The sequence below is a fragment of the Miniopterus natalensis genome, chromosome 19, assembly GCF_054644295.1.
Source record: "Miniopterus natalensis isolate mMinNat1 chromosome 19, mMinNat1.hap1, whole genome shotgun sequence".
Classification (NCBI taxonomy): domain Eukaryota; kingdom Metazoa; phylum Chordata; class Mammalia; order Chiroptera; family Miniopteridae; genus Miniopterus; species Miniopterus natalensis.
In genome coordinates, this window is record NC_142099.1 from 21,583,394 (window position 1) to 21,715,669 (window position 132,276).

At 40.4% G+C, this 132,276-nt stretch overlaps 3 protein-coding genes across 10 annotated transcripts; 2 read left to right on the plus strand and 1 right to left on the minus strand.

Annotated features, from left to right (window-relative positions):
* The first annotated feature begins 33,086 nt into the window (after window positions 1-33,086).
* On the plus strand, window positions 33,087-60,253 carry NPL (N-acetylneuraminate pyruvate lyase). Of its 3 annotated transcripts, XM_087827669.1 has the most exons (12): window positions 33,087-33,147; window positions 35,840-35,925; window positions 43,422-43,495; window positions 44,792-44,879; window positions 47,582-47,639; window positions 49,018-49,093; window positions 50,672-50,764; window positions 51,514-51,662; window positions 51,788-51,834; window positions 54,109-54,193; window positions 57,004-57,043; window positions 59,648-60,253. In XM_087827669.1, the coding sequence occupies exons 2-12, from the start codon at window positions 35,858-35,860 to the stop codon at window positions 59,830-59,832; spliced, it is 963 nt and encodes a 320-aa protein (XP_087683795.1). In that variant the 5' UTR covers window positions 33,087-33,147; window positions 35,840-35,857; the 3' UTR covers window positions 59,833-60,253. The 3 variants fall into 3 exon arrangements, with proteins under 3 accessions (XP_087683795.1, XP_087683796.1, XP_087683797.1); XM_087827670.1 differs by lacking the exon at window positions 57,004-57,043 and having other exon boundaries at window positions 59,648-59,768; XM_087827671.1 differs by lacking the exons at window positions 54,109-54,193; window positions 57,004-57,043; window positions 59,648-60,253 and adding an exon at window positions 52,387-53,186.
* DHX9 (DExH-box helicase 9) lies at window positions 54,112-95,895 on the plus strand. Of its 6 annotated transcripts, none has more exons than XM_087827668.1 (28): window positions 54,112-54,193; window positions 67,012-67,144; window positions 67,779-67,919; window positions 69,393-69,507; window positions 70,518-70,630; window positions 71,217-71,365; window positions 73,786-73,832; window positions 75,632-75,768; window positions 76,105-76,194; window positions 76,284-76,445; window positions 76,587-76,664; window positions 77,205-77,396; window positions 79,632-79,773; window positions 80,211-80,293; window positions 80,955-81,111; window positions 83,294-83,394; window positions 84,700-84,913; window positions 85,096-85,190; window positions 85,468-85,541; window positions 86,698-86,850; window positions 88,972-89,132; window positions 89,941-90,052; window positions 90,640-90,801; window positions 90,912-91,039; window positions 92,523-92,752; window positions 92,909-93,024; window positions 93,753-93,953; window positions 95,443-95,895. In XM_087827668.1, the coding sequence occupies exons 2-28, from the start codon at window positions 67,034-67,036 to the stop codon at window positions 95,789-95,791; spliced, it is 3,813 nt and encodes a 1,270-aa protein (XP_087683794.1). In that variant the 5' UTR covers window positions 54,112-54,193; window positions 67,012-67,033; the 3' UTR covers window positions 95,792-95,895. The 6 variants fall into 6 exon arrangements, with proteins under 6 accessions (XP_087683794.1, XP_016080117.1, XP_016080116.1 ...); XM_016224631.2 differs by lacking the exon at window positions 54,112-54,193 and adding an exon at window positions 63,920-64,038; XM_016224630.2 differs by lacking the exon at window positions 54,112-54,193 and adding an exon at window positions 63,920-64,025.
* Window positions 95,896-100,705: 4,810 nt separating this feature from the next.
* SHCBP1L (SHC binding and spindle associated 1 like) lies at window positions 100,706-119,727 on the minus strand. Its single transcript, XM_016224677.2, has 10 exons — window positions 119,305-119,727; window positions 117,271-117,420; window positions 114,605-114,819; window positions 113,532-113,618; window positions 113,242-113,460; window positions 110,833-110,938; window positions 104,567-104,720; window positions 103,161-103,411; window positions 102,196-102,318; window positions 100,706-100,992 (listed from the first exon to the last, which is right to left on the minus strand). The coding sequence occupies exons 1-10, from the start codon at window positions 119,710-119,712 to the stop codon at window positions 100,747-100,749; spliced, it is 1,959 nt and encodes a 652-aa protein (XP_016080163.2). The 5' UTR covers window positions 119,713-119,727; the 3' UTR covers window positions 100,706-100,746.
* Between the last annotated feature and the right edge of the window lie 12,549 nt (window positions 119,728-132,276).

Genomic DNA, 132,276 nt, shown 5'->3' on the forward strand with positions numbered 1-132,276 from the left:
ATTCCCTGAAATTCTGAGATTCAGCCCCAGAAAGCTGTACTTTTAACCAGCCCGATAAGCAGTTCCGACTTAACCCATCCCCTGATCCACATTTGAAAATCACTGCATTGCACTAAAAGACTGAAGGGATGGAGAAAGCTTCATTTCTCTCTGCTGTAGGGAAATCCACCAGGAAGGGTTTTGCTAAGGATGACATCAAGGACCAGCCAGGTTCAAGGTAAGGAGGAGAGTCATGAAGGGAGACTCAGACAGATGTACCTCCAATGCCAGGTGTCCATCTCCACTGTCCAATAAAATGAGGAACATGTGCAGCTTCAACACTGACAGACCAACAGAGGTCCTGAGGCCATAGTCTTCTGTTTAATGGCATGGCCAGAACAAAAGACATGGCCTGGGTGCCAAATTATCCTGGCTGCAGATCTGAGTAAACAAAAAGTAGGTCAGTCCCAATATGATCTGATTCTCTCCATTCATGGATGGGTATTGATTGACTGGAAGCTATAGAACTCGTTACCATGGTGATGGTTATCACTTTGGACGCCTAGTATACAATAGCTGCAGCTTTGTGAAGTGCAAACATCCCACCAGAAAAGAGAGTAATACTTGCCAGTTAAAAAGATTGGAAGACCCTCATCAATAAGCCACAGGAAAAACAATCAAAGGAATCTTGGGCTTGTCACAAACATATTTTCAATACCCCAGTGCTCCCACATCCTTCTTTGACTTTGTAGTTGATCCAAATACTTTCCCGGGCATTTTTATGTTATGTCATTATAAGGTATGGTTTTGTAAGAATTAGGCTTGACCAAGACGATCTTCCTATAATAGAATCTACTAATATTAACCAAGGAGGTAAGGGAATTGACCTAAATACCCAAGTTAGGCACCAAAGAGCTATTACTTTGCATCGTCAGTACTAGGAGGCTGTTGGGATCAGAGTCAATGATTACTTAGTGTTAAGTAAATAAAAGGTCAGGATTTATTGCAAACTGAACATTTTCTAGGGCAACACTGTCCATAAAAATATGTGAACCACTAATATGCTAATGTGAGCCACATATGCAGTTTTAAATTTTAGCCATATTAAAACAGGTTTAAAAAACAAGAGAAATTAATGTGTATAGTATATTTTAGCACAATATAGCCAAAATATTACAATTATTATAGCGCATTCTCAGTGTTTTCAAACTATTAGTATTTTACACTCTCCTTTGTTATACTAAGTTGTTGAAATTCAGTAGATATTTTACACCGACAACACGTCTCAATTTAGACTGGTAGCCCCATTTTAAGTGTTCAATAGCCCCATGTGTCTAGTAGCTGCCAAACAGGGCACCACAGTCCTAAGATCTCAAATGGGTAGGAAATTCAAATAGAAAAAAGCATTTATTGAATATATTGTATGCTGAATAAAATTTTCAAAAACAAATTACTTTAGCATGTATCATATTACATTGATTACAGAATATTAAAATCATCTGTAACTAAAGAAAAGCCAGTGCTGTATTCTTTTTTTTTTTAAAAAAAAAAAAAAAAAAAAAAAAAAGCATTTTTTGTTTCCAAATTAAGAAAAGATATCCATTAATTAATTTTTGTGGTGGAATGCTTCAATCCAACAGAATGTGAAGAGCAATGCTTTGGGATAAATGGATCATTTCTAACTCTGAAAATATAAATAAATAAAAGCCCTGACAGCAAGATTTGATGGGATCAGAGTGAGAGAGAAGGAAGGGGGAGGGAGAAGGAAAGAGGGAGCAGCGAGTCCTATGCCTGTGACAGAGAGGAGCCGGTGGGGAGAGCGGAAGGGGACTTCATTTCCACTGCATTTTTAATTTTTATTTTAGAGAGACAGGAAGTGGGGAGGGGGGAGCGAGACATTGATTTGTTGTTCCACTTATTTATGCACTCATTGGTTGATTCTTGTTTGTGCCCTGACCCAGAATCGAATTCACAACCATGACGTATCAGGACAACGTTCTAACCAACTGAGCTACCTGGCCAGGGTCTCCATTGCCATTTTACCAAGAACCAGTCCTGATCTTGAATAAGTTTATGCCTCCACACAGCCTACTGCAGCAGCTCGCAATTATTTACTGCCCTAGCGCTCTCTTTTCCATGTTCACAGGAGACACATCCGAAGGCTCATCCTGAGCAGCTTCCTCATTGATACTGACCACCAGGGTCTGCCCCACACAGAAGCAGGGGAGTGACCTACAAAGGGCTTTTGTGCCCAAATGCCTCCTTCACTCTTCTGTTTAAAACATTAAAAATAGTTCATATAAAATATGGAATCAAGAAACAAAGGAATCGATAAAGAAATCAACACTAAATTGTTTTAGCTGGAGTCAGTGAAGCATTTATTGATGGAGACAGATGACGCAATTACTTAATAAGAGTAAACTAATAAAGGGCCTTGAAACCCAGTATGAGTCTGGGATGCAGTTCAGAGATGGATGGCAGGTCCATTTAGGCGGCTGGGGCGGAATGACGAGGCTGTAACTGCGCTCAGAGGGCCGGGGAGATCATTTCAGAAGCATTTTGTGGGGCAAGAGGCTGAAGGTTAATGGTAAGGACACTGAAAGATGTGGAAGCTAGAGAATTAAGGGGACAGTCTCTCTCTCCCATGGAAGGTGTGATCTGGAGGTTCATCCCTGAACTTGATACGCACTTAACCTCCGGTGTCTGCTCATCCCTGACACCTGGAATCACACCAGGTCATCTCCCGGGTCCCTTCGAGTTGCCAGAGCTGCGCTCTGGTGAAAATGGATTATGCCCCAGCACGTCTGATGGCAGACGCTCAGCTTTCAGATGAACAGTGCAATACGCTGGTTACAGTCGGCTGCTATTTTGCTTCGCATTCCGGCCTTGCTTTAGTGTCAGCGTGTTACTCCTCATTTAGGAAGAGACTCAGTGCTTAATAAGTGAGAGAAAAAGAACCTGAAAGATGCCTTTCCAAGGGCTTCTGCAGCCAAGTGAGCCCATCCGTTTGTCTTCTCCCTTAATGCTGACAGCCAGAGTCACTGGCGCATCTGCCTTGACATGAAGATGCTTTGGGTGGGGGTAGTAAGGCACCAGCAGTCACATACTCGCACATTTTCTGGAATTTGTAAGGAATTAAGGTTTCTTTTTAAAGGAGGGAGAAAAGAGCAGGTCAAGCTGTCTATTCCTTCTTCAAGGTGTTTTATATTTATAGGCCTTTGATTTGTGTCAGAGGTTATTATGCCTGGGGAAGGAGTGCGGAGGATTTCCTTGCCATCTCCACGTTTTCAGGAGGAGACCTGCCTTCTTCCACCCGCCTGGAGGGGATCTCAGCAGCCCTGGTTTATGTGGACAGGCACTGAGGCGTCCTTTGCTTCTGGCTTTGACCCCTGCTTCCTTGTGCCTCCCTTCCAGTTACCCAGCCAGGGGGCAGCGAAGCACAGGCCACTCCCCCAGGAGCCCTTGCAGGCACCAGCAGTTACCTGGCAACAGTGACAATCATGCTAACAGGAGACAAAATAGACCAGAGAGAGCAGCTCCTTCCAGAATCTACAAGAAGGAAAAGGCAGGGAGGCAAATAGCTCTTTTTATCAATGGCTTTTCATCTCCGTTCATACTGCTCTCCTGAATCCCCAACCCCCAATTTCTATTATCATCTGGTAAAAATAGCCTCCCATCGGAGAGTTTAATAACAGCCACGGAAATTCATATGAAATAGTGTACTTGGGGAGACTCAGTAAGTAACCACCCCCATTGCCTCCAGTGTGGGAGTTAATCAACCCTAGTCTCTATCTCTGCACATGGTGTTTTCTAATCCCAGGATGTATTTTGACCACCTAATTGTCCTTCCATAATAGCATCTTAAATTCTGTGTACTGAGAAGCACTGGCAAGCAATTATCTCACTTTTTACCACCCTAGCCACAATTCCACAGTAAGTGGCAGGGGAGAGGGGGACATAGGCATCCTAGCTAATGACACCTGACATTTACTGAATCCTTACTCTGTTCTAGGTGCTGCTCTAAGCACTGTACAGACATGTTTAACTTTGCAAACAGTCCTATGAGATCAATAATATTATCATCTCCATTTTACAGATGAGAAAACTGAGGCTCAGAGTGACTAATTGTCAAAGGTCATACATCTGTTAAGAGCAAGGCCAGGATCTGAACTCCCTTCAGGATGTGAACTCATGTTCTTAACCACTCTGCTATGTATATAAAAATGAGAGATCTTAGCAAATCCTAAGGGGGAGCCTGGATGATAAGGCAGAAATGAAAATTATCAAACTATAGGAGTCAGTGGATAAAAATTAATTGTCCTAAAGTCATCAGATAGAATATGTTAAGAGTGGGATTGTGTCATAATTAGGGAGGTTGATTGATCCCTTTCAGCAAAGTCCTATAAAACTATGTAAATGCCCACAGACCCTTGAAGACCTCATTTTGATTCGAAGGGAAAAGCAACATGGCCATGTGAGTCAGCGCAAACAGAATGACATTTGGAGTGAGATGACCAGCACTTAACTCCTGCCTTGGCTGTCTACTTTCTTTGTGATCTCAGAGAAGTCAATTCCACAAACATTTATTGTGTTTCTATCTTGCACCAAGTACTGATTTAGGAGCTGAGAAAATAAGAATTGCCAGACATCGACCATGTTCTGAAGTGAGGTCACGGGCTCATAGAACAGGGAGAATCGTGGACAATGTCCCACATTTTCCTTACCTGTAGAGTCTATAGTGTAGACAGAGAAGGAAACAGCAACTTCTGTTGTGTGTGTCAGACAAGATAATGACTGTGAAAAGGACTTCTGGGCTACATAGTATGTCATGCAAAGTTAATGGTGATTATTAGTACCAGAAATGAGCTTCTAAAATAATTCACAGATATTGCTGTGGTTATTACCTACATGACCTGATCCTTGCCAGTCTCTCTAACTTTATCTCCCACTAGCTCCCTGTCCCTCTTCTTAGCTGTACAGGCCAAAAATGTTCCTGCCTTCAGTTTTCTGCACTGCCTGGAATGTACTTGCCCCAGTTGTCTGGATGGCTCATTCTTGCATTTCATTCAGAACTCTTCTCAAAAGATCCAGAGAGGTCCTCCCTATTCACCTTATCTAAAGTAGAGAGCACGCGTGCACACACAGATACACACATGTGCACAATGCACACACATACACATGCATGCACACAATACACACACACATAAGGACAGATAAGCTATGCATTCAGACACATACATAAAACACACACACAAACACACATGCACATGTTTGCTTGGATATATTATCTGACTCCCCCATTAGAATGCAAATTCTGTGAGGGCAGGAACTAAGTCCTATTCAACATTCTATTTTCAGTGCCCAGAACAACTCTTGACTCCATAATTATTGAAACATAATTCACATACCATACAATTTGCTTATTTAAAGTGTAAAATTCAATGGTTTTAATATATTCATAGAGTTGTGCAACCATCACCACCATCAATTATAAAACATTCTCATTGCCTCAAAAAGAAACCCCTTGCCCATTAGCAACCACTTATTTCCCTCCAAAGTCCCTGCCCACCCCTAAGCTCTACTTTTTACTTTCCATTTCTATAGATTTGCCTATTCTGGACATTTCATAGAAATAGAATCATACAATATGTGTCCTTTTGAATATTAAATTTTGATAAATGAATGAAAAATGTTAAATCAATTATTTGCCATACCTTCTAGATATTAGTAGCCCCTCAGAAAGTTCCCTTGCATGAGTTTTGAGCAATCTAATGTCCATCTAGGAAATAGAGAATTAGTCTGGCAAAAAAATCTCATTCATTTATGGTATACTTTTGTTTGGTTGGTTTTTAATAGTGACATTTTGACAGGAATTGAATGAAAGGGTCCCCTTGCACCATCAACAGAAAGAGAGAGTCGACAGCAAACAAATACTTGAAATTCTGAGGGGCCTGTTTATTTACTTAAGGGACAAACTGTTTCCAAATACTCTGAATTACAAATGATTTAATTCTAATCTAAGCAGAGGCCAGCAAGCCTGGGCTCTAATATGTTGATTACAAATCATTCTCTATTCATTAAAGCAGGACCCTGACCAGGCGACTTCTATAGACATAATTCCACCCATTTCATAATTGACTTCGCCAACCCAAATGGCTTCCTCCTGGAATTATTTTAAATTAGTGATGCTTGAGTGCATCAATCTGCTCTTCTCCAACATACATATTTGATTCACAAAGAGCAAAGGATATCAGTACCTAAGTCAAACCAGGAACTAAGTTCTTAGAATTGGAATGAAACTATCAGGTATAGCCTCTTGCCCAATGCTGGAATCCCTGTCGTGGCTTCCCTGGCATGACTGCACCCCAGTGATTGGAGCTCATTGTTACTCATAGCAGCCTCCACTATTCCAAACAGCTTTAATGCTAGAGTACTGTTCTTTATAGTAAATTTCCCGAGTATCCTAATTTAAAGATTTTCCCCCCACGTGATTGTCTCCTTGCATCTATTCCTTATAATCCAAGGTCTGGCCCCTAGATTTAAAAAGGGAAGCCTACTTTTTCCTGCCCAGGGCAAGTAAGGCCCTCAGCTATCTGAAGAAAGTTCCTCTCTAGGAATTCTTCTCTGAGCTAAAACACCACAGGCCATCTTACTAATTGGTCTGCAAACCCTCTCTCTGCTGCACGCCCACAATCCCCAATACCACTTTCTGATCACTGCTCTCAGTATAAATCTGAAATATAAGCATGTAATTGTGAACCTTCCCAATGAAAAGGGGGCTATCCATGCCTCCTGTTAACTGCTAAAATAACCTCTTAAATGAAAACATAATATGTATGAATTGTTGAGAGTATATAGATGAATTCATCCATATTTAGTGACTTCTGTGGGCTTTTCACTTTCATTTGTGGGTCAAGGACTGCTTTGAGCTAAAATGAGCATATCCCATTTAAACGAAGGGCAATACCCATTCAGGAGCTCTGACCTGCATGTCCTATCTTTAGACACATGTAATTTCAACTGAAGTTATCATGAACTGAATCAAGAGGGCCAGAGCTATTTCAGCAGCTGTGAGAACAAAAGCAATAATACCAAGCTTCTTGTATCCATTTAATTTGGAGCTTTCCCAAGGAGAAAAAGTGAATTGCAGTGTGATTCCCATTTAAAGATGCCACAGAGGATGTCTGTTTTCACAAGTCCTTCCCATGGTTAATCGGCGCTCTAAGATAAGGGGAAGAACTGACAGCCTAGTTTTGTCAGAGACACTATCTTAATGAGAATATTGTAGTTCAAGGTCTAATCTGTTACCATCCTATACATTCAAGCACAACAACAAGTTCACCCAGAAGTGAGCCCATTTGGAGGCTTGAGTCCTACCAACTGTGGCTACTCCTTAATTTCCAAATGGCGAGACATATCTGGCCCAAGCGTGAAACAAGCAAGAAGCATAAAGCAGCTCCCTCCCAATAGACAGCACCACACAGAACAGAAAGAAGGCATTGAAAACTAGTCCAAGCAGTATTTAAATCATAGCTCCTCCATTTCTGATGAATGACTTTGAGGGAATTACTTAACCACCCTTAGTCTATTTCTTCATCTAAAGATGGGGGCACTTTGGATACCTAACTCAAAAGGTTGTTGTGAGGAGTCATGTATTATAATATACATAAAGTGTAGTAAGTAGGAGCAGGCACATAGTAGGTGCTAATAGACAAATTACAGATCAGACATTTGCTTGGTGAATGCAGAATCTTAACATAAGGTGTGGGATGTGTTTAAGGGTGCTCTCTCAGGCTATGAGAGGCTAATGAATTGCCCCTTTTCTGCTCTATCTAAAGATGGGGATCAGTGAGCTAGAATGGCCTGTCCTCTTTCCTGGACAACAGTGAGGACATAGCAATACTTGCCAAATTTTCTATTTTCAGACTCTGTGCAGACAACTCCCTTCCCTGGCACTTGTCATTGTAACACAGCCCTTTTGACATCAACAGTAGTTCCAGATCCCTACTTATACAGATGATTTTTCTTTCTTTATAATCAATAGGAAGACACTTAAGCCCAGTGGCAAACTATTCCTTATATTTAAGGTGGATTGCTTCAGAAGGTTTTCTATACATATTTTTTAATTCGGTCACAAAAGGTAACACTTTTTCCTTAGAGTGTCCTGTTCTTTCACGAAGCTCATCTGTTTGAGAATTCCTCTAACTGTGGACTGATAGCTGCTCCCATCCAAATCCACCATCATTAAATAAATATAGAGTTCTCAGTTTTATCATTCAATACAAAAGCATTGAATGCCTTTATGCTTACAAAAGACAAGAAGAAGGCCGGGCCAGCATGGCTCAATGGTTGAGCATTGACCTATGAACCAGGAGGTCACGGTTCAATTCCCAGTCAGGGTACATGCCTAGGTTGTGGGCTTGATCCCCAGTAGGGGGTGTGCAGGAAGCAGCTGATTTTCTCTCATGATTGATGTTTCTATCTCTCTCTCTCTTCCTCTCCCCTCCTCTCTCTGAAATCGATAAACATATTTTTTAAAATAGACAAAGAAGGACACTATATAATCCAAGCTTTTAAGTCTGAGTTTATCTTCTCTAATTCTTGCCCAACCATTCTAGATTATTAACCCCACAGATGAGAAAACTAAGACCCAGAGACATCCAACCTGCCTAATGTCACAGAGACAAGACTTCCAAGCCACTCCACTCCATTTCACCTCCTGCCATGACAGCAGGGTCTGGGCTGAGCCACCTGATTGGACATTCTTGAGGGATTACCTTGCCTCCTTGGCAACCATAGGAGTCTGCACATCAATCAGGTGTTTTCTGGGATGGCCAGTGATTCAAGGGCCTGACATGGAATACCATCAGCAGGTTCCTCTCAGGAAAGGCCTTTCCTGGCATGAGTAGGCTGCTCTTCCTAGGGATGTATGGTTACACAGGACAGTGACAGCTTTGTCTCCTTCCTCCTTTTACCTTCTATTGTGCATCTGCAGAAGGGGAACTGACTGTGCAGCAAGTGACTAAAGATGCTAAAGCTGGAACTGGGGACAATCCAAGTTGGTGGCCGTGAATCATGAGGAGATTCTATGCTGTCACTTGTTCTTCTATCAAGTTCAAATGACTGGGTTGTTTAAATCTTGTGGTAAGACACCTGGAAGCTATTTAACTTTTTTACTAAGGACTCATTCACTGGGTAGAAATGTAACAATGTTCATTTACCATCACTCCATTACCCTGAGAACCAGATTGCTGCAAGTTCAATGCGGTGCTGACTCAGTCATCCCATCACTGGGGCAACGCTCTTCTGCAATAGCTATTTATGTCCCAGCATCATTGAAACACCCCTCAGATCCTCTTTGAAATGTCCAAGTCGCAGAGAGGCAGCCTGATCTGAAGTGAATTTCACTGAATGTGGGTCTGAGGAGAATGTGTCTGAGGTCAGCTGACCACCTTGGGGTCTTGCCTTCCAGCTCAAATGATACCTCCCTTTTATCCTCAAAATTATTTCAGGACAAACTTCCTCAGATTAAGAGAGTCTCAGGCCACCTCAGCTCTGGAATAGTCCACTGCCCACCGTACCAGAAAGAAGGTAGAGAGACACATCAGCACTTGAGCATTTGTTGACACTTGCCTCAGACTTGGCAATGGCCAGACATGAAAACTCATTCTCCTGCATGGCTTCTCTGTGCCTCAGTTTCCCCAACCAAAAATAAGGATACTTACCCCACATTGAAATGAGGTAAATAAATGATAAAATGTTGGACACCCAGCATGAAGCCAGTAGAGGGGAAAAACCGTGAGCCTATCTGTACAGTGAGAAAGTCCTCTGGTTTGCTCTCCCCGCCACCTCCTTCAGAGGGCCTAAGGTCTTAGCAAAAAGAGTGATCAGCAGGAAGAAAACAAGCTGTCCTTGCTTCCTCCCTCCTTCCAGGGACACCGGCTGACAGTGGCTGATAAAATGCTTGTGGAGGACTCTGAGCTCCTGGGAGATCAATGTTATATGAATAGAAAGTGTTCTTATATTGCAAAACACTGGAGAATGGCTTCCCCAGAAGTCATCACGGTCAGGCAGAGAATAGATGAAATCATTTCATTTCCTTTCTTTTGATCTCTGGCTAGAAGTTTCTCAGTCATTTAAGAAGGATTTAATCCACTAGTGGACTGTCCTCATTTGAGGACTGCAGGGCTAAAGTTAGTACTGACCTGAACACAACCACCACAAGGGGGAACAGACCACAGTTTCTCTCTGCTGTAAACTAGTCATCTGCCAGTTGGCACATCTTTCCTTCCCCAGAGTTTGGGGGACACAGTTTTCCATCTGGGTTTCTCCTTGGAAATGTCTGCAAGCCAGAGCAGGCTTAGGGAACATTCCACACTGGCCCTTCTCCCACCCCTGATCTTCACTGCCTTTCAAGGGACCTACTCCCCGTCACTGGCACAATGCCTTGTGCTCAGAGGTTGGTCGTTATTACCCCAGTTATATTGTAACCCCTGGAAGGACTCATTTTTGAAACAAGCAATTTTAAGGCTCTGAAGAAGAGTCTTGCCAGCGCCTAAAGAAGAAATGTTGAGGCTGGTGCTCCCACTCTTTATACCTTTCAAATGGCTCCATAAAAGTAACTTCCAATTACAGCCTTCAGATTAGTCCACTTCTGAAGGCCACACCTGTATAATCCAGAGAGGAAGGAGTGAGAGAGGGAACAGACACACAGCATGAGGATTAATTGATAGATTTGGGAATTTTCACTCAGAGAAGGGATGTCTCAAGCACAGGTGCTTTCAAATATGTGAAAGTGTGTTATTGTAGTTTGGTTGTTATGGTAACAAACAAAAGAAATGCCTTCAAGCTAGCTCAAGTAAACTGGGATTGTTCCAGGGCTTCTAAGGGGCTCTGGGGAAATCCAGGAAATGGAGTCATAGTAGGCCTGGGCCTCCTGCAGAAATGGGTAGGACTGTGGATTTGAATTTAAGGTGGTCTAGAAACTATAGGAGCAGAAGCTCAAGTGCCTCTTTATAGAAAAGTCGCTGTTAACATGACTCATCTGCAGGCCACCCATCTGCTTCCTCCTCTGACAATCAGCAAATTCCTTCCAAGTTGCTTCATTTAAATACCATTGAGAATCCCAGTGGCTTGGCTTACTTTTTTTAAATGACTTTATTTTTTAGAGCAGTTTAAGGTTCACAGCAAAACTGAGAGGAAGGTATAGAGATTCCCCATATACTCCCAGCCCCCACACTTACATAGACTCCCCCATTATCAACAGCAGGCACCAGAGTAGTACATTTGTTACAATCAAGGAACCTACATTGACACTTCATTATCACCCAAATTCCCTAGTTTACATTAGGGTTCGCTTGTGATAGTGTATATTCTGTGGGTTTAGACAAATGTATCCATCCTATAGTATCATACAGGGTATTTTCACTCCCCTAAAATGTCTCTGTGCTCTGCCTGTTTTCCTCCCCTCCTTCACCTCCAACCCCTGGCGACCACTGATCTTTTTACTAGCTCCATAGTTTTTGCCTTTTCTAGAATGTCATACAGTAGGAATCACACAGAATGTAACCTTTTCAGATTGACTGCTTTCACTTAGCAATACACAACTTCGTTTCCTCTTTCCGTGGCTTTATATAGTTCATTTATTTTGAGTGCTGGATAATGTTCCATTGTCTGGATGCACCATAGTTTATTCATCCATCATCTGTTGAAGGACATCTTAGTCACTTCCAAGTTTTGAAAATTATGAATAAAACTGCTATAAACATCCATGTGCAGGTTTTTGTGTGGACATAAGTTCCTTGGGATAAACACCAAGAAGCAAGATTGCTGGATCATATGGTAAAAGTATATTTAATTTTGTAAGAAATCACCAAACTGTTTTCCAATGTGGCTGTGCCATGTTGCATTCCCATCAGCAATAAATGAGATTTCCTGTTGTTCAACATCCTTACCAGCATTTGGTATTGTCAGTGTTCCGGATTTTGGCTATTTTAATAAGAATTTCATTGTTCTAATTTGCATTCCCCTAATGACATGTGATGTGGAGAATTTCATTGCTCCTGTATATAGGTTTAAAAGCACAAGCTTTAGAGCCTGGTTTTGAGACCTGGGTTTGACCCCTGGCTCTGCCCCTCCCCACTCGTGTGACCTTGGGCAAGGAGATTGATCTCCTCAAGCCTAAATTTCCTCATTCATAACATCAAAATCATTTTTACCTCATAAGACTGTTGCAAGATTACATGAGATAATGAGTGTAAAAGCACTTTGCACATTGCCAAATAAAGTCATTATTATTACAATCATCCTCATCATCAACACTTTTATTATTGTAACTCAATATCTCATGGTTAATGGCAGAACCTGGCTTCCACATCAGGCTGACTCCCAATCCAGTGATTTTATAACTATCACTTAGTGAATCTATGTCAGATTGTGTTTTCAATTTAGCTCAAGAAACATTAAGCACTTATTTAATATTCCTGCCAAAACTGCATCATCTGACTCTAATCATAAGAGAACAGCAGACAAAACCCATTCTGAAAAATAACTGGCCCAAGTTCTTCAAAGCTGTCAATGTTGTGAAAATCAAAGGAAGGCCAAAAAATTATTCCAGATGTATGATTCTGAATTGGATCCTGGACCAGAAAGAAAGCATTGCTATAAAGAAACATTATGGGGACAATTGAAAAAAATGTAAGATCTGTAATTAGATAGTAGCATTTCATTGTTAAATATCCTGAGTGTATATTCTTCTTAGAAGATATATACTGAAGTATTTAGGGAGAAAGAAGCATGACTTCTAAAACTTGTGAAGGGTTCAGAAAAACATTATATAATATATATAAATCTATAATATGTAAAGACATAAATATGTAAAACACATGTTTGGCATAATTTCCAGGTAATCCTCTACTTGGGACTCCCTTCTATGAAAGACCTATGATTTCTGATTGTCCTCTGATGACTGAGGCCCAGCACAAAGACTGATGATTTTTTTACGTTCTGTTTCTCACACACCAGTGAGAACACAATGCTCATTACACGTGCTGCAAATGAATTTCCACAAGTTATATAGAAGACTTTACCATTGTGTCTATTAAATTTTATGTTTTTATATATATGGAGAGAAAGATAAAAAGGGAGAGACAACGATAGAACAAATTTGGCAAAATGCTAAAATACCCACTATATGTATGGTATTAACATCTGATATTATATAGGACTTTACAGTTTAAGGCACTCTCACATGACTTCCCATTTGATTTGATTCTCACTGAATTCTCAGTGAAGTGCAATGAAACCATACTTACAGGAAAGGGTGAGAAGGAGGGGTCTAAACTTTCAACCAGGAAGGCAACAAATCATGAAAAGTCTTTTTAATGACCCTCCTAGAATACTCTTTTTGTTTACAGGTTATCTTGTAAACACAAAGGGTTTGGCCTTAGTCTGGGGCCAGATCATGACAAAGATATGACTCTTTAATTGCTCTACTCTCTTACTCAGAGTACACAGGATAAGAGAGGCAACAGTCTCATACCATGAGACACACAGGAACTGAGATCTGCTGAGGAAACAGGTCTGAGTCTCTCATGGTACACTCACTTCAGATCTGCTGCTCACTCCTTGTGTAGAGCATTCCACACAATTGCCCACCGTGTTTAAATACTCCTCTCTCCCTTAGAAACCTGGTTTGATTCTGCTGAGTACATGTTGTTGAACTAGAGACAAGTCAAGGGGCATATAATGGGACTAGCTAGGGCAATGTGCAGGATCCCATTGATTGTGGCTCAGAATCTCTTCTCACCTATTTCCAGGTGCCTTCCCATGCTTCAGAGGCCAGAAACAAAACACTATCTTTTCCTGATTCTAGTTAGGAGACTGGATATGACCTAAGTTCCACCAATTAGATGTACTCACAAGAGATTTGGAAGGGGAAGTGGAGGAGAAGCTGTCTTCCTGCTGCTTTTGGGGTTTTCTGCTGGTAGAAAAGATTTTAGTGTTTTCAGCATCCAGTCTCCATCTTCACGGATGTTCAGAGGTGACTGGGCAATGGAGATCACCAGACTCCACTTTCCACCATCCAGACCATCTGAGAGTAAAACAGCAATGTCCACTCTTAATGCTGCCTTTCTGACCTCTAGATCTATGCCATTGTGTCGGGAAAGTCAATGGTCCCAGCCTCTGACTGCTTTTCCTAAGGCTTGGGTGTACTTATGAATAAATCCCTGGGCATTTCTGTGGTGGCGGGAGAAGTGTCAGAACCTTGGAGCTGTAACCAAGAGCAGCAGGACCACCTATACCAAAGGTGCAAAGGGGGCAGAGGTTGTCATTTCCCTTGTGGGTGAGTTCTACATTCTGGAGGCCCAGCGTAGACCCCACTCCTCCTAACTCTTCCACCAATTTTGGAATCACCCAATCTCCTATATTAACGTCCCTTTTTCTTAAAATACTCGGAGTAGTTTCTGCTTCCTGGATTGAACTCTAGCTGATTTTTCTTGTTTTCCAGATACAGAGAGACAGGCTACACAAGGTTAAAATGGTGCAATGCTTGAATGAAGTTATATAATCAAACGCAATAGCTGAGAGTTAGTGCACCTGGTCCGTGGGCACCCAGCTGACCTTGGGTATCTAGAATATCCTTCTCTCTTAGATTATGTAGTCCAAAAACAGAGATGGCACCTCTGCACACACTATGTAAGGAATCCTCAAACTGACAAAGCTCAACAAATAATAAGTATTCAAGTTACTATTCCACAGCTTCTCTTCAGGAAATGAAATCAAATCTCCCTTCATTATCAGTTCATTTTTTACTTCCTAAGGCAAGAAGAGAGGCGATACAAGAGACAAAGAAAACTCTCCAGATTCAATAATGATGAGTGGGGTTCAGAAAACAGTCAGCAGGAAATGTAACCAGGAGCAGGGCCTTAGAACCCTAGTGCCCGGAAACAAATACAGTCTCTAGTTTACTTCTGAAAAGGCAAAGAGAAAAGAGAGTTCGATAACGGAGAGAGTTAACATTTATCCAACATACAGGGATCTGCCTCAATTTTCACAACAAATTTAACAGGCAAGTACTATTATTATCACCACGTCCTGGATGAGAGGACTAAGGCTCAAGGGAAGGGAAGCCACCATTCAAGGTCATAGCTTTTAAATATCCAAACCCAGGTGAAGGAACACTATCCTAACCCAGGCTGTGCCAGTGCCAAAGTCTGCTCCTTTAACCACCTGCAAAATAATGCGGCTCTCTACAAAGTGAGCGATTGCCAATATTTTTCCCATTCCCCAAAATAGTGTTTTCTAAGCTGAAAGAGACAACCATTGATTAAACTCAGCAGCCCTCATTAATCAGTTTCTTGAATGAAAAATAAAACAGCAGGTTCCAGCATTTTTATTCTTAGCTGCCTTGCTAAGAGAAAGGAAAGGGGAAGGAAAAGAAAGGAAATTAGCTTTAGGACCCAAGACAATGGATTCAAATCCATCTTTCCTCCCTCCACAGCCAGCTACTCCTGAACCCCCATCCCAGAGCCCTCACCAGTTCCATGACACCAGAACTCCTCACCTCACTCCTGAACTCACACAGCATTTCCAGTCTCTATAACCATTTATTCCTCCATGGTGGGTGACTGCCTTTGAATTGTGTTTCCCTAATATGAACTATGAGTTTCCTTCAACTGCAACCGGCTAAAATTCTCAGGTTGGAATAACAATGGATCTGCCATTGGAGCCCTCTCACTGCTTCACCTGCCCCGTTTGCACCTATGGTCCAGGTGCTCCTGCTGCTCTTGGTGACAGCACCAAGGTTCTGACACTCCTCCCCACCACCATACAAAAGCCCTGGGATTCATTCATAACTGACACCCAAGCCTTCACTGCTCACTGTTGCAAAAAGAACTTTGGAATTTCTGGGAGTTATAACCTTTCCCCATTTTTCTTTTCTTCTGATAAATTCTGGAGAGCAGTAGAGATAGCAGGAAGACATCTATCATCTGTGGGGTTGACAAGCAGCTGGCACGACCTTCTCAGCCAATATAACTGCAAACTGACTTTAATCATGGTCTGTTTATCAGGCTTCCAAAAATATTGCCTTGATGCACCCTCCAATTCTTTATCTGTGTTGAATGCTCTAAGGAAAGCTTTTTGAGTCTCACTATCTAAACCCCGGGGAGGGGGAATTTATAACTAAACCTTAGCTACAACTGTATATTCTGAGGGGAATACAGAGAACTCATATTTCATTTGCAAAAGGCACTGGATAACACTCAGATCTTATAAGTCCATGAGCCTTGAAAGAAGACAATTTTAAACTAAAATCTGAGGACATGAAGGTATTTGCAAATGTTAGCAAAATCTATGCCACAAAAATATCCCATCTTGCTGAATTTTGTTAATTTCTCCCAATAATGTTTATTGAATATTTCCACATTTTCTAAGATTATTCTTGAATTACCAATAAGGCTAGTCATACCTTTGTGTCCTGAGATTTATATCCACTACCTTCTTGCATGAAAATGTGCAAAGGATTTATCACCTTCGTAATTAGTGCTGATTCAATGTCATTACTATAATAATGTCACTCTCATTCATGTGCATGTGCATTCTAATATGATTTCCTGGGGCAGAGGGGTGGAGTGAAAGAGTTGGCATTATGCATAATGCTGGTGTTGCCCCCAAGAACGCATCCCACCAATGCACATCAGCTGACGTATGTTTCTGTGGGCATCAGGCTGAAAACCAGTGTTCTGGGCCTGTCTCATTCTGACTTGATTACAGTTTGTGTTTGCACCCCTAACCATGCCTATTTCAGCACCTCTGACAGAAGGAGGTGACATGGCACAGCAGGCTCTGGACTAAGACTGTCTGGGATGAAAATCAGATCGGCCAGCCATGACATGGAACAAGTTTCCAAATCCCTCCATTCTCTCATCTGGGGATAATAATATGATTACTTCATGGGATTATTATGAGGATTGCATGTGCTAAATAATTTTAAGGTGCTTAGCACAATGCTGGTCACAGGGTAAGCTCTACTGATGTCAGCTGTCATTATAGCTTTTGCTATCATGGGCACTCAGAAGATGCCCATGTGCAAACGAACCGCCCATCCTCAGGTGTATGAAGAGCAGAAAGTTACCCAAGAAATATAGAATTAGCCAGGTTATCTTCCATTTAGATGTTTTTCTGCCACACTTTGTTTTTGCTTCTAAGGCACATATATTCAGGTACTTGTCACATATCCTGAGGTGGTGGTGAGGTGCTACGTGGAGTACACTGTCCCACTCGGTGATCAACAGCCGACACTGGCAAGAACTTTGGCCACACTTTGTGGTTATGCCAAAGAATTTTCTTCCAGAAACACTAACTGCCTCCTGTGGGAATCGGTCTTGCAATTTTAGCCTCAAGTAGCATTTGAATAAATCAGTTTCAGAAATGATGCGAAATCAAGAAGTTTGTATCCTTCTACAGGGGATACAATTCTATATTTCTTGGGTATTTAAAGTAACCCTGAGCCTTGAACTCAGCAGGGTGACTAGCTGGATAGCAGCCATGTAAAACAAGCACATTTTTAGAAAGGGTGTTGATAAATTCCTTTCCAAATATTCTTCAGGAAAACTTCTGAGGCATGAATGATCAATGGCCCTCTGTGGCTTTCTCACCAAAATTCAAAGCAAAAATCACAGACATGTGTCATATTTTCCCACATCCTTGGGCCTTTGCCTGGAATGTCCTCCACACCCCCCATTCTCTCCCCACCCACCCTCATAATCCCGGCAAGTCATAGTGGATAGTGCAGACATCAGTGGCATGGGTTCAAATCCCAGTTCCACATTTCCCCAGCTAGGTGACACTAGGCAAGTTACTTAACTTCTCTATGACTCAAGTTCCTATGGGGATGATAATTGTACCAATCTAGGGGGGTTTGGGAAAATTCACATAGGTTAATACCAGAATAGGAGAGTTCATGAAACATAGTAAGCACCACATAATTAGTGTCATTATTGTCCTAAATCCTAGCTCTAGCCTTAGACCCTTGGTTAGGTTCTTTCATTCCCCTGGGCAGAGTTACACACCTCCTCTATGCTTGCACTCGTCTCTACTGTAGTAAACACCACACTCAATCACAACCATCAGTGTGTATGCCTGCTTGCCACAATGCAAATATGTAAGGAATGCAAACACCCTCACTGTACCCTGAGAGTCTCTGGGCCTTACAACAGAGCCATGAACATGACAGATGCCCAATCAATATTTGTTTAACATGTGAATGCATTAATTAAATGCTATTTAAGCTTTTCAAGCTTCCCATCAGTCAGTCTTTTCTCCTCCATGCATGAAACCATTGAGTAATTGCTGTTGCTATGGCTGTTTCTAAAGTCAAATGAGGTAAGGTTCTGAACTATCTCCGAGTTTGTACAATAATCACTGGAATCATAAGAATGCATTATTAGCATCATTAACAGAGTGGATTAATGTTATCACTGAGCTGGCAGAATGACTGGACCTAGCATACATTATCTCTAGAGATGAGCCTTCAAGTTTCCTCGGACAGATTCTCAAGAACTGCACCCCTCCAGCATTGCTGGGACGTGTGACATGTCACAGTTCTGAGTGGTTAGTCACAGTCCATGGGCAAGTGGAGAAGGGCCCGGGCAGGAGTGTGATCCAAGAAGACACTAAAAATAGACAGTCCATGGAAGGCCAAGGGAACCTCCCCTTGCGAAAGTGAGAAAGCACTGATGAAATAAGCAACTTCCTGGCGATGAAAGGAGAACATCCTGTGTGAGAAGGATTATGAGAGAGGAACCCGGGCCAGGGGAGGCTCTGGCAGCCTTGGGGAGGCCGCGTGGAGCAGCGGGAAAGCGCCAGCTTGGAATTCAATGAATCAAATCTTAATTCTTCCATTTGATAAGTTGACTTTCTCCTCTTGAAAATGGAGAATCAAATGATGAAAACTAAACACCTTAAAAATGTAAGAAGTGATTCAATACGTAGCTGGGAAAGGCCCCTTCTGATCTCACAGAAAGGGACCCCACTCTGAACAGAGGCCTCTGCATCCTCTGCACTCTACGTTTGAAAGAGACGTCTCTTCCTCCTTTTTGCTTAAATCAGCAAGTTTTAAAGAGGTTTACCAGGACACTAGGCAGAACAGTTTTCTTGGAATAAAACTTTTACTGGAAATCTGCCTTTCTTTGGCCACCAGAACTTTGAAATATATGAAACCACACAGTGTGATTCATGGTGTATGTGGAGTTTTCTTACCTTAGGAGCAAACATTTAAGATGCAGACTGACAGCGGTGAGCTTCAGGAGCCGGCTGCTCCAGCTGGCCAGAGCTGATTCTGCATATCACTTTCCACCTCCATGTTTGGTAACCCTGGCAATCGACAAATGCTATAAATTAGGATTTTTATCTCCAAAAGCTGGCTTACCAGCACACCACTGACCGAGCCCCAAAGGACCCAATATTCCCCCAGCCATCACTCTCTATTCCAAATACTACATAAAGAAAACCACACACATAAATACTAGATGGGGAACATTACAGAGATACAACATCATGAGGATAGAAAAAAAAGAAAAACCCTGGTATATCAATTGTACATTCCCACCACATGAGGTTCTGGCAAAGAGGTGCCTTGGGTTTTTTTTTAAATTGAGAGTAACTGTAATATGTCAGGGAATTTTGAATCAGCCTTATTTGGAGCCTCAAATGAATATGTCCAAATGTCATATTACAGCTAGAATTCAAACATCTCAATTGCACATCGAGGGGAACAAAATAATGGAATAACCAACTTGTCAAACTAGCTGGTCTGTCATTTATCCCAGTGAGCTAATGCAGCTCTGCCTTTGTAACCATTCAACACCTAATGGTCGAGCTTATGAATAGTCTTTGTTTCCTTGCACCTGTTTTTCTAGACTCTTCAAGTTTAAATGGATTGGTTTTTTCCTGTGGAACTCCAAACATTACGCTATTTCCCCAGGTTGGTGCTTGTGAGAGGAGAGGAGAGTGCCTTGCATGTCTAAGGTGCTTGGTGGTTCTCAGAGGCCTTTCCCATATGCAATTCTCAATTAATACTTACACACGCCCTCTACAGTAAGGTGCACCCATTTTCAGACAAGGAAAAAGACGTCCATCATGATAATAAGAGCTGTGAACTCTGCACCCTATCGTCATTATTGCTGCTGGATATTGGGCCCTGACTGTCATAGCCATCAACACTGCTGCTGCTGGAATAACTACTGCTTCTTTGCATCACTCTTACAGTCATAAAGCTCAGCACAAGAGCTTAAATCTCATGTCCATGCATTAAGTCTCACGTCAAAATTTCAATCAAACCAGTATCTGGTCTTTTTTGGCATCTGTTGTGGGATGAAGATCCTCCACCTAGCAGAGCTCACAAAATGGTGGATGCCCCAAACATAGGAGGAAATTCAAGTTCTGGATAGTAGATATTATTATTAATTATTATTATTATTATTATTGGCATCTATCCTATTCATGGTAGCCTATCATCTTTTGAATCTCCTTTCTGTATTTGGAGAAATATCCAAATTATGAGTCATCACCACTCCAACATAAGAATCAGGATGCAAATTTCCAGCCTCCCTTGCAGCTAGGATTCAGGCACATGAATTACTTACTGCCAATCAGGGACACCGTCGTAAGATTTTGATTCAGAAATAAACAAGAGGAAGGAGGCTCTGCGTGGACCTTCCATCTTTGCATCTTTGATGGTGAGGCGGGAGACAGAGTCATTTCTTTTTTTGTGGTGGTAGCAGCAGTGGTGGCTATTTCCCAGGGACTGCAATGGTGTGTTTCTGATGTAGAAGCAGCATCTGTGGAGCAGCAGTGGTTTTCCATTAGATCTATGGCTTGGTTTGGGGCATCATTCCTCCAGGCTTATCCTCAAGCCCAGTTTTCCAGTTCACTCAACAGTTCTGTGATCTACCCAGCATTTTTAAAATAAAATGCTTTTCCATGTGTTCAGTAAGAGTCAGCTTCTATTGCTTAGAAAACTCTACTATAAGAATTCTGACTGATACAACTGTTTTCCCTATTTCCAAATGTGAAAACTGAGGCTTAAAGAAGTTAAACTACTCAAGATCACAAAGTTAGTCAATGACAGAGCAAAGATTTGAACCAGGACTATCTAAAGCCCACCTTGCAAACCAGAAAGATTATACCACAGGGCCATACAACTGACAAATCAAAGTTGTTATTGTTTATTCAAGTTAGAATAAATTATAGAGATATCTAGTCTAAGCCAAAGTTTTGAGAAATGAAGTGTCAAAGCAGAGGCCACAACCCAAATCCTATGATCTGTTGTGCTTTCCATAATACTTGGCATCCTCATAGTCCTGTCACATTTTTGTTTAATATATTTTGAGATGAATTTTTAAGTGCAATTGAGTTCAAGAATATTACACAGGAAGGGGATTACAATTGTTTTTTGTACCCCACACCTTCCTTCTGTATTCAATGTCAACCTTACTGAAATTTATTCTTTGGTAGTTCTTTCAGCAGGAGTCTATTTTTTAAATTGTTTATCAGAAAATGTCTTATTTTCCCCTCACTCTTCAATGATAGTTCAGTTAGATATAGATTTCTAGGCTGAACATTATTTTTTATCAGCACTTTGAAGATACTGTTTCATTGTTTTCTAGTATCTTTGTGACTGGTAAGAAGTTTGCTATTGATCTACTTGTCCTTCTTTTGTGATTAACCTGCTTTTTCTCCCCTAGCAGTTTTTAATATTTTATTTTACTTTAGCAGTCTGCAGTATCAGCCCACTGTGAGGTTTGTTCCTATTATCTAGCTGGGGACATGCCCTGACTTTCATTCTTAGGACCCTTATCTTTCATCAGTTCTGGAAAACTGCCATTCATGATCTCCTCTAATATTGCCTCACTACTGTGGGGATAAATAGCTCGTCGCCCCCAATATCCATTTATCTCTATTTCCTTTGAAAATAGAACTGCCAATTTTTTTTTCTGGGAACATAGCTAAAACCTCTCCCTGCCTCCCTAGTGGCTTTGTGATAGGAGAAATTACATGTGTATTTCTGGATAGTGCTTTTAAAGAAAACAGGCATGCATGCCCCTTTTCCCCTCCCTGCAAACTCCCCGCACCAGCACCCGTGCCCAAGACGCTGACCTGAGGGCCAGAGCTAAAGAAGCCATGCGGGATCCCGAAATAAAAGCCACAAATTGAAAATAGCAGAGCCACTCTACCAGCTCTTATCTGGACTGTGCTATGGAAGAGAAATAAATCTCTCTCTTGTTTAGACAAGACATTCTGGGGTCTTACGTTTAAAGCAACTTCTTTATGCTAACAATTGTACCTCTGCCTCTCTACCCTCCCCCTTCCTTGCCCTCCCTAACGCGTGTGCGAGGCCCTCTCATTCTAACCTCCGTTTCTCCTATTCGTGTTTATATTTTTCACCTCATTATCCTCTGTGCTGCATTCGGGAGATTGTCTTTGTCTTTCTTCAAGGTCGCTTGTCCTCTGCAGATGCCTGATGTGCTATTTAGCATGTCCCTCTGAGTTTTTAATACCAACCACTTTATATTTAATTGCTGTTTGGTTTCTTTTTAAATAAACCTGCTCTTTCTTCATAATAAAATGTTCTTTCATTCTATGCTTTCCTACATGTCTCTGACATTTAAAAGTTACTTATTTCGTAACATCTTTCAGATCTTCTAAGTTAACTCGATTCTCAGATTGCTGATTTTCCTGTTTATCTTCGGCTTCCCCTTCAGGATGATTCATTTCCTCATTTGGCTTGTAATTTTTATTAAGACTTTGTCTTCAGCAGGGCTGGTTATCCCAGTGGATGCCTGTGTGCTTATATTGTAGGAATACCCCCACAAGGCAGTTGGTTGTTTCTGGTGAATTTCTGAGGGTTCAAAGGTCCTGGACCAGTTTTTACGGTAATTTCTCAGGTTGAGGTTTCTATATCCCAGAGGCTGCATAAATCTGAATCTTACATTTACTCATGGTAAGTTCTGGGGAACATGTATTTCCCACCCACAGCCTCAGACCAACTCCCAGCTTCCTTTCTGCTTCCTCACAACAGTGGTTAATGTTTTCTCTTGTCCCCTCTTCATGGGTGAGGCACCCCTCCAGGGTTCCAAGGTTCACTGACAGAACTCTGTCACAGTTAGGGTTAGATAAAATACAGGACACCCAGTTAAGTTTGAACTTTAGATATACATTATTTAGTATAAGTATATCCCATTCACCTTTTGGTATATACTTACACTAAAAAATTGATTCACTGTTCATCTGTTAATTCAAATTTAACTGGGCATCCTATATTTTCATTTGCTAAGTCTGACAACCCCAGTCACAGTGCTATGCCCAAACTTGGCCCGAGACCACATATCCTACATGGGCCTCGACACCGCAGACCCCAGCTTCTAGCACCTACATGCAGGTCCAGCAACATTATCTGATTATCACACCGGCTCTGAATTCCTTTTTCATTCTGCAAACTATTTCCTTTACTCTTTTCAATAGTGGTTATATACAAATAATTTTCATTGCTGCCAGATTTTATTTAGCCTTTTTATGTGACATTAGTGGGAAGGAAGGCTTGTCTATGACAGCTATCTGTCAGGAATACTTTGATTACTTTATATATGCCTCTCATCTTCCAATTGAAGTCTCCCCTATATCATCCAACAGAAAGCCTGGAGCAAGAGGGGTTAATTCACCCAAATTAATTCGAAGACAAATGAATATATAAGAGCAAGTCTCGTGACTTATACTTCAGGGATGCTACCTATCTCAGCAAGAGGAAGTTTTCTTTCTTGGATTGGAAGGGATGGATTTTTGAAAGAGAGGCAAACATGTCCCAGTTTTAGCTTAGATATGACTTCCAAAGAACCTGGCTATCCAAAGATTTCCTCTATATTCTGGGGGGCACAGGAAAGGAAGAAAAATTCTGACTTTGCTGCATTTTATTTTCACTGGGCCAATTGAAAGATGAGAAGCTAGAGGGTGAGGTAAAAATAGAAAATTATTAACTGAAAGGGGTTCAACCATGTATATTTTAACACCTTAGATTAGTCAAAACCTAGAAAATGGAAGATACCGAGTCATAGGATGAGAAAATAAAGTGCTTTTGTATTGAAACGTTTCAAAGAAGGGCCTCTTTCAAAACAGTTCTAAATAAAGCTCTCGGAATAGAAAAAGAGTATTTTGTTTTCACTTTAGACATGGAAAATCCCGTGGGCCAAAAATTCCAAAACCCTTTCCAGATATTTTCCAATTTTTTTCAATAATTCCACATTCTTCACATGGTTTCCAGGCAGGGTTTTGGACATAATCTCCAAAGGAAGTTTTACCTTCTGTTTTTGTATTCTGTGTTAACGCTATTAATTAGTTCAAGATACACATTTAAAAGACACATTTTTTTAATTGTTTTGATATATATACATGTGTGTGTGTATATATATATATACACACACACATATATATATGTATATTTTAACACTCCAGAAGTCTTAAAAATTGATATATGCCACGGGCTTTCCGCCTCCTCTGATAAGCTCTTGCTGCTAAAAAAACTTTGCGATTTGTAAGCCTCAGAGTGTGCATACCTCCCAAACATCTCCCACTTTGATGTGAGTTCACAAAAATAAGGTATACATACTGCTAAATAGGAATTATTTCTAATTCATAGGAAATGGAGCCCTAGCTGGTGTGTCTCAGTTGGTTGGGTATCATCCTGTGCACCAAAAGGTTGCATGTTCGATTCCCAGTCAGGGCCCAGGCCCACGTTTCAGGCTCCATCCCCAGTAGGGGGGTGTTTTTCTCTCTCTCTCTCTCCCTCTCCCTTCCTCTCTTTCTAAAAGGAAAATCAATAAAGATACAATTTTTTTAAAAAAGGAAATGGAATAATTCTCCTGGCGCTTGTCTCTTGTACCAGAGCTTCTTTGTTGTGTGAAATCTTTGGCTCTAACTGCCTCTACCTCCACCCCCTGGGTCTGCAGTAATCTCTCTAAAATAGGCCTGCCCCACTTTAAGAAAACTCACTGGATGACTAGCCAAACTTTGAAAACAAATTAAATCAGAGAACGGTAGGGTTCTAATACATGCTTTATTAGAGTTAATTAACCATGTAACCTGGAAAACATTTGGAAATTATACAAAAACATAAAGAAGTGGAAATCACATATATCTTCCCCACTCAGGTATGTTTCTCTGCATAAAACATATTAACAAAAATGGAATCATGCTCTACAAGTTTTAGAATTTGCTTTCTTCATTCATCTATATATAGTGAATATTTCCCACCATATTAAATATTTTCCTATGGTTGCATGTTAGTGACTATAGATTTCAATTTGTAAATATGTTCATTTGTTCCATCAGTCCTCTGTTTGCAGGCTCTGTGGTAATTTTCCTTGTAGAAAAGTTCTTCTTGCAATCAGCCATGGTTACGCCCTTGGGATAAATTCTCAGAAATAAAACATATCTTTGGTCTGAATAACACAAGTATTCAAGATTCAAGGTACACGTTGCCAAATTACCTCATACAACCTTTCTCAGTCTCGCCAGCAGTGCTGAAGAGTATCTATTTACTTGCTTTAAGGATCTTGTATAAGGATAAAAGTACGTGATAATCTACCAGGGGAAAGTAGTCTTCATTAACGAAAACGACTTACAACATGATTCCTTTAAACGCTCGACACTCCTAGTACATGGGAAACACGGCTCAATTTCAAAAATGATTTTAAGTTGATGTGGAAATTTTCTGTGACACAATAAAGAAAGAAAAGAAGGTATTTCTCTAGTTGATTTTTGTTTTAAATGGGGAATGCCACCTCTGGAAGGAATCTTTCTCCTTCGATTCTCACGGAGATGGAGGGGAGATGCCACAGTGCAGCATGCCACCCTGCTCTTAATCTCTCCCCAGCCCGCCCCGCCCCGCACGGGCCCGGGCCCGGGCACGCAGCCTGGCATCCAGAAGCCTTCCCCCAGGCTGCAGCCCACACTCCCCCATCCCCGCGCTCAACGCCTATTATACTTATTGTCTGCGCCACACAATTAGCACTTTATTATATACTGTCTTGTTCTCTAATTGTCTGTACCACACAATTTAGCACTTTATTACATTCTGTCAGGTTCTGTAATTGTGTCATGTATTTTTGTCGTCTTTCCACCTAGATCACAAGCGTCAGGGTGGCAGGGACCCTGTCTGGGCCTGCTCGGGTGTTTCCCACAGCACCAAACGCTGTTTCAGTGACAGCGAAGTGGGTCTTTGACAAACACTGGCCGCTGCATTGGCTGGTGGGTGGACTGGGAGACTGGTTGGTTGATTTTTCTGAGGGGTTTTTAGTAGACTGAGTTTTCTAAACCTGGAGTAGGAAATAAATAAGGTGCTGGGTAATATGATCGTTGGCACCACTGTCATTCCAGCCACTATCCTTCAGCCCAACCTGCTTTGTCGCCTAGCAAGTCATTTAGTCTCTCTCTGCCTACATTTTTCTTTGTATGTACAACAAGTAAGCCAAAAACATGGGACCAACAATACCGCTTTCTAAATTGCACGAAAATCATGTTTTTCATCTAAAGATTTTACTTTATAACATTGTCCGCTTGGGCAGGTACTACCAGGCAGAGGAAAGAGGTCAGGCTTTGGAATGAAAGAGCTGTGTGATTTTCAACAAATTGTTTAACCAACCTCTCTCTCTCTTTCTCTGAAATAAAACTCTCATTCCTCATCTCTGAAATTATTCCGATGACTATAATTATTTGTGATATTGCCACTGAGTGTCCGTAAGCCTGCTGGAACATTCTTATTTTTTCCAGTTTTGTAAATACTATGCCTTGAAGGAAGTGTTGAGTACTATTATTATCATAATAAACATAATTAGTACCTCTGTTTTGTCTCCCACTAGCTGAAGAGTGTCTGCCTCGGCAGTGATTCATGGGATTACATCTCGGAGAAAAAAGTCAGATAGTTACACAATTTCTCTTCCTTGGTTGAAGAGTCATTTACAGTTAGTGGTCTATCCCATGACATCAGACTTACTTCTAGTGAATGAAAAGGGAAGAAATACCGATATCCAGCGTTAACAAATCCACGCCCCACTGCCACTTTCCTTCTGCTGTGAACACTTAGGTGAATGGAGCACTGAGTTAACCATGTTTCTCTGAATTTGGGACCAGACAAAATGTTCTGTCTCTCTCATCTGCTTGTTCCCCTTTGGATCAGTATGTTTTGCCATACTGCTTTTGTTTTCATGCTTCTGTCCTTGTTTTTCCAATTGGCAGGTACACAATACAGTGTAACTAGTCAAATAGTTGTTCAACATGTTATTTTCTCAAAACAAGATCGGTGTAAGCGCCTCCTGAAAGTTCCACCCTAACCCTGCATAGGCTCCACCCCTGAGGGCCCAAGGAGCCCAGAGAGCTTTGAATGGCTACTGTGTAGGGCAGAGGACGCCCTTTAAGGACAGCTTCCCTCCCTGTGTGTGAACATGTTGCCTGGGTGTCCCTCTGGTAAAGATGAGGGGTTTCTTTTTGGGTATCTACACTGAATGGCTGTGTTCGATTATTCTTTCAAAAGGATTTATCAAGTTCTGCCATGTAACAGGCAGAGAGGGGGTGCTGGAGATATAAAGATGAACACTACACAGTTAGGAATTCATGCTGGAGCAACCCACAGTCTAACAGGGAAGCAGACAGGTCAACAGATAATTGCCACGCAAGTGTGAATAGGATACGAGTGGCCAGGGTGCCATCCTGAGCCCAGCTGTGCCCACCACTAAGAGAGCAGTTGATCTGGCGAAGAGCTGATTAGACTAGAGGGAAATGACTGCTTGAAGCAGTTTCAGGGCAGCCTTGGGGTGGAAATGATGTTAGGAAGGGGTAGCCTTGGGGTGGGGAAAGGGAGATGGGAAAGAAAAGAATGTCTTGTCCCAGCCTTAGCTTCCTAGACTCACGCCTGAGCCTATAGAGGAAGATCATGCAGGTGAAAGGGAAAGGGGCTCAGTGAGACACTGGACCCAAGTCTCACTGCTTTGGGACCGGGGTGGAAATAACACGGCAAAGTAGAAGAAAAGGAGCCTCTCCCCATGTCTGTCTGTAGGTCCCAGAGGAGAGCAACCTTGGCTGAGAGTGTCTGACAGTGGCTGAAATGCGACACTGCCCCCTAGTGGCTTCAAGGCAGGGGACACCAACAAGGAGCTCAAAGTAGGCAGGAAAGGAGAGGAGGGAGCGCATTGGTGGTGCTCCCATGCCTCCCAAAAACCTGGGGGACACTTGGAGGGCAAGATGGTTGTGTACTAGGCAGATGGAGGCACAAGCCAATGCCATGTGAGTTAGTGCCACCAACATAATTACCATTAATTACCATTAGTGCGCTGAGGCCCAGATAAAACTCAGGGCATACCCAAAGTATGTGAACATAAAAAAGCAAGATTAAGCAGAGTGATGCCTGTACTAGTCAGTAATGGGACTGAGCTCTGATAGGTGGAGAGACCAGAGGTCCAAGGTAACAAAAGGAGATTCAGAGACCAAGGCTGGGATTGGGGGTGGAGACAGAGCGAGAGGGAGGTCAGCCAGGCTTCTCCTTCCCCATGAGTAGAGGAGCTTATAGACAGACCAGAGTCAGATGAGGCAGAAATGTCCAGAACCAACTTCTAAAAATAAGACTTACCTCCTAAGCTGAACAGAATGAAATTCTATCTACCAGCACATGGTTAAATAGAACTCAAACAAACAAGCAATCAAAAATTTTAAACAATACTAAAGGGCACCCTGAAAAATAAGTCCCTCTTGCCCTCAATCCCCTTTCCCAGAACAAATGATTGATAGTTGCTGGCTTAGTACTATAAATTCATAAGCTGTTAAAATATTTAAATATCTCCCTATAGGCTGGCAAACAGCCATTGCTTTAAGCCCCTGGAGTGTTGCTCCTCTCCTCAAAACTTTCAGTCCATCATTAATGGGTTAAAGATATTAGAGGATCTTCTGCATCCCTCTGGCTCTAAGGCTAGCATCTCTGTTAGCCGATGCTAAACTAACTATTCTATATTCTGAACATCATTGTTTTCCTTCCAGAAACTATCTATGCATATCCAGGTACACTCCTATACAGGCCACCTCTTTTTTTCTGTTTATACAAATGGAAGAATTGAATAAATACTGTTATGTACTTAGCTTTTTTTATTTAAACTACTCGGTCCACCTTTAAATGCATGACCAAGTATAGATCATACATTTTTCCTTCAGAGCTAACATAATTTGTCTATAGCTAAAACACCTAACCTGAGAAATGGAGCACAGTAAAGTGTTGGAATATTTATAGGAACTTTCCAGCAGGCCCAGAACAATTTGGTCAATGGGACCACGGAAATGACTCTGAAAGCTGCAACCTTAGTGAGCTACTCCAGGGTAACTATGCCCTGATGGTGTGGGCAGAAGAAACAAGAAGAAATAAGACCAACAAGGTCCCCCCAGGTGCTTCTCCAGAGGCCTTCTAGGCTCCTGCCTCCTGTGACCAGCAGACAGGAGGGGCCTAAGCCTTGTGGAGCCCAGACTATTAGCACCCAAATTCAGCTGTTACCCAGAATCTAACCAACCTTGGGTGGAAGCAAATTAAATTTCAAATTGCACTTATCAAATTCTTCCAGGGAGTTTTCCCTTCACTCAAAAGGAACATAAAATAAAAGTTCTTCATAAGAGATATAAAATATATTTCTCCCAATTGCCCCACTTTTACTTCAAATGCTAAAAGAAGGCAGAGTTATAATCATGAGGGAGAAAATACTAAATTAAACTTAAACAAGATTTTTAAGTGTCCTCTACATATCAAAAAGTTAAGATCACTCTTTTTATAGCCATATTTATCTTTAAAACCCAAAGAACCAGTAATGGGGGGGGGGACTTAATTTTCAATGTCTAATTTCTGTGTTTCTAAACATAATTTTTTCATTATTTTAATATTGAGACAGGTTAAAGAATGTTAAAATTGAGATGTCAACTGCAAAGATGGGGGGGGGAGAATGGGAAAATGGGATCAAGAAAAGGTTATCTAATATTTTTATTTTTACTAACATTCCCAGAAACTTTCAATTTGAGTCATTAAAAGAGAAAGCAATTTCTGCTGATAGACTGCCACCTACTGTTGAGTTTTTACCTTATTTATAGTATGAACAGCTACTGAGTTTGGGAATGCTTTTTATTTCTCTTTGGGATATCTTGTCACAAGTAAAATAGACTCACTGTGTGCTTCCCGAAGGCCTAATGTTCATGTAGGCAAGAGCTAATGCACGGTGAACCTCCTTCAAATGGAAGTTCTGCCTCTGTAATTACTTAAATATTGTCAAAGAGGCCCTGCGAAGCAAAATTAATATTAACTTTCTTGTCTGTTTTCAACCAATGCCACCTTCATAATTCTCCCTTTCTAGTAGTCAAACTAGGCCCAAGTTTTCCAGTTATTAGGAGATGACAAATTAATATATTTAACCCTTTGGCACATCAGTCCAGAGGTACAATTCAGAAAGAGGGTCTCAAAGTCAGCAACCAGGCAACAATGTCCAGATTTAATCCATACCAAGAATTCCTCCCTTCTTGTTCTCTAAGAGTCCTCCTCCTCTAGCTCCTGTGTCCTCCGTGCTCCCTAGCTTCCCGTTCTCTGTGCTGACACTGTTCCCCTTGGCCACAAGGGTCCCTACTATTGCAGCAACACCAGTCAACAAGGACGCACCCTCCTCCCAACGTGCTCAAGTCTATGTTCAGGCCACAGAGTTATCATTCTGCTCTCAGTTATCAACATTCATTCTGCATTTCATACTAATTCAAATATTTATTGAGTGTCTACCATGTAGCAGGCACTATGTGTGTCCCAGGGAACAGAACAGACACATTACTGTCCTCAAGAAACTTACAAACTAATGGGAAGAACTAAACACACTATATCCCCAAGCCCTTTCCTCTGCATCACTGGGTTTCAAAGTTGAATTGTAGTGAAAGAAGACATGATGTGGAACTCCAATGTGTGTGTGTGTGTGTGTGTGTGTGTGTGTGTTGGTGTGTATTTTTTTTTTTACAGATAAAGAGAATTGAAGGGAGTAAATTTCTCCAACCTCACCCTCTCGGCCTGCAGCTAGATGGGCACTGTGCTCTATGCACTGTGAGAAAAAAAAAAAACAAGACATGCTGCTGGCCTTGAGCACTGCCCAGTGGAGTTAAGAGGTCAAGAAATAAAAGCATAAAAAGTTAAGTGGTGACGATTTTAAAATACTGGACAACAATGTAAGAAATGTCACAGAGTCCTTGCCACTTATCAGCAAAGTTTTAGAGGACTGAGGCTAGAGCTGAGCCTTTTGCTGACTCTGCCCTCTTCTAGGCCCTACTCTTATCTAAAACTTAGCTCAGTTGTCACCTCCCCCATGAAGAATTTCTGAAACAGTCTCCTGCCTCATCACACACACACACACACACACACACACACACACACACACACACTCACTTCTCCGCCCAGATTAGTCTCCCCTCTGTGTTTCTTAATATCTTTGTAGAGGTCTATCACTGCACTTACCACATTTTTAAAGATAAACGTCTTTCTCACAATTCACAGTAGAGGCTATGGGTTTCTTAAGGGCATATAGTGGATTCTGTAATGTGCCCTCCTGCTCCAATGAATTCCATTCAAACCTCCTCATCAGTGGTGCAGTGTGGAACCTCTGTCTGGGGAAGATGGGGCACCCTCTCTCCTTCCACAGGTGTCAACCTAGCATGACAATCTGAAGGCTCTCCCTGCCTTCTATAGCTCCCTCCCCCAGTAAGTCTCCTGCACAAATCCCATTTTGGCATCTGCTTCCTACTAACCCTAACACATTAATACAAGGAATTGCTCTGTACTGTTATATTGATATAAGCAGTTCGAGCATTTAGAATATTGGTTTGTTGGCTGACAATGTTAAGCCCAATGACCCATACTTTTGGGTATTGAAATACTTAATTTTGCATATATTAAAAGCATGGCTGAAAAAAATTACAAACATTGCCCCATTAGGATATAATGTTCTTGTTAACATTATGAAACAGACGTAACTAGGGAACTTCCTCCCTCCCTTCCTTTATTGAAGGATTACATAGAGTAGTGGCTAAAATATCAGCTCTCAGACTACCTGAAATCAAGCCAAATCACAACTCAACCACTCAGAGGCTCTATGGCCTTTGGCAAATCACTCAAGCACTTTAAACTTAATTCTGATCTGTAAGGCAGGATGATGCTTCTTCATCTGTAAAATATGAATTTAAAGAATAACGCCCCCCACATAGGATTGTTCTGTGAATTAGTGAATTAATGACTGGTGCCCTGAGGAATGAACGAACGATTCACAGGGACTTGAAAGTGCTTTGCAAACTAGAAAGCCCTTTGGAGAACTTACTTTCTCTAAGCGAAATACTAAGCTGCGGGCATTGCTTTGTTTGGAAACGGAGGTTACTCGACTGCGAGAAGGCAGAGGCCCCGTCCAGGCCGTGTTTCTGATTTAGTAGCACAGGACATGGCACTTGGAAAGAAACTTGCTATTCCTGCAGGTGGAGATATTTCGGTTAAAAATACTTTTCCCTTTCAAAACTTTCAGTTGTTCTCAAGAATAAGCCGGAAAAGGTGCTGCATTAGTACCTAACCCGCTCTAAATATCGGGTCACCTCTGTTTTGAACAGGACAGTGTGCGGGGTTGGGACGGCGGCACCGGCCGCTTCTCAACAGCAGCCTGAGGTTCAAAGCCACAGCCTCGAAGTACCTGTTGCTGCAGGCGCGGGACAGAGGGACGTCAGGATGGAGAGGCCCGGAGGCGTCCGCCAGGGGCGGCGGGCGGGCGACAGGCGGAGCGGCCTGGGGAGCGGGGCCCGCGCGGGTCCCCGCTCAGCCCCCGCGGTCAGGCGAGCCCCGGGGAGAGCAGGCTGCGCTCCCGGGGTGCGGGACGCGCGACGCCGCGTGACCCTGCGCGTCCCCGCACCCTGCGCGCTCCGCCGGGGGCGGCGCTGGACTACAGGCCCCAGGGTCCCTGGGCGTGGCGCGCGGCGGGGAAGTGGGGCGGCGAGCGGAGCGGGGCGGGGCGGGGCGGCGACACTGCGCGGGGCCCCGGCGACTGGCACCGCGGCCGAGGCGGGGGCGCAGCGGCGCGTCGGGTGAGCGAGCGCAGCCTGCGCCGGGGCGGGTGCACCCGGGGGCGCACAGGCCACCGGGGGTCGGGCGGAGGGGCGCGGGGGACGGGACTCAAGGTGGGGGAGAGGGTGACCGCCCCAGGGAAGGCGAAGGCGCAGAATCGGGGAATGGGAGCCAGAGGGAGTGCGAGGGCGACACCCTCGGGCCTGGAGGAAGTGTCCGGACAGAGGGGGGCCAAGGGACCCCGAAGTCCTTCCAGATGCTTTTGTCAAAATGACCAGAATCAGCGACTGAGCAGAAGAGAGTTTAGCGATTACATTTGATACAATATCTTCATTTTATGGAAAAGTGGTCGTATTTCTGTGTTTTGTTTTGTCTTGTCTTGTCTTGTTTCTCTGTCTGTTTCTTCCTCTCCAAGTACTTCCCTGTCAATCATCCTTCTTACCCAGAGGTGCATCCTCTTCCTCCCCCAGAGATTTATTTCTCCCTCCCTCCCTCCCTCCCTCCCTCTCTCTTTCTTTCTTCTTCTTCTTTTAAACTTTACCCTTTTCAGAGAATTTGACGAAGGCAACCAGAATTATTTGCACTAAGTGTTCTTGTCTGTGGATAGAGATGTACGATTTCAAGAGTAATACCCCCTTCCCAGTGTTTGGGGCAATAATATTTTAAATTCACCTTAAACCTTAGGCTGGTGGACCTTCTAACCATTTGCTTTTGATACAAGTTAGAAAGAATTTCAAAGCATAACATCACCAAGTTTATTTACAACTCAAATTGACAAAATATCTGTGCTTCTTCAGTTACAGCTGCTGTGATATTTTACCCCAGCTCTTCTTGCAAGAGTTTCATGGTTCACAAAGCCAGCAAACTTTGCTCATTTATTTAGCATGTTGCTCTGTACACAGATAAATTTTTTAGGCCGTTCCTGCCCCCAGATCGCTTACAGTCTGGAAGAGGAGCCCAAACTCTCTGCTAATAACTCTGACATAAGGTTTTTAATAAAAAAAAAACAGCATTTGGGGAACATTTTAAGGGGTATGATATTATTTTCATCTTGGGGGACCAGGGAATATTCCCTAGCTTTTTAAAAGGTGGCTAGACTGGGGGGCTAAAGTGGGAGATTCTGGGTGGAAGAACCACTGGAGAGAGGCAAGCAAGCCAGACAGGAGAGGGAAGGTGACAGCAGGGAACAGCAACAGGCAAGCCAATGCACTTGAAGGCATGAAGAGATCTCTGCAGAGACCTAGGCCAGGGAGTTTAGTATTTATTTCACGGAAGCCAAGGTGGGAAGTTATTGGCAATGCAAGGTCAGAAATGTGCTACTGGGAGGTTAATCTGGCAGCCTTTATGGATTGAAAGAAGGTAAGACAGTGAGTCCCAACTCTCATCCCACTCCCTCATGCTTTGAAAGTTTTAACTAATCAAACTATACTTAAGCCACAACTTGATTTCTTTCAATCACATATATATATATCTGCCACTCTGAGCTTCTGACCATCATAAGAATATCAGTGTAACTGCCCTAAGCATGAAATAAATGCAGCTAAAAGTCCAAGAATATGGAAGCCTAGTGTGAACAGCCTAGTACTGTTCTATTTAGGAGAGTTTTCACATTGAACCCAGCTCTTGGAACTGTTATCACTTGAACCTTCTTGAGCCTCCATGGGCCCCTTGGACCTGGGTTGTGCCCATTGGTGTAGATAAGAGGTAACAAAGGATAAGTTATGAGAGGGACGGTGAGAGGAGAGGGAAGGAATGCAGGAAAGAAGATAACAGAATTGAAATGACTTAGTCCCTGAATAGGCAAGAGAAGCTAGGGTTGGGGAGGAGGTACCGGTAGAGCTGAGTTGACAGCAAAGAGGAGGCTGGTAAGGGAATAATGATGGACTTGCTAATGTCCTATAGCCATCAGAGAAGACTTCGTGGAGGGGGCCAAACTTGTTCTCGCTATGTGTCTGGCACTGTTCGAAGTCTTCATTCAGCTGCAATCTGAACACTTCATTCAATCAACCAGAAATTCATCAATTTTTAATTGCACACAAGTGTCTGCAGAGCACTCAGCAGAGGAAAAACAAAGACGAAACATATTCCCTGTCCTGGGGAGCTTGATCTAGTGGGGGAGAGATGAATAAATCATTGTGATGTAGTTTATGTGGTTTACTAGAGCTAGGAAAACAGGACATAACTGGTCAAAATTAGAATCTGAAAGGATAGTTAGGAAAATCTGAAGATAAACTACAGAGATCACACTGAAGCCTTAAAAGTGTAAGAGCTGGTTTGGGGTGAAATTCTTGCTTAACAGAATGAAGATATAGAAAGAGATAAGAATGTCCCTTTTCTCCTGACCATATTTCGATTTAAGTAGTAGTAATTCTTTATATATTTGCATTCCCTGAGTTAGGTTATGTCCTTTCTTTGGTCTGTTGCTTTTTACCCCTGCTCTTTGAAGCCTGACATTGCCTCAATCATCTAGATGAAATTGGAGGCCTTTCCCGTGGTATATGTGTTGCCAGACCACTGCTATCCTGACTTTAAAAAATAGTTTCCCCTCCTTTAGCATTAAGCCCTAAAATCCTACTTTCTCACTTACTCTCTGTGTTTGCATGCTTGTAAGCTTTTTTCACAGTTCTAACTGGTAAATGGACTTTGCCCAGAAGTTTTATCATTAATTGACATTCCTTGGAGAAGAGAGGAATTCTGTTCTATGTTTTCCAGACTTTTTTCAGCAGCTCAATGGCCTCCCCGAAGAAGAAACTTCAAGGTCTGGTTGCTGCAACCATCACGCCGATGACCGAGCACGGGTAACTACCATTTGTTGTCACTCTACCAGAATGGACAGATGTTCTCTATATAACAGTCACTTAAACTCTGTGCTTTGTGGTACTGTTGCCAAGTGGCAGTTTCCATCAGATGTCCACCTGTACTGTCTCTTGCCCCAAGTCAGAGACAAGGTCTCTATATCTCAAACAGTGCAGAAAGACAGAAGGAAAGATATAGCAGCTCACCTTTCTCCCAGGGTCTCTAGCTCCACAATGCAAATTCCCCTTGGATTTCATCCTCAAGGCCAGTGGAATTGGGTAAGACTTTCCTTTTACCAAGATTTCACCTCAAACCCTGGCCTGGCCCCTCTAGATCCTGTCTCTAAACGTCTGCGTGATTCCACCCCAGGCTGTTCATTGCTGTGATGAAAGTGAAGAAAGTAGCTGTAAGAGGGACCCCTTAGGCGTGTTTATAGTCTCATTTCAACATTGGTTACATATTGGGGAGCCTCCAGGAGTGGGAGGTAACAACAGATGATTGCTGAGAAATGATAGGCCAAGCAAGTATTTTGACTTCCAAATGAATAGTATGGCCGTCCCTTTGCTTAGACTGTCATAATGGTCATGTGCCATACATGTCCACACACGACATATAACCACTCCCTGGGCATTGCCACTTAGAAAAAGGAAACTCATCTACCTCCTGAATCTAAATGTTTTTGACCTTTTGAAGGAGTCAGTCTGCCAAAACTGTCAGAATTCTGGCTCCTTTAAACTTCTTCTTTCTTCCTCTATAAAATATGATGATTATGCCTACACCATGGAGTTATGAGCGTTAAACGAGATTATCCGTAGAATAGTGCTTAGCACAGGATCAGTGTGCACTTAGGTCCATATATTTGAACTGCTTTTTGGCATAAGATGGGATAAAAGGAAGGTGAGGAATTTAAGATATCTTTAAATAAGGGTTTTACTTATTTTTGGTCTTCTGTTGCCGAATTTGTAAACGTTAACCCTACTCCTTTAAAGTAGATGAAATTTCTTATAACTTTTACTGTTCTCATTCAAAGTTGGCCATATTACAGTTTTCCTTTTAGATCATTGGCGTTCAAGACTTCCAGCTTCTAAGATTCATGAAAAAAATCACATCTTTGTTAGGTCTAAGTAAAACTTTTGCTGAGATGCCATTTAGAGTACTCAGTGGTTAGTAGTAATTTTTTTTCTGTTGCTTCTCCCTTTCCACAAGTTGTAAGAAAGGCTGAAGTCAGCTCCTTCTCATTGTGTCAGTCACTTGGACAGATAAAACAGAGGACATGTGACTGCATGAGCAGGCAGAATTTACTTCCTGTATGGAGTGAGATCCTGCTTGCAAACTCAAAACTCTGCATCTGGTGATGCCACTTTAATCTTTTCGATCAGACCCCTCTTAGCCTAGAAGAGGCTTCTTAAAACAGTCTTGTTTGTTCATCTGGGACCCACTGAGGGTGTCAGTGTTTCTTCCCCATCCTGCTGTTTTCCTGGGACACCAGGCCCCATGTATTGGAGATTGCTTTGCGGTTCCTTCTCCATTTTCCAAATACCTCTGGCTCTCCTGCCTCCATTTCACTATTTCCTCTTTTCTCATCAATTCAAGTCAAAATAAGAACGCACTTTTTGTAAGAGACTTGTAAAAATTAAATTAGTGCCTTAAAAAAAGTATATAGCACACAGTAGGCACGTAAGCTATGCTGGTTCCCTTTTCTCCCACCACCTGCTCCATCCAGACATTCCTGTAGGTACAAAGCAGGTTTGGAGCACCCACCAGGAGTAGGTGGGCATTAACTTACTTGCCCACAAGGGAATCTGCATCTCAGACATGTTTCCAAGAGACAGGACAAAAAGAAGTTCACATAGAATCTCACACCTGGACATCTCCTGGCAGCCTCCATCATGGGAGTTTTCCTACCTGGTTTGTACTGTATCCCATGGCCTCCATGATTCAGGAAGGCTGAACAAGAACTATTCCCCTGCATTCTTTTTTTCTTCTTGATTCTAAGGAATTCTCATTACTAAATCAACTCTGAATATAAGTTCATGTCTTCGAGCAAGGAGATTGACAAAAATTCCCCATTTTCCCTAAAAAGACTGAGAGGACCCTTCCCCTGTGATCCCACAGGACCCTGTGCATACCTTTTTCTATTACATCAGAATTATTTGTTTGTAGTGAGTATTACAGTAGCTGTTACATAGCTGTCCCTCCCAGCAGGCTCTGAGTGATTTAACTTTATTCGACAGGCATTTCTAGAGGACCAGGCAATACCTAAGGACTGAGCATGCATCCTACTGATCTTGATATCTTCAGCATCTAGCTCAATGTGTGGGGAATTTTGCTATTTTGTGAGTGAATGTACTGCAAGGATGATTAATGCCGTTGGTCAAGAGAACAAAGGAAAGGAAACTAATCCTGTGTGTCAGTCATCATGTTGGGCATTTTAATGTACATGTTCCAGTTTAATCTTCACAGCCACTCTGTGGCAGAGCTATTAGCTGTATTTTTGCAATGAATGAGACCAAGATCCTAAAGATCTTGCCCTTAGCCACATAGCCAGAAAGGAAAGTCTCTCTCTACCCAGTCTCTCTTTACCCTGTCTGTTTCTACACTAGAGCAAAAGACTTTTGCTTTCCTTAATTGTTTCAGAAAGTCACTTTTTCCTTTGGGCAAGTATAGTCATCAGAACAGAAAGTCCGTTTCAGATTGGCCACAGTGTCAAGAAAAAAGCTGTGTTTTCTCCCTCGAACACTCTTGACCTCACCGTGGGAATCTTCACCACATTCTCTAGTAAAACAAAACCCATTACCCCAGTCAGAAAGGGCCTGGCATGCTGGAGTCAAGTTGTACAGATTACTGTCTTTTTAACTGTGTTTGGGAGACTATAACCCACATGCCCAGAAAACGTCCTGGCATGGTGGGGCAGACATAATCCCTTCCCACTTCTCTGCTGAAGGAGCTTCGAAGTAACCAAGTAGTTATTTTGCCAAAAGTACACATAACTTCCATTGATTTTAAATGCTGAAAAATCCAGGTGAGAGGCAAAAAAATCGGAATGTCAGATTCTCTGATATGCAGGCCAGATCATGCCCATTGTGAAAAGGGCCTGTCCTGTTGATTCTGCATTGTCGAAGTGAATATCTTTCCTGTGTACTGTGTGCCAGGAGAGAAAATAAACAGCAATAGGGGTTTTTCTCTGAAAAGACACTTCAGAAAAATTCTATTATCCTTATACTGTAAGAAAAGAGACAGATATAGTCTACATGTGGTTTCAGAGTTCACTCACTTAGTGCCTCGATTTGTGGTTAAAAATAATTTGATTTAAGGTCCCTACCCTAATGGAGTTTGGAAGTAAACAAAATGTCTAAGACTAGAACATTAGCTAAATTATGTTCGTTTGTATAGTGAAATGCTGTGTAGCCAGTATAGTAACAATATCTAAAGATGTGGGGAAATAGTCTATTTGGAAGGCTGTGAAAATAATATTACAATAATATATAATATGCCTATATTTATTTTAAAAATACTATACAGTATTGTGTATTCGTGAATAGAAGAATATCAAACTAATAAGAATAATTATCTCCAGGGAGATCCTGAGTAGGGTTTTTTTCCTTTCTTATTGTGTGTATTTTCTAAAATAAATTACAATAGCTTCTGTAATATGAAAAAAAGTTAAATACTTTTATTTAAAATATAATCATGGACCTACGGCAAAGAATATGAACCCACGGGAACTGAAATTAAGTTATTAAATTGGAGTTTAGAATGAGAATGATTACAGCAAGCATGGGGTTTGGTTCTGGGCCAGTCTCCCTCGAGGTGGCCAGTGGTGAGATATGTTCTTGGGACTCTCAGAGGAAGAGAAGATGCAGTAAAAAGTCAGTCCAGCTCTTTCAAGTGAACTGCCTGGGGCCACCTGTCACTTCCATAAGCACCAAGCCCCAAACAACCAGTGAGAAGAAGAACAATTAATTCTCATTGTTGCCTTCTCTCTAGTGGCTTCCTGGTAACTGACACAGTGTCTGCAGCGATGGACACGAACCCAGATACCCTGGGGAGGTAGAGTGGGTGGGAAACAGGGAAGAGAGCAAAGTCCCCAGAGATAATTATCATCCTATTATCACCCTAGCCCTGCTGTTTGGGTGCCTCTGTGACAAATATGGTAACGGCTCTGGGTGATTTCACCCGGCTCACTTGTAACTGGGGCCCCTGAGCATCTCTGCCAAGGGCTGCGAACTTGCACCTGCAGTCAGACAGGGACCTGAAGTTCCTGAGGCGACCCGGGGCTTTTGTGCCTCCATGGGGGCAGCCACTGCGCTCCCCAGCCACTTGGTGCTATATGGAAATGTAGGCCTGACCTTGTTAGATCTTCTGACTTTTCAAATAAAATCATTTTTTTAACATGACCAGAAATTTTAACACTGTGAAAGTCAACAAAACACATTTGGAGGCCATCCTTTCTCAACCTCTGATCTCTCTAAGGGGATTTGGTAGTTCCAAAAAGCCATAAGTCTCAGGGCATTTGGGGTGACTCTGTCACTGCCCCAGAAATTCCACCATTAGTATCACCCCTGCAGGCTAGAAGCATTTCATAAGAAGCAGCAAACTTTCTTGGAGGGGTAGATCATCTCTCTCCCATTAGCAACCCTAACCTGAGTGAAATTGCCGTAGCTTGTCAATCATCCAGGCCTAAATGGGGGGGAGGTGGTGGGAGACAGTGTAGATGGAAACACTGCCCACTGAAGCCATGAAATGGTGTGGAGTTCACTGAGGAAGGAGAAGAATCAGTGGGTACTTGCCTGGATCTGCCTGACGGTGCAGTTCACCCCTTAGGAGGAGGGCACCAGAACAGGGCAGACAAATAGCAGCTCTCAAAAACGTGACAAAGAGGGGGGATCATGGGATTTCATCTTGATTTTTATTCCAGGTCCGCGTCCTCCCTGCCTCCCCTTCCCAGCCTCCCTAATTAGAATGCTCAGTCCCTCTTCTGACTTCTATTCATGTAATTTTTAACTCATAGCCTTCACCATACTTGCCTCAATATTTTAGTTATTTATATACGGCAATCTCCACTCAGTTAATGTAACAGTGAAATTTAAAAGCATCGTGCAAGTGTGAGGATAAGCGCTTTTAAGGCAGATCATGGATGTGTCGTTATCATTGTAAGTTCCCACATCACAACTCCTGTACCAGCCTTTGTTGAGCATCTGTGCTGTGCTCGGTGCAGACTGGAGATGGCACGGTAAAAAAAGCACCGCCCATGCCTTCGGGAAGTTCTTGCTGCAGCCTGGAGGGTGGGCATAAATAATTGATGTTTATGATAAAAGCGATGTGAACTTGGCTGAGGGTGTGAGGTATTTCTGGTTTTTGTCACTGAGGAGTAATAACAGTAGTAATGACTGAGCATATCATTGGAGCCTGAAACAGTGCTGAGCAATCATGCTGGCTTGGCCATTCGGGGCCCACTTGGTAGTGGGGGTCTCTGCTGAGTTTAGGAGCCCAGTTTGGGGAGACGCACATACACCCAAACAGACTGAGTAGGTCAGTTTCTCTCTGTAAGAATTTCTGAGGATGTAAGCAAGCTTTCCAGTTTCCTTTCCCAGATGAGAAAGCATTAAATTAAACTAAAGGATGCACAGTGCCTACCAGGCCTGGACCGTCCAGAGCTCTACAGGCTTCTCCTTGATGAAAAAGACAGAGCTTCTCTCAAAGTCTTTGAGTAAGTGGGGGAATGGGGAGGTGTTAACACTTCGGTGAAAGTGTAGAGGAGCCACTGTATTTGAATCTGTAACTCCAGCACAGGTTATTGCCCAGTGAGATTCTTCCCAGTTTTCTATCTGATTCAGAAGTTCCCTGGCTTTGTTGGAACTGTTTCTTGGTTGTTCGTATGAGTAGATGGACATCACTGGTCAAAACCTGCTGATTGTTCCTGCATCTCAGAATTTATCCCAAGTGGGGAAGACCTGATGGAAGCAGCAAGGAGCTGGTGTACTGTAAAGATACGGTTCTAAGTGCTCAGACATGCCCAAGGCGCAGAGATTTCAAGAAGCTGAGCAGGTCAGGCTGACCTAAATGAGGGTCCTGAGATGGGCTGTCTAGGCACCTATCACCCCCATCTTACCTTCAGCGAGTGCAACCTAAATTCATTCCTGTCGTGCATTCAGGGAGCCTACCTGCTTAGCAAACCTGAGAGGCCCGATTTGGCATTTGAACAAGTGAGGTGAGGAGGGGAAGGTAATGAGACCTGTATGCGAGCCATTCTGGAGGGAGCCTGCTCCCCTTGGAACCCTTCTAAGGACATTACAGCACACCTGTTCCCGGGGCAGGCTCAGGCTGGTGTCTTGTCATTTGCTTGTGTGGGCAGTGATTGCTTGTGAATTCCTTGTTTTTGTCTCAATTGCTCCCATTCCCTTTGACAATACCCAGTGGTGTCTATGTTTTCCATACGAATCGGATTTTTTTGTTTGGTTTTGTTTTTTAAGGACTACAATTAGTACATAAGAAAAGAGTGTTAATAAGGTTGAAATTAAATTAGGATTTTCTGGCCCCACTGACAAAAATGCACATGGTGGTCAACTAGTACTTGGTGTTCTTGGCAACAGTAACCATAGATTCCACAGCGTTTAACACAGACTTGCCCCCACAGCTCTCCTTTGTATTTTCACTCTCCGTCCCCCATCCACCCCACCTGTATTTTGATTGAGACCAGGCAGCTTTACATGGTTTGCGTTTGAGTCAGTTTCTAGGTTTCACAATCGATATGATTTTAAGGAGAAGAGCTCTTATTGCCTTAAGCATCAGATCCTTCCAAGGTCAGTACTCTGCAGAGTGTATGCAGACGACATGGGGATCTTGTTACCATGCAGATTCTGACTGGGTAGGACATGGGGGGCTTGGGACTCTACATTTCTGAGACTCCCCCAGATGCTGCTGTTCCCCAGACCACACTCTGAGAGGTAAAGTGACAGCAAAGTTCCTTTGCAACTGGTAATCCTCTTCAATTTAAAACTAGCAAATACAGATGAAGTTAAGTCTTTGTTTGTTGTCACGAATATTAAGTGCTAAAATTTTTAAATTAGTAAGATTGAATTTTCCTATTTTGTAAGCCTAAGAAATGATTGCTTCTCACCAAGTAGAAAATGTTCTCATTTAGCCATGCCCCCAAACATCTCTCTTCCCAAAAAGGACAAAAGATGATTCAGTAACTTCATTTTAAATATTACATTTGATGATTTTTAATAATTAAATGTAAAGCCTTTGTTGATTAATAGTGTTTTGCTCATATAAGTGAGGAACATGTGGCTGAGCAGAGAAATCACCAGACTCAGAAGAAAACAAAGCAAAAAAACTGGTATTATTCAGAGGAGGCTAAGAATTTCACAAATTGACGAGGTGGATTTTAAAAACTATTAACAGAGAGCAGGTTACAGACTTGGGGACCGATGGAATAATATTCTACAAAAGGCTAAATATACATTTTTCCTATTTGTTTTCCTGTGCCTTTTAGAGAAATCAACTTTTCAGTCATTGGTCAATACGTGGATTATCTTGTGGAAAAACAGGGAGTGAAGAATATTTTTGGTAAGTCATCTTTAGAGATTTCTCTACATAACTCTAGCTCTGTCCTTAGAAAGTAGCGAGGAGGTCACAGTGTCATTGTATCCTAGGTTATGACTGAGCCTGGCTAAACTGTCAAATTTGTGAATTTACAGACTCATCAATTTTAGACCTAAAAAGCACCTCAAGAGATTATCTAATTTAGTGCTGTGCCTTCAAAACAGATAAGGTATTGTTTTTATCCCCATTTGAAGAAGAAAATTGATGGTTTGGTTTTGTATTTAGGTTGCCCAAATCTATTCAGCCAAGAAGTGATAGAGGAACAAGACCCAGGGTTCACTCTCTTAAGAATGTGCTTAATTCTGTCTTCACCCGGACCTTTCTTATTGTACATGTAAGAATCTAACTGCAGCACATAAAAGAATCACAGGTCTAGCAGTTACCCTCATTTATTCATAGATGATAGAAATTAGAATAATCAGACTTTGAACATTTTAAGCCTGACAACCATACTTACCTGCAACTTTGCTGCCGCTTGAGTTGTGTTCTGGGCCTCAGCCCCTTGAATTGGTTGTCATTCTAAGGTCACTACACCTTGGCCCTGAGCTGCTGCTCTACCAACAGGGTCCCCTTCAGAGCTGGAGGCACCATGGTCATAATCGGAGCAGGTTAAAACTTCTGTGAAAAGGTGATCAGGCCACATGTCACAGCCAAACCCTGATTACAGAACCACTCAGTGTCCCCCTACAGCTCCAAGCCGTAGTAGGGAAGACATATTCTTCCTCCTCAGAGGGCTCTAGGGAGCATGTCTGAGGTCTCTCAAGACCCCAAAAGAGTGATAAGAACACTTTCCAACTCCCCCTCGCCTCCCACCCTCCTCCTTTGTCCCAGCTGAGTGCTCAGTGTTTGGGAATCCAAAGTGCTGCCATATGCATTAGGCCCAGTGATGTTTCATGTGCCATTTGCCTCCTTTCTGTGACCCATTAAGAGAGGACTTTATTAGAAGGGGAAGTTTTGGAGATTTGCCTAAAACATGGGCAGTTCTCTTTGCTCTCTATCCCTGGTAGTAACGATGACAGGTTTGTAATTATAAGTCAGGATTCCCCTTCCTGCTACTTTCAACAAGGTAAAGATGGAAAAAAGACTGAGTCTGAGGTGACGATGGAAACATGGCATTTCCCCCTCCCTGATTCTACCCTCTGGTATTTCCCCGTGTCACTTCCTCCTGAGCAGGGATTTCTTACCCTGCCCTCCAAGCGCTGGTGTTGGATGAATGAAAGTATTGGTTGGTTCCACTGACTGCCTCTTTGTTTGGAACAGTGAATGGCACAACGGGAGAAGGCTTGTCTCTGAGCACCTCAGAGCGTCGCCAGGTTGCAGAGGCATGGGTGACAAAAGGGAGGAACAAGTGAGTGCATAAAAACACCCGGATAAAAACACTCATCTGCAAGAGTTGCATCGAGTCTCTGGCTCTTTCTTGATGACACAGCCTTCCTGCCTTCTGGTCACAAGTCAGGCTCGAGGTCAGCTTGTGAGAAAATGAGCAGGGACCCGAGGATCCCAGCACTTGCACGAGGAGCCCAGGTAGAGGAGCGCCCTTCTTTCTGTGGAAGGGCAGCTGGGCTGCAAGACACGCCTGGCTCGCAGGGATTCCTTCTGGAAACTGGAGCCTGCCTCTCATCTATCCACCAATCAACCCTCTTAGGTTACCTGGCCTTGGGCTGGAGGGATAAGAGGGGAAGGTGCTGGTGACTGACTCTGCTGGGCTCCTGGCTCTTCTGCTGAGATAGTCATGCTCCCTCCCTTCTCAGGATGGGACCTGATGCTTCTGTCAGGCCCACTTCCTTACAGGTCTTCTCCATGCACATGCTCAGCATGCTCTGTGGGGCTTCCTCTTGCTATCTTGGCGGACTTCCTGTGTCCTCTAAACTTCAGTGTGATGATATCTTCTCATTATAACTCTCAGTTCATGTCACAGTAAAACAAATAGGACAGTGTCAGTTCAATAAGCACATTCAGTTAACCAAGTTTTATCTGTTGTCTATTACGTTGTGTATTATGCACTGTGCTGGCACCGGGGATATAAAACAAGATCCCTGCCCTCAGATTGCTTACCATTCAATGGAGATGTCAGATCATGAAAACTAACACTCTACTCCTTCTGATAAATAGTATAAACAGGGATCAGAGAAGGGAGTGATTGATGTGCTGTAGGTGGGAGCAAAGATTGGAGGTAAATCCCAAGTGAGCCTGCAAATTAAAAGCAGGACTAGAAAGCCAGGCTGCCTGAGTTCAGGGCCTCTTGCCAGCTCTGTGAGCTCAGGCAAGTCTTAACCACCCTGGGCTTCATCCTTACAATAGGAATAATAATAGTCTCTATCTTATAAGGAGCTGGTGAGGATTCGAACAGTGCCTGACACATAGTACTAAGTATCACATAAGAATTCGCTGTACTTATTCGCAGTAGATGCTGTGTTCATTATGACTTTTGTTATCATAATTGTTAGATGCAGTGAAAGTCAGCAGATGGAGGACTGAGAAGGCCACTTGCATTGACGTGGAGGAAGTGACCAGTGACCCTGGAGAGAGCAGAGCCAGTGGGGGACGGCAGTGGAAGCAGGCTGCAGTGCTGAGGAATGCAGCCGGCCTGTGGAAGTGGGGGCAGGGGAGTAGCTTATTTGCAGAAAAAAGTTCTGGGGAAGGGAAGGAGAGATGGAATGGTAGATTAGGGAGGAGGAAGGACCGCTGCTTTTTCTTCAAGTAGGAAAGTCTTGAGCATGTTTCTGTGCTGAAAGGACGCCGCCATGGGAGAAGAGATTGAAGAGAATGGAGAACTGATGCCTTGGCTGGAAGGTCTTGGCGGGCGAGTTTGAAATAAAACCTAAAGTAGGTAGGGCAGCTTTAGATGACAGTCAAGAAGCTGCGTGCAAAGCATAGATGGCGACACAGCCCAGTGCAGAGGGGGAGAAGTGAGGGAGTCTATATGTGAAAGCAGCTTTATCTCTGGTGTCTAGGAACTGAAGACATCTGCCCAGAACAAGGAGTTGGGATGTGGTTTTGAGCTTAAGGAGAATCGTGACGATTTAGAGTAGCTACTGCAGGGATTGGCAAGGCAAGTGAGTCAGGTCGACCAGAAGGCTCTTTGGAGCCTCCTCCTGAATTGGGGAATGACAAGGTTGTATTTCAGCCATGTGGTGGCTTTCTCTAGCAGCAGGGAAGGGGGGAGCAGGAATGGATGAGTGCTTTCACTTAGGCCTGGAGAAAGGGACCAGGAGATCACGCAGTAAAGCGCGGGCCAGAGTCAGCAGGTCGGCCAGCTTCCTTCTCCCCGAAGTGTCCCCGTCTCCTTTAGCGATGTGACCCGATCCTGTCATTTCCCGGCTCGTCCCGGTTCACCTCAGACCGAACAACTCAGGAAGCAGTGCAGGATGCCATGATTGGGCCTGAGTGGAAATGTGGTGTCTCCATCCCCTGAGGGTGGGCTCTGTGTCACTCAGAGTCCCTCAGAAGACTAGCGGGGGTACCTGGATCCACAGTGGGGTCTTAGTAATCTTACCCTGAAAAGACCAGTCTCTCTTTGGCCTCTTGCCCCGGGGGCCACATGGATAACCTCTGAAGATGAACATTGGAATTTCAGAGAAAACCTCTTAGGACCAAATTCTAGGGACTTACAAGATAGGAAAAAGCTTTTTACAGTGAATTTATTTCTCATATGGCTGGTTCCTGGTTGCACTCTTTGAGGAATCTCTTTATTTCTATCTCTCACACAGAAATCTCAGTTTTACACCTATCTTTATACACATTAGCACCATCAAATACAGCATCTAAAATAATGCTTTGTCAAAAAAAGTACTCAAGTATTGATTAATCAGTTACTGGTTTCAAAATTCTACTGCTCACTTGAACCTTAAATTTTATTCTCTGGACACTCTTTTTTTTAAATCGTGAATTAGATAAATTATAAATACACCACTGCAGAATGTAATAGTCATTGTGATTGAGATTAATCAAATATTAGCTAACTGCTAAAACCAGCACAAACCAAGATAGTGCAGCCCCTCTGTGTTGTCATAAACTTCAAGTGATGCAACTGTGCTTTCTCTTTTGCAGGCTGGATCAGGTAGTAATTCATGTAGGAGCCTTGAGCTTGAAGGAGTCCCAAGAACTGGTATGTGTGTAGGTCCATCTAGGAGAGAACCACTTGAGGGGCCTCCATATTTATGCCAAAGTTAAAATCAATACCAATTTTGCTATATATTATATGCTGTGCTGGAGAATATAAGGTATAGGAACTCAGGCACAGAAACAGGCACAGAGCCCCAAAGAGAATAGCCCAAGGTAATAACTGCCGTAGCAGACGTTTGGAGATGGAGGCACCTCTTTCTCTAAGCAAAGGAAGGATGGGCATAGACGCAGCTAAGTTTGCAGGTAAGGAGCACACTTTGGGCCAAACTGTTTTCTCTAGAAAGTAAAAGGCAAGGCCATCTGCTGGGCATACAGGGGATGGAAGACAGGGTTCAGCCATGATGAATGGTAAAAATTGAGAATTGCTGTCTGGAGAGTGGGGGAGAGAACTGAAACAGGAAAGATTGCCCTGCCCCTGTTCATAGCACTAGTCACGATGGCCATTCATCTAAGGATGGATGGGAAAATGAAATAGGTTACATGCATACAGTGGGATATTATTCAGTCTAGAAGGAAGGAAATCCATCCTGTCATATGCTGCGATATGGATGAACCTCTTTGAGGACGTTACGTTAAGTGAAATAAACCAGCCACATGGATAAGAAGGGACTGTTCTGTTTGGTCTTTGTCCCTTTTCTGGCACAGAGCTCCTAAAACCCTTGGAATTTCCTGGGGTGAGAGCAATAAAGGTGTTTCTTTTAGGTAATGAGATAACTTTTGTAAAGCACCTAAGAATGGGGCTGGTTGCCAAGACAACCAACCAAGTGAATAATGGATTACAGGGGAAGGGGCTGGAAGTTGTATTACTCACCAGTGGCTAATGATTTAATCAACAGTGCCTATGAAATGATGCCTCCATAAAAATTCAAAAGGGGGGTTGGTGTTCAGAGAGCTTCCAGTTGGTGAATAGGTGGAGAGTTGGGGAGAGTGGCATGGAAGCCCTGCACCCTTTCCCCATGCCTTGCCCGTGCATCTCTTCATCTGGCTGTTTCTGCGTTTTATCCTTTATAATAAACTGGTGATCTAGCACAGTAGTAAAATGTTTCTCTGAGTTCAGTGAGCCATTCTGGGAAATTAATCAACCCAAGGAGAGGGCTGTTGGAACTTCTATAGATAGTGAGTCAGAATCACAGGTGATAACCTGGGCTTGCAACTGGCATCTGAACTGGGGGAGGGGAATAGGGGACTGAGCCCTCAAGCTGTGGAATCTGACTCTTTGTCCAGGTAGTGTGGGAATTGAGTTGAACTGTAGGATACCCAGCTAATGTCAGAGAATTGCTTGTTGGTGTGGGGAAACCCCCACACCTACACATATCAGAATTATGACCAGATCCATAAGGGTCTTTTTTCTTTTTTTCAAGGCCAAACATGCAGCAGAAATAGGAGCCGATGGCATCGCTGTCATTGTACCTTTCTTTCTCAAGCCACAGAACAAAGGTAATTAGGTCTAAATGCACAGTGCTTCACATGGTTCACTTCTTCTTGCCTTCATTCACAATGGTTATATTCAACTCGTGAAAGAAAAGTTTTATGGACTGGACACATGACTTTGCAATGGTACAGCAGTTCTCCAGAATATTTAGTCTCCCTGGATCTGTAAAAGAAAAGACTTCATTAAAGGATTTTGGCTCTTTTGCCAAGTAATCTGACTGGGTCATCCATCAAGCTCAGGTCAACCTATAGGTGCCTGTGTTTGGGTCAGGTGTCTACTCCTGGTTGTATGAGTTGTGCAAAGGGTCAGAGTCACATGGCAAAGCATGGGACCATTGTTCTCAAAAAAGTGGAATGTAAGTGCTAAACATTTTGAGAGTCAACCTTCTATATAAGGTTGAGTGAGTGATGGATTTGAAAAGAGATTTCACAGAAGCATCTACTGTCTTCCAGAATATCAAGGTATTGTTTTCTCCCCCTCTACACTCTTTATAAAAACTATTTGTGGTTTCCAAGTACCCTGAGTCTTTTTATTCCTTTTGATTAGCAAAAAAGGAAATACACATTTTAAAAGGATTAGAGACAGACAAGATGTTATTTGCATGCATGATTAAATAAATCCATAACTATATGTATAACGGGTTGAAATTATCATGAAATAACACCTATTATTGGTAGAGAGGAAATAATTGTTAGTATAGATAAGTACCTTAAATGTTGCTATTTGGGGAATTTAAAATGAACATTTGGAAAGTTTTTTTTTCCACATGGCTTTAAAATTTTTTATATGAATACTTTTCCCAAAAGACAGACACGAAGAAAAGAACAAATTTTACATAATGCTTCTTTCAGAAATATTTATCACAGACCACACGTCATCACAGTTTTCAGGTGAAGAGTGTAAGATTCTCTCTCCCACTCTCCAGTGGCATGAGAAGCAGTGCCGCTGGATTTATTTATTATCTGCAGCAGTGTTGCAGTTGGAGCTCACCTTGGGTGAGGTACAAAGTCCCAGTTCTTCAGTCAACCAGAGGGAGCTCTCTTCTGATATACCTGGATTTCTCCCCCAAAGGCAAAAGTGCGAAACTCTGGTTGAATTATTGTGGGCCGTGCGACTACTCGTCACTTCCCTCTTTGAGCAGATGTTGCCTGTCCTTTTGCTGTAGAGTTTCCTCAGTCACACCTTTCTTATTCTGATCCTAATACAAAGTCTTAGCTGTTCATTGACCTCACTTAGCCCCTCTGGGGTCAGAGAATGAGAGTCCTACCTGACGGGCTTCTCGTTTTTGTTAGAGTATTTCATGAGCTTCTCTTGTAGGGGGAAGGTTCACCAGTGTTTTAATAGTGCTTTAGAATGATGGGAACGGGATCATCTTATTTTGACCTTTCTACAGAAGGGAAAATAAAACTTCCAGTGAAGTGAGTTGCAAAGACATGACAGTAAGCAATCTCAGGGATGGTAAGAGGGGCCAAGAACTTCCCGCCCCCGAAAAGGATGGCTGCCTTTCGTGAGATGGTTCATCTACCAGGGAAAGCCAGCGTTTTACACGCGTTCACATCCTGACTTTCCTGCTGTTCTTTCAGATGGCCTCATTGATTTCCTAAAGGAGGTGGCTGCGGCTGCCCCGGCGCTGCCGTTCTATTACTACCACATTCCTGCCTTGACGGGGGTAAAGAGTAAGTACTGCTTCTTTCCATTCCCTCCCCTCCCCCTCTCACATCCTGCCCTATTGCACTAAGAAACCCCACTCCCTCCCACCCACCCCATGGCATGAAAGCATAACACTGTTAACTAGATGGTTCCAATTACTCCAAAATAAGTCATTCTTAAAAAGTAAGTCAGCCCTTGTCAATCACTGACACCACCTTATAATGGAAGTCGAGTATGAAAGAGGAGTTGACCCACAGGCACGCCCAGCAGACACCTTGTGTCTATCACACACACCCTTCCTTCCTCCTCATATGGGAAGGCACAGCCTGGAAGCCCCACTAGGACAGGACTGTGTCTGCCTTGTGCCCTACTGTATTCTCAGTGCCTGGCACATAGAAGGGTACTCTGACCTTTTCTCACTTCTAGTTTTTCTTTTATTACTATACTTTTCCAGTAAGAAGATTGTTACAATTAAAGGAAAACTTTAAGGAGATTATTTTTTAAATTCCATTCCTAACTTACTTAAAAATAAAAATAGAAGTTGTGATCCATAAATATCCATCGACAGTCTTCAAGGAACGGAAGACTTGGGGCTATAATTTGACAAGTACATAAGACCTGCTAGGCAGAGGGCAAGGGGTCATGTCCAACCTGCAGTCATTAAGGCTGAGAATAGCTCCTGGCAGCTCAATGCATATGTATGGGGCTACATGAGATGTTATTTGATATTTTCTGGAGGTGGGCAGATTAATGAGGCATTCATTGTTTTGAGCAGTTCGTGCTGAGGAGCTGTTGGATGGGATTCAGGAGAAGATCCCCACCTTCCAAGGGTTGAAATTTAGCGACACAGATCTCTTAGACTTTGGGCAGTGTGTTGATCAGAATCGCCAGCGACAATTTGCTTTTCTTTTCGGGGTGGATGAGGTAAGGCACCCTTTGGCATATCCCACAGGTTAGCTCCCCCCAAAACAATTTCTGGAGCTGCTTATATAGTAGCATCTTATCTCTCTTTTCATAAAAGTAAGTACTCCTTGTCTGTTTTTGATTAGCAACTGCTGAGTGCTCTGGTGATGGGAGCAACTGGAGCTGTGGGCAGGTAAGCAGGACTCATTTTTCCCAGTGGTTACACATGTATAAATGTAAAATGTAAAGCTCCCCTACAGAGGCATTCATCTCCTAAGTAGTAATACTTCTTGTGTGTACACTTTTCTTTAGAAGTTGCCTTTCTTCCCCACAATCTTTCAATGAGAGGGAATTAAGTAGGCTTTCTTCCCCACAATCTTTTCAGTGAGAGGGAATTGAGTAGGGCTTAGCAACTCTGTCTTTGTTATCAGAAGCAGTCAGAGGTCAGGCACACGAGCTGAGAGCGTGCAGAGAATTTCTTGGTCAGAATTTATTTGGTTACAAATAACAGAAGCCCATTCAAACTAGCTTATGTGAACTGAGATGTTGTTATCAAATCCTAGGAAATTATATAAAACTCAAGAGGAGGAAGTGTAGCTAGGCCTAAGAGAAGACGAAGATTCAGACCTACAAAGCTCTCAGCAGCCAAGGCAGCTCGTCCTCCATCTGTGGTCCTCTGGAGACGCTCCCCTCTGCATCTCTCTGCATAACCCTTTATCTCCTCTTTCTCTCTCTCTCTCTCCAGATGGGCTTTCTCTGCTTCCGAACACACGTGGCCCACCGTGGCTGCCCAAACATGGCATCTCAGGATATCCCTAGTCACGTGTCCACCTGATGTGTCCTATCATCTGCAGCCAGGATAGTAGAATCGTGTGGCCCGATGCCTACTCAGCAGAAGGCTCAGGGAAGGCAGGCAATTCAATTAGCATGTCCACTGCACGTGTTAACCGAATTCATTAGAAATGTGCCTGCAAGCAGACTGATGGAAATATTTGCACTAACTGAAAGTGCCTCTCTTCCCTGCAGGAAACTACAGGGGAAGCAAAGTAATAGTCACAAGGTGTCTTGGTGAGCATGGCTTTGATGAAGAGTAATTGAGTTAGCTGGTCTTAATGGCTTGTTCGCTCACAAGCCAGGAGGGTCTCCATGGTCACTGTAGGGCCATTTCTACCAAGGAAACCTGAATGCCTGCATCTGCTGACCGTGGAACTTTTTCTCTCCTGGAAATTGTGACTTTTTTGACTCTTGTTTGTTTTTTTTTGCCTCAATACTAGACATTTTAATTCTGTTAATGTAATTTATAAGCAGAGCGCATTTGGTTAGACTTCATGTCTTCTTAATTATAATCAGGTTCCTCTCTGTCTAACTGAGGTCATACCTAAGACCCCTGGGATTTGAATGTAGTTCTGTATCCTGAAACTCCTCAGACATCCATGTACATATTGGGACTTAGGGATATTTCACATCTACAAGTGACTTTTCTCAGCTATGATGTTTTTTTTCCCTTTATTACCAGACAATAACATGACCTCCACGTTCTTGGAATCCCTTGCTATTGACTCCAGTGTCTACATACATGGACATTCTATTCTTGTTACATCAAGATAAGCTTATTTTCTCATACTGACTTACTATACAAGACGTTGTTAACAAATGGGGAAACATTCTAGCTATAAATTTGTATAACCTATCTTTCTGGTTTCTCTAAGGTGTTAGTGATTAGTCAGAGTTATTTGTCTCTATTACTAAAGTTAGAACTTGTTTTTTAAGTCCACAAGACCATCAGATCGAATAACTTTTGAGTTGGATTGTAACAGAGGGCATGAAGTGATGGAAACTTCATGATAACTCTGTAGCCCTTCTTGAGCCATGACTTCATCACAGCGAAATAGAAACCGGGCCTACCTTGCACAGCATGGAGAGAATGCAACATGATTTATGTCAAGCACCTAGAATATAATAGGCACTTCATAAATGGCCTCTCATTTTATTATTGTCATTATTATTTTCTAATATATAAATTGTCAAGGAATTTAGGTAATCCCTTGGGATTTGCCCCTTTGACTTTGGTGCCCCCTTCAGCATAAGGCTTTTAGGACGCACGTTTTACCCACAGCTCTTATCCTGCACTGGGCCCCTGTGCGCCCTGGGGCAGGAGTTGGCCTCAGTGGTTCCTTACTAAACACACCTCCATCCTTCAGTTTCTTCTTCTTTTTTCTAATTTTATCCTTTCCCCACTTTTCTTCATTTTCTTTATTCACTTGGCTGTTCTCTGCCTCCTCTTGGCATTGCTTAGTGCTGCCAGAAAACCCAGAACTGAAGACACCTGACTCTCTAATAGGTTAGGGCCTAAAAATAGACCTGGAAGCTCTGTGTATTTGCTCCTTGTAAGCAGCAGTGGGGTTTGAAGATCTGGACCTTTCCCACTGGGTTATTGGTTCTACAGCATGTGCTGTTTTCTTTTCAGTACCTATAACTACCTGGGGAAAAAGACAAACCAGATGTTGGAGGCTTATGAACGGAAGGACTTCTCGTCAGCCCTGAATTATCAGGTTAACTGTTTTTTCCCTTCACCTAAATCCCAGCCTGGGTTCTTTCCCACTTGAGAATTCTTAGCCCCTCTCATCCTACCATACCTGCTCGCAGTAAAATTGCCTAGCTGCCTCTCTCTTTCCTTTCCTTCTGTTTCTCACTTTTCTCTTGTTGAAAATCAAACCTGTCCCCATTGTTTGTGGCCCCTACATGTCAAATAGGACAGGCCCCATGCAGGAATGACTCCTCTCTGTTCCTCCTAGAAATGATCTTATTTTTACCTTATGTTCAAAGCATTTTTGTGACTATAAAATAATAGTAGTAGATTTCTGGGGAAATGCCCACATGTCATTTGCTTGAGGATGCCACACTTGAGTCACCAGAAGCTGTGAAGCTGGTGACCTAAAAATTGGGAGACTTAATTCAAAGTCAGAGCAGGTCAGTCCCCTTCACCTTGGAAATGTGCTGAGAACAGAAAACAGGGAACAGGAGCCTGGCTTTGACATAGGAAAAGAAAAGCAGCAGGAGTTCCTGTGTGATAGGGAGGAGCCCAGGGGAAATGGTGGCTGCCATGAATGTTACATGGAAGACAACCAAGCTGTACGGGGGGAAAAAGAGCCTTGCTGGGTAGAACAGGTCTCAGCAGCTGGGTAGTGTGTACCTCAGATAAATGGAATGAGCTGGAAAGAAGTAGAGTTGGCACAAGAGAAAGACTTTTGGAGGCCAAGAGGCACAGGGATTTTCAGGATAATGAGTGGCCGAGAGGGGTACCCCAAGAAACCAAGTGGGGATGGAAAACATAAGCAAGATCAGAGTAGGTGCCTATCTTGAACACCGAGCCAGCCTAAATCTACTCCCTACTTAAAGTTTAAACCGCAGTTTAAATATTTACCTTTGGTCAGCCCCAGACCAGGTGAAGCTGAGAGCAGGAACAGGGTAGGGACTGAGGAAGTTATGCCAACTAAATTCAACTAAATCCACAAGACTTTGATTTAAATTACGGTAAGAAGTCTGAATTGTGAGGACTCTGCCATTCCTTTGCATTCATGGTTTTCTTTTTCCTTAGTTTCCCAGAATAAGTTATTTCTGAAAATTCCCATCTGTTCTGAGCTGAAAGACAGGGGAAGCATAGGCTGGAGAAAGCTCTGTACCAGCTGCGATACGGACCCTTAGTGGTTCCTTTATTTGGCTGATCCAGTTTCCGTCTCTTTTTTTTTTCCCCTTAGTCCCACTCAAATAAACTATCCTACTCAAAACAGTATTGGTAAGGAAGTCAGTCTACCACATTCTCTGTTTCTTTTTATAGAAGGCAAGTGGGTCTCGTTTACTCATCTACGCATATGCCAAGGGTTGAGCCGAGTGCATATTTCAGTAAAGCTGGTCTCTGCCCTAAAGGAGTTTGCAGTGGAGTAAAGAGGCAGCCAAGCAGCAAATTAGGGCTAACCTTAGTCATTCTCAGGGACTTAAATCCATTTTGTTATATTTACATAAGTGAAATAACTCATGTACAAAGATATTCCTTCCAGTAGATTTATGATAGCAAAAGATGGAAACTGCCCATATACCAATCTATAAGGAAATGGTTGAATACATTATATTTGAGTTACACAATCAAATTACAAATAGCACTTTAAAGGGATGAGATAGTTTTATATGTACAGGTCCAGAAAGATATCCACTATATATTAAGTAGAGAAAAAAAAAAGCAGCAAGGTACAGACTTGTGAATGTGATGTGCTATAGTTTGGGTGTGAGAGGGAAAAAATATACATATATGTCTGTAAGGCTCTGGATATTTAAATTTTATTCTGCACTGATTTTTTATCACTAGTATACAGTTGATGAAAACAAGATAAAAGTAAAATGTTATTGAAAATGCATCTCTTAATGAGGTGGATGGGAGTCTTTTTATATATGGATTAGTTCATGAAATCATGGATGAATATTACTTACTGCTGAGTTAAGGTTCAGCATCAATACTCTTTCTGGTTTTTGTTTTTAGAGAAATAAGCGCTATGAAACCATTTGTGTAAATTACGAGATAAGAATGGAAGAAATTTTATCTCAGTGCCACTCAATTCTTTTTAAGTCACATTCCAAAAATCAGAATGCCCAATCATTTACTGATGTTCAGCTGACAACCTGAGTGGCAACATTGAAAGCACTGTTGGAGGCAAAAACTGAAAACCTCTGATTTTTATGGAGAACTCGTTATCCATTAGTTAGAGGAACCCTTGGCCACTTCCTTTGTCGATGCCAATACCAATATGTTGATTTGCTCCTTTATTTGGTTCCCAGAGGTGTCCCAGGGCAGTGATGTGGGAGGTATGTCTTTATTTTGTCAAAAGTGGGAGAAAAAGGACCGTGAAAGGACAACCCACACCTCCATTGTGTGTGAATTCTTACTCTGATCAGTTTTAGAAATTAGCACTTATGGAAGTTGAGAGTCTAGACATTGATTCCCATAAATCTTTGCCTTGGCCAATTGTCCTAAGGTGTCTTGGAAAGTACCCCAGAGGTTAGTGTACCCATTTGGAAATAACTGCACTATCTGATAAGTTTACCTACGTAAGCTTGATGGGTTAAAGGCTTTCTTCCCTATCTTAACTCTCTATCGCACAATTCTGTCATTGGAGCTTCTTTTCTGCGTGGGTCCTGGATGGATCTCAACCATCCTCACTTGGCTGTTTTTCTGCATTCTGACAGACCTTCAGAAAACTAAGGTGTGTGGCCTTTTTGGTTTGGGGTTTCTGTAATTTGACCTCTAAGTTCTTTAAATCATCATCACAGCTCAGTCATACTGACTATGGATTTGTTTGTTCCCTTCCAGTTTTGTATTCAGAGATTTATCAACTTTGTGGTCAAACTAGGTAAGTTTCCTGCTTGTCTGCTACTGGGGAATATAGGCCTTTCTCCTATAAAGGAAATGGACTTTCTCCAAGGATTTCAGAGAAAGCGATGAGGCATTTTGATCAGGTTCTCTGAGGCTTCAACAAGAGCACCTTTTAATGCTCTGCTGCAGGCAGAATTATTTCCAGTACTAACCTCCAGGGCCAACCTGATGAAATGGAGAAGGAAGCCCAGTTGGAAGGTCTTGGGCACCTTCCTCAAACCTCTGTCTTCCACGTTAGCACTTTGTTCACCTCTGCACCCTGCACACACACCATTTTCTATTCCTTCCCCCCTCCCTTTACTTGCTTCTACTCATTCAAATTCCACCACCACGCTGTGGCTGATTTCAGGCTAAGTGCTCGGAGGAAGGCAGTCTGAATATAGATCTTACTAAATTGTGAATGACTGACAGCTCTCCCAAGAGTATCTACAACTTAAAAAGAGTTTATAAACACAACTAAGTTTAAATGGATGGAGGATTGGATAATATGACAATGTAAAATTTGAGGGAAATATAGTGAATTTGAGTAGAGAAACCTCTCCAGAGTCTCCTACATCTTATCCTATAACACATGACAAATACCACCATTCACTCCACTTCTGCAAGAGATTGGCCCTTCCTGAGAATCTGGGTCAAGTCCAGGAAAAGTTTTAGACTTATTCTTGGCAAGCCTCCTACCTCCCTTTCAGAGCCTTTCTGACTTATCCTAGCAACTGCTCCTGAGCCTGAAGCGCCTAGGATGTATTATGTTCCCTGTTCTCACTGGGTTCTCAGCTAGCTCTCTTAATCCTTCAAAGACAGTGTTTCCCATTTGTTCTTCCACTTTCATCATTTTTGTCCTATTTGTGTGCCACCAGTACTATTCATGACCTATTATTTCCTTGCCCTAACCAATACTTTTTACAAAATTGTGGGTTGGGTATGATAGTTATATGTCCCTAAAGTACGCTGAAGTAGATATTGAACTATTGAATTTTTAAAAGAACTAAAAGTTCACCTGTATATGTAAGATTGTTTTGCATACCAGCACTGATACTGGAACAGTTTTACAAAATATAGCTCTAAGACATTAGCTGAACGGACTAACTTTTGCCAGAATATTTGCATTTTAAAGGGGACTCTTGAGGCCCTAGCTGGTTTAGTTCAGTGGTTAGAGTCGGCCCACAGACTGAAGGGCCCTGGGTTCAATTCCAGCCAAGGCCGCATACCTCTGCTGCAGGCTCAATCCCTGGCCCCAGTCAGGACACGTGCAGGAGGCAGCCAGTTGATGTTTCTCTTTCACATTGATGTTTCTCTCTCTCTCTCTCCCTCCCCCCTCCCTCTCCACCCCCCCTTCCACTCTCTCTGAAAAGCAGTGGAAAAACTCAGGTGAGGGTTAAAATATATAAATAAATAAATAAAAGGGGACTCTTGAAAATAGTTTTTATGTTCCAAAAGAACATATCTTAAAAAACTCATTTCAGATGTTCTTGGGAGTTGGGGTTTTCATGATTTAGTCAAACAGAAACTTATCTTAAGAAACTTGTAGTCCTATCATGAAGGTAGTTCCCTGTTCCACCGTTCATAGTAAGCCTGGGAAGGCCATTTTGCATTCATCAAACTATATGCTATCTATTTAGTCATTCTAGTATTTTCCTTCCCAATTTCCTTTTGCTAAATTGTTAACTAAGTTAACTTAGCAAAAGAGAGTTACTTCTTATACCATGGATCCAAAAGCAATAGCTAGTTAAGAAAACAAATATCTTTTTCTCTATTCTGGATTATTTCCTGAGATCTACCTTCAAAATCACCAATTCTGTGTCCAGCTATGTTTAGTTTCACTGATTATATATTTTTCATTTCCAGTATTTCTCTTTGACTGTTTTTTTCCCTAGTCTTCCCATTCTTTATTTATGTGCTCCTCTCTTAACCATGGCTTCTTTCTTTTACCTCTGTGAAGTCTCTTTCAGAATTTTGTATCAGTTCGCAGGATGTGAAATTTTTTAGTTGTGCATTTGCTGGCTTTCATGAAGCTTCCTTTTCCTCATGTGCTCTTTGCTCTGCACAGACCCAAGGCTTCCCCTTGTGTTCCTTCCCCAGCTTCATAACACCAGCCCCAGAACAGCAACATTGAGTCATAAACTACCTTAAATAGTGCATTTCTCAGGGACTTCTTAGACGTGCTTGAACTAAATTCTGCCCTAGCAATGAAGTCCTATATCATTTGATCAACAACAGTATACCCCTGAATCAGATTTTTCTCATGGACTATTCAGTTTCAGCCCTTCATTCTCTGACCTCTTCATTCCTGATAACTTGGTGCCTCCTTCTTGCTTTTGAGGTTAACTTTGAGTCTTACTTTGTTTTATGTTACAGCTTGTCAATTTGTTACATTCCCCCGCCCCCAGCATTTCTACGTATTTTAAGCATGAAGAGCGATTTCCTATGTCTCCTCTAATCTTACTGACTAGAAATATTCCCATCTTTTAGTCCACCTTATGCTGTCCTAGTAGTCACTATAAGAATGTGTGATCTCTTCTTTGGGATATTTCTGGTGACATGGATGGTCTCAGTCACATTTCCTCATTTACTTTTTCTATAGGTTTTGGAGTACCACAGACCAAAGCCATCATGACTCTGGTGTCTGGGATTCCGATGGGCCCACCCCGGCTCCCACTGCACAGAGCCTCCAAGGAGTTTATTGATAATGCGGAAGCTAAATTGAAGAGTCTGGGTTTCCTTTCTTTTACTGATTTAAATAATGTAAACTTGGAAGCCTGTAGCTAACACCTCTCTATAGAGTCAGGGTGTGCACATTGAGATATAATCCACTTTGATTAGTGCATTCATTTCTCAAGGACTTTATAGATGAGCTTGAACTAAAATCTTTCCAAGCAAATGAAATATCAATCACGTATTTAAGTACCTACTGTGATCTTTAAAGAGTTTTATTTTGTGAAGGGGTAAAGACTCCAAAAAGGAGTCATGAGCCCTGAGCCATATCAATATTGCACAAAATTTTTGCGGAGAAATTCCTGCGTATATGGATGAAATGGTATCAAAAGGAAAATTGTAATTAATTCCATCTGCCTTTGGGAGCTCCCATTATCTTGATTTCTGGTTCTTAATCCTATTTTTAAGTTTTCTAATTTTAAACCACTATAATGTACTTTCATTTTAATAAATATTCATTTGGAATCTAAGAAAACTCTGAGCTATGGCATTTAGGCAGGCATGCTAACTTGAATGCCAAATTACAACATGACTTAACTACACACAAGTATTAGCTGCTCAGCTTCCTTAGCTGCTTAGTCAAACTCTAGAACACCTGCTTTCAGATTGTGATGTCACAGGTTTTCCCCAAAACATTGGGTTAGGTTTTCCCAAAACACTTGCTTCAGTTCCATAACCAAAAGGCCCATTAAGGTGGTTTTCACATAACGAAGGAAAGGCCTTCCAAAAAGAATTCAGGTCTCTACTTGTTGCTATATGAGAACTTATTAAAGTTCAAAGTTTCAAAGAACCAAAGAATTCTGCTCTGGACACCACAAACTTCCCCTATCCACACTGAGAAAAAGTAAAAACATCCCATATCCTTATAGAAATGTATTAGTATCTGTGAAAGCTGATATAAAGCAGGCAACGGAATGCTCAAATATACAACTGCATGAAGAAATAAAGCCCCACACCTTAATATGGGAACCATAAGAGCCAATGTGAATATGGTGTTTCAGTGACCACATAAGAAGCATGCCAAAGTGTAAACCAATGTTAAACTAATTTCTATAGGCTAAAGGCAGAGAAAACAAGTATAACTATAAAAGTGGAACAAAGCAAGTTGCCAAGTCCAAGGAACTTGAGTAAATTTCTGTACAGGTAGGCCCAGGGCTTATAGATAAATGTTTCAATAGAAACTGATACAGTGGATACAGAAAAATAATACACATGATCTCCAATGTCATGCTTGCTTATTAAAAAGAATGAATAGAATTGCCCGGCCGGGCATCGACCTAGGATCCAGGAGATCACAGTTCTATTCCCAGTTAGAGCACATGCCCCGGTTGCGGGCTCGGTACCCAGTCGGGGGTGTGCAGGAGGCAGGCAATCAGTGACTCTCTCTCATCATTGATGTTTCTCTCTCTCCCTCTCCCTTCCTCTCTCTGAAATCAGTAAAGATATATTTAAAAAAAAAAAGAATGAATAGAATTGTGCCTGACATGCAAGCACAGTGAAGTGTTAGTTATTATAAGTTTTTGTAGCTATCCAAGCAATTCAGTGTATATTCTTTATACAACTGAGAACATTACATCACTGCTAAATCTTTTAACTAATAGCTGTCAAAATAATAACATATGCAAAGCTAGTCATAAAAAAAGAATTCTAAAAGAAACTGGCATTTCAATGAATACCAGTAATTTTAAAGGTATCAGATATGTTTTATTCTCCATCCTCAAAATCTAGACAGTCATTTCTGCTGGAATCCAGATTAGGCATGTCATCTGTGACATTCATTACACTAAAAGGCATCAGTCTTAAATACTCAGCCATTAACAGTACCACTGTCATTTCCACTTTTAAAAATGATTTCACTTTTCTCTTGTTTTAATGTATTGTACTTGCTGTGTCTAGCACATTTCAGGTCTGTCCATATTTTCTCCAGCTGCATTGCTCATTTAGTGGGCACACACAATTCCACTCAACAGCATCTTTCTCTGGGTCTAGAGCATTAACTTTAAATTTAATGTTAGACCAAAGCCTTCCTGGCTTTTGAGCCATGGCTTACTGCAGTAACACATTCAAAACTAAGTCTTATATGAACAATCCAAACTCTACCTCTGATCAGCTTTGTGTTTTGTGTCTTGTTATTTTACTAACAAAATTATGCCTTAGTGGGTGTATGTCCACTTTTAACAATACCTCTTGGCCAGTGTTGTCCCTAAGATTCAAGCCCAAGGACCTACTGATGTAGTGGAGAGTTCAGTTCAGTCTAGTATAAAATACCAAAGGGTATATGGTTGTATGGGAGGCAGGGCTGTCCTGTGGTTATTTGTATGATCTCAGACCCAGGCCATGTGGGTTCAAGTCTCAGCGCTACCACTTACTAGCTCTGTGACCTATATGTTATTTAATTTTTCAGTCCTTCAGTTATCTATAACATGAAAATTGTAATATGTACCTCCTGGGGTTATTGTGAGGATTATATGACATTATACATATAAAAGTCTTAAAATAGTGCTTGGCACATCATAAGCACAGTGAACTGTTAGCTATTTTTGTAGTTATCCAAACAATTCAGTATGTGTTTATACAACAGAGAAACATTACATCACTGCTAAACCTTTTAACTAATACCTGGCAAAATAAAGTTGAAAATGATACTAAACCCAAGGCAAGAACTGAAATGAAAATTTGCATTTATTATTATCTCATATTTTTGTGCCACTCTCATATTTTTCCTAGGTTGGGGATTTTTGTGCTTACTTCTAACCGTAGAGGACAGAGAATGAAAAATATCTGCATGCTCTTAAATGACCCATGTGTGACTGGAACAATGAAAAATACAAGAGAGAAAGCTTTTGGCTAAGTGATTTTAGAGAAACAGCAGGTCAAAGAGGCATAGATAGAAAAAGGAGCATGATTTGAAGCTTCATCTGCAACTGTTAAGGAAGATCTTAGAGGGTGCGAGTTGTCCAGGGCAACCTACAAAGGTAATGCAAGTCACTGGCACCCAATCCCCTGGAGATTCTAGGTTTCAGGTGTAAGGACTAAAGAACCAACTCAATAATAAAATTTTCCATAATCCTTGGAAGCCAAAGCTCCACCTCTGAAAATTTTGTTGATATTTAATATGTCTCTGTGTTCATTATCTAATTCAAAATACTTGCAATCCATTTATGCTAGTTGAGTTTTCCCTTATCATAAATATCAGGCACTTGCAGCTGTAAGCACCCTGAAAGGTACAAAGAAATAAAAATTACTTTTTCCTGAACGATGTTACCCTTAATCAAAAACAAGTACTTGGAGAACATAAAAGAATGAATAAATGCTAAACTGTTATTCTGATTGTAAGCGCAAAAGAGTTGTAAAGGGATTGATTACTATGATCTAGAAGAGTTAACAAAATAATGACAGAGGTGAAAAATAAGGCTGTATAGGTGGAACAGGCCCAGGTAAATTGATTAGTCTGGATTCTTTGGAACAACCCCAACTTATTGCTGCCTTTACGGGAAGCACTCGAGTTCAAAATTTAACAGTGGCTACTACAGTTCAGGAGGCAAAGTATTCCAAAGACTCTGAAGACAGAAGGATCTCCGCTGTAAGCCAAAACAACCCTGAAGGATGTATCTATTCATTAAACTAGTTTTTACTGAGCTCTTAATATGCAAAGCACTGCGGTGAGTGGCCTGAGCTAGCTAAGCAGGGTTCCTGCCTTCACTGATCTCGTTCCTTTTTCAGGAGACGTTCGCGTTACAGTATCTGAATCGCTACAATAACACTCATTGAACAACTATTACCTGCCAAATACTGGGCTAAGCGTCTTTCACGTGCTATCTCATTTAATCATCACAACCACCCTATAAAGTTAGCACCTAAGATTTCCAGTGCAGCCTTGGAAAGGCACCTCATCCACGAGAGGGCCTTATGACAAAAACTGCAGACGTTTTATTGCATGAAAATGGTACACGACCCCAGCTCCCCAAAACCTTCAAAAGCGGCCTGCGCAGCAACAGAAGCGACCCGCGAGGCGGGGCGGGTCTCCTAGGCGACGGGATGCTCCGGCTCCGCCCCTCCCGCGCGGCGTCTACCGCGCCGAGCTCGCTTTCTGCGCCTGCGTACGCGCCCCGGCCCCGCCCCTCTGTTGCCGCCGCGGGAGCCATTTCGCCGCCGCCTCCGTCCAAGCGGCGGTTTGTTCACCGGGTATTTCCGAGACAGGCCGGAGCCGCGGACGGTCGTAAGAGGCCTGTGCTCTCGGGCACCAGGTAGCGAAGGCCGGTAGGGGAAAGATGTCGTTGCCACCCGCGGTGGCGGCGTGGGGCCCCGCGGCTCGGCGGCCGGGCTTTGTTGCGAAGCGCGGGCGGCGGTGGCGGGTGGGGGAAGGGGCGAGCGGGCGAGCCGCCGCGCCGCGTGTCGGGATTGCAGGGTGCGTGCCGCCCGCCGCGCTTGCGCAGCCCCGGGCGCGTTGTGGCCCCTGGCCTCTCGGCCGCCGGTTCCCAGTCCCGTCTCCCAAGCAGCCAAAACAAATTCCTCTCCCTCCTGCGGCGGCGCCGGGGCGCTGTCCCGCCCAGTGGAAGGGGGACCGTCGTGTGATGGTGAGTCCTCCTGACGCCGCACACGCCCCGGGCCTTTCATTCATTCCCTGGTGCCGCAAAGATGGGCGCTGTTCTGCAGGGATTGTGAATGGAGCCGTAAACAAATTAGGCACAGCCCCGCTCCTCTCTCACCGAGGTGGCGGTCGGGGGGAGAAACAAGCGTCTGCTGGTTTCCATAAAAAGAAATTCGCTCTGTCCGGTGAGGCTCAGCTCGTTGGAGCGGCGTTCCGTGCACCGAAAGGTGGCGGGTTCGATTTCTGGTCAGGGCACGTTCCCAGGTCGAGGGTTCGATGATCCCCGGTCGGGGCTCGTTCGGGAAGATGTTTGAGGATGTTAATCTCTCACATCGACGTCCCCCTCTTAAAAACCAATAAAAACGTATCCTCGTGGGAGGATTAAAAAAAGGGATGTGAGAAATAGTGTAAAGGGAGAGAGCCACATAGGTCTGGGAAGGCATTTCGGAGGAGGGAGACCTTTGAGCTGAGGCATGTGGCTCCTTAGCCTTCAAGACATGGAAAAGCAGGACTTTTCAGGGTAGCGTAGCGGGGGTTAGTGAGCGCTTAAGGGTAGAGGTTGGAAAGAAACTGAAAAGGCCTTGTGACTGCAGTGTGGTGAGAAGGATTTAAGAGAAGCCTGGATTTCAGGGCCATCAGAGTGGAAACAGGACAATGCAGTCCGCCAGATGTACAGTTGTACAGTAATGGTTGGAGAGATGGAGAGAAATGTCCAGACTGGTAAGAGAGTTTTTATGAGTTTATATGAGCCGAATTGATGACAACTGCCGGGAAGCAAAATCTCAACGGATTGAGAAAATGCTCCGGAGAATGGCAGTTTTGCAGCTTGCTTTATAAATAAGAAGAAGAGGTATAAGGAGGGTGACATGAAATCCACTGGTGGTTGATTAAGAGGGTGGGAGAAAGCAAACTGGGGAAATCTCTGGGACTGGATAAAAAGTAAAACAAACACATCTTTTACATTGGTGGGTGTAGGTTAGTTAATAATTAACATCGACAGCTCACAAAGGTGGTTTGCAGGGAACAAGATAACCGAGAGGGGTTCTGCTGTAGGTTGTGCCCTGAGGGATCTGGAAAAGAAGATTACTCTGACCTTTGAAAGGTGTGTTATCTTAGATCCAAAAAGACTGTAGGCAGGCTCACTTAAGTTAAAGATTGACCCTTGTCAAGGAACCTACAGGCCTCGGACAGGACTACCTGCTGTGGTCCACTTTTAGTTAGGAACTTTTATGTTCAGAACATCCTATGTGGTTACTCTCCATCTCTGAGTTTGTAGGGCCTTCCATGCAGGCCTCCCCTGAACTTGTCATCTACGGAGGTATGTTTTGAAGGCAGAATTGTATAGTAGATTAGGAGTCGGACTATCTGCCTTGGAATTCATGGTTTCCCAGTTAGGGGCTCTGTCTTCTAGGGCAAATTATTGTCTCAGTTTACTCAACAGTAAAAAAGGGAGTGATAAAGCCTTTTCTATGTAGTTGTTGTAAAGGTTAAGTAAAATACATCTCTGGATACCGTCTGGCATGTAGTAAAGGCTCTGTAAGGATCTTGAGGGTGTAGATGACTCCCAGTTGATTGATGACATGAGTAACTTGGTGGATAGTGGTGCCATATAGAGATGGGAACACTGAAATTGGGGGCAGGGAGAGGGACAAGTTTGGGAAGGAAATTTCAAATTCTGTTTTTCACTGAAATGCCAAGTTAGCATTCAAATGAATACATTAGTGCTGCTGCAAAGTTTGATGAACTTGATTTTGTAGCTTAGAATGGACTAAATTTTCAGTGTATTTTTGGGAATTCTTAGCATGTAGTTGATATTGAATATTACGGTGTTAGGTGAGACTACATACCTAGGAAGGAAGAAAATTGATAGTGTAGTTCTTCCTATTTTATGTTACTCATTCACCCTGAAGGCTTGTTTTTTAAATTAATTATTCAGGGGTGGAATTTATAGATAGACATCTTCCGCTTTCCACAGCTTTTCTATTAATAGGATGTCCCCAGAATTAGTCTGCAGCTACAGGATGAACAGGTTTATACAAACAGGGTCCAGTTTGATGACATTAGATTTCGGTATTAACAAAATGAACTAAACATTAATTAACAAGACAAAGGTTTGATGTTAGTTATGGGGTTTCTTCTCACAGCAAACAATTCATAGCTTTTTGTTGTTGCTTTTCTAAATTTGGTCTCATATCTTATAATTTAAGGTTCATATCTTTTGGTATCTTACAAACTGGGGAGTACAGGGAGAGTGCCAAGTATGATATATTGCTCCTCAAGAAAACGTAATATCCTCAAACTGTAATAAACAAGGCCTAAAGGAGAGATTGAAGTTAACAGATTACTGTTTTTAGTTCAAGTACTACATATTTAATGTATTAGGCCTTATAACATACAGTCTGCTAGGAGACATCATCAGAAAGAGAATAAACTATTGGATATATACACAAAATGATGGATGACCATTTCTTAGTATAGTAAGTAGTTTGAGTTTGAATTTAGGCCTTCATAACAGTGCAGTAGAATATCCTGTATTTAATCTAGATTTTCAGTAATTTCCAGTTCGGTTATTTCCAGCTTGGTAATTTCCAGAGTTTGCTCTTATAAATAATGCAGTTTTTAACTAACTTTTGTTTTCTTAGGTCTGAAGAAGACACCTGAATCATGGGTGATGTTAAAAATTTTCTGTATGCCTGGTGTGGCAAAAGGAAGATGACCCCAACCTATGAAATAAGAGCAGTGGGGAACAAAAACAGGCAGAAATTCATGTGTGAGGTACTAAAGAATACAGTTTACATTGATACGATTTTCGAGGCTTATTTTGGTGTTAAAAGAACATTGTTTTCTATTTGGAGATGTTAATGTGTTGCACATTGGATAACGTTCTTTATTGTGACTTGCCTGCTATTCTCTATAAATCATTTTCAAGTGAGCATTCTCTTTAAAACAATATGCTATCTTTATTTTCCACAGTACCAGTAGTGCAGATTAGAAAAGTTAGATCAGCTGTTCACTGTTTGGCTAACTCCTGTAGAAAGTAGAGCAATTCTTGATTGCTTTAGGTCAAAGTGCTTAAAATAAATACAAATGGAGAGCTTGTTCTTGGGTCTTATAAAATTGGATTTTAATGTGGAACATTCTGTGACATGAGAAAAGAATATCTGAGTCACATAAGTTAATATTCTTGTTTTGGGATTAGCTTATCACTGGACAACATGTTTCAAGCTTTTTATAAGGCAGCTAGTCCATGAATTCTCTTAGATGTGTTATTTTTCAATGTGTTTATGGAATATATCTCCAACAGTCAACTGTTATCACTTAATGGATTGTTGAATTACGACTTCTTATTTAAGTCCTAGAATTATACCCAGGTCAGTATCTTAATACATTTTATTCTTGACTATTAAAGGTTCGAGTGGAAGGATATAATTACATTGGCATGGGCAATTCCACCAATAAAAAAGATGCACAGAGCAATGCAGCCAGAGACTTTGTTAACTATTTGGTTCGAATAAACGAAGTAAAGAGTGAAGAAGTCCCAGCTATTGGGGTAAGTACTTATGGCCAAGCACTTGAGGATGTATAGGTTATGCTAACCCAATGTGTATGGCGACTTCGAGTGACAGTTTTTCAATGTTGTTTTCAAATATATTAATACGTTCCTTAGTATACCTTGGCATTGGGTTTTCTCAGAGCACTGGGATGAGTTCCTGAAGATTTGATTTCATTCTTAGTTATGTACCTGACTTGTGGACTTGGGAAATATTGGTTTTATATATTTCATTAATTCATAAACTGGTTTTTCAGAGCCTGTTGTGTTCTGTGTACTTCCAAAGATAACACTTTAACAAAATATAAAAATCAGTAACATTTTAAGACACAATGTTGGTTCTCATTAACACTTTATTATATAGCAGAGAAAATAATATTTCATGCAATAAAATATCATTGTAGTGTTTTTGATACCATGATTGTTTTAATTCTATGTAGGTATGCAGCAAAGACCCCTGTATAGTACTGTTTTTAAGAAATAAACTTTCTCTTTTAATTAAAAAGAAAGTTTGAATTTTCACAAAATTAGAAGGATGGTTGACGTTATAAAAAGGTTAACGTGATTTAAGTAGATCTCTTAAGTAACTTAAATGAAAGATTCAGTTTTATAAAATCTTTAGGGATAATATCTGTACAAACTAACAATTTATTTTCACTGAATTTTTGTATTCGGTCTTGTAAAAATACATTTTATTTTTTTCCCTTGCTTTCGACCCAGAGTTCAAGAGACTTTCTAGTATATTGTAGATAATTATAGGATTTTTAATTACATTGGTTTGCCCATTTGTAAAATGAAGGGGTTGGGCGATATGATCTTGACATTGTTTCTGGCTGTGAAAACACTATTGTACATCTTTCAAATATTTGAAACTATTGACATTTGCTCCACATGTTATAACTGACCTATTCTGTGTCTCTCAGCCTCTTCCTCTCTTCTTGCAGTGTAGGCCAGTGGAAAATTCTAATGTTTTTTTTTTTAATGTGAAAATGTTTTTATTTTACCTTCTTTCCTGAATAATAGGATTTTGGGGTGCCTGTTTCCATTTTCCAGTACTTTAAAGATAATTTCTCATTGTCTTCTTACCTTCATTGTTTTCTAATGGGAAGTCAACTATAATTAGTCATTTCCCTCTATATGTAATGTGTTGTTTTCTTTGGTTGCTTTGGGGTTTTTTTTTCCTTTACGTAAATAAACGATACAGCATAAACTAATCCCACCTTCTGTGGAAAATTATATTTATACACATATGTATATATAAAATTTTCAGTTGGAGATTTATGAGTAATCTGTACTACTCTTACCTTTTCTGCCTGAAATGAGAACCTAATAGTTTTATAGTCACTGAAAGCAAAGAGGTTAATGTTATGGGAAGAGGAGCGGCAGCATGTGAGCCTGCTTTAAGCAGAAAAGAATTCACTAGTCCCTGTGAAGGTGAAATTGCTTATACTGCCTTGACTTTTTCTCTTGCAGGTAGCACCCCCTATGCCCCCACCTACCGATACACCTGACACCACAGCAGAGACTGGTGATGGTTTACCAACAATTATGGGAGGACCGCTTCCCCCACATCTGGCTCTCAAGGCAGGTAGGGGACTTGAATGTGTGCACATAGCTGAGAGTAAGTTATACAGGATCTTGCTTGGTTATCATCTCTTTCACTTGGATGGAAAGAAATAACTATAATAAACTCTTAATGTTCAGAGAGATCCTAAAGCCTTCATAAGTTTGCAAATACCACCAGTTCATTTAATTTCTCTTAAAAAGCATGGTACAGCTTAATTCCTTGCTGTAATTAGCATTTACTAATTTCTGATCTCTGGATAGATTTTTGCACAGGTTAGAACATTTGGTTAAAGTTCTAACCAAATGTTGCCCTTTCTTGTTTCTGACTTACTCCTATCAAATAGATTGTAGACATGCTTGTTTACCTATAGGTCCAAGCCATTGCTGAATTTTATATATTAAATAAACTTCTTTGGTATGTCCACTGTAGGGTAGATGAACTAAGATGTTTGGTCAAATTACTTAAGTCTCATATTCAGCATTTGTGGAACAAGAATAATAGTGATATTTACTTGGGATTGTTGTGAGGAGTAAATTTTTTAAAAAGCATGTAATAAACTCAGTAGAATTAATGATCAGTCAATAGTAACTCTTTTTAGTTACTCTGCTTTTTCATCAGGATTCATCACTTTCTTACCCTTTTCGGCTTCTCATTTTTCATCCCCAGCACTAGCAGATAGCTTCCTTCCAGGGTCATACTTAGCAAAGAAGCAGTTTTATCATTTAATCAGTTATTTCATATGTAGCAACTTGACAAAGCTACACCAATAATGAATGCTAGACCTACAGTCACTTCTGATCATTACTGCTGGCTTCTGCCTGCACACCAGCCTTGGCATTAGCCCTATACTGTAGTCATGTACCACTTTTCAAGTAAGTCATGGAGATTTCAGGCCCTTTTCCAAGTAATTGAAACCTTGGATTTCTAAATTATGGAGTGCCAAAATCTAAATTAGGAATATTCTTTAAAATATTTAGGATCTTTTTGCAGTTTGATTCATCAAGAGAACAGTCATTTTCTTTCCTTAATAGAAAATAATTCTGAAATTGGGGCCTCTGGCTATGGTGTTCCTGGGCCCACCTGGGATCGAGGAGCCAACTTGAAGGATTATTACTCAAGAAAGGAAGAACAGGAAGTACAAGCGGTAAGGCTGTCATCACCCTGTGTTACATCTCTGGGAATGTGATCTAGGACTTAGTTCATAGTAAGGTTTAAGATAATCCCAACTTAATAATTAGGTGATTCTTTTCAGTTGTTATTTGAGACAGCTAAGCTACCCATTAAATATGGTCACTAGAACTGCCTGTGAAATAAAATAGTGTTTTTCTTGGTTGTAGTAAAAGATGATCTCTGCTTTGTACAAAATATAGTTACCTCAGTTAACCTCATTTTATGAGCCTTCATTGTAAAAATGCCTTCATAAAACAGCTTATTCTTCTACATAGTGTATTTAAAGTGGTAGAACCATCACACACAGAAGAATTGTTAAAGGCTTCTTTGGAACAGTTTAAATATAATACATTATTAGTTAGCTAATAGGGCCATCAGATGCAATATAAACTAATTCCTGCTCAGTTTTGACTAGGAATAGAAAGTAATAAAAGCAGCTTTTAAAACAGCTTTTGCATTATAAAGGATGGCACAAAGAAGTTACTGTTATAAATTTTTGTGCCTTAAATAGTCATGGCTAAAATCAGTACAGCCAAATTTAATTTTCATTCATTCTACAGACTCTAGAATCAGAAGAAGTGGATTTAAATGCTGGGCTTCATGGAAACTGGACCTTGGAAAATGCTAAGGCTCGGCTGAACCAATATTTCCAAAAAGAAAAGATCCAAGGAGAATATAAGTACACCCAAGTGGGCCCTGATCACAACAGGTTTGCTTGTTTCACTCTTTCCTTCCGTAGTAAATCAGGGTTGTTTCGGATGTTCATTTTCTAGATTTGTACAGCTGTTTAAGATGTTCTGCAAAACTCTGCTGTTTGTGTTGCTAGACTTTTAAGGTTCTCATTTGATCTGAAAGGCAAAAATGGTAGCCACAGCTGGTGCTATCAGCCAGAAGCTGTAAACTTATTCACTATGGTATTGTTAGAGGCAGTTACAATGATTATTTCTTTGATAGGTCAAGTTAGACACTTAAGTTTTAGAGTCTCAGAGGTAGATTGTATTGCGCCTTGATCCAGATTTCCCTTCAGCTTTGAAACTTGCCAGCTCTGAAGAATCCTGTTGAAGTTTAAGGGCTTAGCCTAAGTCTTTGTATGTGAATTAACCTACTTGTAGCCTAACTTGATAAAACTGAACATAAAGGGAGGTCCTTGTGACAGTGACAGTATGTTTCTCAGCCCGCTTGCTGTTCTTCCTGAGAGCATTCCAGGGTGTAGTAATTATTACTCCCAGGAAGGCTCATATGGATTAGACTCTTCTGGGGGCACTGCATTTTATTGGAAGGGAGGGAAGGTCATAATGGAAACCTGGATGATTAATTTGCTGTTCCTTACTTATAAGAAATAAATTATTCAAAATACATTAAAAGCATTTTTCTTGAAAATCAAAGCACTCTTTCTTACTTGGGTGCATCTAGCAATCCTAAAATAATTACTACTAAAATAAAACTTTGACACTGGTCAAAGTGATGTTTAGAGCATTGTTACCCCTGCCTCCCACTGTTCTGTTCATTCCTGAATTCTCAAATACTTAATTCTGATGTCAGACCTTAAAACCCTCAGAGGTATAAAAAAAAGATGCATTTGTTAATGATTTTTCTTTAATATTTTGTCCTTCATAACTGATTGGGCTTGGCAGCACTTGGTGACTTTCAAAACAGATAACCTAACTGTGCCAGCAGCTCACTATTATAAACATTTTTTGATGTCACTAACTTATTGACTTCTGATACAAGAAATTGAAGAATTCAGGATATGAAGATGAGGGAGGCAAAGACAGTTGGGGGAGCTGGGACAGCATTGCTCCTCGTATGTCCTTTATTTAAAGGCATAACAGACAGCAACACCAGAGGTTTGTGTTCATACACACATGTGCTGCTGCTTAGGCTGAACTAAGCAATCACATGGGAAACAATTGTAAACTGATTTCTGGTGTCGCTGTTCCCCTAGGTGGAGGAGAATGAGATTGACTTTAAGCCTGGCTGAGAAACATACTGGCATCGGTGTCATTAATGAAAGGGTGGATGTTGTTCCCCTGAAAGTCAGTGGCCTTTGACCCCTGAAGCAGCTGTGCCTGAAGGTCAGTTCACAAGACATATAGGAAGGAGTCTAACATTTATTTTTTTCTTAATCCTCACTTAACCTTTTATTCACAGCACAAAGTCAAGGTTAGAATGTACCTGAGCAGTGGAAGGATCAGAAAGCATAGTTTTCAAAGGGCAATTTTTTCTTTGTTGAAACCTAAACCATTCCCTAGAATCTGCTAGCAATTTTAGCTGTAACTCTCAAAAATTTTTTGTTCTCACGTGGCTGGGCATGGCTCAGCGGTTGAGCATCAACCTAGAATCCAGGAGATCGTGGGTTCGATTCCTAGTCAGGTCACATGCCCGGGTTGCAGGCTCAATCCCCAGTCAGGGGTGTACAGGAGGCAGCCGATCAGTGACGACTCTCTCATCATTGATGTTTCTGTCTCTGTCCCTCTTCCTTCCTCCCTCTGAAATCAATAAAGATATATTTAAAAAAAATTTTTTTGTTGTTCTCTAGGACCTGATTTAAGTAAATGTAATAGACTCTAAGTTTTTTTGTTACCAAGAGCTGCTTCCACCTGTAGGCAGATACCAGACCCCTGCCTCAGAAGCCACTGAATACATGCAGTGTTTGTGTGTTCATATGATGGGCGCATGCGTGCATATATTTAGCTTATCTTAATAGATTGAAGTCATTAGCGGGTAGCCCACGCAAAGGAATCTTAAAAGAATCACAACTATAAAGAGCTTTCGTCCTATTTTATTTCTTGGCCCCAAGCTAAGTGGAAAATTCCTTTCCATTGAATGTTTTCTAACCAGAGTACAACCTTTGGAATAAGAGTAAGTAAATATAGAATCTAAAACCCTAACATTTTCTTTTCATGAAAAATTGGCTCATCAGCTTTGATTATCGCAGTCTTGTGCCATGTTTCGTGTTACTTGAAGTTTACATACTCCATTTGTTCTAGGATTGAACAGAAGCAAATGTTTTTGGTTTTTTTGCTGTGATTTGCTTAAGCAGTTGGAAAGCCTGCCTGATTTAGGAGTCCTGGATTGAGTCATTTCTAACAGTGAAATTCCTAACCTTGTTTGTGTATGTCGTTACAGGAGCTTTATTGCAGAAATGACCATTTATATCAAGCAACTGGGCAGAAGTAAGTGTTACTGATAAGCTGAGTCTCGTATAGTGGAGTAATACATTAGAGTCTTGAGCTACATATGCATGGGCTTTATTAATTGAAAGAGTACATGATATAAGGTAGCATCTAGGGTGTTTTAGGATATTAGTAATTTTATGAATTAGAAGGCCCGGTTTCCAAGTTGCAGGTGGAAAAGAAAAGGTCAGGCTAGTGTTATATTTCAAAGGGTAAAAGATGGTAGGCTACTTAGGAGTCTGCTCGTGTCAAAGAACTTTAATAAAACATTTTTATTCTTTCTACACAATCGTGTTCTTTCCATTTGTTTAGATAAAACTAGCTAGGTACAATCTAGAAAAGGAGTAAATTGGATGATAGGATTAGAAGATGGATGTGTAGCATTTACTAGTCATAGAGTCAAGAAGAAAAGGTGAGAAAATTACCCCGAAAAACAAAGAATAGATGGGGGTGTTAGTCATAAGGGAAGTAAAAAGGCAAAGAAATGATGCATGTATTCTTTATGCTTAGACAGTAAGTTTAAAACAGGCAGTGTATTGTGCTTGAAGGATAAGGAGGAACTCACCCTGTGTACCTGGTTTCATCACTAACAGATTTTGTGACTTTGAGTATCACACTTTACATCTCTGGGACTCAATTTACTTTGCGAATTGGGAGAAATGGCCTCAGATTCTTTCCAACTTGAGAATTCTGCTACTGATACTCATGTTTCAAATTGCATATATAGAGGACTTTCCTGATAGAATGAAGCCTTTGAATATAAAATCACCAGGAGATGATGTTGAATTTTTTTTTATCCCAAACGTTAAAAACAAGTTATTTTGAGTGGTTGGAATGTTAAGTGATGAGGATTAAAGGCAGTCTCAGCATCTGTAAGCCCATTGATCTGACCATCAATTAATTTGACTAAACTGGCTAATTGGACAGGAAGGGCCTATGTCCCTTCTTACTTTGTCATTACTCCTAAAGCTGAATGATAGTGAAGGATGGAAAACTTTCTATTAGCATTTTCTTCAAGAATATGAGTGAGTACTAGCATTCAGTCTAGTGTCAGGATCAGCAGACTACAGCCCTCTGGCCAAAGACTGCCATTACCTGCTTTATTGAAGTTATATTGTAACACAGTTTTACTCATCTGTTTGTCTCAGGGAATAGCAAGCTTCTTTAAAGGGCCAGATGGTAAATATTTTAAGCTTTGCAGGTCACATATATCACACACTTATTTTTGTCATATTTGTACAACTCTAAAAACATAAATATTTTTAGTTCCTAGGCCTGTAGTTTTTCAAACCCTAGTTAAGTATTATCTGTGGATGGTTTGCTGGTTTAAAGGCAGAGTTGAGTACTTGTGACAGAGATGATGTGGCTTGCAAAGCCTAAAAAATGTTTATCTGACTTTTTATAGAAAATTGCTAACCTCTGGTTTGCATAACCACTTTGAATTCATTTTTATTTTTTTGTTTGGCTTTTTGACCCTTTGCTTTTACAAAGTGAAACTATGTTTTCTTTCCCTTTTTAGTGTCAAATGATATTAATAATGACAAGTTCTATTGAAATAGGTTATTGCTTTTATAGTGATGATTTGTATGTGTCTTAGTATCAGCCTATAATCAAGATGGTTGGTTACTCAGTTGATAGCTGTTACGGAATTGCTCTTGGTTAGCAGTTAGAATGAAAAAGAACTTAGAATCCATTACTTCCTCTGTGTTCAGGGTGGCTTTTTTGCTTATGAAATAAGATGTTTTTTTACTTAGTTGAGTTATCCTTCTGTCTTTGGTAATCCTGACCTTGAATTATAGGGATTTTTGCACGTGAACATGGATCAAATAAAAAACTGGCAGCACAGTCCTGTGCCCTATCACTTGTCAGACAACTCTACCACCTCGGAGTGATTGAAGCTTACTCTGGACTCACAAAGAAGAAAGAAGGAGAGACAGTGAGTCTTTAGACTTCATAGCCTAGAGAGAGACTGTAAAATTCAGTTTAGCTGTTGTTTAGGATTTGGGTAAAGTTTAATTTATAGGTGTAGGAGCCTTACCATGAGAAATGGAAATGGCCCTACTGGTCATCTGTGCCTGGCAGGTTGCTGTGTTCACAGTGGGCAATAATCGTTGAAGTACTTCTTTCACGGGAGGAACTGGCTCATTGTTGGCTTTAGGAATATTGTAGACCTAGTGTTGGCCACATACCCTTAACCCTGCTATCATAGATCTTAGAAGTGCTCATGTATATGTATATGTGACGTGATTTTTATGGTCACCTTGTTCTGTAGGTGGAGCCTTACAAAGTTAACCTCTCTCAAGATTTAGAGCATCAGCTGCAAAACGTCGTTCAAGAGCTAAATCTTGAAATCATACCTCCAGTAAGCATACAGCTATTTAGTTCACCTTTATATAGAAATTCTCTAGTCAGACAAGCAACTGGTATTGTTTTTTCTTATTTTTTTAATAGCCCGATGATCCTTCTATGCCTGTTGTGCTGAACCTTGGCAAATTGGCTCACTTTGAGCCATCTCAGCGACAAAACCAAATGGGAGTGGTTCCTTGGTCACCTCCTCAATCCAACTGGAATCCCTGGACTAGCAGCAACATTGATGAGGGGCCCCTGGCATACGTGAGTGTATTGTTGTTCTTGAGATCAGACTCTTGTATTTTACTTTTGAGTATATTTCATTATAGTGTCTAGATAAAAAGTGGATTCTGTTTGAAGATGTGTTACGTGCTTTTGTTTGACTGTTGCCTTCCCATTTTACAGGCTACTCCAGAACAAATAAGCATGGACCTCAAGAGTGAATTAATGTACCAGTTGGACCAGGATCATGATTTGCAAGCTGTAAGTCTGTGAAGTATAATAGACATGTGCCCAGAGCTTCAGAACTTTCTAGATGTGGGCAAGATAGTGAATAATATTTTTTACCTTTTCTAGGACAGTACATCAAAGATATTTACCAAACGGCTCATCTAAGTTACTACAGAGTGTAGTCGTGAGTTAAGGGCCTGGGATTCTTAGTTAATCTAAGTGGAGAGATTTGGGGTAAAGACCGTTTGGGTGATTTTCAGTATTTTTCAAATAAAACATTAAAATGTTAGAAGAAAGTTAATGTATATGGAATGTTTAGGGAGAAAGGAGGAAAAGGGTGTGGACAAGGCCACTACATAGATTCTTCAGAAATTTAGGGAGAGCGGGCAGTTCTATTAGAGAAATAAATATATATATTCTTTTATGAATAAGTATATTTTGAGTACTAAGACAGTAGAAAGGAATAAGTTTTTATAGAGATAGCAGATTTATTTTATTTTTTAGCAGTAGGACAGTTGCTTCTACAGTACGTGTTGGCAGAAATTTGACTGAGGTATAACTTTTCTAATGCAGATCTTACAGGAGAGAGAGTTACTGCCTGTGAAGAAATTTGAAAGTGAAATCTTGGAAGCAATTAGTCAAAATTCAGTTGTCATTATCCGAGGAGCTACTGGATGTGGGAAAACCACACAGGTTCCTCAGTTTATTCTCGATGACTTTATCCAGAATGACCGTGCAGCAGAGTGTAATATTGTAGTAACTCAGGTAAGTAGCGAGCCAACTTACTAAGTGTGTGTCTGGTGTGGATAGAGTCTGAAGGTGGAAATACCTGGAGGCCAGACTATTTGTAAGTCTTTGATCAACTCCCCTTTGTAGCCACATATGGATCTGAAAGTGGCAGAGCATCAAACCCTTTAAAAATTAAAAAAAAACACAAAAAAAACAAAAAGAACTAAATTCTTTTTCTAATCTCTAGTATCCTTCACTGATAAGCTAAACTAAACCATGTAGAGATTTCTTTTTGTCTGGGCTGAAGGGAATCTTTAGGCCTAGAATCAAAAGATTGAGAGCACTTTATTCTCAAATTCACATCTAAATCTTGGTCCTCTCTATCTTACCACTTTATAAATTTTCAGTGAAAACCTGTTAGAGTAAGAGCAGGCAAGCTAGCAAAACAGAGAGTGGTTGACTTTCACTGAGTGCTTAATGTAGGCCACCATTTCAGAATATAGCTGGCCCTCATGTAGAATAAACTCTGAAAATAAAGTGAGACCAGATAAGTTTGTGATAGATGGTGCCTTAGAAATCATTTGGTTGCAGCCCTGTCCTTTTACCATGTATTTCAATGACCAGATGAGAAGTGTGGTGGAGTTCTGAGACCTGTACTCCTTCAGTTAGACAACTCTAAGTGAAGAGGTTATTGCAGTTCAGGATAAATGTGAAGAGGGTTACAACAAAGAGGGAGATCCTGGAATACTGCAAAGGAACAGTTTGAGACAGGCCTTCAAATGCCAGTGATATGGAAAGTGTTACCCAGGGTCTGGCACATAGACAACTCAGTCCTCAATAAATACTAGCTGTTTCAGTTAACATGAACACAGATGAACTGTAAAGAAGTAACCACTTAAAAACTACTGACCTCTAAGGCTGGACCCCAGGCAAGAGTAATAAGATTCTGTAGAGAAAATGAGATCAGCATAATGTGCAATGAAAATGTAAAGAAAAGCTCATATCCTGGAGGAGAATTGAAGTATTCTGTTGGAGTGACTTTGTAACTAGTTTCACTTAAATTGGTTATTGTGTTATTTTTAATATATTTAATCCAAATAACAGCATAAAGCTGCAACAATAAGAGGCAGAATAATTTGGAAAAGGTTTAGATTGGGAGTAAAGAAAATTTATACTACATCTAAAGTCATTTGTATGAATTTAGTTCAATTGATTCTTGTATTAGGGATCTAGAAATTAATAAATCATGTTTTGTATTAATTCAAAGGATATTGATCTAGTGAAGTTATTGTATTTTTTTGTTTGTTTTTTAAGATTCAGCCTCTGATTTCCTAAATAGTCGTGTCATAATTTGTGATATCTTAATATAGGTACTTAACTAGATATGAAACTCAGAAAAAATTTTCTCAAGCAAGGAACTAAAATATAACCTGTCATCAGGAACTTTTTGACAAAATCATGTTTAAGGCAGCTTAGAAGCATTCAGTCTTTATCAATCTTTATGTGTCTATACCTTTACGACATATTACCCACCAAGTAAATACTGCTTTGTATACTTAGAAGATATGGAACACTTCAGAAAAGTTTTCAGAAAAACCAAGGTCCAACACTTAAAACATTAACCTGTAGCATTCCCCTTTAGGATTGAGCATATTTATTGTTGGAAATGATAATATACACTGTTTTCCCCACTGCATAAGCTCATCAGAAACAGGAATGAGTTCATTCAGCGTCCTATCTTGCATCTGATGTGGCACCTGATGCAAAATGCAGTGCATGCTCCCTTTATTAGTTAATAGATGAATGATAGGTGGCCACAGTGGATACAGCAAAGAAGGAGATTGCTCACCTTCCTAATACCCAACTGTCTTAGTGAAATTTTTTAAACATGTGCCTTCACTGTGGTCAGCAGTTACAGACAAGCTCCCCAAGGGTGTGCTGTCCCCTTCCCTGCTGGAAAAGCACTCTGAATATCATTAACAGGTTAGGCAGTGGTGAAGAAGTTGTATTTTCTATAAAAACCTTGGAATCACTTTATATACAAAATGAAAAGCAGCATGTTTCAGTTTATGCCATAGAATTAAGTAGTAATCCCCCCCCCCCCAAATTTAAAAAAAATAAATTTTGGAGCTTCCTTAAGATATCATTACTATTATTGTTTTTATTGATTACTGATCTGGCAGTGGGACAGATTGACTGTGATAATTAAGTAACCCCACTAAATAAGTGTAACTGTGATTTTGTAGCTTTTAAGTCACTTTTCTGTCTCAGCCCAGGAGAATCAGTGCAGTGTCTGTGGCAGAGCGTGTTGCATATGAGAGAGGAGAAGAGCCTGGAAAAAGCTGTGGCTACAGTGTGCGATTTGAGTCTATACTTCCCCGCCCTCATGCCAGTATAATGTTTTGTACTGTAGGTCAGTAATAGTGTTTATTTTGGTCTTTCATTTGGGGGTTATACTGTGTTATTTTTTAAGAAAACTTGGTAATAGCACAAAATGGCTGGAAATTATAAATCAAGGAGCTGGTTTCAGAATCCTTGTTTAAATAGAACTTTGAGCAGTTTTTTTCCTTTATGGAGAGGATGATATATCTGCTGGACATTGTAGCTTAGAAATGATGAAATCAGCTTAGGTTACTAGAGTTATGTCTTTTAATTCTCTTTTCATTAAATATATTTCAGAGTTCACTGTCACCTTTTCATTTAAATATGCAAGTGATTGTTTCTTAAAATGGTGCTTGGGTGGAAGCATAGTTGATTGTCTAGAAACTTGTTTCTCTGCACTTTCCTATCTCCCTACTTTAATCAACATAGAAACTCATCTCCAGTTGTTGCTCTGATTTTCTTTTGAAGGTGTGCTCCTGAGAAAATTAGAAGCAGGCATTCGGGGAATCAGTCATGTAATTGTAGATGAAATACATGAACGAGACATAAATGTAAGTAGCTGAACATTATGATTAGCTACTAATGCTAATACTCGGAATAAGAAGTCAAAATACAATGTCTGCTTTATTTTCTTTTCCCGCTGTTTACATCTATGAAAGCCATGAACTTAGTCACTAAGATGTTGAACATCTTTTTCTAATAAGGCCATTAAACCCTTTTTTTTCCTTTGAACGTTCACAGTAGCAAATGTTCACAATAGTAAAATCCTGGAAACAATCCAGATACCTGCAGTAGTTACCACCAGATACCTACTGGTAAATCAGTTGGTATATTAACACATCAGGATATTAACAGTCATTAGAAAGAATAACTGTTAGTAGCCTATGTGTGAATCTTAGCAATCATATAGTGTATGAAAAAGGAAATCCCAAAGATTATGTAAAATATATTCTCATAAAGTTAAGAATAAGTAATCTTAAAAATACGTATAGATATATGTATAAATATGCACGTTAAGTACCTGTATATATAAGATGAAAGCTGTATATGTGAAAAGGATTATAAAGATTCAGGATGGTGGTTTGCTGTAGATTCCACACAGCTAGAGAAAAGTTCTGTCAGAGTTCTAGCTTTCATGTTCTTTGGTGGGTCTATCTCATTAGCATGGACTTTTTAATGCAGTTTTGTTTTGTTTTGTTTGTATTTGAATAGACAGACTTCCTTTTGGTAGTGCTGCGTGATGTGGTTCAGGCTTACCCTGAAGTTCGCATTGTTCTCATGTCTGCTACTATTGATACCAGCATGTTCTGTGAATATTTCTTCGATTGTCCCATCATTGAAGTTTATGGGAGGACTTTCCCAGTTCAAGGTAAATACTGTGGGGGTAGGGGCAGGTGGGAGGGTGAATATCTCGTGTGCTCCTCAGGAGCATAATTGATCAGTTTCATAATTCTGGGGATTAAGAAAATTTCCTTTATAGGTTAAAGGACATTTAAAATCCAGGCCAAATTAGAGTATCAAATGCGTCATAGCACTCTTGGGGTTTTAGTCAAGCAGGAGTGAGTACAGTCTGAGGAGCGAGTTTCATTCACTGCATGCAGAGTTTGCATATCTAGTAAATTCCCAGCCCTTTTAGCCAAATGTAACTTTAAAAATTATTAGTCAAGGGTAAATCAATATGATCTATAGATGGTCATGGGAAATACTGTTAAAAGTTTAAGCAACCAGTGTCGAATTAACAAGATAATTTTTCTTAGAGCCGGAGCAGGCAGCCTTTTGAAATGAGATTAAGGTGAGAATTTCAAGCTCTAGTATTTCTGATAGTTAAGATTCTGATAGTTAGAAATAAGTCTTTACTTTAAAAGGTTTCGTCATCACCGTTTTCTAGTAGCTTGGGTTAAAAAAAATATATGGCACAGTCTAATTCTAATTACAGTCTAATAGAGCATGAAAATAAGCTAAAAAGTTTGCATTGCAGGTATGAAATGATGAATGGATCTTTCAGGGGGCTCATTTTTGAAATTTTAAAGTAAGAGCAGGTCTGAAATAAAAGCCAGTGCAGTTGTATCTCACAAAAGTACTAAAACTGCTTTGAAAGTATACTGGGATTGAAAAAACAAATACATGGGTGGCAGATGGTAGGAGCCAGGTTTACTGTTGGAGTGAGAGGTTATACGTAGGAGGGAAAGCTTGCATGAACCATGGATTACAATTGGGGACATCAGTAAGAACTAGTGTTTAGATACAGATGGATAGATACATTTATATAGGTACAAACAGCTGCATACATTTATGTTGGTACAAGTAGATAGATACAGAAATAATCATAATGAATTAATACATGGGTTAATATACATACATGTATTTCCTAGCTTTGTCTGCTGAGTAGTCTAGAAGCAGTGACATCCCAGTAGCAAGGGACATGCGACCACCCAGATCTTATGTCTAATACCATTTTCCAGTTAAAGAACCAGACATCCTTGGTGGATGTTTCTGAAGTTAAGGCAGGGGATATTTGAGATGAGCCTGGGATATTTTGTAGTGCCAGAAAGCAAGGAAGTGTTTTAAAAAAAACCCACAGTGATGAAGACAAAGGGACTTAGGAGCCAACCTCAGAGAGATTTCAGTGCCCGAAGCTGTAGTAGTTTGGGCAAAAAATTAAAATAACATGGTATTGAATTATATCTCTAAATATAAAATAAATATTAATGAATCTGTGTATGATAGCTAAATAAATAGGTAAGTAATAAAGACAAATCTCTCATACAGAAGAATTTTTAGAAATGTATGTGGCTACTCTCCCTCAAAAAAGTGAGAATTAGCTCCCTGTCCTGTGAGTGTGCTGTGCTTAATGACTGTTTCCAGAGAGTGGAGTATGGAAAGGGGGAAGCGGGGGTAACTTTGCAGTGTAGCGACTTGGCAAACACTATCTCAGGTGATCGGGTTTAACATCATCAGGGATAAGTCATGTTGGTAGTATGTACCTTGGATATAATGTGATGAGAATGGCACTTTGGGCTCTTAGGGCGTAGAGGGCAAATGTTTATATATGATACACTTCTGGGCCCATCAGAGAACTTCAGGAGCATAATTGGTCAGCAGATGTTCCAACCTTTGCTTTGAGGTCCTTCTTCAGAGTGTTAACTAAAAAGAACCCATTTTATGTGTACATCCTGATAGAGGAAGGATAGACTATGGAATATTACTGTATTGATGTTACTACTTTTTATATATGACTCTCACACCATGGGAGTGTCCAACATAGTGCATGTACACAATAGGCCTTCCATGAATGTTTGATTGAACATTGTATATAGATGCCCTGACTGGCGTGGTGGGAACTACTGTAAGGTACGTAACCCTCCTTCAAGGCTGAAGAGATGGGAACACTGAGTTACTGGGAAAAGAGGTTATTCCCACTGGAATTTCTTGGCAGTTGTGAACAGTCAGGTTGATGGGTATTAGGTCATTTTGAATTATGAATTAGCAAATGAGTTTTAAAGACCGCTCCATTCTGAAAGTTGATAATACTGACTGGATTGTCCCGGCAGAATACTTTTTAGAAGACTGTATTCAGATGACCCACTTTATTCCTCCACCAAAGGACAAGAAGAAGAAGGATAAGGACGATGACTGTGGCGAGGATGACGATGTAAGTGAGCTTCATGAAGGAATTTTATTGTGGGCACATTGTTACAGAGAAGAGAACGGATTTTAGTGAAAACATGCAGTAAGCATTACAGAAAACTTAAAAACTGTGATGTCTATCTTTGAGTTGATATATGTCACTCCAAAAAGTTTCATGTTCAGTGACAAGCTCTTTTCATACCACAAGTTAAATAATCTCTGGCATAAAGGTCAAAAGAAAAAGAAGAGAAACAGTAAGATGTTTAAAGATCACAGCACCTGGGTCACTAACTGGTTAGAAAGGCAGAACCTTGTGGCCCATCCCAGATCTACTGAATCAGAATCTACATTTTAACCAGATGTCCAGGTGACCCATGTGCACGATAAAATTTAAGGAGCAGCAGCTTTAGCCTTATATTAGAGAGGCAGTCCAGTGATGGCAGTTATCAGATCAAGAGAGTATCGAGCCCGGCTGGGCGTGGCTCAGCGGTTGAGCGTGGACCTAGGATCCAGGCGATCGGGGTTCAATTCCCGGTCAGGGCACATGCCTGGGTTGCGGGCTCAATCATTGACTCTCTCATCATTGATGTTTCTATCTCTCTCCCTCTCCTTTCCTCTCTCTGAAATCAATAAAGATATATTTTTTAAAAATAAAATAAAGAGAGTATCAAACTAGGGAGAGGTTTCCCAGGAAGAAACGGAAGTGACGCTTATTTTGTAGTGCTCTCGAGTTGGACCAATGATAAAACATTCATCTTGGAAAGCATTGTCTTTCATTACAGAAGGCTTGGTTTGTCATTGATTCTAAGCAGACTTTTTGGAAAAGACTGACCACGTTATTTCAAAAATAAATGAAAGGGATCAAATCCCTTCCTGCAGGACACTCATTTAAGAATTAAAGGACTTCCTATTTGGTATGTGATGAGCCTTGGAATTACACGGAGGCATTGTGTGTGTGTAAAGTGATAGATGGTACTGATACACACAGAATCATGAGCAGTTCCTTAATCAGTAAGGAAAATATTTTTGAAAAACCAAGAGTTTATAGTCAGAGAAGTGCTCAGTAGAAGGAGCCATTAGAAGTTCAGAGTCTGGTGTAAGAGTTTGTACTTGAGTTTTAGTCATGTCCTATGGGAAATGCTGGTCAGTAGATAAACTCAGTATGTCAACATGCCGCAGGTTCTATTTCGGAAATTAAATTTCTGTATGCCAGAAGGGACTAATCAGTTAGAATTAATAGGACATTAGGTGTCATTAAGAATAGGCATAGGAGACTTATCTCATGAGCTGTAGCAATTGAGACAGTCCCAAATGTCTCCCTCTTTTGCAGGCAAATTGCAACCTGATCTGTGGTGATGAATACGGTCCAGAAACAAGGATGAGCATGGCCCAACTAAATGAAAAGGAAACTTCTTTTGAGCTCATTGAGGCTCTACTTAAGTACATCGAGACCCTCAATGTTCCTGGAGCCGTGTTAGTCTTTCTGCCTGGCTGGAATTTGATTTATACTATGCAGAAACATTTGGAAATGAATTCACATTTTGGTGAGTCTTGAATTCTCACATATATGAGAGTGAAAATGAGTATTTTTGCTTGTTCCCTTGCCTACAGTATGTGAAAACAGAATTTAGTGTTGTGTCCATTTTTGAATAACAGTATGCATCATGTATAGGGGTTTTAAACTAGGCGCCTATTTTTAGGCCTTACCCTTTCTGTATTATTGTAGGAAGCCATCGGTATCAGATTCTGCCTCTGCATTCTCAGATTCCTCGAGAGGAACAGCGCAAAGTATTTGACCCAGTACCAGTTGGAGTAACCAAGGTAAACAATGAACATTACAGTTATGGGATTGTGTGACATAGATATTAAACAAAGATTGCTGGCCTTCAAAGAGCTATAAAAAAAACGTAGTCTGTCTAAATTGAGGGAAAAAGGGATCTTCTTTCCGAGTTTAGTAAGCTTTTCATTATCTACTCAGTGGCTGAGTGATTTTTGTGATTCTTTTGTCATTTGTTACATAAACAAATCAGTCTTTTCAAGAATATAATGGGAAAATAATTCCTAAAGTGTAATTTTTCTTAATGTCATTTCTTCACAGGTTATTTTGTCCACAAATATTGCTGAAACAAGCATTACCATAAATGACGTTGTTTATGTCATTGACTCCTGCAAGTAAGTTCCCAAGGACCCTATTTTGCCTGGAATAAATCTTTAGAATGTTCCATGTAGTACCTAGTGTCAGTTAACAGAATTAAAACACCTTATTTTTAAGTTCCTGTGTTCTTTTACCATCAAAATCACTGCATTTATATATACTGAGCTATAGGCTAATTAATACTTTCTCTTGGTATTGATCACCATAATCAGTTATGGGAGGAAATGACAAAGCTTAGCATGCTAACTTCTGACTGATTCCCACTGCTCTTGTCTGCAGGTGTTTTGCTAATTTTCCAGGTGTTTCCATTGACAATGGAAACAATAGCATGCTGTTTGGTTTATAAAGATAACTAATATTTAGCACATGACAAATATCCTACCCATAGGACACACATTTCTGAATTAAAAGACTTCATATTTGGTATGAGATGAGCCTGGGAAATACAGGGTGGCATTGTGTAGATAAAGTACTTATGGTATTGGTGTATGCAGGACCAAAAAGTCAAAATTTGGTTATATCTGGCCAGCTTTTACCTCTGTCTTTTCTGTATAGTCCTTCAGCCTGCCTGGCAATTGAAAAAGATTTGCCAGTGCCCAGTTTAGTGAATGGTGAATTGTATGCAGCTCTTCTGTGCTGATTCCAATCATTTAGCGCCAGCTGCCTATGCGTAACATTGAAGGGCTCAGGGTTACATAGGGTTTAGAAGGACCAGCAGGCCCTGCTTGGTGAGTTCACGAGAAGAGCCCTGTATTCCAGGTTAGCACATGACCTTTAGATCATAGACAGTGTAGATCATCTAATTGTCCACTTACATTTATGCAACATCCTGTTTAAATGCTTTACATTTATTAATCCACTTAATATTTATAAATAAAAAACCATATGAGGTAGGTGGTAGTATTATACTTATTTTCAGATAAGGAAAATGAGGCACAGAATAGGTTAGTCACTTAGCCAAGATCATCCAGCTAGTAAGTAGCATATGTGTGTTACACTGCCTTTTAGTAAGTTGACAGGAGAGTGCAGAGTCAGATTCTTAATGGTGCTGGTCACAGGTAGACATCACAAGTAGACATGGCCATCTGGAACTCATCCTGCACTTAGTGGATTTATAATAGTTGTATTGGTAGTTCACGTGAGTCTTAGAACTAACCCCTCTGTGCTGTGTAGGCAGAAGGTGAAGCTGTTCACTGCTCACAACAATATGACCAACTACGCTACAGTGTGGGCATCCAAAACTAACCTGGAGCAGCGGAAAGGACGAGCTGGCCGAGTACGGCCGGGTTTCTGCTTTCACCTCTGCAGCAGAGCTCGTTTTGAGAGGTGAGACCAATTCTGGAATAAAGATGGAAGTTGTTTTTAACCCTTTATACACCTCTTTTCTCTCTCTCTCCTCCCCTGCCCCCTGCCCCTCTATGCCATAAACTTAATGAACTCAGTGCATAAATGCCTCCAGTTAAGTATATTGGAGGAAACTTAGCTTGGGATGACAAGATTGTAGTAAGAATAAAAGACATCAGAAATTGTTGATGGTGGCATGTTTGATACCAGTTTGCTGTTTACCAATAAGCTTTTAAAAGGGGAAAATACGGACAATATTTTCGCTCTACATAGCTTTATGACTTTGGGATTACTGATATTTACGGAATGGCTACCTTTCTGGAAAATGTTAAAATATTTTGTATTTATAGAATATTTTTTCACTGTTAGCACATCACCTGTCTCATGATCCTCCTAATGTGCCTAAGCAATAGAGGCCATTATTTAGAAAAGGAAACTAAAGCTTAAGAAGTTTAGCTGATTTCTCCCGGGCCGAAGTCCAAGTCTGTTAATACCTTGTTCATTTCCATTTCTACTACATGGCTTTTTGAGGAATGTTTGTGGATGGAATCTATTGGTTTAAAAAAATCCTTATATCTGAATTGCAGATTTAAGACATGTATTTAGTTGTATGTTTCTGGAGATCCATGTGGTGTATATTAGCTTTAACCATTGTCAAGAAAGATAGATTTAGGGGATTTATGTATGTTGATCACAATAAAGTATTATGGGTCAGATAAATTTGAGTAACCAGATGTCCATAATGCACTGAAGAAAAACCAGAGCTTTGATTTGCCTTTATACTGGTGACATATGGCTCTCCAATAATGGTGAATGTGGGTTTATTTTCGCATCAGAAGTTAACTCAGGAGACTGCCTGCAACATTTAGATGATATCTAGTTCTTTTTTAAAGATTAGTTTGTCCCTTGAACTGAAACAAGCACTGTACTTTAACATCTTAGAGTAAAGCAACTACTGATTAGTAATGCATGAATGGACCTATAGTGAGGAATTTTTCTTTTCTCTGTAGGATGAGTAATAGATATGCTGTATGCATTTATGTAAACCTGATTTAAGCTGATCTAAGTCTTGCCAGTAGTGTTGGAATCACCTATAATGGTTCCCATGGGTCTTAATCCTGTATAGTTTATAGGGAATAAGCCTAGATTAGAAGTGTAGAGACCTGGATTTTAATATTATTTGTGCCTAGTATATTTGCATGAACTTAAACATTTATACTTTTAAGGCCTTTCATTTTATAAAGTGAGGTTAAGTTAGTTAACCATTCTGTGTCCGTTTCCTCAGTTATGAAAGATAGTGTACTGCCTAGCCAATAGGATTTGTTCGAGAATTAAATGCGTTAATAATGTAAAATACTGGGCCCAGCCAGCGTGGCTCAGTGCTTGAGCATCAACCTGTCACCCAGAGATCATGGTTCGAGTCCCAATCAGAGCACATGCCCAAGGTTGCGGACTCGATCTCCAGCAGGGGGTGTGCAGGATGCAGCCGATCAATGACTCTCATCACTTGATGTTTTTCTCTCTCCCTTTCCCTGAAATCAATAAAGACGTATTTATAATAATAATATAAAATGCTGAGAATAGTACTTGGCACATAGTAAGCTCTCAGTAAATGTTAGTTATTGTTATTGTTAACTTATAAAAATAACTTTCATTTATATAAATTTTAAAGGCTAAGATCTGTAAGATCCTTTCCTAGAAAAGGGAGGAGGTTGTGGGAAAATGTCAGTATTAGCCCGCATCCCCACAGAAGGTCTTGCTACCATTTTTAGCCCATGTTCATCAGCAGGTGGGAACTGAGAAACCATAGGTGGGGATAAGAACATTAGGGATTTGGGATAATTTTTTTATTCTCCTTCACTCCCCAGCTGAAAATGCTATCAACCTGTAAATGTAGTCATAATTCCCTACTCAACCACTTCAGAGGGTCTTATCCAAAAAGAGTTTTTATAGTAAATATAAAATGTTCTTTGATCATTGTAAAAGGATGAGGGAAGGGCGGCTCTATAGTCCTCATTATCTATAATCTCTGCAAAGATTTTATTAAACAGATGTGTGTATATACAAGGAGAGGATGGTCATTTTATGCTTGTTTTCTCTTAGACTCGAAACCCACATGACACCAGAAATGTTCCGAACACCATTACACGAAATTGCTTTGAGCATAAAACTTCTGCGTCTGGGAGGAATTGGTCAATTCTTGGCCAAGGCAATTGAACCTCCACCTTTGGATGCTGTGATTGAAGCAGAGCACACTCTTAGAGGTACCTACAAATAGACCTACCTACCTACATGTTAATTATACCACCTGTCTTGTCCTAGCAAGTAACACTTAGCAATGAACCAAGAAAAAGGTGTAGTCCACAGGGCTGTGATGATAAGGCTTCCGTTGTTGTCTTAAGTGCTTAGTATGGTCAGGATTAAAAATGAACAACATGAGGTAAGAAAGAGCTAATGTCTTTTTGGGCGGGGGGGGGAATGGAGACAAGGCAGGATGTCATCTCTTAACCAATATTTAACAATCAGAGCATGAAGTACTCATTCTTGCAGTATTTTATATACATCTCTTAGAACATTTCTTTTTTCTAGCCATACTTTGATTGAAGTGGTTTAGTATAGTGGGAAAAAGGGGGCATTGGAGCCAGGGGATCTGAATTTGAATCTTGAGTCTAGTATTCATCTGCTCTATGAACTTTAGACTTTTTCTCGGTATATCATTACTTTCTCAAAATTATCAACAGATGATACCAGACTTATGGTCTGTAGGTCCTTATGCCACTATTAATATTTATTACTATAGTTTTAGAATTTTCATGGACTGTATTCATCTTTACAGCCTACAAGAACCGATTCTAGTACATCTTCATATTAGGTGCTGCAGAATTTGGTTTTATTTTATTTCTGAGTGAAGAAAATTGTTGGCTATAGGCATGGTGCTGGCAGCTGGCTTGACAAGTGATGAAAACTTAAGTGCACTATCCTAACCTTAATCTATAAAGAAATGTTTCATCTTTGCCTAGGTTAAAGGGTGTTGATTACTGTTTCTGCTCACAAAGAAATATCTTCCCACAGAGCTTGATGCATTAGATGCCAATGATGAGTTGACTCCTCTGGGCCGAATCCTGGCTAAACTCCCCATTGAGCCTCGTTTTGGCAAAATGATGATAATGGGGTGTATTTTCTAGTAAGTGCTTTGTTTTATTGCCAATAGTTAAATGGTAGGACAGTTTCAGAATCTTATTCCCCTCCCCATAAAAACAGGATGGGCTCAGAAGAAAAACAAAACATTTTTAAGTAAGGAAGTGGCATTCTTTAGACAAAGAAGTATGAAATGAGAACCAATAGTTCCAGTAGATGGACACCTGGACCCAACTTGCTGGGGTAAAGAGCTCAGATTTCCAAGAAGTACAGCTCCTCTCGAGAGGTTGGTAAAGTAGTTGTCCTTAAAAAAGAAATAGCATTGGGAAAATGGGTATATTTTATCAGAAAATTTTTAAGATTTAGAGATTTATAAGATCGGGATGAGAATAGGAAAGGGAAAAATAGACACTAACTACTTCGTCATAATTTATGGTAAACGTGTCCATTAATAACTCATTATTTTTTCCCGTTCTTTGGGAGAGAGTACCTGTAAAGTTCTTTGTTAAGCCAACGTCAGTGCTAATAAAGCAGTATCATAGCCACTGAAATTGCTGACCCACAGTTGGCAGTACTGCCCGAGGTGCTGGGACAAGAATGTGATTGAGACTGAATTTTCCTGTCTCTGTTTAGTGTGGGAGATGCTGTCTGTACCATATCTGCTGCCACCTGCTTTCCCGAGCCTTTCATCAGTGAAGGAAAGCGACTGGGCTATATCCATCGAAATTTTGCTGGAAACAGATTTTCTGATCACGTGGCCCTTTTATCCGTATTCCAAGCTTGGGATGATGCTAGGTATGGGTTTGAAACAAGACAGTTGTAAGATTTGGGTGAACTGTCGCTAGTTTCTAATCTGTATCTAATTCTCTGGGCTTTGAAAGTTATCTTACGCCTGTTTATTTTAGAATGGGTGGAGAAGAAGCAGAGATACGTTTCTGTGAGCACAAAAGACTCAATATGGCTACACTAAGAATGACCTGGGAAGCCAAAGTTCAGCTCAAAGAGATTCTGATCAATTCTGGATTTCCAGAAGGTAAGACTTCCAGTCTTAAGACACATCTGGAGGGAATTTATGTAGTGCACACTGACAGTTCAGTCTGTCTCAGCATCCAACTTTGACCCAGTGCTTCCTCTGTGTTCCTAGCTATTAGTTCTTTGAACTATGGTAGGAATTGATTTTTCACATTAATTCAGTCATTTTAAAAGGAAGCAAAAGGTTATGACGCTCAAATAGTAATATAGATGATGATAATAGATGATTTTAAAATTGTGCTACTTTGGGAGGTGTTTAAGTCTTTAATTTTGTGAAGAACACTGATCTAGCTTTCAGAACTCTGAGAATGGTCAGATAGTGGCTTACAGAGTGATTCATCAATATGCCCAATGTCTTTATTTTTAGATGTGAAGTAAACTCTACCATGTTACATTTTAAGTGGCTTTAATTAAAGTTTTCAGTGTGTGGACAGTTACAGAGGACTTTATGATGTGATGTGGAAACAGTAATCCACCTGTTCTCTTGATATGAAGTTGAGCTGTTGTACTTTTCTTCCACAGCTAGATTAATAGACTTATTCCCTAAAACATTGAGATCTAGAACACAAAACCAAAAGTCGCACCTGTTATAGGTGGGCAAGATGGCAGATTTTAAAAGGATGTGATCTAAACTAAACAAAGTAGTTCTCTTCTGTTGTAAGCTGACTAAATTTGTAATTTTTTATTGAAATTAAAGTAAAAGGGATGAGCATTTTTATATGCTAGTGTCTTCAGAGTGGTCCTGAGATGCAGATATTACCCCATTTTATCAGTGAGGAAATGACGTAAGTTTCAATTACTTGTCCAAACTCATTCAACTGGGAGGTTTTAAGACCAGGAATCATGTTTGTGTAGAACAAGTTAGATCCATGCTATGAACACTTCACCATCGTACTTTTTAAATGATAATGAAGTCCTCATAGAGCATAGTTTGGGGGGAACATCCGCCTCATTCCAGTAGGTTCCCCTTGGATTGTCACTCTCTCTCCAGAAGGAGCAGCTGTTTTAAGTAATCACTTCAAGCTTATGTTATGGTTGAGGGTATAAAAACTTACAGACATTTTCATTTTTCTCTTACGGAAACTCAGTAGAATTTTTTCTTGAACTTAATCTGGGTGTAAGAGTTCTGAGAGGAGGAAGTTAGGCAGGTTGTTTGGAAAAAGGGTGGAGCCCAGCTGGCGTGGCTCAGTGGTTGAGCATTAATCTAGGATCCAGGAGATCACGGTTCGCTTCCCAGTCGGGGCACATGCCCGGGTTGCAGACTCGATCCCCAGCTGATAAGTGACTCTCTCATCGTCGATGTTTCTATCTTTCTCTCTCCCTCTCCCTTCTCTTTGAAATCAGTAAAGACATTTTTTTAAAAAGAAAAAAAAGAGGGTGGAGGAGGAGGAGTCAGTTCTCCTAATTCTCTTACATAGTTCACATGCAGTGTGAGTATTAACCAGGTATCTGATTTTTTTTTTTTACCCCATTTCTCTTAACAGAGTGTTTGTTGACACAAGTGTTTACTAACACTGGACCTGATAATAATTTGGATGTTGTTATCTCTCTTCTGGCCTTTGGTGTGTACCCCAACGTGTGCTATCATAAGGAAAAGAGAAAGATTCTCACCACTGAAGGGCGTAATGCACTAATCCACAAGTCATCCGTTAATTGTCCTTTTAGCAGTCAAGACATGAAGTACCCATCTCCCTTCTTTGTATTTGGTGAAAAGGTAAGAAAAGATTAGTTTAGAAAAGTTTAGGTTGAAAATTCATGTTGTCTTATTATGTGCAGCAGGAACATGAGTTTTAATTTTCAAAGCATTGTTCATTATCATACGGCAGTTGGCATGTCACCTCTTACCTCTTGCCTCTTTCTCCATCTGCAGATTCGAACCAGGGCCATCTCTGCTAAAGGCATGACCTTAGTCACCCCCCTGCAGCTGCTTCTCTTTGCCTCCAAGAAAGTCCAGTCTGATGGGCAGATTGTACTTGTAGATGACTGGTATGGATTTTCAGATGGGAACTCCAAAATCAGTTCTGAGAATTGAGATGCGGTAAAATTTAGCTGCTGATCTACTTAAATTGTGAAACAAACATGGTAAAATTTGGTGATACAAATGAGGTGCTTTCAAACTTTGCCATTTTCTTTCCGTCTTGGTAATATGCCTTGTAGTTGGTAGTAAGTCTTAAGTTGACTATACCAGTAGGAGGAGCAAATGCATTAGGCCTCTGTCACCATGAATACTACACTAATGAATTAGAATCACACTGGAGCATAGGTACCTCTTTCATGTACTCTATATTTTGGTTGGAGATTAAGAGTGAGCATATAGTATGCACTTGGCAAAAATGGAATGGAGCTTAATGTACAGTCAGTAGGCTCAGCATATCATTGAAAACTTAGAAAACTCTAACAGCCTGAATCTCTTCTTTTATTGGAGGCTGAGTGCTTTGTATTGCTAACAGGATTTTGCTTTATGGACTTCGTGGTTTACAACTCCTGCCAACAGCTAGGAGTGAATTTTAAGACATTAGTATAGGTTATTGTTATTTTTCATACCTGCATTTGCCTAAGTCCTGGGAGAGGGTGTGGGCATTGCAGTAATTGAAAGTGTTGGTACTTGATAAGAAATTAAATTTATTTCATCACTTGCCATGTGTGAAATGGAGAGAGAATAGTCATCTTCTATGTATCCCCCTCTCATTTTTTATCATTTTTCTCTATTTTAGGATCAGGCTGCAAATATCTCATGAAGCTGCTGCCTGTATCACTGCTCTGCGGGCAGCCATGGAGGCTCTGGTAGTTGAGGTGACCAAACAGCCTAATATCATCAGCCAGCTGGACCCCGTAAATGAACGTATGCTGAACACGATCCGCCAGATCTCGAGGCCCTCTGCTGCTGGTATCAACCTTATGATTGGCAGTCCACGGTGAGTTCCACAGTAACTTCTCTTTGAACTAAGCAGAGGACAGTAATCTTACACTGGCCTACAAGTCCCAGTTTGTTGATAGAGGCCTTGTTATTTTAAGTTAAAATGCTAGACATACACTGAATGTGAAATTTAGTTCTGATTAACACACTCAGAAGAAGAATATTTACTTTTGCTTCTGTGCTAATAATCTCTAATCTTACATCAGTGCATGTTAGAGATCGTGAGGTTCAGTTCCAGACCCCCTCAGTAAAGCGAGTCACATGAACTTTTGGTTTCCCAGTGCATATAAAAGTTAAGTTTATACTATACTGTAGTTTATTAAGTATGCAGTAGCATTATGTCTGAATAAACAGTGTATATACCTTAGTTTAAAAATACTTTATTGCTAAAAAATGCTAACCATCATCTGAGCGTTCAGTGAGTCATATAGTCTTCAGGCTTTGGAGGGTCTTACCTTTGATGTGTGAAAAACACACTCTCTGTGAAGGGCAGTAAAACAGGTATGCCTCCTGTATAAAGTCCAGGTGTCTCACATGACAGGAAAGGGAAAGCACCCAGATAGTCCTCTCGCCACAGTACTGTTTTGCCATCTCCAGAGAAAAAGTGATGATGGTGGTTAAGCTGCTGCAGCTTCAAATGAAAGGCATAGGGTTTCTCTTACGGAAATAGAAGGACATGGGTACCTTAAAGCAGAGAAGTGTGAAATTTCTTCTAACTGTTTCATTAGCTTTCATTTTTTTCCCCTTTAAAATTTTCCTTTGCCCACCTTTTATTTGAAAACAGCTGATAGCTACAGAATAGTATAGTGAACACCCATATAGTCTCTTAACTTAGGTTCACTAATTGTCAGAATTCTGTGACACTTGCTTTCTTGCGTATATTACACATGCCTACTTCTTTTGCTTAATCATTTGTGATTAAGTTGCAGGCATGACATTTTACATCAATATATTCCGTGTATCTTTTAAGAACATAGCTACAGTACTGAATCACACTCCAAAAATCTAAGTTACAATGACACTAATGTGCAAACTAAAATTTTATAAAACTAAATTTTCTTTGCCACATGAAACAGATTTAGGCATAAACAGACTACACAATGGACATTTTCAAAAACGTATTTCAGAGTTAATGCAGGAAAATATTTGGTGATAAAGATCAAATAGTTTTATTGCCAGTTCCAGGAACCTCTTCCTCACATGCTGCTTTCTTAGAGTCCTCTAAAGTTGTAAGGACGTACTGCCAAAATTAAAGATCTTTGAGAATGAGCCAGTTAGAACGTTAGGAAAACTGATGGGTACAGTTGATGCCTCCACCTGTGTCTGCTTTGGAGCCGCAGATTTATTTCATTTGTTTGTATCTGCGCAGTTGGCTTTGTTCCCTTTATGCATTACATTTTCAAATATGCCTAAATGTTTATATTTTGTGACTAGTTGAGAAGTATTAAGGATCCTTTGCTAAAATGGTGGCTTTGTGCTTTTCATAGGTATGGAGATGGTCCACGTCCTCCCAAGATGGCCCGATATGACAACGGAAGTGGATATAGAAGGGGAGGCTCTAGTTACGGTGGTGGAGGCTATGGCAGCGGAGGCTACGGAGGTGGTGGAGGCTATGGCAGTGGTTATGGTGGTGGCTCCAACTCCTATCGGGGAGGCTACGGTGGAGGTGGCGGAGGCTATAGAGGAGGTTCCCGCGGTGGCTATAGAGGCGGTGCAGGAGGAGACTACAGTGGGGGAGGAGGCTACAGAGGATCTGGGGGATTCCAGCGAGGAGGGGGCAGGGGGGGCTATGGGAGTGGCTACTTTGGGCAAGGAAGAGGGGGTGGTGGCTACTAAAGCTTTGTTATGTGGAGGCCTGTGCATAGACAGCGGACAAAAAATGCATGCTACCCATTTTCCCAAGTTGTTTATTTGCTGTTAATAAGTAAACCCATTTTTCACCCATTTTGTGGTTCATTGTAGTTTAAGAAAACCAAGCATATAGACACATTAGTGATCTTGTTTATATTATGTAAAATATAATGATCTATTATAAGAGTACCGGTTTGTATTTTTTTCTTTAAGGAGTAAAGATTTTCCTTAATATTAACTTGATGTTTTCTTGGCTTTAGTTTAATACAATAGAAAATAAAGTATTACACTAAATACAGGCAATGTAATTATTGATCTTACACACAATTTTACAATGCCAGTTACATATGTTAGTTTAAAACATTAAGAGGAAAAACTGTACTGTTTCAAAAGTACACCAAGTGATATTATTATTTGTAGTAGGATAATTAGCCTTGCATCGGAATTGTTACTCTTGCAATAAATACTGGCCAGTACACTGTTCACACAGACCTCTGCATTTGAGTAAGACTTCTGACCTAGGGCTGAACATTTTGGCTTTTTCCCAAGCTTTGTTTTTGAAAAATCTACGATCAGGGTCAGCATTCTCTTTTCTAAGTTAGTTTCCAACATAAAAATTAATTAAAATTAATTTTAATTAGAATTAAAAATTAACCCACAAAACTCTTTGAATGGCAGAGTTACGCAAAGAATGAAGGTAAGTTTCACCAGTGCATAAAGTTTATAAACTTGACAGTTAATTCTGTCTACATTAACATACGTGTATTTCAAAGGATATTTTTTAAGCTAGTTTATTTTAGTAGAGATGTTTATACATTTGTAACACTTCACGGTCACAGGTTACAAAGATTTTTACATATTCTCATTTGAGAGAGAGTACAGTACAGATTACAAAGGCTTTGGATCAGACAGAACTAAGCTGCTTTCTGATACATGGGTGATGTTGGGCAAGTTATTTTGCCTTCACGTTCTTTTTAAAATTCTCGGTCTACATGTTCTTTAGATCACCTTCGGCAGTTACTGTCAATAAGCCACTGGCCCCAATCTGTTTACAGACTTAACTATATCTCCAACCAGATTTCCTTTCTGAGCATCAGACTACTACTTACAGTGGTGGTAGAAACAGCTACTTACTGGTTATACATTTCTGCTTAGATATCCCACTGAAATAATAATAAAATTTAGTACAGTTGACCCTTGAACAACACAGGGGTCTAGGGTGCCAAACCCTCATGCAGTCAAAAATTCACGTACAGCTTTTGATTCCAAAAACTTCAATTGTCCCTCAGTCCCCACAGGGAGTTGGTTCTACAACATCCTCCCTCTGCCCCTACAGATAACAAAATCTGAAGATGTCCAAGTCCCTTATACAAAGTGACATAGAACAATGCATACAGTCAGCCCTCTGCATCCCGGGAATACTGTGTTCAATCCGTGGTTGGTTGAATTCGTCAATGTGAAACCTGGAGATACAGAGGGCTGACTGTCAATTTATTGAAAAACCGTATACGTGGATCCGCACAGTTCAAATCCATGTTGTTCAGGGTCAACTGTTCTTCCAAACTGAAGAAAACACTATGCCCTCTACTCCATTTCCCGTTGAGCTGTTACTGTTTTCTTTCATTCTTTTTTATCACAGCATCACCTACTTAATTGTCAAAGCCATATGTAACACCCAAACACCTTCCAGGCATGCTCTTATAAAGCAACTGCCTGTATTCTATTCTGGATATCATTAATTAGGGTGTACAGTGATGCAACAACCTCTCACTGATCTTTGCCTGCCTCCAGTCCTGTCTGTAATGCATTCTCCACACAGCTGGAGGAAGCATTCCCATACAAATCTAGTACCACCCCACCCTGCTCCTGCCTTCGGTCACAGGCTCCTTCAGGGTCAGGGCTAAACGCCTTCCCCCCACTCCTACCCTACGCTGCTCCAACAGCCACACTAACTTAGAGCCTCATCAATGAAAGCTCTTGCCCTTCATACATGTGAAAACATGTCTTAAACTTTTGGGGACTGAGGCTCCTCAAAATATGATGGAAGCTGTGGACTCTCCACCAAAGGCATGCAGCACACATTTTTAATTAAAATTTAAGGTAGTTCAAAGACATGGAAACTGAGACACCTGATTTGGTTCCATCACTGAAAGTATAGAATATAGTTTTCGCATTTTCCACTTTACTACTTCAGAAAATTTAGGCTTCTGCCTGTTCTCAGATGCCTTGTGCTGCTGAGGAGTGCCTTTCAGTCGGGTTGTAGCTATTGCCACTCACTGTACTTCATAAACTGAAAAGAGGTTCTAGCATCAGGGCTCCTATTCTGCTCTTCAGATGAGGCTCTACCCCGGCTGCTGCTGGCAAGGCAGTGGGCCAAAGGCGATCTCCACCCCCACTGCCTGCCCCTTACAGAAGGCAAAGGGTTCTAATTCCTCCCTTTCGTTCCATACCAAGGCCACTCTTCTAATCTTGATCTGTCATCTTCGCCTCTAGAGTCCTAGCACTTCCATCTCCAGCAACTGTAATGAAATGTCCTTTAAAGTCCCGGATTGTAAGTATCATTTCAGTTTTTCATAAGCAGAGACCCATTAGTGCTATTTAAAACTAACAGTTACTAGTTGCAGTGCACAGTGCAACAGGATGTGATGGTTACCAAGAGCCGGTGCCTTACTCCAGGAAATTTACAGTCTAGTAGGAAAGCCAGATGTGTGCACACATGGGAAGGACAGCAGAAATACGGAACCATCTCCCCTTTAGGTACTAAATTATTATTTCTTTTCAATGTACATAAGCTATGCATTGGAAGTCTGGTCCTGGTGGAGGAAACTTCTTAAATCCCATTTGAGGAGTAGAATTAGGATTTTTCTTCCCTTAATCTGGAAAATTGGTTAAGGTAGCTGGTAAGAGAATAATACCTCCTCACCCACCCCCCCCCAAGATGTCCACATCCTAATTCCTGTGAATGAATGCCTATCTTACCTGGCACAAGGGACTTTACAGATGTGATTAAAGTTAAGGGCCTCGAGATGGGGAAATTACACTGGGTTACCCAGGGGGGTTCAGTCTAATCACGTAAGTCCTTAAAAGGGGAAGAGGGAGAAAAGAGTGAGTCGGGGAAATGAGACTGAAGAGGCAAGAGAAATTCAAAGCCTGAAAGGCAGTCAATCCATTGTTGCTGGCTTTGAAGATGGAAGGAGGCGGCCATGACCCAAAGAATGCAGTTGGCCACCAGACACTGGGAACAGCTCTTGGCTGTCACCCACCAAGAAAACATCTCAATCCTGAAACTGCGAGGAACCGAGTTCTGTCAACACCCACGTCAGCAAGACATCCTCTCCTAGAGCATCCAGAAAGTGCACCCCAAAAATACTGATTTTAGCCAAATGGGGCCCATGTTAACTTCAACCTACAGAATTGTAAGGTAAATTAGTGTTTGAGCCTCTAATTTGTAGTAATTTGTTATGATGTAGGGAAAAAGTAGGGGAGGGAAGGTCAAGGAGGGAGATAAAACAATTCATGAAAGATCAAATTTCTTAGACAGTCTTATGCTTTGTGCGTGCTTTAGGATTATGAGACTAGGAAAAAACTATTCCAAAGTGGGCCTGGGTAAGAGATGGGTTGGCAACCAATGGCAGCAACAGAAAGGAGGCAGATGACCAATGAATGAGTGACAAGTTTGCTCACAAAGGCTATTGCTTTCTCTCAAAAGATCCTCTTTGTCTATGACCTACCTTTCCTGAAACAAAAATGGAGGTGGAGGAAGAGGCCTGGAAAGGAGAATCCCCTCTCTCAGCTCATTGAATTCATTATTATTTAAGGCCTCCATGGACAATCCCTGGAATTATATGTCACCCAGCTAACAAAGCCTTATGTTTTAAAAAAATACTATTCAACGAAACATTGAACAGCTATGCTTTATTCAGCTCAGCCTCAAGAGGTTCTCGGTGGCAACACAGGGCCACTTGCTAGGTTACAGGTAACACCAAGTGAAAAGCAAATTGAGAAAGGGAACATTTAAGTATTTGAGCCTGAGTGCTTATTTCCATTTATATCCTAAAATCAATATAAGTTTTGCTTTGTAGAAAAGACTTGAGATGAACCCCCTTAGAGGACACACGGCCATCCAATTTAAAGACTTCATTCCCTACCTTCATCGCAGTTAGGTGTAGCCCTATGATTAGATTCTACCTGGAGGAGGCATGAAAGTTGAAACACGTGTGTGGCTTAATAGACAGGCCCTGTCCCTTCTGCATAGCTGGAATTCAGACATCATGCTTGAGCAACCATTGCTATGTTGGACCATGTGCTGATTTTGAATGGAAACCATGTGATGGTAAAACAAGACGGAAGAAACTTGAATTTCTAGCATGGAACAGCTACACTTACCAGCCCTACACTAGCCACATGGAATATCTACTACCCTAAGCTGACGCCTCTGGACTTCTTGAATATGAGGGGGAAATACACCTCTATGTTGTTTACCTCTCTTGTTTTGAATTTGTTTCCTGCAGCTGAACCTGATCCTAGGTTATACGTGGGTCTGTCTAACCTTATTCCAGTTACTAGCACCTATAAATGGGAATGGATCAGGAATTAGCTGTAAACTTAATTTCTTTCTATTCTCTACATAGAACACTTCTAATGCTGTTTATTGGACTAAGAGTATTAAAAGCAATGTTTAAAACCACATTTGCTTTTAGAATTCATGATGATGGTGGTACCATATACTAAAAATATACTAACCACTGAATTATATACCTAAAAGGATGAATTTTATGGCCTGTATTTTTAAAATCAAAGTGAATCATTCAATGAAAGAGCATTAGAATGTTTAAATGTTTTTAATGAAATAAGTTGAATTTAATTAGAACACCGTTTCTTTGGGAGATGAGGTTTATTGAACAACTCTGAAATACAAAACTTGAACATAAACCCAGTCTTTAACTTGTGACTATTCTCATATCCCCCTTTACGTTTGCTTCCATTTGATTGTCACTCATTTCCAGATTTAGATTTTGCATTACTTTGGAGAGCCTGTTTTCATCTTTTTTGTCTCCTGAAGCAGCGCCTTTGTTGAAGGCTTCCACAATAAAGAACTGTTCAGTTGGTGGGAGAATGCTTACTCCATAGCCATTGTTGTTGTAAATATGATTATTAGTCATCTTCAATTTGGGCGCTGGAAGAACCTGTGAAAGTATTCAAAGAAATTAGTTTTTCCACAATTTCTATAAAAATAAATATGAACTAATGAACTTGTCATAAACTCGAGAACTTATTCTTAGGTGTACACCTTTCTTTTTATCTTTTTCAAGTTTATCTTTATTGTTGAAAGTACTACAGAGGTCCCCTTTTCACCCCATTGATCCCGTCCACCCAGCATCCGCCCCCGCCGCCTCCCCAGGCCTTCACCACACCACTGTCTGCGTCCATGGGTTACGCGTTTACGCGTATAAGTTCTTTGGTTAGTCTCTCCACCCCCACTCCCCGACCCCCGCCTTCCCTCTGAGATCCCTCAGTCTGCTCCATGGTTCTATGTCTCTGGACCTATTTTGTTCATCAGTTTATTTTGTTCATTAGATTCCACGAGTGAGGTCATGTGATACTTGTCTTTCTCTACACATTTCTTTTAGACAAAAGAATCTCAATTTTGAACTAGTGTTTTCCTCACACTGGGTTAATGTAATATTAACTACAAAAATGTTTAATGAGGAAAGATTAAATGAGGTTTTCAATTTTTTTATCAGTTATTGATAAAGATAAATGATTCTAGATGGGGTTATAGCAATATCCCATGAAGCATATAACATGATAAGTATGAAAATGATTTCAGATCATGAAAATGATAAACACGAAAATAATTTCAATTAATGATATGCAAACCAGATTTCTATGGAAAAGCTTCATTAGCTACACAAGTCTACAGAGGGACCTAGAAAGGTAAAATTTGTAGACGTAGAAAGGAATGGGAAGGCATTTCACTTATAAATTACTGCTATTAATGTTTTAATTGGTTTAAATTATTTTACAAAGTTTGAAAGACAAAATATTTCTTAATATATTTCTCTTAATTTGCTTTACTTTCCAAAATGTAACACATATCTGCTCAATGAAAGCTCTAAAACATTTTATAAGAGTGAACTTACCACTTTCTCATATTCATAGCTATTTGCTAAAATTTCAAGTTGAAATTATTAAATTATAAGACTAAAATTGTTTCCTATCAGCCATCATTTAAACCATATCTTAATGATTTGTACTAAATTTATAACATTTAGTACCAAATCAATAACAACATTTAGACTAAATTTTAAGCCTAAAACTAATATTTTTGTATCTTTCTAATAATTTTAATTCTTATAACAATTGTATGTTAAGAAATATGAGAATACCTTCATATTAACTCCACCTAAGATACTTTTTGAACTGTCACTGGTTCTGAAGTTATTACAGTGATGAATTTCATTCCTTTCCAAAATGGCTGTGCTGCCAGGATACAACTCAACACCAGCGCCCTGTCAATTCAAAGCAGATACAACAATCTGTAAAACACAAACATGCCTCTCCAAAATTCCCTTTAGCTTTCAAAATTGTAATTCTATATCTGCAATCTAAACACACTAAGTTATGTGAAAATACATGACAGTGCAAGCAACAAGTTACTGTATAGATGTTTTAAAAATGTGGTAAAACACTCATCTGTGTTAAGAGAATCTTAGGCCTAGAGATTGAAGTCATATAGTCCTTCAGGGTGATGCTCTCCCACCCAAATGAAGTCTCTAGAAGGGAGTCAAAATTTCTTTAAGCAATTCTTTTCAGTTATAAAAATTTACTTACATATACTCTAAATCCCTCATAATTCTGCTAAAGTCTATTTACACATTTTAGTGGAAAGGTCCTCTTAGTTTTCTGCTTCCTTCTAATCTTGTTTCTCATTCAATTTTTCAGTCCTTTAACGATTTTTGTGATTGATACCTGAAGACTCAAGCTGTTACAGCTAACCACAATACCGTACAGCAATTCTGATAGCTTATAAGGACAGTGCTATTTCTTTTTAAATAAACCATCAGGTAACTGATTCATGATCTATTTTATAGCCACTGATTCCTACATTTTTTTAAAAAAATCACACTTAACCCAAAGCTAGTAATTCCTTACTTTGGACTTAGGCAGGTCCCTCTTCCTAAGCGTGCTATGACACTCTTGTACTTGTCCTCATGTTGTTTACTTTCATCAGTTTCTAAGCTTAATTATAATTCAATTCAAAGATGAAGGAACTGTTACCCTTTGTTTGCATAGTAAGATGACTCAGTTATATCTGTAGTCCCAGAAAGCCATAGTTTTTAAAATGAACTACCTGGGCACCAGTTATTTCACTGTCCTTAATTGTCAAAGAGGCCCCGGTAAGAACACACACTCCTGTTCCTTCACATTTTAATATGCAGTTCTCCAGAGTCAAGTGGCCAGACTCCACCACCACAATACCATCCACTGTCCCTTGTTGTATCAAAGATAGATGCATTAGTTTCACATTATCAGCTTTGGATACCACAAAACTGTCATGAGAAGGTTCAGAAGTAATCATAATTTCCTCTCTCTTTCCAACTCCTGAATCATAGGAACAAAGAGGCATAATTAGTCCCAAAGTCAAAAGCCCTTTGGTCATTCAATAATACTTGCTATTACTAAGTTTTTCTTTTCACATATTTGTTAATAATTATTCAGTTATTAACGAATTAGATACTTACCTATAATGTCATCTTTTGTCCTTATTTTGATGCCAGATTCTGGGTTTATAATCAATCTAAATCTACCTATGGTATTTATTTAACATACTCATTCCACTACATATTTCCCTAAATTATATAATCAGCAGTCATCTACAAAATATCTTAAGATACAAAAAGCATCTTACCATAACCTAGTTTTAAAACCATAATAAATTACCATACTAAAAAGGACTGGCAGAGACTCTTGAATTAGGTTATAACATCAATTATATCCATAATTTTGCTCTGGAGTAGTCAAAGCAATCATCTAAATTTAACATCAATCCAAAAATAAGGGGTTGAATCTTCAAGAAGGCTACAAATTTTTTAAATTACAAATATGATCTTTATTATCCATGTAGTTTTCAGCAAAATACTACTGATTACAATCAACAAAATCTAGTGAAAATTTGGCTCAGTTTTTGCATAAATAGGAAACATTTACGTCACTTGTTCTGTCACCAGCCAGACAGTGGGAACACGCATGCTTCAATGTAAAATGGCAGAATTAAAGTTACTAAGTATGTTCAGAACTTTAAGAAAAAGTTAGTAAGCTCTGCTTTTCTACTTCTATTTTAGTAAGTATGCATATGAATTAACCTTTTTGAGAAAATGCTGAGTATATTTTAATATAGCCTTACATTTGGGTTTTCCCACTAAAGTGATATGAAGTGCAGTAGAGATAGATGAGAAGAAAGTTGTTTAATAAAAATATAGATGGTGCTAATAGAAAATACTATCAACAGGTTTTCATTATCATGGGGAAGAAGCAGTCTCATTGACTGATTTGCTCTGGTACAACAAGGTCACCTGTACGGACAATATATACATGAACAAGTGAGGAAAATCTTAATTGTTTACAAAGGCACATGAGGGATTTTTGTGAAAAATAAACTGTATTCTAATTCCTAATAATTTGATTAACCATGTTTACAATATACAATTTGTCCAGTACACATTGCTATAAAAAGATTGCAAAGGATGTCCTGCTAACCCTTTATAATGATGTCATCCGTCAATAAAGCAAGATTTACAGCTTGATATTCTCCTGGGTAAATAACAACTGTATCTCCACTGTAACAACTATCCAAAGCCAAATCCAAATCATCATGCTGTTGGAGAAACGTGTCTGAAGATAAGTCCTTTACCTAAAAAGAAGAAATAAAGCAGCACACCTTCCACAACAGGTTAAACAGAGAGTTCTTTTGGTAACACGCTTTTCCCAAGACTTACCTATGGGTAATACACTGAATTATTATATGTATTTATGTTTGTTAAATACTCAAGGTATCGGTCCATCATTTAAGGGAGTGATGAAATGAGATTTCCTTTATGATCCCTAATAGTTTTACAGCTATTAAATACTGTGTGCCAGAAGTCATATTTTGAACTTTACCTGTTACCTCGTAAGCTTCACAACAGTTCTTTGAGGTGAAGTCTTATTATCCCTTTAAAAGGTTAAGGAAGTGGAAACTCAGCGAGATTAAGTGGTTTGCCCAAGGACAGAGAGTGAGTTAGCAGTGAATCTAAGCTTTAGATCCAGGTCTTTATGGCACTAGATCTCTTTCCAATATACTTGTTTGTTTCCTTTAACTCAAACTGACCCTATAATTTGGGTAAATCCACAAAATCTTATATATTAAAGATTGTAGAACTAAAAAAAAAAATACTAAGAATTTTCACTTGGAGTAGAAAAGGGTAGAGGGCTCCATTATTAGTGTCATAAAGAGTGAGGAACTTTAAAATTTGGGAACTGAAAATATACTCTGAGAAAATACCTATTCTTTTCCCAATAAGGGGGGCAATATCATCCACATCTCTTCTTTTTTTATTTTAAAAGTAGGTTAGGATTCACCATAATGGCCTCATTAAAAAATTTTTTTTTTAATTTGTTGTTGTTAATCCTCACCTGAGGATATTTTTTCCATTGATTTTTAGAGAGGGTGAAAGGGAAGGAGGGGGGCAGAGAGAGAAACATCAATGTGAGAAACTCACATCAACTGGCTGCTTCCCACATATGCCCAGACCAGGGCCTGGGATCAAACCTCCAACCCAGGTACTGCCCTTGACCAGGAATCGCTCCCAAGACTCAACCTTTGGTGCACGGACCAATGCTCTAACCACTGAGAAACACCAGCCAGGGCAATGGCCTTATTTTTACTGAATTACTTCTTTAAATACCTTATCTCGAAATATATGTGGTTACATCCTGAGGTACTGAGGGTTAAGATTTCAACATATGAATTTTGAGGAGACACAATTTAGCCCGTAACATCCCCTAAAGTCAGAATAAGACAAAGATACCTACTTTTATCATTGCTATTCAACATTATATTAGCCAGAAGTTCTAGCCAAAGCAATGAGGTAAAAAGAAATAAAAGCCTGAAAAGAAAGAAGTAAAACTATTTCTATTTGCAAAAATGATCCTATATATCCTATACATAGAAAACCCCAAAGAATTCACCAAAAAAGTGTAATAGCTAATAAATTCAGTGAAGTTGCAGGGTATAGGATCAACAGTTTTATCTATATACCAGCAATGAACAATCTGAAAAGGAAATTAAGAAAAAAAATTCCACTTACTATAGCATCCAAAATAATAAAAGGTTTAGGAATAATTTTAATATAAAATTATTTATGTTAAATAAAAGGTGAAAGCCTTGTATGTCAAAAACTACAAAACACTGCTGAAAGAGATTAAAGAATACCTAACAATGGGGAAATCCCATATTCAGGGATTGGAATATTTTTAATATTACTAAGATGACCATACTCCCCAAATTGATCTACAGAGTCAATATAGTCCCTATCAAAATTCCAATAGTTTGTTTTTACAGAAATGGAAGAGCTCATTCTCTAATTCATATGGAATTGCAAGAGGCTCTTAATATCCAAAACAGTACTGGAGAAAAAAAGTTGGAGGACTCACATTTCTGATTTCAAAAATTTCTACAAAGCCACAGTAATCAAACTGTGTGATACTATTATAAGGATAAAGATACTGACCAATGGAATAGACTTGAAAGCCTAGAAATAAACCCATACCACCATGGCCAACTGATTTTCAACAAGGGTGCCAAGGCCATTTAGTGGGGAAAGAACAGTCTCTTCGACAATAGTGTTGAGACAATTGTATAGTTGGATATGCAGAAGAATGAAATCAAACCCCTACCTCACACCATATAAAAAGTTAACTCAAAATGGATCAATGAGCTAAATTATAAAAACATAAAACTCTTAGAAGAAAGCATAAGAGTAAATTTTTATGACTTTGGATTTGAAGATGAGTTCTTAGGTATGACACTAAAAGCAAGAGTAATAAAAGAAAAAAAATAGATAAATTGAACTTCATCAAACTTTAAAACTTTTGTGCATTAAAGAATATTATCAAGAAAGTGAAAAGACAAATGAAATGGGAGAAAATATTTGTAAAGCACACGTCTAATCTAGTGTCCAAACTATATAAAGAACTCATAATTCATCAACAACAAAAAGACAACCCAGTTAAAAAATGGGCATCAGACTTGAATAGACATTTCTTCAAAGAAGATATACAAATGACCAACAAGCACATGAAAAGATGCTCAACATCATTACCCATTAAGAATTGAAAATCAAAACCACAATGAGATACAAATGTATACATTCTAAGAAGACTGTAATAAAAATAGATAACAGGTGTTGGCAAGGCTGTGGAGAAATTAGAACCCTCATATGTAGTTGGTGGGAATGTAAATGGTTCAGCCGCTATGGAAAACAGTTTAGTATCTTTAAAAAGTTAAACATAGAATCACCATATTACCCAGTAATTCTACTACTAGGTAAATACCCAAAAGAACTAAAAACAGGTAGTCAAACATTTGCATATGAATGTTCATAGCAGTACCATTCACAGTAGCAAAAAGGTGAAAACAATTCAAATGTCTCTCAACTGATGAATGGATAAACTGTGGTATATACATAAAATGGAGTATTATTCAGGCATAAAAAGAAGGCACAAAAAAAGCTCCAATGTGGATGACTCTTGAAAATGTTAATGCTACGTGAAAGAAGTCAGACACAAAAGCTCACACTGTGTGATATTATTTGTATGAAATACCCAGAATAGGTAAATTTATAGAGACAGAAAAGGAAGCTAGGAACTGGAGGGAAGGAGGAAGGGGATTTAGAGCTTAGAGATGTGGGATTTTGAGACGATGAAAGTGTTTTGGGACTAGGGATAGTAGTTGCACAACACTGTGAATGTACTGAATGTCACTGAGACATTCACTTTAAAATTATAATTTATTATATGAATTTTACCTCAAAAAAGGGGAAAAAAGGTACAAGAAAGAACACATTGTCTTTCAGGAGTGAGGTAGCAACAGATTGAGTAGTACAGATGGAAGGAAATGAAATTCATCTTTGTATCTGATACATTTTCAGAGAGTTATCACATTTGTAGCATTACAGGGAAAATCTGAGCAATGACAACACATGATTGGGATATAAATGATAAAATAGTAATAATGACAGCAGTTGGCATTTCTGTGGCAGGCACTTTGCTAAAAGATTTGTATAAAAATTACTTAAGTCTAACAACTCTAGGACAGACTTCATTACTCCCTTTCACAGTTGAGGAAATAAGAGAAACTATCATCACAATTTGAGAACTTGTGATGTAAAAGAGGCGGTAAGGACTGATATTTAATTTGGCTGACTAGAAGAGTATTTATGACATTATAGGGAATATAGGAGGGCGAGGAAGGGCTGTGTACAAAAAGATAGGCTCAAACTTAGAACCACTATATGTTAGTGAGACATCCAGGTAAAGATGCTTAGAATAAAAGCAAGAAGAGAAAGAGAAAAGGTGACAAATGTACTGAAAAGCTGCTGTGTGCCAGGCAGTGCTAGGTATTTTATACATAACATCTCATTTCATCCTCAAAAAAACGATAAGGCGGTGGTACTTACTATGCACTGAGCATTATTCTAAGCATATTACAAATATGAACTCAATATTCACAACTCTCTAAATAAGGGACATTGCATTAACCCCATTTTACAAGTGGGGAACTAAAGCACTGATGGCTAAATAACTTGTTGAAAATCACACAACTAGTAAGTGGCAAAGTCACAGTTTGAACCCAGGCAGTCTGGCGCCAGAGCCCACGTTCTTAATCAGCACAGTACACACCTTTTTATCTGTCTTTTTAAAGCACTCTGCAAGTACGCAGAGGTTAGGCAGCTTGCCCAAGATCACAGTTATTAAGTGGCCTCAGAGAGGCTACAGAAGCTCTGGGCTATGACTTCAAAGCCCACAACCTTTCACTATGTGGCCTGTGCAGATCACCAACATAAAGATGGCGGGCGTGGAGAAAACTGTGTAAAGGAGTACAGAGCAGGAAGAACACCGAGTAAAGAATCTTCAAAGTTGGGAAAGTTGTTAAAGGCTATGCACATAGCCTGACTACTATCAAATATTTTATCAACCTCAAATATAAGATCAAAGATCTAAGCAAGTGGAAGCTGGTGCTGCCTTTTCAGGGTGATCTTTCTCTTGTTATCCTAGCCTCCCAAGTTCATGGATATTTATTTACACAAAGGAGAAGGGTTGCAAAGCACTGGGTAAAAAATCAAGGAAACTTTTCATTATCACATAAGAAAATAAAGTCAGAAACAGATTTAAAACAAAAAAGACAAGTGAAAGTAAAAATGATAAAATAAGGCTGGAGTCAAACACAAAATCTGTTCCTTGCTTTTATAAAGATGTTGCGAAGGTAATTGGTAGAATTATTGTTATTGAATAATCTGATCCAATAAGCAATTAAAAGGAAAATTAAATTTTGTTGAAAATAATAAAAATGGGTAGGATATCAGACAAGACCAGTCTAATAAGCCAGCTTTATCTGTCACCCCCTCCTTGCTGGACTTCTCTGTCTCTCATTCACACCATACTCTGTCAGACGTGCACGAATTTACTAATTCAATCAAAACAGCTGGGCACCTACCATGTGCCAAGCATCATGCGAGGTGGTGGATGTATGGTAAATATATACCCTTTGCTTTCAAGAAGCTCATAGTCTAGTAAGAGACAGACATTCGGTACATACCCACAGAGTATTAAATACAGTCACGATAAGAGAGAGTGCCAGCAAGGGAAGGGCTGGGCGCTGAGAGCACACAGTAGGCTAATGTACTGTGGGACACTGGGAAAGGCTGGAAATGATATTTCCCTTGAGGAGGTTCTGTGAAAGAATGTTGTATTCACCGAAGTGGATGCATGGAGGTGATGAGGGATAGGATAACTCAGGAAATTGTAGTTAGCCGCTGGGTAGGCGGTGGAACCATTTACTGGAACAGGGAACTGGAATATAAACAAGTCAGTGAGGAAGGTCATGCACTTAACTGTGGACATCTGAGCTGAAGTCCTTGTGACAGAGTGGTGGTGAGCAATGGGCAGTTGGACATAGAGGTTTGGGGCTCAGAACAAGAATCTGGGCTGTGGATACACATTTTCGACTATCAGTATATGTGACTGAAGTCATGGGTGGAGACCAGATAAATCACTTAGGGATATAACATAGTGCAGAAAAAGTACCAAGCATTTAGAGGACAGAAGGAGAGGGAGAGAGCATCTAGAAAGAATGAAAACCAGAGAAGTTTAGGAACAAGACAATGAGAAAGAATCTCCCCAGGAGAGAGCTGTGAAACGCTACTGAGAGGTTGAGACGGAAATATTTACTTTTAGACTTACAACATTTTCCCCTCTTGAGCTGGTTAAATTTATACTCTTCCTTCAGGTTTCAACAGAGTTATTTCTTCCAGGTAGCACTGCCAGAACTGCTAATTCTGGCTTATGTGCTCGTCCTATATGCACCCCATACATACTCGTACCATAGCCTGTATCATTCTTTGTTGTAATTGCCTATTTACTTGTTCATATCTCCACCACAGTCAAACCTGTAGAATGTGTGATGAAGCAAGACTGTGGGTCTGGTTCACCGTTCAATGCTGTGTCTCCCTCATGTGCAGTCTTTCTCATATTTGTCTCCCATCCTTTCCATACTACTAGCATAGTGCCTGACAACAAAGTCAGTACTCAGCAAATAATTGCTGACATTTATTAATTTAATATTTACTATATTCCAATCACTAAGCTGGATGTAATGGGGGAAATAAGACATTCCTGAGTCAGATAAGAACCCTACCTTCAAAGAGCCTCTCTTCTGATTATATGTAGCTAAACTTAAATGAACAAGAATAAAGTGTACCTCTTACCATGTCAGTAGTCATCACTTTTGCTACAATATGTGTAATAGTCTTTCCAAAATCTCTTTTTCCTTTCCTACGCCTCAGAATTCTTGGAAAAAAAGGTCCATGGACTCTAGAGTTGAAAATATTTATGATTAAATTAACAATGAAAAAAGATTCAACCTATAATGGCTTAGAAAATAAAAACTTGGCACTAACCATCTTTGAAAAATAGGTTTCACTAATTTTAAGCTCCTGAGATCAATGACCAACTTGAGAACAATGAATGATTATTATATTTCAGAATAACTGTTTAAACCATTGAACTCTAAAATCTTTTCATTTTAATAGTTTGTACCTAAAATCTGCATGCAACCCACTACAGTTAATACTTCAATCCCTTCAACTTTTCAGTACAGTAGGAAATTTTCCTGATTGTACTTTCATAGTCCACGGAACTGCAGACTCACACAGAGCAGAGATGGGTTATGCCCGTGATATTGAGGCATAAGAATGTTTTAGGACATGTCTAATTTTAGATATTATGTTCAATTAAGAAATTGTTTTGTTTCAAAGGATAGGGTTTCCATAGAAATAGTTGGCTGTTGGCCTCCCAGAAGAACAATACTAGCTTCTCTCTTCATTGTTTTTATATTGTTTGCTACTCAGCACTTCTAATTAATTTCATTCTTTCTCTTCTTTCTCCTTTTCTTTATAGTTCCTGTTTTCTGTCTCTTAATCATTTGAGTGTCATCAAAAGAAAGAAAATAAATTTGAGTCTAACTTTTATCATTACTGTCAGCCAAAGGGACGCTCTTTTTCCAATAGATGGATGTTTACCATTAATCTCCTTAGGTGTAACCTTTTGAGTTTTCTATAGCACTTTGCTTATTGCTTGATGTTAAATGGGATGCAGCTTTACTACCAATATTTTTCAGGTTTTATTGCAATTATCAAATATTTTTGTAAAGCTTAAATTTTCAGGAGACTGGTTCTAAGAATTTACCATGCAAGTTATTCAAATTTGAATTCCAACATATTAGCAATATCCTCCAGAGCAAAGGTTTCATTTAACATTTCAAAAGCAGACCCACTGAGTATTTTTATACCTATTTAAGCAAGTAGTTTTGATATTGAGAAAGGGAGCTACTGAGACATTTGTTCACCATATACCTGATTACTAGTTGCTCAAAGAGTAAAGCACCCTACATTCAGGAAATAAGTCATGCAATCCTAGTTTTACAACAAATGTGTATATCAGTGTCTTTTAATCAAATTTATTAGGGTATAATTTACACAACACTCATTTTAAATGAACCATTTCATGAGGTTTCACAAATGTATACACAACATTTAACTCAATCAAGGTCATCAAAATAGAGAACATTCCCATCACACTCAGTGTTGTATCTAAATACTCATTGCCAAACCCAAGGTCACCTGAGTTTCTGCCTGTGTTTTATTCTAGAAGTCTTATAGTATTGTTTTATGTGTAGGCCTGTAGATCACTCTGAGTTAATTTATGTGAAATCCCTTTTCTCATTGTAAGTATGGTAACAGCAGCTCACAAGCTCTTTACATGTCAGAGCTAAATCTGGAAATCCTTGGTTCTCTTCTATAGTTTCCATTTCTGTTGAGACTTTCCATGTACTTATTAACACCACATTTTCCTCTACTTCTGTAATCATGTTTCCCTTTAATTCTTTAAATGTACTTATAATAGTTGCTTTGAAGTCTTTGATAAATCCAACATCTTGGTCCCCCTCAAAATCAGTTTCTATTAACTGTCGTTTTTCCTATGAACTAACATTCTGGTTTCTTTACATGTCTATTAATTTTTGGTTGAATACTGTAGATTTTGGATAATATATTTTAGTAACTCTGGATTGTGTTATGTTCTTCTGAGGACTGTTAGCCTTGTATTCTACAGGGCAGTTAACTTGGTCCCAGAATGCAAACTCTCTCCTTTGAGGTACACAGCAGCTGACATTTCTGCTCAGTTCTCTCACCTTCCAGGAGAATGATGTTGGTTAAATCTACATTGTTTTATTTATCATCCAAAACATCTTATCAACTTATGTTGGTTAGAAAAGCAGAAATTATGAGGCAGCCAAATTAGTCAACTCTCTCTTTACTTTGCATATTATATGTGGAGGAAATGTACCTCCTTTTTTATGTTTTGGCCATAATCAAGAAGGTGAAGGTGAAAGATAGGGACCAGATTTATGAGATATTTTTCATTAAAAAAACTCAGTCAATTCACTAATATAAAAATAATTTTCCAAAATTGGTAGTTGTGCCTTGTGCTTATCTCATAAGTAGGACATCTAATTTTATAATCATATCAATCAGGGTAATATATATAAGTTAAGTAATATGGTAAAACAACGACAATGTAATCATTTTGTTCCCATTTAAAATAGAGAAAATTATTACCGAAGGCGTAAATCTTCCCACATTTTCAATAATTCACAGAGCATTACTATCTCGTAGTATTTTTTCCAGCATTCAACAGCCTCTGCTGCAGAGGGATCTTCTTTAATATTGTTCTGATACTCAATGAGCTCGACACGCTTGCTTTTATATTTTTCCAAAGTTTTTTTGAAACGTTGTGCAATAGGACCAGGTATTGTTCCATCTTGTATATCACACCACCTGAAAAGTATCAATATAATTACAATGTTTATCTTATATACTGTGCTGATTACATTTTTAAGTATACTTACAAATTAATTCTTTCCTCAATCAAAGCAGTATAATTGTCACAACTTTCTTCGTCATCCCAGTCTCTCCAAAGAAAGTCATAAAAAAACCTAAGATAAATTAAATTAAGATGAAAGTGATCAAGAACAGTGAGTACCACATTCAGAATTAAAAAGACATTCTGATGTCAAAATTCTTTACATGAATTTTAACTCTTAAGAAAAATATATATATTTTTCCTCACCCAAGGACATACTTTTTATTGATTTTAGAGAAAGGAAGGGGGAGAGAGAGAGAGAGAGAGAGAGGGAGAGAGAGAGGGAGAGAGAGAAACATTGATCAGTTGCCTTCCACATGCACCCAACAGGGAATTGAACCCACCACCCTTTGGTATACAGGACGACACATTGTCCAGGGCAGAAAAACATTTTTAAATGAACTTTCAGTGAGCTAATATTAAAGGTAAATTAAAAAATTTTTATCATCTGGAATCTATTTTAGGTTACTACAAATAAGATAATGTTCCTTGAAGTAGAATTTTAAATTTCAGGTTTCAAATTTCATAGCTTTGGGTTATTATTTTGTTCACCAAAAATACTACATTTAAGAGATGTCATCAAATTTGTATATTGAGGGCAGGAAAGCATTAGAAAAACACAAACATGCCCCAAAATATTCTGTATGAAGTTTATGGATGGCTTGTCTCAAATTTTACCAGATTGTAGGAAACAATCATAACATGAATGACATCTAGTATTTGTAATGTCCTTAAATGTGAAAAATTAAATCTGATGTATTTAAGATTCTTAAATATGAACAGAACTTAATATTACTTATTGCTAGAATTATTTATTTCAATTTTTGTAAAATGCAAGATTGAAAAATAGCAAACTTTTATTGCCCATATATAATACTTCATAAGAGAATGTTTGAACTAAGAGTTACAAATATATTCATTAAAAATGGACAGACTGAATTCAGTGAGTAAAAATTAAATCAATAAATATTCACAAAGTGCTTGTATGTACAAAACTTATATTAAATTAAAATTTTGAATATGATAATTTTAACTTTCAGAAATAAAAAGCTCTAATACCTTACAACTTCCAAGGCCAAAGCAATATCATGTATTTCAGAATCTTGTCCTTCAACAGGGTATACTTCCAAAAGAGGCACACTATGTTCTAGTTCTTCTAAAACCTCATTAACCAAATCCCTTGGAATATTCGCAATATTAGAAGAAAAAGGCTCAGCAACAGAAACAGTCACTCTGAAACAAGATGTTGAGCTTTGGCGTGGTGTACAAGTTGCCTAAAATAAATACATATTTTAAAATTTTAGTTTTGATTGTTTAAATCAGTATTATGCGTGCATACAGTTTAGAATCAAATGGCTGTACTAGGTTTGTTATGAAAAATAGAATTTCTTGACAACCTCCTACCACCCTCTCATTCTTATTCTTCAGAGACAAATACTTTTAATTCTTTTAGCTGATTATTTTGACATTTACCTCTTTATTTTAAAATAATATCCTTATATTGCCACTTAGTTTTGTCTCAGTTTTTGGCATTATATATTGACCTCTCACTCTGAAAGATAAGAATTTAGTTGTCTCTTTCATTTTCCCTCACCCCCACCACAAATACCCACACTCTCCTGGTCCTCCATCTACCAAAGTCGTTAGAGCTTAGTATTCAGCATTTACCTTAATATGTTTGAAAATGCCGTTCACAGGTGAGCCATATAGTGCAAGCTGATTCATTTTTCTTTCCTGAACAAACTTTTTGTTTTCTCAGGAGTCAATAATTGTATTGATTTTTTGGCTCAGTTTTCTGTGCGCCTTTCATTAATTTAACCCCAAATTCCCTCAGTAGTGTACATCTCCTTTCAATATGTTCAAAATACAATAGGTTGTGTTTGAAATGAAATACCAGTTTCGTTTTCTTGAAGCACTCTTTTCCAGAGTTCTCTGACTAGTTCCAATCTGAACTGGCTCTCAGGCCTGCTACATGTAGAGCTGTTATCTTTTCACCATCATTCTGGGAATTCCTTTGCTTTTTTCTTATGTGGCCTCTGTATTCTGGATCTGATGTCTTCATATTTCTTGACTTCTTTGACTGAAGACAACATCCATTAACTTCCGGAGAGGGGTACACTGGACATGACTTTTGAGATCTCACATAATTGAAACTATCTTTTTCTAGTCTTATGTTCTATCCAGGCACTTTCAATGGGAACTTCACATATCCATATCTTTAGGTCTTTTCTTCTGAGCTGATTCATAGAAAAATCTTCCAGTTTTCATGCCTAGAGGGATATGCCTTACTGCCTGTATTCTAGAAGCAGAGTCAGGGTACCTTTCATTTATTTGCAGAGACTTTCTGTTTGTTTGCTGAGATTGTTATTTCATTTGTTTCACATGCATTCGTCATTGCTCACTGAAGCATTTTTTTCACAGCTGCTTTACAATCCTTGTCAGAAAATTCCATCATGTTGGTGTTGGTGCTTATTGTTTTATTCAAGTTAAGATCTTCTTGGTTCTTAGAAGTGACAAATGATTTTCTATCAAAATCTGGACATTCTGAGTACTATGCTATTAGATTATTGATCTATTTAAATCTTTTATCAGTCCCTTCTGGCATCAATCTGGCACAAAAAGGGGGTTGCCACCTTGGTGGGGATGGAAGTCCAGATTCTCCATTCAGCCTGTTTTTTGGGGAGTGTTCTTTGTTACTGCTGTTCAGAGGTGGGAGTTCGTGTTCCCCACTAGACCTTTTCTGACACCACCCTTGCAGGGAGTGGATAGAGTCCCTCCTTACTGGCGAGGTGGTAGTCCAGGTCTCCCATGTAGTCTACACTGACGCTGAGGAGTGGGGCAGGCAGGGGAAGTTCCTTACCACCCAGTTCCCCATCTGCTTCCCACTAGGTCTTCTCTAACAGCACTCTGGCATTGGGGTTAGTATGCCTTGATACAACTTGGCAAGGGTAGTCTCTATTTGAAAATATGCTGTTCTTTATCTGTAAAAACACCAGTAACTTACTTTTCCATAGAACACAGAATTGAATTGTTTTCAGGTAGTGTGCGATGCTATGAGTTGCAAACACAAGTTTTTCTTGCGAACAAAACTACAGATTTGAAATATCTAATCTGAGGCAGGGGTACCATTTGCGATTGTAAATGTTACTTCCATACAGGAATAATTGACCTTTAAGGGAATCAAATGTATGACATCATATATCCCACAATATTTAACCTACAGGCATAGAAAAGCAAAATCTTATCAGATGAAGGCTTGGAAGTTGATGTATCATATTAAAAGGTACTTTTAATAATAATAAAAAAACATTTCAAATTATACTGATGTTTTTCTGATCCATTTCTTTCTTTCCTAATCTAACTAATATCATAATTGAGATAAATGAAGAAGGGGAATGATGGCAAAAGCCCATTTGTTAAAACCTAAATTACTAATTTTTAAGAATACATTTTTATTATTTTTACATTACTTGAGCAGTTAAAACTAGGCTAATAAATACTGTCTGATACTAGATTATATTTAATGATAGCTGTTTATAGGTAAATGGGTGCTAATATTCCCTCTTACTTTCCTTTTACACTAATTTGCTTAGAAACTTAAAATATAAGTAAACTTTTGCCAACTTCTGTTTAAGTACCAAAGCTCCAAATTAATAAGGTCCTATTTTGGTCTTAAAAAGAACGGATAATTTCACTCGAACAAAGATCAGGTCAAAATTATTTACCTCAACTAGTATACCAACAAAAGGGATAGAAGCTTCTTCATATTTGAGAAAGAATAACTCAGGATTAGTCTTCCAGACTCCAAGCCATTTGTCTTTCAACTTTAATTTTCCTGATAGGTAGTTACTCATAGCCTCATCGGCATCTTCTGCCTAGCAAAAGAAAAAATACATATATATGTAAAATTATATGAAATTCTAGATTTATATATTTTTTTACTGATTTCTACTTTAAATATGGAAACCAATATACTCTTAAATGGTGAAAAATCTGGGAAATAATAGATTTGAACTGAATCTATATTTAATAAAAAATATAAACATAGTAATTATCATATTTAAAAACATAGTTATTTTTTCTGAACTTTAATGATGTAATGACTTAACTATTTAAAACATATTCCATACATAAAAATTTTAAATAGCACTCCATTCTGTATAACAAATGAGCATATTAAACATTCAATAAATACTTTCCAATTTGATTTTTTTTATATATCTTTATTGATTTCCAAGAGAGGAAGGGAGGAGAAAGAGAGACAGAAACATCAATGATGAGTCACTGATCAGCTGCCTCCTGCACACCTCCTGCTGGGGATCGATCCTGCAACCCCGGGCATGTGCCCTGACTGGAAATCAAACCACAATCTCCTGGATTATAGGTTGATGCTCAACCACTGAGCCACACCGGCCGGGACCCATTTGATTTTTTAAAATTTAAATTCAGCTATTTCAAGGATGATAATCTATTATGAAATTTAGTCATTTGACCATGTTTGATTAGTGACACAATAATTTATATAAATGTTTTTTAATACCTTTAAGAGACCTAGCCTTCTCCAACCCTCAGTATTAAAGCTGGTCATTAACACTGCCCTAGTTTTATAACAGTGTTTAAAAAAAAAATTTTTTTTTTTCAGATTTTATGGTTAAGATATAGAAAAATCTGAAAAATACAGAAAATATAAGGAAAACAAAGTCACCCCTAATCTTGGCAGCCAGAATATAACGATTGTTGATATTTGGGTGTATTTCCTTTCAGCGTTTTTTCTATGCACATATTCATCATACATATGAATCAGGGTTTTATCTCCTGATTTTTTTTTTTACTTAACATTATAGCATAAGCATATCTACAGTTCTTGAAAACACAGTTTTTACAGGTGCATGGTTTTCCATTATGTGTGAAGCCACAAGTTTTTTACTGCCCCCTAGTTGGAAATTCCTTTCTAATTTTTAAAGCTATATATATATATATATATTTAATTTTAGAGAGAGAGGAAGGGAGGGGGGGGAGCCACATAGATCCACTGCCTCCTGCAAGCCCTCTCCTGGGGATCTAGCCAAAAGCCAGGCCTGTGCCCTGACAGGGAATGGAACCCTCGGGCTCTTGGCGCATGGGCCGGCCTTCAACCACTGAACCACACTGGCCAGGGCAGTTTCTAATCTTTCATTCTTATAAACATCACTGCAGTGAATATGCTGGTCCATAAATTCTGCTGCTGTAACTTTTTAAAAAGCAAATCAGCTCAGAAACATATACTACTTGCTCTATTCGGTGTTGCCGGGTACCGGATACGCACGTTCGGCGCGAAGCCTCATCCCACACCCTCCGCCCGTGCGCCGCAGCCGCTCGCAGGGTGTGAGCGTTTGCAGGGCTGCGGCACAAACCTCAAGGCGATGGGATCTTACCCTGACGTTTGGGCGCAAATTATTAAGTGAAGAAACTAAGGTATGCATCTGGGCATTGATAAGACCTATCTTCATTTTTTAGAAGCTCCAGAAAAATCACTACCAGAGCTGTTCCCTTAGGTGACGAATTTTCAGTTTGCCGGAGATCTGTTTCTCCTTCAGGTCGGGGCCCGGCTGCACCTAAGGTGCAAGCCGTGTAAATGCTGAGTAAATTTAAGTTTTTGAAACGCAGGCTTTCTTCGTGGCCTCTGTGCCGCCATCACCCGAGGGTTAGGCCCGAATTCCCCTGCGGGCCCCCTCCGAGGGTCCTGCGCTGGACTCCGGTCCTTTTCCTCCCGTTCTCACCTTACAGCCCTGCAGCACCTCGTCGCAGTAGAGTGCCACCTTCTCCTCCCGCCACATGCCGCGCATGGCGGACACGCAGACGCGGGGCAGTGGCTGCGCCTCCCCTTCCTCCTCCTCGGGCACCGAGGGCAGCGGCTCTTCCTCCTCCTCCGCGGCCCCCTCTCCCGGGCCCTCGGCCTGCGGCGCGGGCTGGAGCTGCAGCCGCCGCCGGGCCGCCTCCCGACCCCCTTTCCCCTTCACCGGTCGAGAGGAGGCCACCACCGGTCGCACCGGGGACGCGCTGCTCTTCAGGGTCCCCGCCGCCGCCACGTCCCCGCTGAGCGCGGAGACAGCCTTCTCGCCTCGCCTGCCGGGGTTCATGGCTCGGTCCGAGTCCTCAGGCGCCGGAGCCCGGGACCCCGACGCCATCCCAGCACCCCGAGGGCGAGCTGCAGCCGTTGGCCGCCTTTCCCGCGCTGCGCCGCGCGGGCCAATGGGCGAGCCGTGCCCTCCGAGCCGGCAACGAGCGCGGCGCTCGAGGGGGTCCCGCCCGGGTGAGTTGGGGATGGGGTGTTGGGGATGCACACGGAAACGGTGGGGCGCGGCTTAGAGTGGGGCGCGGCGGGACCGAGCGTGAGGGGACCGTTCCGAGAAAAATGTGTTGGAGGGCGGGGCTGTGGGTGGGGCGTGATGGTGGGGGCGGGGCTGGGGGCGGGGCGTGTCTCAGGGCGGGGCGGGAGCGGGGCTGGGGCTGGGGCGGGCCTCGGGCGGGGCTGGGGCTGGGGCGGGCCTCGGGCGGGGCTGGGGATGGGGCGGGTCTCGGGCGGGGCTGTGGGTGGAGCGGGTCTCGGGAGGGGGCGGGGCTGTGGGTGGGGCGGGTCTCAGGAAGGGGGGCGGGGCTGGGGATGGGGCGGGTCTCGGGCGGGGCTGCGGGTGGGGCGGGTCTCGGGCGGGGCTGTGGGTGGGGCGGGTCTCAGGGAGGGGGGCGGGGCTGGGGATGGGGCGGGTCTCGGGCGGGTCTCGGGCGGGGCTGTGGGTGGGGCGGGTCTCGGGCGGGTTGTGGGTGGGGCGTGATGACTGGGGGCGGGGCCTGGGCCTGGGGTGTTACGGGGCGCGGTTCTGAGAGGTGTCCCCACCCCTGTTTCCTTGGAATCACCCGGTGACAGACTTCTCACCCCAAGGTAGGGTTTCTGAGGGTCCTCATGCTTTTCCTGAGTGACTGTGACTCACCCTCCGGGTCATCATGACCTAACAAACGCGCCACCTACAGCTCCACACGGCCTGTCTGCGCAAACGCGGCGCGAAAGAAAATTTATGTTTCTACTGGGGGGCGGTAGGACCTGGAGCCCTCCGTTATAGCCAGAGGAAACCGAGACCTCGAGTACCCCCAGCCTATTCACACGGTTCCCAAAATAAAACTGCCTTTACGTTTTAAACAAGACAGCCGCTTTCTGCCAAGAGGGATAGGTCAGTCTGTTTTCATGTCTCTGTTGTGCTGCTCAAAATCCTCACCAAAAAAAAAATTATATTATGTAACTGTTAAACTGGACGCAAATTCCCAGCTAAGGAGTAATTTATGTGTGCAAACTATGAACACTTTCACAATAAAAGTCTGCTCAACATAATACATTTTGGAGAAGAACAGAGACCACTGGTTCTGTTATTTTACTCCCCAGCTTGCGCCTGGAGCCAACTGGAATAACTTTTGTTTACTGTCTAGCTGGGAAGTGTTGCCCTGGGGCCCACAGCTCCCACGGAGAACAGCCTTGGGAAAACACCTGCCTTCCTCCATGCTCATTTGGAAGGACACTGTGTTAAATTTGGAGTTTATTTTGAGGAAAATATTAGTATTAATATTGTGTTACTATAGTTCAGGGAATGATTACAACATTCATCATGTTTTGATTCTTAAAATTTTCCCCTCTTGTCAGGAGTCCTGGATTTTGTTTAAAATGATATCTAACTATAGATTTCACTCACAAAAAGTAAAATCTATTACTCTAGCATTTCTTAAAAAGAAAAAAAATTTAAATATATCTTTATTGATTTCAGAGAGAGGAAGGGAGAGGGAGAGAGAGAGATGGAAATATCAATGATGAGAGAGTCACATTGATCGGCTGCCTCCTGCACGTCCCCGACTAGGGATCGAGCCCGAACCCGGGCATGTGTGCTGACTGGGTATTGAACTGCAATCTCCTGGATCCTAGGTCGATGGTCAACCTCTGAGCCACACCCAGCTGGACAAAAATGTTTGTTTTTTTAATAAATTGTGGTGAGGTTTTTACTCTTAGGTTCAGAATAATAGATACCACTTGTCCTAGTCAAAAGTTCAAAAACAACAACTCCCCTCCCCTTCCTCCCAAAGCAAACCATTGTTAGGAACCTGCTATGTGCCAGGCAATCCACAGATAACAAAGTTATAAAAACAAAAGACAAAATTCCTGTCTTCATAATCCTAGTGAAGGGTGAAGATGGGTCGATAGATTATTGTGTTTAGTGAGGACTATGATAAAAAAATTATATATATATACACTTTAATCCACATTGTGGGGAGAAAAGGCCCTTTCTTCCCAGAAGTGATGCTTAAAGAGAAACCTGGAGGATTCACCTGTCTTTCATCCTAGTGATGACTAACCTGACTTTAGGTGAAAACTGAGGGATTCCATGAAGAAAAAAAATTCGGGCTTTCAAAGTACAGAACAGTTTGTTCATTTTACAGACATATATTGAGCACCTGCTTTGTACTGACATGGTATTAGGGCTGGGGATAGAGAAAAATACACAAAAATCTCTGAGATTGTATTCTGGTTGGGGAGACAGACAACATGTTTCTTTAAAGTAAAATTCCCAAGAGAAACAAAAACGTATGCATGAATGTTTATAGCAGCATTATTTATAATAGCCAAGAGGTGGAAAGAACCCAAATGTCCATCAGCTGATAAACAGGAAAAGAAAATGTGTTATATTCATAGGGCATTAAAAGAAATGAAGTTCTGATGCATGCATGCTACAGCATGGAAGAAACTTGAAAACATGTTAAATGAATGAAGTCAGTCACAGAAGCCCACCTAACTTACTATTCCATTTATATAAAATGTCCAAAACTGGCAAATCTGGAGAGACAGGAAGTAGATTAGTGGTTGCCTAGGATGAGGGCAGTGGAATGTTCTGAGGGGAAATGGGGACTGACTGCTAATGGGTCCAGGAGGTCTTTCTGGGGCAATGAGAATGTACTACAATTGATTGTAGTGATGGTTGTACAACTGTGAGAATATATTGAAAACCATTGACTAGTATACTGTAAATGGGTGAATTGTATGGTATATGAATTACACCTCAATTTGAAAAAGTAAAATGTATAGTACATTAGATGGTGGTAAGTGCTATGGAAAATAATAAAAATATGGGAAGTGGTAAACAGGGATGGGAGAGTTTTGGAGGGTGGGCTGGGTATACATTTTTTTATACAGAGTAGGGAGGGCAGGTAACATTTGAGTTAAGATCTAAAGGAGGTCAAGAGGAAAACCTTAGACTTTGACAGCTGCAAGGGAAGGAAAGTTTTTCCATCAACCAGTCATTCCCAAAGGGCAGTTCAGATATAAGGAACACAGGTAAATACGGAGTAGCTACAGTTTTATAAAGTCTTTAATACTACTAACATATTGTTTTCGTATTTCCCTACATGATAAATATTTAAATAAGGCTCGTGTTGGTCAGAAAACACTAAATGAGTGCATCTGGGGATTTGGGGATTCTAGAAGTTCTGTATGGTGGAGCTTTGGTTTTTATTGTTATGGAGGTGCTCACGCAGGAAGCTGTGAAATATAGTTGTGTTTGTTTTCCCTTTTGGTTTTCTCAGTTGAACAAATAAATATTAATAAACACTCCAATCAGCAATTTATTCCCAAATATTTTAATTTTTCTCTCTTAGAATACTAATCTTTCCCTCCTTAACACTTTAACATTAACTTTGTAAACAAATAACTCTGGAGGGTGCACACAGGAACAGCTCTTGGAAGCACGTAGCTCCTCATTTTGACCAGAAGAGGGCACTAGAGAGCTTTTGGACTGTTTAAGGGCCCACATCCATAGGGCTGGGTGGAGCCTAAAGCATTCCCTTAGTCCTGCCCCAGCCTGACTCAGAAGCAGACTGCTGCACACCACTTTGCTAAGGGACAAGTTCAGACACAGTTTTCTAATATCTTACACCTCTTTAACCTCAAAATGATGTTCTGCTAAATCTTCAAACTTTGACAGTGTGGACTAACTTCCTGGTACTTGTTTTGTGTTCTGTTTTTGTTTTTAGTAGTTTTTGAGGTGGATACAGGATTTTAACTTCATTTTACATGAATCACCAGGCATGTTTCAGGGCATGTGATTCTACCAATGATAGGCAATACAGGGTATGGAGCAGGCACAGCCTAAAATCACTGACTATAGCTCCCATGGTAAAAAGTTAATGGCCCAAACTTACCTTAATAACTGTCAGAAGTCATACACTGCTGTGGGTTTGCCATATATGGCCTTCATTATCTTGAGGTATGTTTCCTCTGTTCCCACTTAGTTGAGAGTTATCCTAACAGGGTGCTGAATTTTATAAAATGCTTTTTTTGTATCTATTGTTATGATTATATGATTTTCATATTTTGTTTTGTTTATGTAGTATATCACATTAATTGATTTGCAGATATCTGTTGGGAGTGTTGTTTTGTTTTTTACCGCATCGATTTTGTTGGTTCTAATTGGTCTGTTTGGACTTTCTCTGTCTTCTTGATTTAGTCTTGGAAGATTGTATGTTTCTAAGAATTCACCCATTTCTTCCAGATTGTCCAATTTGTTGGTATATAATGATTTGTAGTATTTTCTTATAATCCTTTGTATTTTCTGTGGAGTCAGTTGTTACTTCTCTTATTTCTGATTTTACTTACTTGGGTCCTCTCTTTTTTCTTGATGAGTCTGGTTAAAGGTTTCTCAATCTTGTTTTGCTTTTCAATGAGCCAGTTTTTGGTTTCATTGATCTTTAGTACTGTTTTTTTTTTTAGACTCTTATTTATTTCCACTCTGATCTTTATTATTTCCTTTCTCCTCTTCTTCACTTTGGGCTTTGTTTGTTGTTGTGTGTGTTTTTCTAGTTCCTTTAGGTATACAATCAGCTTGTTTATTTGAGATTTTTCTTGTTTTTTGAGGTAGGCCTGTAATGCTATGAATTGTCCTCTTGGGACTACTTTGCTCTGTCTCATAGATTTGGGGTTGTTATGTGTTCATTTTTATTTGTCTCAGGTATCTTTTGATTTCTTCTTTGATCTCATTGTTAACCCATTAATTGTTTAGTAACAGGTTATTTAGCCTCCATATGTTTGTGTGTTTTTCAGGGTTTTGTTGTAATTGATTTCTAGTTTCATACCATTGTGGTCAGAGTAAATGCTTGATATGATTTCAGTCTTCTTACATTTATTGAGACTTGTTTTGTGGCCTAACATGTGGTCTATCCTGGAAAATGTTCTGTGTGCACTTGAAAAGAATGCATATTCTGCTGCTTGGGGTGAAATGTTCTGAAAATATAAATTAAATTCATCTGGTCTAATGTATCATTTAAGGCTGTATTTCCTTGTTGATTTTCTCTCTGGAAAGTCTTTCCATTGGTGTCAATGGGGTGTTGAAGTCCCCTCCTATGTCTGTTTTACTGTCTATCTCTCCCTTTATGTGCATCAATATTTGCTTTATATATTTTGGTGCTCCTACGTTGGGTACATAAATGTTTACAAGGGTTATAACCTCTTATTGAATGGATCACCTTATCATTCTGTAATGTCCTTCTTTGTCTCTTACAGAAGCCTTTCCTTTAAAGCCTATTTTGTCTGATATAAATATTGCTACCCCCCAACCTCCCACCTCCACAGTCCACACACATATAGGCAACGGCACACAAAAAACACGGGCTATATATACCATAGAGAAAATGTCATTAGAGGTATTTCAGGCAGTCATACAAATCAGCTCATTCACCTAGCAATTGGACTAGAACTATGTTTTAATAATAGCTATATTGTTAAAATATAATAATAAATAATGATACATTAGAAAAAATTTACATTATTGTTTAGAGTTTCTTTTTGTCCATAGAAATAAGTCTTAATATTTTACTATAACCATTGCTTCACATTTCAAATCCCTTAAAAATAACCATTAATGGAAGGACACTGAAAAAATGCTCTATGGTAATGCAGGAAGGCTTAGCCTGAGTGGCAGGGCTCCCAAATAAGCAAAGGCTTGGGTACTCCACTGACATGCGACCAACAGAGCTATGCAACTTAAAGGGACCCCATGGGCTTGGACACTAAGGATATCCACGGTCTCCATGGTGACCTAACCCTTACTCCTTGTCCAGCACCAGAAGTTCGGTGCTTCGGCACTTTGATGCTTTGAAGAGCCTTTTGTTGAAGACTCTGCCTTTGTGTGATAACCCAGCACCTGCTAGATTTTAAAGACAATTAAAACAATTCACTAAACCTACAATGAAATCATAAGATCATTTTCCAAGTAGCCCTATTGCTGAGAGCCCTCTTGAAACCACAAAGGAAGCCAACGTGGGTACAAAGCCAGCACAAATAAGGGCAGAAAGAAAGAGAGAGAGAGAGAGAGAGAGAGAGAGAAAGAGAGAGAGAGAGGGAGGGAGGGAGGGAGGGAGGGAAGGAAGGAAGGAAGGAAGGAAGGAAGGAAGGAAGGAAGGAAGGAAGGAAGGAAGGAAGGAAGGAAGGAAGGAAGGAAGGAAGGAAGGAAAGAAGGAAGGAAGGAAGGAAGAGTCTTGATCCAACTATGCCTGAAGCTTGTCACCACCTCTGGGCTCTTCAGTTATATGGACCAATAATCCCCCATGCTTTTTAAAAAATAATAATGGATAGTTTATATTGTATATAAGACAAAAGGTATTCAATAGAACAAGTGAGTTTCCTATTGTGGTTTTGAGTCCTGGAAACCAAATTTATGGAGCATGGCCTTATGCAGAGTCACACTGGAGTTTTAACAGGAGTACATTTGTTCTCTCTCACTAGGAATTCCAAATCCTGTTTGTTTTGGAATACTTTTTAACTTGGATTCTTTGCATATGTATTAAAAGTCTAAGCCAGAGTACGTTTTACTGGTGAACGCACATTTCATAAGTCAACTTACTAGCTGCAGGTTTGAAAGCTCACCCACTAAAGGGATCACTTCTGGATGAAGGAGCTGGAGCCCTGCACCACCTGGGGCATCTGCCCAAACTGGCTGGCCAAGGGACTTGGGGCCCAAGAGAACTGTGTGAACATTCACTGTTCCGGGGAGTCACTCACCCTCTTTTTTTCTGTGGATTTTTCTTTGGAGGGGACATACCAAACACTAAGGAACAGGGAAATGAGCTACATTTGAAATAAGTAACTGCTTGACTTAAACACCATTTTCCGTACCCGTCTGTTTCATCTCAGAGAGTGAGTAAGAGGATAGAAGCGTGCAAGTCATGTCTGTAACTCGTAAATGCTGAAAAACTTGAATTACTGAATACTTTTAGCTGGCTTTTGCCTGTTTAGATAATAAAAACCACCTTTAGGCAGCTTGGGGAAGAATATAGTAATGGGGAATTGGAAAACTCCAGGCGAGGCCAGTTCAAAGCAGATTCCAGTCAATTTACAAATGCAATTCATTTTATCTTGTAGCCTTGAGAAGTTAGTATCTTTCTAAAAAACTTACACTCAGAGGGTAGCTCATGGACTAGAAAAAGAATGGAATGGTTGGCGGTAGAATGATTGGAATGGGTGGGGACACTCTGGTACAAAACAATTGAAGATTTCATTGCATTCATAATCAAATGCAGTTCCCCAGCCTAAAGCTGGAAGCACTCCACACATTGGTCCATGCTTCCCTTTCCAGTCTTGTCTTCAGCTAAACTTTATTTATCCCATACAGACACTTGTGACTCCTTTGATACCATTTCTTCCCTTTGGGTTTTTGTTCAAGCTGCTCCATTCCTGCTTGAAATGCCCTCTACCTCTCCTTCCCCTCAGTGTCTGCCCATCAAATTTATACTGTTTATTTAAGGCATAGCTCAAACCCAACATATTCCAAAGTGACTCAGGGTTCTCTGGCAGGAAAGAATCTGGCCATCGTTAATATATTTTCATAGTATTTTGTGTGTATCGATGTTGTACACTTCTTGTCATCTGTCTTGTATCGGTTACTGATGTGTTTATCGCCCACACTTGGTTTCCAAGTCAGAATGCAAGGGCCATGTCTCTTTCCCCTTTCAGCCTCCATCTCTGACCTTTGCACATACTGTGTAGCTTATAGACTCAGTGCATTCACATTTCTTCATAGTATTACAGCTACTCATAATAATAGCTCACTTTTTTTCATTCACTGTTTTAAGAGCTCTACATATATCGACTCACTTAAACACACAACACTGCTATAAGGTAGGTTACCATTATTATCCACAGTTCACAGTTAAGAGACTGAGATGTTACAATAAATTGCCCAAGATCACACAGCTCATGAGTAGCAAAGCTGGGATATGAATCCAGAAAGTCTGGGTCCAGAGCCATCTTCTTAACCATGAAGAATTGTATATAGAGTCACCATTCATCTTAATTATTGTATTGTTTTGGAGAACTCAGAGACTTTGATAAGCCATCCATTATATATGGAACTTTAGAGGTCTGATATCATAAGTACTAGATTAGGAGAACTTGACCGAACATGAGTAAATCTATTGACAATTAAAAGCTCTTGAAATAGACGTTGCTTACATTTTCAGGCTGCCCAGCATCTTTTGATCACTCCTGCTACGTGTTGGAAATCTCTGGTCTAGGAGTCCTGGTTCCCCAAGACAGAAACCCAGAAAACTTAGTTACCCAAGATGCTTTGCAGCTCACGCATAGTCATCTGAGATTTTATTTCAGAAGTTGTTTGAGGGAACCAGACTCTGCAGAGGACATCAGTTTTGCAGACGGGGGCAGAGGCAGAGGGGATGACTATGGTCCCAAGGTTGAGTTCTCATCCAGGAGTTGCCTTTCTGCTGGCCATCAGCATGGGCACTATGAAGTCAGTCCCTGGCAGAGGGCCATGGTGTGACCTCCATGGTGGGAGGGCAGGGCCAGCAGCAGCAGGTTCCTCATTAGACCAGTTCTGCACCAAAGTTTTCAGTTTTGTCCCTGGAAGTGTAGCCACAAGCCTGTTTTCTCCAGTCTTCCCATTGATTCTGTAAGCTACCCTGTGATACTGTGATTTATAATACGAAATATATATTTGATCTTTGTTGCAACAATGAGAGCCCTAAAGATGTCTTTTGTTATATCAATGAGGTGACTTTTGGAAAACTCCTAGGTAACCTAAGGATAGGGGCTGGTTGTTGGGGAAACCAACCATTTGATCAAGGGTTGGAGCTTTCAGTGTCCCTCAACCCCAACTCCACTTCTGGGAAGGGGAGAGAGGTGATTGGGTTCAATCACCAATGGCCAGTGATTTGATCAATTGTGCCTATGTAATGAAGCCTCCATAACCCAAAAAGGATGGGGTTCAGAGAACTTCTGGGTTGGTGAATACTTAGAGATGTGGGGAGAATGGCCCTCTCCAAGAGCATGGAAGCTCCGTACCCCTTCGCACATACCTAGCTCTATGCACCTCTTTCATCTGGCTGTTCCTAAGTTACATCCTTTCATAATAAACTGGTGGTCTAGTAACTAAAATGTTTCTCCATGTTCTGTGAGCCACTCTAGCAAATTGGTCAAACTTGAGGAAGGGGTCTTAGGAAGCTCTGAAATATAGCACAGGTGACGACGTAGACTTGCAGTTGGTGTCTGAAGTATGGGGTAGGGACAGTCTTGTATTTGTAGGACTGAGCTCTTAACCTGTGGGATCTGACCCTCTCTCCAGGTTAATTGCTTGGTAGTGTTGAAAAAACACACCTTAGACACCCAGTGTCCTTTCTTTTTCCCTTTTACAGCTTTTTCAATCTATACATACCATAATATCTACCCAACATCCTTTAAAAAACTTCTTTTAATACACTGCTTAAATATCTAGAGTCAGGTTCTGTTGTTTGTAACAAAAAACTCTGAGTTGCTCATAATCATAAAGTGACATGGCATTTTCTTTGGGATGTTTTGTTCCCACTTCTACTATCATCATTAAGTTTTTCATCAGCCTCTCTTCATTTGTTCATTTGTATTTCTCTAACACAGTTCATCATACCTGTGATATATTTTTAAAATAAGGAATATCATAAAAATGGCTGAAGTCAACATTAAAGTAGACTCTCTTTTAAGGCCCGCCGTACTGACCTACCGGATGCTCATAGTATTAACTCTGTGGCAAGCTGTCTCCTCTACTATGCTTGAGATGCTTGTCCTCAGACCTTTTTATGACTGTCATGCTTATTGCTTAACCCACATCTAATGTGACACCTAAGCAATTTGAAGTTAGTCGATCTTATTGAGTGCTTCCAAGGCATTCAACTTAGTCTTCACAGAAACAATTTTTATGTTTAAAATTTTTAAATTAAAATGTGTAGTTAGATGAATGCAAATGGAAATGTCACAGTGAAATGTTACCAATCAGGAAATCCCTTCTTTTTTTTTTTTAATTCTCACCCGAAAATATTTTTTCCATTGCTTTTCAGAGAGAGTGGAAGGGGAAGAGAGAGAGAGAGAAACAGCGATGTGAGACAGACACATCAATTGGTTGCTTCCTACACATACCTCGGGGGCTGGGGATCGAGCCTGCAACTGAGGCACATGCCCTGGCCAGAATCGAACCTGGCAGCCTTCAGTCCACACACCGACGCTCTAACCACTGAGCACGCTAGGGCAGGAAACACTTTCTTGAAAGCTGCTCCCTCCTAATGTCACTGTGATATAATGTGGGGTACTGGATACCTCGGTGTTGAAAGCTAGGGTAGCTCAACAGATGCATCTTGCTTATCAGCAGAAGAGAAACTGAAGGCCAGGTGAGGAGCCTGAAAATTGACAGATACAGCAAAAGAATGAAGAGACTGATAGCCAAACAATAGCAAGACTAAATCAGAAATGAAGGAGCTTCTGGGGTTTTCTGTTATCTTTTTTTTCTTTTCTTTTTTTAAATCTGAGGTCTTGAGACATCTTGAACATTAAATCAGTTTGTTTAGAAATCTTGAGTAAAGGTGGGCAGGAATGAATTCAAGACACAGTAAGACATGGATAGTATCTTCAAATGGTATTTTTTAGATAAATCTAATCATGCCTTTTTAGCATCAAAACTCAACCCAAGTCCCACCATGCAGGGCTGTAGCGCTGCGAACAAAGGTCCAGGGCCTAAGAGAGACAGAGAGGGAACGAATACTCTGGAAGTTCTTTCTCCAGGGAAAGTAAATACCCTCAGACAATGGGGTGAACACAGCGTGGTGTGTTACCAAGCACGACGGATTCAGCATGAAATGCTCCAGTTCACAAGGAGGCGTGGGGAGGAGCCCCAGTTTCCTTCACCTGCAGCAGAACATTTTGGAGGAAACTCAGCTTAGAAGTTGCTTTTCTCATTCTAAAGTTTGCTTTTGGTTTTGAAGGACTCCATGGGTTCCCAGGCCATTGAAGCGAAACATGCTTGTCGTTTTTCACTGTGAGGTCACAGGAACTGACTTCCGTGGTTCTTAGAAACACATAAATAAGGTCGCCTTTGTCAGCAAACTATTAGAAATAGACTGTGGATTAACCCCTGCTGGAGGTCTGATGTTTAACTTCCTGAAGTAAACATTTGCAGGTCACGGCAGTGACTCTGTTTAGGATTTTCCTATCACTTCAGGCGCAGGGGTAAAGGTATTCATGGTAAACGATACATTTGATCAATGTACTGTATCAGCTCCCCGTGTGGAGGGTTGAAAGTGAATTAAATTTAGCAATGAAATCAGTCTCTTAGATTCTAATCTAGAAATTCATAATAATTTTAAGAAAAATATTTATAACTCCCCAATTTCATATGACCATGACTTTTGAAATTGAAAAGTTTGCAGCAGAAAACTACAAAATGTTCTCAAAAACATTTTAAGTTTGTTAAATTTCTAGGACACAATAGGAATCGAATCATCCCAGTAGTTGCTAGATTTCTGGAAATGATAACCTGCAAGGAGTCTAATACCTCTCAACTAGTTCGTACCCAGCTCTATGCTATTGCTTGTTGGTAAAGGGGCTATTTGTTTATAAAGTTGGACCCACTCAGCCAAACAAAGAAACTCTTGGTGACTGTTCAGGTGGACTCCAAGCCAAGAGAAAGGGATTGTCTCATTTCCTCAAGACAACCTTTGATCAGTGTTGTGTGACCAAGTTAAAAAGTTAGATGGAATTTTAAACGATTTAATGGCATTTCGGAAGCCACCACCAAACATCCTCCACTAAGGAAGCAAAATAACAAGATAGGTGGAGTTAGACAGGAATTTATTAAGGAAATTCACCTCTATGACTACAATATGCACAGAATTCTTTTGGCATCTGTCAAGGCTGATGAATATTTTACAAATAATTATAAATTATTCACTTTGGCAAATCTGATAATGTGATATGGGTCTTATTCAGGACTATCAAGACTTTACTAACACAGGGTGGAGTTTACAGGATGCTGGGGTACAACAAAGACTGAAAAAGACCCTGTTCCCACGGACCTTATATTCTAGTGGTAAAGACATACCTTAAGCGTCTTTTAAAAATATTGTTTTAAGCATTGTGATTCGTGTTTTGAAGGAAATAGAATATTGAGAAGAAAATAACACTGGGGAACTAATTAAATAGGATGGTTGCAGAAGTCCTCTCTGAGTTGGGAACTTTTAACCTGAGACCCAAAACATGAAAGAAGCCATCTATGGGAAACCTGGTAAGAGGAACAACGCAGGCAGGGGCATTGCATGTGCAAAGGCCCTCAAGGCAAAGGGCTGGCAGTTATAAAAGAACCAACAGAGGGCCCATGTGACTGAAGCATCAATACCAGTGGAGAGTGGCATGA

What these genes read in the sequence shown, in the direction of transcription:
- NPL (XM_087827669.1), top strand. Translation starts at nt 35,858, where the DNA reads ATGGCCTCCCCGAAGAAGAAACTTCAAGGTCTGGTTGCTGCAACCATC. An exon ending in TCTCAAGCCACAGAACAAAG is followed by an intron (nt 49,094 to 50,671) that starts GTAATTAGGTCT and finishes CTGTTCTTTCAG; the next exon opens with ATGGCCTCATTGATTTCCTA. An exon ending in GCAACTGGAGCTGTGGGCAG is followed by an intron (nt 51,835 to 54,108) that starts GTAAGCAGGACT and finishes TTTTCTTTTCAG; the next exon opens with TACCTATAACTACCTGGGGA.
- DHX9 (XM_087827668.1), top strand. Translation starts at nt 67,034, where the DNA reads ATGGGTGATGTTAAAAATTTTCTGTATGCCTGGTGTGGCAAAAGGAAG. An exon ending in GTGGGCCCTGATCACAACAG is followed by an intron (nt 71,366 to 73,785) that starts GTTTGCTTGTTT and finishes ATGTCGTTACAG; the next exon opens with GAGCTTTATTGCAGAAATGA. An exon ending in ACTGTGGCGAGGATGACGAT is followed by an intron (nt 83,395 to 84,699) that starts GTAAGTGAGCTT and finishes CCTCTTTTGCAG; the next exon opens with GCAAATTGCAACCTGATCTG.
- SHCBP1L (XM_016224677.2), bottom strand. Translation starts at nt 119,712, where the DNA reads ATGGCGTCGGGGTCCCGGGCTCCGGCGCCTGAGGACTCGGACCGAGCC. An exon ending in TTGTTGGTATACTAGTTGAG is followed by an intron (nt 114,820 to 117,270) that starts GTAAATAATTTT and finishes TATTTATTTTAG; the next exon opens with GCAACTTGTACACCACGCCA. An exon ending in TGGGAAGATTTACGCCTTCG is followed by an intron (nt 110,939 to 113,241) that starts GTAATAATTTTC and finishes TTTCAACTCTAG; the next exon opens with AGTCCATGGACCTTTTTTTC.